General features: G+C 43.4%; 1 protein-coding gene across 2 annotated transcripts; it reads left to right on the top strand.

Annotated features, from left to right (window-relative positions):
• Positions 1-27,734: 27,734 nt before the first annotated feature.
• VIT (vitrin) lies at positions 27,735-132,344 on the top strand. 2 transcript variants are annotated; one of them, XM_046662745.1, is made up of 15 exons: positions 27,735-27,967; positions 50,756-50,825; positions 59,010-59,075; positions 72,645-72,801; positions 78,475-78,608; positions 83,713-83,790; positions 91,095-91,289; positions 96,266-96,322; positions 102,306-102,350; positions 103,820-103,882; positions 108,767-108,914; positions 121,631-121,734; positions 124,999-125,225; positions 126,840-127,353; positions 131,005-132,344. In XM_046662745.1, the coding sequence occupies exons 2-15, from the start codon at positions 50,774-50,776 to the stop codon at positions 131,181-131,183; spliced, it is 2,019 nt and encodes a 672-aa protein (XP_046518701.1). In that variant the 5' UTR covers positions 27,735-27,967; positions 50,756-50,773; the 3' UTR covers positions 131,184-132,344. The 2 variants fall into 2 exon arrangements, with proteins under 2 accessions (XP_046518701.1, XP_046518702.1); XM_046662746.1 differs by lacking the exon at positions 83,713-83,790.
• Positions 132,345-144,179: the final 11,835 nt, after the last annotated feature.

The raw sequence follows: 144,179 nt of genomic DNA, 5'->3' as shown, positions 1-144,179 counted from the left end.
AACTGGACTTTGCTGATGACCAAATCTCAAGCCAATCTATGAAGTACCAACCCAGCCTTACCTCGTCTACCACCAAAGAACTCCTTTAATACAACTCACCTCATCCTCCCTTTTCCCATAAAATCCCTGAAGCCCCTCTCCTATAATCAGGACACTGTTTGGGTTTCTACCTGAATCTGTGCTCTCCAAATTGCAACTCTTCAATCCCAAATGAACACGTCAATTCTTTTTTTTTCTTTTTTATGCTGAGGAAGATTTGCCCTGAACTAACATCTGTTGCTGATCTTCCTTTTTTTTTTTATGTGAGCCACCACCACAGCCTGGCCACTAATAGACAAGTGATGTGGTTCCCCACTCAGGAACCAAACCCAGGCTGCCGAAGTGGAGTGCACTGAGCTTTAAACATTAGGCCCTCAGGGCTGGCCCAATGAATACTTTGCCTCTTAAACTAGTTTCTGTTTTTGCAGATTGCCACCTAGATACCTGAAACTAACAGCCCCTCCCTGACCTCTTCTCCCCAGGCCAGCTGCACCACCAGCTCACCTTTTTACTACTCTGGTTTTCATTTTTCTCTTTTTCTCTGGATCCTGGGGATTTTTCATACTTTCTGCATATTATATAATAAGTATATTTATAAGCCCTTTTAAATCAATGCATAATTATTGTATAGACGTATTGTAATTTATTTACCTACCTATCAAACTGTTTGATTTATCACAATTAGCTATAATACTTGGATAAACATCCCTGTACCTAAACTTTTGTAGAAATATGTAATTACTTCCCTGGGATAGATTTCTAGTAGCAGACTGTTGAGTCAAAGAGTAAGCACATTTTGCAAGTTTTCACTTCACCCATGGATAGCACTCTTTAGTACTTTTCTTATGATATTTACTTAGTTCTTCCTTATTTTATACTTATTTGTGGGCTTAACTTGCATTCTCTACTAGGTTTCAAGCCTAATGGCCAATAAGTACATAATATTCCACTAGTTTGAACATAAATACTTCCAGAGCACTTAATAAAAGTCAATTAGCTTGAATTAAACCAAAATTAGTAATTTTAATCATTCAGAATCAATGGTAATGAACTTGTCCACGAGCTTTCTTGGGAGACAGCTTCAACACAGAAAATGACCTCTCAATGCAGGTCCTGCCTATCCAGGTTTTGTGCTCCATCTCCAAAGAGAGGAGAGGATGGAAAATTGGGGAATAATGAATGAACGTGTAGCGGCAAGAGAGACAGAAAAAATGGCTAATAAGTATATGAAAAGATGCTCAACTTTATTAGTCATTACAGAAACACCCAATCAAATATTTTCTCCGTGTGTGGTCTGCCTCCCTCTTCCTCTAGTTTTGTAGTTGGAAACACCTTAAAAGGAAAATAATTTGGCACTTCTTCAAAATGTTAAACATAGAGTTACCACAAGACCCAGCAATTCCATTTCTGGGTATCTACCCAGGATAAATGAAAACATATGTCCACAGAAAAACTTGTACATGAACGTTCATAGCAGCGTTATTCATAAAAGCCAAAAAGAGGAAACAGCCCAAAAGTCCATCAACTGATGACGAGATAAACAAGATGTGGTATATTCATTCAATGGAATATTACTTAACCATGAAAGGAATGAGTACTGATACATGCTACAACATGAATGAACTTCGTAAACACCATGCCTAGTGAAGGAAGCCAGTTATAAAAGAGCGTATATTGCATGATTCTATTTACACAAAATGCCCAAAATAGGCAAGTCCATGGAGACAGAAAGTAGATTAGTGGCTGTCAGGGGCTGAAGGAAGGAGAGAATGGGAGTGACAGCTAATTACTACTGGGCTTTCTTTGGGGGATGATAAAAATGTTCTAAAATCAGATTATGGTGATGGCTGCACAACTGTGTAAAAATCATTGAATTTCACACTTTAAATGAGCAAATTTTATGGTATGTAAATTATATCTCAATAAAACTGCTTTAAAAAAAAGAAGAGAGAAAGGAAAAGAGAGCTGAGCTCCAATTTACTTGCCTCATCCTTCTCGTAAGACTCCATCAGTTACCATTCTTGGGCATTGCCAAATTTCTCTCATTGGCTCTGTAAGAGTTTGACCCTTTCCTGCAAATGACCAGAGCTTACAAAGAGTTCAGTGCACCCTAACTTTGTCTCCCACCTCTTTTTTAAAAAATTCTGTTGACATTAACATAGATGTACCCATTCTCAATCTTAGTTACTATGCTGTTTTCTGAACATGCACGGTTTGCTCTGAGGAGAAATTTACTCCCTATGCTCCTTAGATTTTCAGTGTCCAACAACCTCTCTCCTTGTGCTGTCGCCTCTTTGCAAAAGTCTTTGAGAGCAGAGCAAGAGAGGTTTTTATCCCTATATATTGTATTCATGTGCCTTTGCATATAGCTCCAAGGTTATAACCTCACAGATTATGGCTGTAAAATACAAAACTTGAACGAGGAATTGAATGATAAACTGATGAGACCAGTTGTTTCAGAGGCAATGAAACACATTGCACAATCTTGCTTAAAAAACACCCTCTTCTTCACTTATTCACCCCTAAACCCACCTCTGCAAAACAAAGGCATAATGGAGACATTTTCCAGAAGCTAGCATAAAAACCAGAGTTCTTAAAATTACGTCTGGCCCCTCCTCCCCAATATTAACTCCCACAGTACTATCCTTCCCTCCTTCTCCTTCCTGAACCTTCTAGTAACCCCGTGGTGATTCATAATTATAGCTGTTCTCAAGTTTGTAGTTCCCATGGATGGGCACTTCTGCAGGAGTTTCCGGACGATTCACTAGGCATTTGGGCAGATGGGACGCAGGGGGAGGTATGTCCTTGGGCTTGGGAGGGCAGAGTGACAATTGTACTGTGGAGAATGAAAGGAAACTTTGCTGGAGAAATAAGTCCTCTAGACAGGAGGGCTGCCTCAGGGGTTGAACCAACTGTCTGAAGAGATGGAGAGTAAGCAGCAACTTGAATTCTTAGAGACCGGGAGGCTTGTTAGAGGAAGTCCATTTTTCATTCTTACCAACCTATACTTAGAGATGCTAAAATTCAGCTGGTGTGAGAACTAAATAGATCCACTGACTCTTTTTTTCCCCAGTAAGCTCTCACACAGCCCTCTCTTGTATTTTTACAATTTTATGCATCTGCTTTGATATTTTTCTATTTCTTTTCCCCATTTTCTCTCAAGAGCCCGCTCTTAACCATGAAATGTAATGATGGGAAACATACATTTGTTCAAGATAGCATAAGAAGTGGTTTACATTGTTTCTTCACTTTGCCCAAAGAGGAGTTATTTTTCCTTTTAAGGTGTTTCCAACTACAAAACTAGGGGAAGAGGGGAGGCAGACCACACACGGAGAATTTGCACTCCTGTTGACTGGAATTCACTTTTAAATTCAGAGCCAGGAAGCTTGAAACTAAAACAAACTGCAATGCATTTGACAATGTGTGGTAGGAAACGAGCTTCCTTGTGCTAAAATCGTAAAATAATTTACCATAAGACAACTTCTTTAAAGATAAGCAATAGTCTTTTTAAGTCATAAATTTCGTTTATTTATTTTTTGTCTCAAGACGGATCTTAATTTGCTAGCTAGGCAGGATGTCCATTGTCGTGATGAAAGGGAAGAGACCACACTCCAAGTCTACCACCTGCTCTGACACTGGCATTGGAAGTCTAGTGCTTGGTGCTAGAGACCCTCACATGCAGAAGAGAGTTTATTGGCATATAGGTGAAAAAACCCCACAGAAATGGAAATGGATCACCTAGGAGAGGAGTACAATAGAAAAAACGGTCCAGGACTCAGCCTGGGGACACCAACAATAGAGGGAAAGAAAAGGAGGAAGTGCCAGCAAAGCAGATGGAGTAGTCGGTAAGGTGAGACAAAACCAGAGAGGGCATCATCAGGGTAGCTGCAAGAAGAGAGCATTTCAAGAAGGAGGACATGTCAAATGCGCCAGAAGTTTAAGTAAGAGGAGATCAGAAAAGTGGCCAGTGTACCTGGTCTTGTGGCGGTACTAAGGTGACCTTAGCAGGCGCAATTCCAGAGGAGTGGTGAGGACCGAAGCCCCATTAGCAAAGATGGGGGAGAGAATGAGAAAGGGGGGACCCTGAGTATGGACAAGTTTCAAGGAGCTTGTGCGCAAAGGGAGCAAAAATTTGAGGCACTTGCTGGATGGGAATGTCAAGTCATGAGAGAAAGTCCTTTTTGTCTGTCTATTTTTCAAGATGGGAGATTTTAAGAGCATGTTAGTAAGCTGACGAGAATGCTCCAGAAGAGAAGGAGAAATGGATATTGCAGAGAAAGAGGATATAATTCCAAGACTGGATTATCTGAGACAGTGAGCAGGGGATGGGAGAGGGCCAGATATAACTTCCGAAGCAGAAAGGAGGAGACTATAAATGCAGATATTTTGTAGATTTGGTTGTGGAAGGATGAGATTATTCCTGTTGGATTGCTTCTTTTCTCCTAGGAAAAATGCGAGGCAAAATCAACAGGGGAGAGTGGAGCTTGTGGGGGAGGGTTGATAGTGATGGTTTGAGGACAGAGGGGCAGCTGGGAAACAGTCTTTTTAAGAGTGGGAGAGCAAGAAACACAAGGGCAGAGTGAAGCAGCAGACAGTGTTGACTGCCCATGAGATTTATGGCTGTGAATTTAATGAGAGACAACTCAAAATATTGCATGTTCTTCTCAGGCTGCCATCACGAGCTCGGATGCAGGTGAGAACTAGGTGGGCAGTTGGGTTTAGCCATGGTTGGAATTCGGCCAGATGATTATGACAGAGGAAGAGGCAAGGAGTTTAGAAAGCATGATCATAGAAGCCAATCTGGGTAAGGACAGAAATGCAGACATGAGGGTGGTGGGAAGTGAAAAAAAGATAGACTCATTGAGATTGAAAGCCTCAATGATTCTTTAAAAATTGTTGGAGCAGAGCTATTTGAGTAGGTAAGACGGAAGGATAGGGAAAGTAATCAGAGAATGAAATTGAAGTTGATGTTTTGGAAGTTGTGCAGATAATGGTGAGATTAAGATCAAGAATGACGTTGGGAATGGATCTCAGAAGGTTTCTTGATTTCCATCCCCAAACTTCTCTTTTCTCGGTCTTGCCTTAGGGTCAGTGTACTTGGTTCCTTCTGATCATTCAGGTCTCGACTCAGATGACTAAATTAGTCCCCCGAAATCCCATTACTCCTGCCACTGTCCACCGCATCATCTTTAAAAATTGTTTTTTCATTCCTCCTCTCAAGATGCGCATGATAGTATCTGTTTATTTGTTTCTCGTCTATAACCTCTGACTAAAATGTAAAGTCAATAAAGAGAGAAATAGCGCCTTTCTGGTTGGCCACGGTATTGTCAGCAACTAGAACAGTGTCTGGTAGATATTCAAGAAATGTTTGTTGTGTGAATGAATAAAAGGATCAAGTGAGATCTCAGCAGAAAGTGTGCCGCATCTCCAACACTAAATCCTGAAAATCATTCTTAAAATGTCATCCCTTTGGACCAGAGCTCCCGTCTCTGTTAAAATGCAACTGCCATGTGGTACCCCCAAATGGACACAATATCACCTACCTGGGCAATGTTCCAGCTGAGAATGGATAACCTGAATCTAATCACGAGAAAAAATCAGGCAGACAGAAAATGAGGAAATTTCTATCAAAATAAAACGGAGGAGGAACTGTATTCTTCAAAAATGTTAATGACATAAAAGACAAAGAAAGGCTATGGAAATGTTCCAAACTAAAGAAGTGGGACAACTAAATGCTGTACCTGACCCTGGGCTGGATCCTGCATTGAAGGCAGGAAAAATGCTATAGAGCACAGTATCTATGGACCATACATTAGATTAAAATAGTGTACTAATGTAAACTTATGAAGTTGACAACTATAATGTGGTTATGTAAGAAAATATCCCTATTCTTAGAAAATACACACTAAAGTATTTAGTGATAAAGGGCCATGATGTATATAACTTACCCTCAAAGAGTTCAGGAAAAATTCCATGTAAATAGATAGACATAGTTATGGTTATAGTTATACAGATACAGATAGTACAAATGACAAATGGGATAAATGTTAATATCAAATGGGATAAATGTTAACAATAGGTACATTTAGAGAAAAGGAAAGTATATGGGTGTTTGGACTATTTTTTTTTTTGCAACTTTTTGTAAGTTTGATATTATTTTCACCAAAAAAGGTATTAAAATTTAGCACTTCTGGGAATGGCTTAACCGCATAATTACAGTATTTGAGAACAGAAGGGTCTTTAGAGGTCAAATAATCTGAATCTCTCCTTCTCAGACAAGAAAACTAAGGCCAGAGAAGCATAATGGGCTTTCAGCAGGAGCAGACCCAGGCTAGAGCTCAATTCACTTTGCAAAGTTAGACACACACCTACCCTATGATCTAGAATTCCTCTCTTGTATATTTACTGGTGTAAATTTAAAACCTGTGTCCACAAAACACTTGTGTAAGAATGCTCATAGGAGCTTTAAATTGCTGCATATTCATATAACAGAATGGCAGGAATGAATTACAGATACACCTCACAACATAGATGAAGCTCGAAAATATTGGGAAATGATCCCTCTTTCTCTATTTGTAAAAGTTTGCATAATATTGGTATTATTTCTTCCTTAAAGGTTTTATAGAATTCACCAGTGAAAACATCTATACCTGGAGTTTACTTTATGGATAGGTTTTTTGTTTTGTTTGTTTTAGTAAATCTGTTGATTTTTTTAAAAATCGACTTTTTCTTTTGAGGAAGATTCGCCCTGAGCTAACATCTGCAGCCAATCTTCCTTTTTTTGCAGAGGAAGACTGGCCCTGAGCTAACATCCGTGCCCATCTTCCTCCACTTTTTATATGTAGGACACCTGCCACAGCATGGCTTGCCAAGCGGTGTGTAGGTCTGCACCTGGGATCTGAACCAGCAAACCCTGGGCTGCAAAAGTGGAACAAATGAGCGAACTTAATTGCTGAGCTCCCAGGCTGGCCTCCAAAATCAACTGTTTTTATTGAAATAATTGCAGATGCACATGGAATTGTAATACAGATGGATCCTGTGTACCTTTTCCCAGTTTCCTCCAGTAGTATCATTGTGTGACAGTATCACAACCAGAATATGGGCATTGATACAACCCACCTATATTAATACATTCTACTTCCACATCTATGTTAAACCCCTTAATACTGTTATTATTTTTGTTTAAGCAGTCAATTAACTGTTAAAAAACTTGAGAAAAAGGTCATATTTTACATTTAATCACGTATTTTGTATTTCTTCTGATTTTCATTTCTTCCTGAAGATTCAAATGTCCATTATGTGTCATTTCCCCCTCGTCTGAAGAATTCCTTTTAGCATTTCTTCTCTGCTGGTGACAAATTTTCTCAGTTTTTATTTATCTGAAAATGTGTTCATTTCATTCTAGTTTTTGAGTGATATTTTCATTGGATTTAAATTCTAGGTTGACTTTATTTCTTTCAGCTCTTTAATAAGGTCATGCCATTGTTTTCTGGCTTCTATTGTTTCTGATGAAAGGTCAATGATAATTTTATCATTGTTTTCCTGTATTATCATATACCTTTTTTTCCCTGGATGGATTTTTAGCAGTTCGACATTGTGTGCCTAAATGTGTTTTTCTTTGTATCTATTCCACTTGGGGTTTGCTGAGCTTCCTGAATCTTTGATTTGAGTTTTTTGGTTGTTTTGTTTTGTTTTGGTTTGGTTTTTTGCTGAGGAAGATTCGCCCTGAGCTAACATCTGTGCCAATCTTCCTCTCTTTCGCATGTGGGTCACCACCACAGCACAGCTACTGATGAGTGGTGTAGGTCCACGCCTGGGAACCAAAGCCAGGCCACCAAAGAGGAGCATGCCAAACTTAACCACTAGGTCACAGGGCTGGCCCTGAGTTTTTGTTTTATTGTTGTTTTTTAAGTAAAAATTGGAGTATTTTGCATAATATTCCTTCAAATACTTTTGCTGCCTCCTTTTCTCTCCTCTCTTTTTGGGGCTCCACATTTATGCATACTCTATCACTTGATGCTATCCCACAGGTCATTGAAGCACTGCTCATTTTTTTCCCAATCTGTTTTCTCTGAACTTCAGTTTTAATAATTATAATTGACATGTCTTAAAAATTTAGTCACCTGTCGTATCCAATCTGTGTTAATCCCATCCAATGAATTTGTTATTTCAAATATTATACTTTCCAGTCTAGAATTCCCATTTGGCTCTTTTCATTCAATTTTACAGGTTTTTGTTTTTTTTTTTTTTAAAGATTTTATTTTTTCCTTTTTCTCCCCAAAGCCCCCCGGTACATAGTTGTGTATTCTTTGTGTGGGTTCTTCTAGTTGTGGCATGTGGGACGCCACCTCAGCGTGGTCTGATGAGCAGTGCCATGTCCGCGCCCAGGATTCGAACTAACGAAACACTGGGCCGCCTGCAGCGGAGCGCGCGAACTTAACCACTCGGCCACGGGGCCAGCCCCCAATTTTACAGTTTTCATCTTGTCTACCATTATATCCATCTGCTTCTGTAGATTTTTTAAACGTATTTATGACAGTTATTTTATAGTCTTTGTCTACTAATTCCAAGATCTGGGTTGCCTCTCTGTCTGCTGCTGTTGATTTTTTTTTCCTTTTGTCTATGGATCACAGTTTTGTATGTCATTCAGTGTATAGCATCTTTTTTTTATTGTAGTGTGAATACTGCAGATGATATATTTTAGAAACTCTGGATTCTGTTTTCTTCCTCTTAAAAACACTACTTTTTGTTCTAGCAGTTAAATTATTGATGGATAACCTATCTCTTAAAGGCCTGGTTTAGGCTTTGTTCAGGTCATCTATGTAGGTTTGACATTACTCTTATGGCAGGTTTCTTAATCCTAGGATGTGGTCTTTACTCCTAAGGCATGATCCTTCTATGAATTCAGTGGACAGCCTGGGGTATTTCCCTAGCCCATCTAACTTAACAGGACATGAACTCCAAATTCTGTCTTCCCAGCAGTGGGGAGCTGCAGAAGTCTCTGATCAACTACTTCAGCCTTCTAGATGACATTTTTCCCTGGAGTTTCTTGGAGTCTCATTCCATCCATGTACAACTCAACATCTGCCAAGAATTTGAGGGAAGTTTACATGTAGATTTTGGGTTCCCCACTCTGTGGCTCTCTTTTATAGCATTTCTCCCCTCAATATCCAGCTGCTCTGGCATCCCCAGACTCCAACCTTTGACTTCTCAGCCCCATAAGACAGCCACTTCTAGCCTGAATTCTTTCCTACAAGGATTGCACAGACTGGAGAGTGCTCAGGACAAAGCCAAGTAAATGTGACTCTTGTGCAGTGTGATTTTCTTTTAAGGGCCATATACCTCCACTTCCTCCCATCTTCTGAGTCACTCTCCAGTGCCTCCAAAGAGTAGATTTTTTAAAAAATAGACTTTAATACTTAGAACAGTTCTGGGTTCACAAGAAAATTGAGCAGAAAGTACAGAAAGTTCCCATAGCCCCATTCTCCCCACATACAAAGAGCCTCTTTCACTATCAACATCCATCGCCAGAGGGGTACATTTGTTTCAATTGATGAATCTACAGTGACATATCATTATCATGCAAAGTTCATAATTTGTATTAGGGTTCATTCTTGCTACTGTATACTCTATGGGCTTTGACAAACGTATAATGACATATCCACCATTATAGTACCATGCAAACAGTTTCACTATCCTAAAATTCCTCTGTGCTCTGCCTCTTTATCACCCTTCCCTTCTAATTCCTGGCACCACTGATTTTTTTACGGTTCCAATAGCTCTTCCTTTTCCAGGATGTCACATAGTTGAAATCACACAGTATGTAGACTTTTTCAGATTGGCTTATTTTGCTTAGTAATATGCATTTAAGTTTCCTCCAGGTCTTGTGATGGCTTGATCGTTCATTTCTTTTTAGCACTGACTATTATTCCATTGTCTGGATGTACCACAGTTTATTTTTCCATTTACTTACCATAGGACATGTTGGTTGCTTCCAAGTTTTGTCAATTATGAATAAAGCTTCTATAAACATCTTTGTGCAGGTTTTTGTGTGGATATGCATTTTCAACTCTGTTGGGTAAACACCAAAGAATGTGATTGCTGGATTGTATGGTAAGAGTATGTTCAATTTTGTAAGAAACTGCCAAATGGTCTTCTAAAGTAGATATACTATTTTTTCATGCCCATCAGCAACGAATGAGAATTCCTGTTGCTCCATATCCTCACCAGAATTCGTTGCTGTCAGTGTTTTGAATTTTAGCCATTCTAGAGGATGTGTGGTAGTATCTCATTGTTGTTTTAATGTGTAATTCCCTTATGATATACCACATGGAACATCTTTTCATATGCTTATGTGCCATCTGTATATCTTATTTGATGAAGTATCTGTTCAGGTCTTTGCCCATTTTTAAACCAAGTTGTTCGTTTCCTTATTGTTACATTTTAAGTATTAGGCGTATATTTTGGATAACAGTTCTTTATCAGAAATGTCTTTTGCAAATATTTTCTCAGTCTGTGGCTTGTCTTCTCATTCTCCTGACAGTCTTTCAAGAGCAGAAGTTTTTAATTGTAATGCAGTCCAGATTATTGATTCTTTCTTTCTTGAGTCATGAGCCTTGGTGTTGCCTTTAAAAAGTCATTGCCATACCCAAGGTCATATAGAATTTCTCCTACGTTATCTTCTAGGAGTTTTATAGCTTTGCTTTTTACATTTAGATCTATGATCCCCTTTGAGTTAATTTTTGTGAAGAGAATAAGGTCTGTATCTTGATTCATTTTTTTTGCATGTGGATGTCCAATTGTTAAAGCACTATTTGTTGAAAAGACTATCTTTTCTCTCTTGTATTGCCTTTGCTCCTTTATCAAAGATCAATTGACTATCTTTATGTGGGTCTGTTTCTGGCTGTCTATCCTCTGGCCTCTGGCCTCTGAATTTGTTCTTCTCCTTCAATATTGTGTTGGTTATTCTGGGTCTTTCCCTCCTCATATAAACTTTAGAATCAATTTGTTGATATCCACAAAATAACTTGCTGGGGTTTTGTTTGGGACGAAGAGTAGTTTTTGACATTTTTTGAGAGTTTATAATTTTAATCAGTAAGAATGTTAGTCTAAAACTGTATCACAGTCTTTCCCAGCATTGACTATATTTGCCAGACTACTGAAAAATGAAAAGTCTAAATTCCAGAATCTACTTTCAGTATTCTTAAAATCCAGTTGGAAAGAAAAGATTAACACATGAAACTACTAGAGAACAAAAAGGCAATGTATGACTTACTATTACCTGGATAATAAAACCAACCAATGCTCTAAGAATTCAAAGAAAGGATTTAATCAAATATATCTTTATATAAGAACACCAACATTCTGTGCCTTGACCCAAACTCTTTCCTTGAAAATTCTTTGGTGTAGAGTATTTGCAAGGCCAGGTTTTTCAGAAATTGAGCTTAATTGCTATTTCTCAGGTGCCAGAGGACTAGGATTTTGAAATGGTCTAATGGTACATTGTTAGGCAATGATCGTCTTGATGAAGTGCGTGAAGATTTGCCCTTGGCTAGGGAGCAAAGTTCTTTATAAAATCCATTATCCTTCTTGCTGTCCATGAGCCTTCAGCTTCCACAGATTCACCCACGAAAACATTTGGGAGAATTGAGGGTTGCCCTGAGGAGTGGGGTGGAGGGACATTTGTAGTGCTTTACTAATCAGAATTTGAATTCTAAGAATCCAGCTAGCTAATTCAAATAATATTCCAACAAAAGAAGGAGAAAGATACAGAGAAAAGGAGAAAAAATATTTGGGTAGCTTACCTATCTCGATTTTCACTAACTCTAGATGTTTGAGAACACTGCTTCACTTGGACTTACATGCTTCAGCACATAAAGCTATGATCCACCTTTGAATATCATATACCTTGTGAACCTGTTTGCCAAGCTGATTAACTTTCACCATGCCATCAACTGAGAACTCCAAAAGGACGTTCTCATACTGTTGCTATGAAATAAAGAGAGCAAGAAGTCTACAAAACTGAGATCTTTTTTAAATCCTCAAAAATACCAAGCACAAACCATGGAATTAACTTCAGTGTCAGAACTGTGAATAGACTGCTGATCAACTCAGTGAGAGTCAACCACTCACTTCCTAAAAAGAAGGGATTCTATTTTGCCTCTTTAGATTTAGTGTGTAGCAACAGAGCCCTTTGATACCCTCATCTATTGATCATGTCTTCGGTTACTACAAGAATTACATGATCAAAATTCATAGCGTATAGGTGAATGGAACTCTGCACGTTGGAATTCAAAAGCAGATTCTTTCTTTAAAAAAATTTTTTTTATTGAGGTAATATTGGTTTGTAACAGTATATACATTTCGGAGGTACATCATTATATTTCACCTTCTGTATAGACTACATCGTGTTCCCCACCAAGACTCTAGTTGCCATCCATCACTGTACACATGTGCCCCTTTGCCCCTTTTGCCCTCCCCCAAACTTCTTCCCCTCTGGTAACCACCAATCTGTCTGTATCTATGTGTTGGTTTGTTCATTTATCATCTACATATGAGTGAAATCATATGGTATCTGGCTTTCTCCATCTGAGTTATTCCACTTAGCATAATGCCCTCAAGGTTCCACCCATATTATCTCAAATAGCAAGATTCCATCTTTTTTATGGCCGAGTAGTATTCCATTGTGTATATACATTATATATGTACCACATCTTCTTTATCCACTCATCTATCAGTGGGCAGTTAGGTTGTTTCCAAGTCTTGGCTATTGTGAATAATGCTGCAGTGGACATACATGGTGTGTGTATCTTTTCAAATTAGTGTTTTCATGTCCTTTAGGTAAATACCCAAAAGTAGAACAGCTGGATCATATGGTAGTTCTACTTTTAATTTTTTGAGGAATCTCCATACTGTTTTTCCATAGTGGCTGAACCAATTTACATTGTCATCAGCAGTATATGAGGGTTCCATTTTCTCCACATCCTCTTCAACACTTGTTACTTCTTGTCTTCTTAATCATAGCCATTCTGATGGGCATGAGGTGATATCTCACTGTGATTTTGATTAGTATTTCCCTAATAATGAGCGATGTTGAACATCTTTTCATGTGCCTATTGGCCATCTGTATATCTTCTTTGGAAAAACGTCTGTTCAGATCCTCTGCCTTTTTTTAATCAGATATTAACCCTTTATCGGATATATGATTTACAAATATCTTCCAATCTGTAGCTTGTATTTTTGTTTTGTTAATGGTTTGCTTTGCTGAGCAGAAGTTTTTATTTCATTTATCTGTTTTTTCTGTTTTCTGGTAGACTCCATTGACTTATTGCTGGCCATTTCTTTCTTTTTTATTGAGGTCACATAGGTTTCTAACATTATGTTTATTTCAGATGTACATCATTACTTTTCAACTTCCGTATATACTGCATTATGTTCACCACCAAAAGTCTAGTTGCTGTCTGTCACTGTACACATGTACCCCTTTACCCCTTTCACCCTCTCCCGACTCCATTCCCCTCTGGTAACTACCAATCTGTTCTCCAAATCTGTGTTTCTGTTTATCTTCCACATATGAGTGAAGTCACACTGTAATCGTCTTTCTCCATCCGATTTATTTTGCTTAGCATAATACCCTCAAGGTCCATCCATATTGTCACAAACGGCAAGATTTCATCTTTTTTATGGTTGAGTAAGATTCCAGCGTGTGTGTGTGTGTGTGTGTGCATGTATACATATACCACATTGCAGAAGCTCTTAGTTGGATTTAGTCCCATTTGTTTATTTATCCTTTTGTTTCCCTTGCCTGAGGAGACATATTCCAAGAGGCAATGCTAAGACTCATGTCAAAGAGCATACTGCCTGTGTTTTCTTCTGGGAGTTTTATGGTTTCAGGTCTTACACACAAGTCTTTAATCCATTTTGAGTTAATTTTTGTGTATAGTGTAAGGCAGTGGTCTACTTTCTTTCTTTTGCTTGTGGCTGTCTAGTCTCCCAACACCTTTTATTCAAGAGACTTTCCTTTCTCCATTGTGTGTTCTTGGCTCCTTTGTCAAAAATTAGCTGTCCATAAATGTGTGGGTTTATTTCTCGGCTCTCAGTTATGTTCCATTGAGCTGTGTGTCTGTCTTTCTGCCAGTACCACGGTGTTTTTGTTACTACAGCTTTGTAATATACTTTGAAATTAGGGAGTGTGATACCTCCACTTTGTTTTTTATTTCTCAGGATTGCTTTGGCTAGTTGGGGTTTTCTGTTGTTCCATATAAATTTTAGGACTCTTTCTTCTATTTCCATGAACAATGTCATTGAGATCTTGATAGAGATTGCATTGAATTTGCAGATTGCTTTAGGTCATGAACATTGGAACATTTAAACTATGTTAATTCTTTCAATCCGTGAGTACAAAATATCTTCCCATTTCTTTGTGTCGTCTTTGATTTCTTTCAACAATGTCTTATAGTTTTCAGTGTACAGAACTTTCACCTCCTTGGTTAAGATTATTCCTAGGTATTTTATTCTTTTTGTTGTGATTGTAGATGGGGCTGTATTCTTGATTTCTCTTTTCAAAAGCAGATTCTTTCTACAAACCAGTTATTTACTGAGACCCTTGAGCTATTAGTTTCAGAATGAAACAGAGTGGTCAGCAATTGTCTTGTGAAATTTTGATAAATAAATTAAGCCATTTCCAGGCAATAAAATCTCTATTCTTTTTAATGGTAGCTTTGCTCCTTTTTTTCTCAGAACAGTCTGATATTTAGTAACCCCAGTTCTTACACACATGCTCAGCAAAAATATTCACATTATTATTTTGTAAGCTACTAACAGGAATATTAAAAATATTTATTTTTTCTATCTCCAAGCATTTATCAATTTCTGCCTGAATTCCAGGCTCTGTACCAGACTTTGAGGATAGAGAGACAAGCAAAATTTAGCTCCTGGATTCAAGTTCACAGATATTCACAAATAATTATAGCAAATGACACTTACCCTAATAGAATTGCCTTCAAAGTCCTATGGACACTCAACAAGGAGATGACATATAAGTAGAGAAGGATGAGCAGGAAAGTGCTAGGCAGAGTCCAGGAGGAAGGACACTCCTGGCAGGGGAGCTGTGCCTGCAAAGACAGAAAAGAGTTACCCCACACAGAACATAGTAAGTGGTTCCCTCTGGCTGTGCCCAGGGCACAGAAGGAGAGAGATGGGACAGAGGCTGGGTAGGGCAGTGGAAGCTCCCTAGACCTGGTATGCCATGCCCAGGAGTTTAGACCTCTTCTTGCAAGGAGTGGGGAGCCACCAAAAAGTTTTGATCAGGCCCTAATCAGATTCCTCTGGAAACAGTGCAGAGAATGGACTGGAGGGGATAAGACTAGAAGCAAGGGAACAAGTTAGGAATTTACACAATTGTGCAGACAAGAAGCAATGAGAACAATAGAATATTACTTAGCCATAAGTAAAAATAAACTGCTGATATATGCTACAACATGGATGAACCTCAAATACATTATGCCAAGTGACAGGAGCCAATCACAAAGACCATCCACGTATTGTATTATTCCATTTATATGAAATGCCCAGAATTGGCACATTTATAGAGATATAAAGTAAATTAGCAGTTGCCAGGGGCTAGAGGAGGAAGGATTGGGAGAATGACTAAGGGGTGCTTCTTTGGGGGGTGATGAAAATGTTCTAGAATTGATTGTGGTGATAGATGCACAACTTTGTGACTATATTAAAAGCCATGGAATTGTACTCTTTAAGGGGCTGAATTTTATGATATGAAATTGCATCTCAAAAAAAATATTTTTTTGAAGAAAAGAAACAGTGAGTCCGGAACAAGATCAGTGACAATTCTCTGATTCTGACCTGCAGAGCTGAGTAGCGGGGTTCCCACAAATCAGGACAGTGAATTCCGAAGGATGACAAGCTCCTTTCTGGACATTTTGGTTTAAGGTGCCTGTGAAGGGGGCCGGTCCAGTGGCGCAGCGGTTAAGTTCACACGTTCTGCTTCTCGGCAGCCCGGGGTTCACTGGTTTGGATCCTGAGTGCAGACACGGCATCGCTTGGCACGCCATGCTGTGGTAGGCATCCCATGTATAAAGTAGAGGAAGATGGGCACAGATGTTAGCTCAGGGCCAGGCTTCCTCAGCAAAAAGAGGAGGACTGGCAGTAGTTAGCTCAGGGCTAATCTTCCTAAAAAAAAAAAAAAAAAAAGGTGCCTGTGAAGTATCAAGATGGTGATGAATAATAGTTAGGGGAACTGATGAGAGAGAGTCCAGAGATAAGGATTGGAAAGCATTCAGCATATAGTTTGTACTTGAAACAATGGAAGTGAATACAACAAGCTAAGGAGGGTACATGTGCCTAGACGGCTGAGGAAAGTCGTGTTTAAGGAACAGGCAGAAGAGGAGGTGCTCTGAAAGGAGGGTGGGAAGAAGCTGTCAGAAAGCAGAGAGGGAAAGAATACCTCAACACCTGCTGAGTCCAGTCGTGTCTCTAACTCAGTGTTTCGAAATACTTGGAAGCATCTCTAAACACGATTTTGCTAACTCAGGGAATCTTAAATTCTGTAAGACTGCCACTGCCCCATGACCGGCCCACTAGCCAGACACTGACCACCAGGCTTCAGTGCTTTGGTGAAAGTCACGTCCTTGCCTTTGCTCACCTGTCGCGTGGTTGGGAACTTCCTACTCTCTTCCTGTGCTGTTTTTAATTTTCCTGTTCTGCTAATTAAGTGGTTATGTTCAGCTTTCATCATAATTAGCATTCATTTAGTTCAAGTGCTTTGTAATTAATCTTTTATGCTAATTAATCTTTTCATACGTTAATACATCACAAAACATGTGAAAGCAAAACATTTTTCTTCCTAGCAAATTAAATTAAATTTCTTCAAATTTCCTGAAAACAGGGCGGAAGGAAACAGCGCTGGACAAATCAGGCCACAGATTTGCTGAAAAGCTGACTTTCCGATATACATTAAATTTTGCATTTGGAAAACTTGAAAAATAAGCTCACCCCAACCATTATGTTTCCCATTTTGCTCAGTTAGCAAGGCACCCCTTCTCAACTACCTTATGGTTTCAAAAAAGAACGAAAGATTTTTCCATACTGATTTTTATACCTAGCCAGGATTTCTTCATTCGAATTTTACAGTGGAGTAGGGACCGTCAGCAAATGCTGTCAAGGCAGGTGCTCCCAATTATGTCTGTATTCTTACTTCTTAAGCAATAAATCAGCCTTACGTGTAAGTCCTGCTTTATGACATTAAACAAGCTCTTTCACATACTTTTTGTCCTGATCCTCACAGCAATCTGGGGTGGAGACCCCACAGCCAGGACTCCTTTGCCCTAGCTGTGTGGCCCCGGGCATGTCACTCTATCTCTTTGCCTACGTTATCTCATTTCTAAAACGATTGCTAGTTCTTGAGGTTGCTTGAGGATTCAATGAGTTCATATATGCAAAATGCTTAGAACTGTGCTTGCGTAAACACTCAATAAATATTATTAATATTGTAGTTACTATTATTATCATTGTTTCTCGATACCAGAGGCATAGAAGGGAAAAGCCACTCAAGTAACAGCAGAACTTGGACTCCTGCTCCTGTCTATTAGGAGTTCTAGAAGCTTTCAGCTCAGCCACTGTCCCAATAACAACTGGGGCTTTGGGGCACAACCCAGCACCTTAGGGAACAACCCGGGAGGATGCGGGGTGGTGCTGAACCAAGGAGGTGCTCCAGAATCAGAGTCCTGGAAAGGCCCTGCCCAGCAGCCTGCACCAGGAGAGCCACGCTCTTGGCTGAGTAGCCTCCAGCTCAGGGATGCAGCATTAACTATGCCATCTATTTGTCTTGTGCTTAGATGCCACCCAACACATCTCTGGTTTTCTCGTAGGATCGATTCCTGGAAGAACTACTGGGTCAAAGATTGTATACTTTTTTTCCTCTCATGGTACAGCATGCCAGATTGCTTTCTGAAATTGGAACCGTAGTCCCCTCTTATCCACAGGAGGATACATTTCAAGACCCCCAGTGGACACCCAAAACCATGGATAGTACTGAACCCTATATATACTATGTTTTTTCCTAAATATACATACCTGTGATAAAGTTGTTTATAAATTAGGCACAGTAACAGATTAACAACAATAACTTCTCTTTGGCTATCTGAATTGCCAGCATCAAGACAGTCAATATGATAATCAAGATGGCTACTAAGTGACTAATGGGTGGGTAGCACATACAGGATGGATAGGCTGGATAAAGGGATGATTCATGTCCAGTGTGGGACAGAGTGGGATGGCAGGAGACTTCATCGTGGTACTCAAAACAGCATGCAATATAAAACTTATGAATTGTTTGTTTCTGGAATTTTCTGTTTAATATTATCAGACCACAGTTGACCATGGGTAACTGAAGCCATGGAAAACGAAACTGCAGGTAAGGGGGACGATTGTACAATAAATTTGGTTGTACCGAGTTCTACTACTTGCTATGAGTAGTACACAAGAATGCTGGTCTTCACGCTTACTAATGTTGAAACAGGCTGAAAATGATGTTTCAGCGTCATTTTAATTTGTGTTCCTTGAACATCCACATTAGATGGGATTTTTTCCAGAGTATTTATTGCCAATTTATAGTGAGTGTATGTGTGTGCAAACATTATATGTTTATGTCATTGGCCTGTTTTTTCTGTTTGGTGGTTCTTTTGAGGTTTTCTTATTGATTTTAAGTATTTTCACATTTTACAGGTATTCACGTTTTCTCATATTTATTACAAATACATTCTTTCATTTGGCCATTTGTCTTTTAATTCCTTCATGCCGGATGTGTGGATTTTTAAAAAACCATGTTACAATTTTAATGGTAATGTTGTTAAAGCTATTGATCTTCCCTTTTGTGATTTCTTTCGTGGCTTTTATGCAATTTCAGTCCCATCCCATCTCAGACATTGCCCTTCCAAACACAAGTTCTATTCATTGTGCTGCTGGTGGGAACTCTCAGGGCCACCTTCCCGCAGCTTAACTACCACCACTCCAGCCACCTCCATACAGATGAGGATCACCTAAATCTTTCCAAACGCTTCTCCAAATGGTAATCTGGCATCTTTTTCTACATTAAGACTAAAACATTATGATGGACATGCTGATCTGTGTGACCCTGGCTTTGTACAGGCATTCTCAAGGTCCCTTCTGTAAGAGACCCAGGCTTTTCTCTGTATGGCTAAAAGGCACTCAGAGCCCTTCCTTTATGCATGTGGTGGGAATTTAGTTCTCTCCAGTGCATCACCTTTCATTGCTCCCCATCAAGGCCCGGCTTCCATTTGCTTCTCATTCGCACGGATTTACAAGCCAGCACAGTCAGACACATAGGAAAACTTCAAAATTTGCTGTATACTTCTCCTCCACAGCAGCCATAACTATTAAGAAAAGGATCTAATTCCTGAATACTCTGATCTTATCCAGAACAAGGCCATACAATAATCATCATTAATAATAACAATTTGTGCTGCAATTTACAGTTTCCAAGGTTTTTTTAAATCAACTTTACCTCATTTGATACTCAGAATGGTCAGGTCAATTATTTTCCTCACTTTACAAAAGAAGAATCTGAGTGTTCACGTGACTTGTTCAAGAACAAAGAACCAAAAGACATGACGAGAGGTCTCCCGTCACAAATCTGAAGTTATTTCTACTAAAACTTGCTTCCTATTTCTGATCCAATTTTCCATTTAAGACATCTTTTTTGTTTTTTAAAAATTCATCTTTTTATATTGAAATAATTTCAGATTGACAAAAATATTGCAAAAATAGTACAAAGAATTTCTGTGTACTCTTCACCCAGCTTCTCCAAATACTAACATTTCACATAACTACAATATAATTATCGAAATCAGAAAATTAACATTGATATAACATCATTACCTAATCTTTAAACTTCATTTAAATTTCACCAATTTTCCATTAACGTCCTTTTTGTGGTCCAAGATCAAACCTAAGATCACACGTTGTCGTAGCTCCTTAGTCTCCTTTAATCTGTAACGGTTCCTCAGTCTTTGTCTTTCATGACCCTGACACTTTTGGAAAGTACTAGCCAGTTCATTTGTAGACTGTTCCTCTATTTGGGTTTGTCTGATGTATCCTCATAATTAAGGTCAGTTGCGCATTTTTGGCGAGAATACCACAGAAGTGGTGCTGTGTTCTTCTTAGTACAGCATATTGGGAAGCACATGATGTCAATTTGTCTAATTACTGATGACATAAACTGTGATCACTAGGTTAAGTGCTGTCTTCCAGCTTTCTCCACTGTAAAGATATTATTTTCCCTTATTTAATTAATAAATATCTTCTGGGGAGCTACTTTGAGACTGCCTAAATATCCTGTTTCTCATCATCTTTTCACCTGATATTGTGTTATTTGCTGAATGGTAGTTCTCTACTTCCATCATTCTTTCTTCATTTATTAGTTGGAATTCTTTTGTAAGAAAAAACAAGCTGTTCCTCTCCTTCATTTATTTATTTATTAAATTATTTATTTATATCAGTACAAACCCCCAAATTATTATTTTATTGCATGTGTTTTAATTCATTAATGTCATTAATTGGTTTGTTGTTCAAATCGTCCCAGATTTGACTACCAAGAGCTCCTTCAAACTGGCTCCTGCATCCTTTTGACATGTGACCATTTTTCTCATTTACTGGTTTCGAAATGTTCCGGACACATCTTGTACTTTCCCATCCCCAGCTCTTGGATTAGGTATTTTCTAAGGTTATCTGATTCTGTTTATTGAAGAATGAGATTTAGAAAACAAGCTTTTGTTCTACATATGCTCATTGGTAGTGGGGTTTCATTGCTTCTAGAAATTCTCAGCAAGCAGAGATAAGAGATATAAATATGTAAACACACATACCAGTGTATCAGTTTCTATATTGGTAAATAGAAACAGTGTTACTCATTCTTTACTAATTCTTTTTCCTTTAACAGTGTTCTCTTGTTGAATTGCATTGGCTAACATCTCTAGTACAATGTTGAATAGTAGTAGAAATAGTAGATATTCTTGCTGAGTTTCTGATCATAGTGGAAATGCCTCTAGAGTTGCCCCATTAAGTAAAAGGATGGATTTTAGGACTAAGGCATACATATTTTATTATGGTATGGTATCTATCAGTTCTTATTTTCTTGAATATTTTTATCAGCAGGAAGAAATCTGAATCCAGACAGAAGAAGTGGGAAGAAAGAAACAATGTTTGGCAAACAAGGGCACTGATAAAATATGCCAATGCATTAACTATAAATATCTTCAGGGGCCTGTCCAGTGGTGTTGTGGTTAAGTTCACATGCTCTGCTTTGGTGGCCCAGGGTTCGCTGGTTCACCTCCTGGGCACAGACCTACATACAGCTCATCAAGCCACACTGTGGCAGCATCCAATGTGGAAGAACTAGAGGGGCTTACAACTAGGATGTACAACTATGAACTGGGACTTTGGGGAGAAAAAAAAACTTCACTCCTCTCTTCACCACACTCTTGACATAGCTTCTTTACGGGTAGAGTCTCATTGCCTGACCCTGGACTTTGGACTTGGTCATGAAACTCATTTTGGCCAGAGGAGTGGGCCAGAAATGACAGTGTGTCTGTTCTAAGACTAGGCCTTAAGAGATCTCACATCTTTCCTATTGCCCTCTTATGACATTGCCATTGCCATGAGAAGGTCTTCCCCTGTACAGCTATTGTCCTGCAGAAGGGCACCAAAATAAACACATGTAGGACAGAGGTTCCCCAGCCAACCCACAGACCTATAGTGAAAAGCAGAGCTGCACAGCACAGCACAATAGAGCTTAGATCAGCTGAGCCCCAGCTGACTGGTGTTCAGTGAACCAATCCTTTATTTTAGACTCCGTTTGCTTATTTGGCATAAAAGGGAGATATAAGGCCTATGATCTCTTGCCAACCATTTTGAGCCCTTGTTTTGAATAAGGTATTTTGTATTTTGCTAATCTGCCAGGTCAGCAGCCTTTTTTAATGCTAGGATCTATGTTACAGTCTCTGGTTCCCAATATCATCATTTAGGATTTCGAATTCTTTTATGCTATCGCAATCACAGTGATTTATCTGCATTTATTTTTTGTCAGTTTGGCCTAGAATATTGTGAGTGCTGTCCAATATTTGACACAGTGGTTTCAGCTCGTTTCTTCCAAGAAAGCATTTGGGAGTAGTAATCTTCTCAACATCCTTTTTTTTAATAGCCTGAGGAAGAAGATGAATTCTGTTTGTCCACTATTTCCTTTGTACCACTAGGTTTACCTTTTACATCATAATCAATAACTCCAATCTAATGTCTAATCAATTTTTCCCTCTGATATTTCTTGAGAACTCTTCCTTCCGGTTTTGGAGCCTCTTTTACGTGCCTTGGCAAAATCTCTTTTGTCTACCTATAGTCTACCTGTTTGTAAATTATCCATGCTCCCAATTTGGCTCCTTCGATTTTTTCTTTTTTAAAGATTTTATTTTTCCTTTTTCCCCCCAAAGCTCCCTGGTATAATAGTTGTATATTTTTAGTTGTGGGTCCTTCTAGTTGTGGCATGTGGGAGGCCACCTCAGCCTGGCCTGAAGAGTGGTGCCATGTCTGTGCCCAGGATCCGAACCAGCAAAACCCTGGGCCTCCAAAGCAGAGTGCATGAACTTAACCACTTGGCGACAGGGCCGGCCCCTCCTCCAATTCTTTGAAAGATATATTTTTCCTGTAATAACCTCTTTGCTTCTGACAGATACTGATAACATAAATTTAACAAAAGTGAATTACGTTAGCAAATTTTCCATTCACAGTGACACTACAAAGAACAATGTACTCAGTAGTAATATTCAACAGTGTCGAGGAAACTAAAGTAACACCTGAGCATTGCAGTAAGCTGCTACCAAAGACCAGGGAGAAAAAAATCTTGAAACTGTTGTAGAGGAGTTCAAGGTAAATCATATTTCCATGAAAAATTGATGTAGCATCAACACAATGTAGCCTTAGACATTTCGGTAAGCTGGTGTTATGAGAGGTGTAACTCTTGTGTTTTATACCTACACACAGTAAAAGTATCAGAAGTGTCTGAAAAGGCTAGCTCATTACTTAAACTCTTAAAGTGCCATCCTGCATTTTTAAAAGTCACGTAAAAGAATGGATTTCTGAAATGAAGAATGCATTGATTTCCCTGAGTTCTACCACTGGAGTGAAAAAAAATGAGGCAGTATTTTAAAGAGCCATCAAGTTCAATGTTTATGACAATAGTGAAAACTTTTAATAGAGAATGTTCTGAAAGAAATTTGAGTTTTTGTACTGAATACAATACAAGACGGGGACACTAAGTTTGTATAGTGACAAACAGTTATTTGGGAAAGAACTGATGCTTTCAAGCAACCATAGGTGATTTATAAGCAAAACAGAATGTCAAGCTGTAATGCAGGAGAAACCGAACATCCTAACTTCTGTTCTCAAACAGAAATAACCTAGAAGTTCGGTTTATGCCTAGTAGCAAGCTCAAGGCCACTTATCAGGAAGCTGTGATCTTGCTTTAGTTAAAATATTTCCCTGAGGCTACCAACTCGACTGTTTTTTTTGTTTGTTTGTTTGTTTGTTTTTGAGAAAGATTAGCCCTGAGCTAACATCTGTTGCCAATCCTCCTCTTTTTGCTGAGGAAGACTGGCCCTGAGCTAACATCCGTGCCCATCTTCCTCTACTTTATGTGTGTGACGCTTACCCCAGCATGGCTTGCCAAGCAGTGCCACGTCCGCACCAGGGATCCGAACCAGCGAACCCCGGGCCACCGAAGCGGAACGTGTAAACTTAACCATTGCCCCACCGGGCCGGCCCCCCAACTCGAGTGTTTTGTAGGTATTGTTGCCGCTAGTCTCTGAGTCCCTTCTGAGCACCATCATCACTGGTCCACACAAGACCACAGGACTTTCACTTCAGTGTTTTTTATTCCATTTTTTCCCAATTCTCCACTCCCATTCTCTCTCTCCATAGACAAGCATTCTAACGTATTTGGAATCACTCATTTAGTTGATACTTATTGTATGCCTATTATGTGTCGGTTTGAAGGGCTAGGAATATACCAGTGACCAAAACAGATAAAAGCCCCTGCCTTCCGGGAGCTTACATTCTAGTAGGGGATGCACAATGAAAAATTAACTAGTGAGTATTACTAAAGGGTGATAAGTACTATAGGGAAAAATGAAACAGAGGAGACGACAAAAGAAATGCCCGGGGGGAGAGGGTGCCATTTTAAACAAGGTGGCCAAGAAAGACCTTACTCAGGACATGACATTGGAGCAAAGAGATGAAGAAAGCGAGCATGTGAGCCAGGCAGATTTCCACGAGAAGCCCTCCGGAAAAGCGAGTACCAGGGTCTGAAGTACCACGGGTCTGGTGAGTAGACATTCATTTATGTGTTTTTGCAAAAGGTATATTGTTGTTTTATGTGCATATATTTTAATTTTCATGATCATATTTATAATAGTCTGGGTTCTCCAGAGAAACAGAACCAATAGGAGATGCAGATATATACATAGGTACCCAGGAGCGTTGATGGTGTGGTTCCAGCCCAAGCCCAAGTCCAAAGGCAGGAGAAGACCGATGTCCCCACTAGAAGACAGTCAGGCAGGGAGTCTTCCTCAGCCTTTTATTCTATTCAGGCCTTCAACGGATTGGATTGGACGAGGCCCATCCACATTAGACAGGGCAATCTGCTTTACTCAGTCCACCATTCAAATGCTAATCTCATCCAGAAGCGACCTCACAGACACACTCAGAAATAACTTTTAACCTGATATTTGGGCCCCCAGTGGCCAGTCAAGCTGACACATAAAATTAACCATCCCAGTATTATTTTATGTTTATCATTCTGTTTCTTACTTTCCCTAGAATAATGTTATTAAGATCAATAGCTGTGGTAGGCAGAATGCTAAGATGGCCCCCATGATCTTTGCCCCTGGAGCGTGATGATGTCATGTTACATGGCAGAGCAATATTGAAGATGTAGTTATGGTTACTAATCAGTTGACATTAAGATAAGAAGATTATCCCAGTGGATCTAACCTAACCACACAAGCCCTTTAAAAGCAGTTTCTTCTGGTTTGTTGCAGAAGAGGAAGTCAGAGAGAATCCAAGCATGAAAAGGATTCAACGAACCCTGGCTGGTTTAAAGATGGAGGGAGCCATGTGGCCAGGAGTGCAGGTGACCTCTAAGAGTCAAGGGCAGCCCCTGGCTAACAGCCAGCAAGAAAAGGGGAACCTCAGTCCTACAACTGCAAGGAACTGGATTCTGCCAACATCCTGAATGAGTTTAAGGTGAATTCTTTCCCAGAGCTTCTAGATAAGAACCCTGTCCTGCTGACACTTTGATTTCAGCCTTCTGAGACCCTGAGCAGAGAACCCAGCCAGGCCTGGACTTCTGACGTAGGAACGATGAGATAATAGCTGGGTGTTGTTTTAAGACACTAAATTCGTAGTAATTTGTTACACAGCAACAGAAAATGAATATGGTAGTGTTGTACATACATTTTATTTTTTTAGCAAACACTTATATAGTACCTGCTTCATATGAGGCAAGATTCTAAGAACTGTACAAGTATTAATTCCTTTAATTGCCGTAACTCTGTAATATAGGTTTTATTATTTTTCCCATTTTACAGATGAAGAAACTAAGAAACAGAGAGCTTAGGTTACTAGCTATATGTCAGGTGCTAAAACCAACAGCGAAACTTAGGTGATCTGGCCTGGGGATGAATGTTCAAACCCCACATCTTGCCCTTTGCTTCTAGCTGCTGCATGATAGTTCATACTGTGCATCTCCCATATTTAATTCATTGATTCTCCAGGGATGGACTTCTTACGGTCCTGTGTGAGAAGCTCACCAAAGAATACACTCCACAAGGAGTTTGACGGGTTCTGGGGTACACAACTAATTTGACTAACTACTTCTGGATGGCTCTCTATAATAACCACATTTGTCCCCACCACCAGCAGCCCATCAGGGCCACCAAAATTTGCCATGGGCATTTTCCAGCCTTCTAATTGTTGCCAATCTACTAAAATAAAGTGATATTTCACTGCTTTTTTTAAAAATAGAATTTCTCTTTTTTCTACTATTTTTTATTGTGGTAAACATATATAACAAAAAAGTTGCCATTTTAACCATTTTAAGTTAATTAATTCATTGCATTAATTACATTCATAATGTTGTACAACCATCGCTGTTTCCAAAATTTTTCATCACCACAAATGTCATTGCTTTTTAATTTGCATTTCTCTTTGAGCATCTCTTCATATGATTTTCAACACATTTACATGTGATTATGTCTTATTCACAATAAGAAAGCAAATTAAACAAAATAAAAGAGAAGAAGCTGTAAGTCCTAACATAGCCCCTTCGCTTCAGAGTCAGACAGCCTTGAATTTGAATCCCAGATCTTGCCTTTCTGCCTGGGTGACCCTGGGAAAGTTACTTAACCTCTTTGAGCCTCAATTCTCTTATTTGTAGAATGGAACTAATAGTACCAACCCCTCTAGATTCTTCTAAGTGTTAAATGAGATGATATATGTAGAGGGCTTATCACCACTCCTACCAAAAAGTAAGTATTTGATAAATAGCAATTATTATTATTATTTATGCTGGACTGTCATTTCATCTGAATCTTCCCTGACTCAAATGATGGGAGAGGCCATCCTCCATGTGGCAGCACCATCCTTACCACCAATGGACCTAGGCTCAGGATTTTGTGGAGAAAGAAACAGAATTGAGAAACAATGTAAATGCAGAATCAAATGGAGGGGGAAAAGGTTAAATAACATTCAAATCATAATCTTAAATAAGAAGCAATCCCAGGGCCAACAGTTGAGACGGGAGGGCTGCTGGTGAGAATAGTCCCCTCCCCGGTCTGCGTGAGTTCACATTCCCCAGCAGGAGGAGGAATGGCTCTTTGCTACCTCCCGCACTGCTGGAGAGAAGATGCTCTGTCAGACTGATAGACAGTTGAATCTCAAGAAGTGCCAGATGGACTTCGTATGGGCTGTTTTTAAAATGCTGTGATGTGTTCATGCGTGTTTGGGTCTGAGTCCCTTCAATTTAAGTGATGATACTAGTATGTAAATAACTCAAATGGACAGATTTCACTTATGATGTGAGCTATCCATCATTGGTTTTTTGAAACATGAGTCAGATTTTGCTTCCCACTATTATTATCTTGTGTCCTGTTACCAGCAGCATAGACTGCAGTCATTTCATTAAGCCTGCCAAAATACAGAAAAGACCAAAGCGAACTAAACCAAAAAATATCACTGACATGTAGGAAAAGCAAGCCTTTTCACCCCAAAAGTGAGAGTTCAGTAGGATCAGCTCGGCAGTGTTTGCAGTTTTCTTTGTTTATGCAGTTTAATCTAGTTGTTCACTAGCATTTGAAAAAGAAAGAGAGAGAAAATTTAATTGCCCTGTTCGTCATTTTTAAAGTATATTTTTTCTTTTCCATTTTAACTAGGTGCTTTTCTTCTACTTTTTAAAATTTCTAATTGTAGAATTTGCTTACCGAAAATGTGTGCTTTGGGCTAGAAAAGAATATTTAGAAATCCTTAGCCAAAAAAAAAAAGCAAGTGGGAGTGGAAATTTGAAAGAGGACCGCCTAATTCAGCACTAAAACCAGTGTGAGGAGCAGTATGTGTGCGTGTGTGCATGTGTGTGCGTGTGGTGTAAAATGTGCTTTTCAAAGTGCTGAGAGGTTGATGGGAATGTTTGATTAGCTCCTCTGAGAAGAGGAGAAAAGGTGCTTGGACCTCTTCTCGCTTCTTCTTTAGAATAATTTGGATGGGATTTGTGATGCAGAAAAGCTTAAGGAAAAAAGGATATCCATTCTGTGTGGTGGAAAATTTTTGAAAAAAATTGCTTTCTTCAAACAAGGTATGTCCGATGAATTGCTAAGCTACGTAGATAGTTTGCTTTCCATTCCTTATTATAAAAACACTAAAATGTATTTATCATTAAGAAACTACAAAACACACCTTGACCAAGAAATCAGTCTGTACAAATTTCAGTCTCAAGAAAGTTGAGACGGGAGTGGGTGGTAGTTGACACCTTGTAAACAAGTAATGTGATGTAGGATAGCCACTGTACATAAATTGTGCTAAGATAATAAGATTAGAACAAGATTTGCGCTGTATCTTTAAACTACTTGATTATGGTTAAAATAAGTTGAAAAGTATGACATTTGGGTAGAACTTTAAAGTACATTTAAGTCTCTCTATTATCCTGCCTTTTTTTATACCTTGCTTCCTAGGCGGAATACAATAGCAATGTGACAAATTGCTTATAACAATGTATGAAAAGCAGTAAGAGAAATGGGCACATTGATGCTAAATTAAAAGAGAAATTTTTATTTAGCATGGATCTCTACTTTTCTCTATTCAGACAGATCTCAGTGCAGTGTGGCTATATGTGCAATTCTGTATCTTGTTTCCACTGGAAGTGTTTTCTTAAGCTGATTGCTTCTTTTACTGAGAAAGGGCTGGCATTGTTAAGTTTACTATCGTAGCTCAACTTAGCACAAGCAAACAGGATACGAAATCTCTTTTAAGCATGATTTGTGTCAAACCAGGATGAACATGAAATAAATGCTTCAAGCACAGGTTAAACAAAGAGGATAAGACTGAATGATTAGACTCAATGGTTTGCTCCGAACAACCCACGGCATCTTGGCCATCCCCAAATTGAGAGTGGAATTCAAGATTTTCTTTGGGTTTGTTGTAAAAATAAAACCAGGCGTTCTTGGCCATGGTGGTTATTCAAAAATGTGAGCACTAAGAAAATAGCATTTTGCCATTACGTTGTGTTGCAATAAATTTGGAAGTTTTGGTCGGTACAGTTCTGAGGTTGTTTTTCCCTCTGGCTCCTGAAAGATGGAAACACTCCTGCAGCAAGGCAAGATCAAACGCTGTTTGTGTATTTTCTCTGTTGTGCGTGTTAGCGGCATGCGGTAGCTACGCCGCCTGTAGGAAAGCTGGAAGTGCCTGTCTTTTATTTATTGAATTAAAATACTGTCTTTTGTAAAAGGGCTTTAGACAAAGAATTGCAAGGCTACAAGGGCTGCATTTTTAATTGCAATATGCTGGTTTCCCAGACTAAGCTTCATTAAAATGGATCTTACACCTCACCCTTGAAAGGAAGTCCGTTCAGAACATTGCAAATGCTTAATGTCTATCCTGAAATAGGGTTCACTTTATGAATGTCGTTCAGATGATCTAATTATCTTTTTTTGCCAAGTTACTGATCACTTGAAGAATAGTTTCTTGCAGAGAAAATACACTGGATTAGATAATGGTTTATGAATAGCCTCAGAAGAGGAAAAATGCTTGTGCTTCTCTCATCTGTAATTCCGTAATTGTAATTCTTACAAGGCACATTGTCCACAGGAAAGCCCTGCAGTTCAGTGCAATGTACCAAACCCGGAGTCCCAAATTACCGTAACAGCTCTGCCGCTACCTAGCTGCGTTACCTAGGGAAAGGTGTGCAACATTTCTTGACTTTTGTTTCCCCATCCAAAAAACAGAAATAGCAATGCTTACACACACCTCCTCCCAGGGTGGTCGTGAGGTTCAGTATTGATTCTCAGTTCCAAAAGGGCTTTCAAGGGTGAAAAGTTCTATAGAAATGTAATCTTTTTGCCTACAAAAAAAGATTACACAGGAAGGAGTCTTTGGTCTTTTTGAGAGAAGAAGAAATTTTCCTCTACCCTTCTAGGTTCTTCTGAGTGGTCTAAGAATTAAATTGACGTGAGATAGATTAATAGGAAAAAAAATCAGATTTAGTTAATTTTGTACGTACAGGAGCTCCACATACGTGAGAGGGTCAGAGACCCCATGTACATGAGAGGTTCAGAGACAAAAAGGTAAAGTGAGGTATAGATGCCAACTTGAGCTAAGAAATGGACTAGGGGCCTGAGGCTTCAGAGGGGAGGAGGAGAGGACGATAAGAAGAGCAGATGTTCAGTAATTAAAGGTTTGCCCTGCCATAGAGATAGGTCATAAAAAATTATTTCTGGTAATAACTCTTATTATGGACAAGGCCCCCAATTTAAATTCTTGAAAGGAGAGGTAAATTTTCTCCAGCCCACAGGGCCTTGATTGCCTTTAGTTCCAAATATTCCACATGCCAAAGTGGCACATTCTGGGGAGGCCTGTTCTGAACCCCTTCACCTTAAAATAAATGTCTTATGGCCTCCAGGATGTTCCCATTAACATGTGACCTTGGGTGCAACTTCTCTCCTTGCTCATTCAGAGGCAGGAGCCAGGTATCAACAGCAGTGGGTGCAAGACAGAGCACATTGGTACGTCTATCAGTGGAAGGGCGTTCTAGCTGTGTGACCTTGGAGAGGTTACTCAACATCTCTCTGTCTTCATTCCCTCACATATGAAATGAAGAAGTTGAACAAGATAGTCTCTGTTTCCTTCCTAGTTCTGTGGTTCTAGGCACTGGGACCTCTCCAACATCAAGACATGGTCAACCCAATTTCACTGCTGAGAGTCTGTATATTATAAAATGAAGAAATATAAAATGGGGAAACTGAAACTATGGTATGTTTAAAATGATTGTGCTTACCTAACCAAAGATTTTAAAATATCCAAAAATGAAATATAGCATAATTTCGTGCTACATAAATGTAACATAATTGTGTGTGTGCACAGTATATGTATATATATATATATCCATAGTGTTCTGAGGTCAGTGTGGTTCAAGTTGGGTGACAGACTTCCTTCAGTGGTTTGGTGTATTTCTGTGACTGTCTGTATAACTGGATGTGGAAATAATGTCAAATATCTGAATTTCAGGCCTTCCATGCAAGGCCAGGGACAACTGGCCCTCCTGTGCCATGGATGCCCTGGCGGTTTGTCAGGCAAGAAGCCCTGCCACTTTGTACGTGTGTTAACATTGGCAAGTTACTTAGACTCTCTGGGCCTCATTTTCTCATCTGTAAAAGGGGTCTGTCACCAGTGCCTACCTCATAGGGCTGTGGTGAAAAGTTTCAGTCAGTGCCTGGCACGCCGTCAGCATGCAAACATCAGCAAATACTCTCTTTATGATATGTGACTGGAAGGAAGAAATTAGATCAGCTGGGAAACAAGTGATTTGCAATCCTCTTCAAACTTTTAAACATGGGCTCTTTGGATGGGGTAAGCAAATAGATTTGTGGAACTATGGGATATTAATGCAATTATTAGAAACTTCTTGCCCCATCTCTTCATCCAGAGGATCTGAGCTAATCAATCAGTCAGCAAATGATAAGCAAGAGAGGCGACTTTTGTGGTGTCTGTAATTTGAGAAGCCCCAAGGTCCCCCACACACTGCCTAAAAATGTGTTTCCCTGTGGTTTGTGGAAGGTGATGAAATTCCTGGCTCCCTGAACACACATAGTGAGCGAGAGAGAAAGTGCCATGGGAACCTGCATGAAGGCGTGAAGGGTCCCTGTGCAGATGGCAGGGAGCAGCTTCTGTTGAGGCAGAGAATGGGGTAAGAAAGGAGCAATAGACCAGGGCAAATTTAGGCTAGGCATCAGAAATGGCTTTTTAATAGTGCCGGCTGTTAAATTTTAATGAAGCCGCTGGAGTGCACGCTCACAGCCAGGGCCTCCACAGTCATTTGTGGGCCTGGATCTGGCCCTGACTCCTGGCACTGGCCTGCACCGCTGAGCTCAGCTGCAACTAGCCCCTCCAGCTGTGCACCTGCACCCCACCTGCCCAACTCCTGTGACCAGCCTCCACTGCTATAGGCAGCCCACGGCAAGACCCTGCAGCTACAGGAGTACACGCCCACAGCCAGGGGTATCGCAGCTGCTGGTGTGCCCACAGATGGTCCCTGCCCTTGCTGCTGGCCCTGGCCCTGGCCCTTGCCACTACATACCTGGTCCCTACCATGACACAGACAGCTGTTGCTGGCCCCCACAGCCTAGTGCATACACACTACCCCCTCCGGCCATCATCACTGCCTGCCTTGGTCCCTAGCTGCTAGACCAAGAGGTACCACTGAGGACCCCCAATAGCCACTGTGGATCCCCCAGAGTGCTCGCCAAGGACCACACAGTCTTCAACGTTGTGGACCCCAGTGGCCTGAGCTGTCAAGATATCACACCTCCCTAGACCTGGAGCCACCACAAGCCCGCATACTTGGCTCCCTGTACCACTAGAGCTGGGTCACAGCACGCACCACCGTCTCCCACCCACAGGTGAAGGTCTTTCCTTACAGAAGTCAGTGCACAAAGTCTGAAAGAGGTGATTGCTTCTTCAAATGCGTAGACACCTACACAACGTGACAAGGTCATGAAGAATCAGGGAAATATGACACCACCAACGGACCACAGAAAACCTCCCATAACTGATCCCGAAGAAATCGAGACACATGAACTGCCTGATAAAGAATTCAAAATAATTGTTCTAAAGATGCTCGGAGAGCTACAAGAGAACACAAATAAATAATTTAACCAAGTCAGGAAAACAAAATGAGAAGTTCAACAAAGAGATAAAAAACATAAATGGAACCAAATGGAAATTTTGGAGGTGAAGAATAAAATTTTAATTAAAAAAAATACACATAAACAAATTTAAGTCAGTCTGAGATCATCTAGGTGAATTCCTGTTTACAGACCACGAAGTCAAAGGCCAAAATCCAACAAGATTCCCGGAGCCCCACGATCACAACAGAGCAAAGACTATTTCAGTTTTGTTTATTGCATTTTTCTACAGTTACCTCATCTGTAAAACAAACAGTTGTGGATACTGGATTTAGAACTTGTTTTTAGTCAACTAGAAAACTTTTCCGCTTCAACAGATTGCAAACCTTAAAGAAATCCTTAGAGACCACCTATCTGAGGTGATTGGGCCATGTGGGAAGGGCACAAAGCAGGCAGGAGGCGATGCTCTGAGTCGAGACCTTTAAAAGCTGCACATCTTGTGGCAGCCTGCAAAAGGCCAGCCCGCCACAAGGCAGATGTGACTCAGCTGAGACCCACTGCCGCATTCCAGCGCTCATTCTCCTGGAGAAAACGTGAACCGAGATAATGGATGCCAAAACCCTCTCCTGAGCCAAATTGACAAGCCAGGGTCTTGGAACAAAAGAAATATTAGTTTGGTTTAGATTCAGTTTAGAGAATATTTTGGTGTTTGTATTTTATTCTGGTCTTATCATTTGAAAATATGTGTAGGCCCATTTCTGCTTTGTATTACTCTACTAGATGCTTCTTTCCATTCTTTTTAAGAATGCTAGGTGTCGATCCTAGCCATATGATTTGTCCAATTGTCCTACAACCATCTAGTAGATTTTCATGAGAATGAGCTAATGATCCTTACAAATCTCTGAGCAGAGAAGGAATTGCTTCTTTTCTGGGTTCCTAGAAGACTTGACCTCAATGGCAGTCACAAGCCTATGTGGTTCCTTCACCAACATAGTCCAAAGATCAAGCTGTGGCTGACACCAGGCAGCGTCTTGTTGAGAGAGATTCAGTTGGTTGCCTTACCTCTGTTAAGTCCTAAACTGGAGTCTAAATGGGCCATGTTTTGTGAGAGGATGGTGATGAGAATGGTGAGGAGGATGATGGTGATCGTCCATGGTGGCACCCCCACCATCCCAACAACAATAGTAATACTTGCTAACACCTACAGGGCTAGTCTTATGTGCCAGGCGCTGTTCTAAGCCCTTTTCTTATATTAACTCATTTAATCCTAACAGCAGCCATAGGAGGTGGGTTGTTACTAACCCCAGTATACACATGAGACAACAGAGGAACTGAGAGGTTGAGTAAGTTGTCTGAGGTCACAGAGCTAGCAAGCGATGGAGCTCAGCTTCCACCCAAGCAGTCTAGTTCCAGAAGTCACACTCTTAACCTACCAGGCAACAATTACACAGGGTCCTGGTTTTCCTATCACTGCATCAAATTAATATTTGCCATCCCTGAAAATATCTGTAGAGGAGGAAGAAATATTCCTCTACCCTCTAGGTTCTTCTGGCTGGGCTAAGAATGAATTGACATGAGACAGAATAACAGGAGAAAGTCAAACAAAGCTTAATAACATGTATAATTGGGAGAAACCCAGGAAAACTGAGTAACTCACCAAAATGGCCAAAGCCACCACCTTAAATACCATCGTTAGCTAAAAACAAAAGAGGATGTTGTGAGTAGTGGTTTGGGACTTCAAAGAGGAGGAAGGCAATTCACGTGGACATGGAAAAGCAAATGTTTGGTAAACAAATGTTTGCAATGCCTTGCAAAGACAATGGCACATCGAGAAGATTTTGATCAAATGGGCCTTGCTAGAGTCCTCCCTGTCTGTCACACCTGGTTCATGTTATACTACAGTTATCTATGGTATTAGCTCCTTTCTGGAACAGGCCTTCTATCTTTAGTTCTTTTAGACAGTTGTGGGGGAAGGTCAAAGTTTCTTTCAGAGTCTTTTCTCCTTAAAAACAATCAAAGCAAAGAGACACATTTGGGGCTAGTAAATTCTGATCCTCCACACATCGTTTTCAAGTCAAGTCGAATTTCTAAGAAAAGTATTCCTCCTTGCAAGGATAGACATCACCATAACAGTGATGGAGGAAAAAGAGGCAGGGACCTTACAGGAGAAGGCTGTTGGGAAGGGGGCTTTTATTTCTGTCATCCTTGGGTAATCTCCTGATTGAAGAATCACTTTTCAGGTGTGTTGGGAAGACCTGACTCTGGGGGGGAGGCCAAGGAGCAGACATCATTGCCAAGTCCCTCGAGGAGCCAGTTTCCAGAAGGCGTCCCTCACCTTCACTGTAGGGCTAAGTTGGCAGCGAGTCACAGAAACACTCTCACTTCCTTGTGACTCCGACCACTTCAGAAAATCACTTTCCCTGATAAGGGTTTCCATTGACAAGACTCTGATAAAAATGTCTCAAATTCTTTCCCTCAATGAGAGAAAGGCTGAAGTTTTGTGTGGACATGTGGTAAAAATTCATAAAAATAGCCCTTCAGGCTATAGTAAGAAGGAACTCTTTTTCTGCATTCTTTCTTCTCAGACTCAAAAAGCAAAAAAGTATCTATTTCTTCAGAGAAATCCAGTGTATAGTTCCCAAGGGATCAGATCCTATGGCATCTCATTGCTGAGTAAATTCCCTCTTCGCGGTTCCTTTGTGCCCCAAACAGAGAAAACATGCTTTGGACATACAGGTGCAAGTCAGCTTGCCCAGACTAGCTTTGGTTTTTTAACATAGTGAGTAACTCTAGACTCTGAAAGGTAAAAGGAATTTGGGGAAGCAGAGATAACTTTCAATGACAGCAACAACAAATATTTAGTAAGCCGCTGCCATGCGTCATTCATAATTCTATGTACTTGGGAAGAAGAGTAAACAAAATCGTCTCCATTCTCCCAGAGCTGCCAATCTGGGGGCACACAATCAACAAACACACTTAAAGGTCTGGTCACCACCAGAGCTGTGAAAAACATACGAAAATAGGATAAGGGGGCTGGACAGAGCAGGGAGATGTGAGTGATGATTGCATCCCATGGTTAGAGAAGATCTGACAAAGGGACATTTAAACAGAGAGTGAGGTGAAGGAAACTGGTGAGCAACGTCTGTGGGTGTTTGAGGGAAGAACAGTCAGGGCAGAGGGAAGAGCAAGTGCAAAGGCCCTGAGGCAGGACTGTGCCTGGGAGGCTGGCATGTCTGGAGCAGTCTGGGTGAGGAGGAGAGGGGAGATGCAGAGCGTACTTTGGACGAGCAGACACAGACGGCACCATCCTAATGCTCCTTGGTTTCCCCAGCTGCCCCGACTGCCCGCTCACATACTCTCTGGGTGTAGTTCCTACCCTGGCCTTGGATGAAAGCTGAGTAGGTCCCTTAATATTTCAGGCTGACCCCAGAGTTCTTAAAAAGACCTTGCTTACATTATACCTCCAAAGAAGTTCAGTCATTAACATGCATGTAATACTTAGGCAATACTTAAAAACGGCACTGACAGTTTAAAGTCTCATCCCCCACCTGAAGGCTTCTTTTTGTGGTGGGACAGGACGCTATTGGCCCTCTTTCTTGGCACCATGCATTTCCCCACTTCCCCTTGGCTGCTAATGGTCATCTCTTCACATCCAGAGTTGAAGTGGATGCAGAGAGGACAGGTAAAGGTGACAGAAGGCTTTACTAGGTGGTACTGTGGTGAGCGGGCACAGGGCTCCCTGGGCTCGGCAGGCATGTACGGCTGTTTCTTGTTGCCATGGGGCACTTCCATGGGTTCTTCGGAGGTGGCCCCACTTTGTTGGGGACCCTTCCCCTGCAGTTCCCCAGATGCCGTTACATGTGAAACTGCTCTGGCTGGGGGTTTATGGTTCCTCCCTCGGCCCCTGAGCGACTGGCCATCTATCACTGGCCACTTTTAGCTGCCACCTCCTCTGCCCTGCATGCACCCGGCTTGGGCAGGACCTAAAGCGAGCCAAGGCTGAGTCACACACAGGTGGTCTCACTTGCCACAAGCTAGTCCCTCTCCTCTAGACGGCTTCATCATGGGTCAGACCCAGCCCACTGCACCCTCAAGCCCATGGGACACACTCAGTTATTTCAAATGCAGTTGCTGGACGCCCAACCTGGACTTCCAAAGGAGGTCACTGAAAACCGGGATCCTCGGCTGACTGTCTCCCTCCAGACTATATGAGAGGTTGTGGAAGCCGAGAGGGTAGGTAGCTGGAGGTTGGAGCGCAGGAATCCCTTTAGGAAAAGTTGTTGGCGTTTTCCCTCCTCCTCCCCCTCCTCCCCTCTAGATGGAGAAATGCAGAAGCAAAGCAGGTGGTCTCCCGTCTCCCACTTCAGGCAACAGTGAGAGGAGCTTCAGGGAGACCACGGTGGAGCGTGGACGTAGTTGGCACTTAGCCTCAGCTGAAACTAAGACAAAGGATTATCCCATTTTAACATCCCATTACACCGTCAATTACAATACATCCAAATGTTTATTTAGATGGGTGTGTTATGCCTGGTTAAACTTAAAAATATGCCTGGGGCATCACTTCTCCCTAAATAACATTTGTGAGAGAGAGAAAGCTGTGAATGAGTTCAGGCCCAAATATGACTCTTAAAAAAATCTCCTCACATTATACCTAAGACAACTTTCTTACAAAATGTATATATTTTGCAATGTGCATCTTCACTATTGTCAACAGACTATTTCAAAAAGCCTGGGATAGATGTGCCAAGGCGCAAGAGTAAGGCGAATCCACCCTGCAGAGTGGTAAAGGGGTAGTGAGTGGTGTAAAATGTTTGAGGCCCAGAGTGGAATTTTGGTTCTGATTTATATTCATTCTATAACCTTGGACAGCTTGCTAAAGTTCTCTAAGCCTCCATTTCCCACTCTGCAAAATGGGCAGAATAGTACTTTTTCCTGATAGGATCGCCGTGATAATTAAATAAGATTGCAGATGTGCAGTGGGTAGCATAAGGTAAGCATTCAATAGTGATAGTTACCATTATTAGAGTGGACTCTAAGCTTCTAATACTTCCATGAAGAAGGACAAAGGGACAAATCCCATCTTGTGTAACAGGCCACTAGATAGCTGGGCCAAAACTGTCAGGGGGGAATGGTCCGTAGAGGGCCTGTGGAGCATGAGGATGCACGGCTCCCTTTGGAGAGCTGGGTGTCCTGCTTTGAAATGACTCTTTTTCTGTTGGTCTCCACCAATTTGCAGGACTTAGTCATCCACAGCCCTCAGTTCTCAGCCGCAGTCAGTCCCTGCCCTCCTCCACGCCCTCCCTTTTCCCTGAGCCTCTGGTTGCTGGGATTCGAGAATGCTCTTTGACCCATAGCCCCACGCCTGCCTCTCGGCAGCTTGGGGAGAGCTGGAACCTATCATTTGAGAGGAACCCACTCTTTACCAAGACGCAGACGGGAAGATACTATGCATCTGGCACACACACCCTCATCTTTCTTCCTACCTCGATGGAAGGCTATGTCAGACACAAAAATATTTTTCTGTGCCTCAGAATTGAAGTCAGACTGAAAAGCAGAGAGTGTTCAGGCCACTGGAGGCTCTGGGATCACAGTTGGACGGAACCAAATACCCAGCTCCAAATTCACAGTGGATGGCCCCTTGGCAACCACAAACCCCACAGCCCGAGGGAGAAAACTCACTGGGAGGAGGCACGGCTAATCCAGTGTCAAATACATTAGGTAAGGAAGCTTCTGAGGAGAGAAACTCGTCTTCCAGAGCTCCATGAGAGTCTTTTCAACTTCACACGGTTTCCGGAGTAACTAAGAAGAGTGGTCATGGTCCACCTCATCTTTTACTGAGACCCCCACCGCCACCGCTCCCCCAGATTTCCGGCTCTTCATGCTCCCTTCCAGTACAGAGGATAAATAACTCTTGGAAGGAGTTCTTTAGAGCTCATTTGGGGGCATGCCTGCAAACTAGTATTTTTTCCCACTGGCAATATAAGATCTAAAACTACCACTTCAGAAACGTAATTACTGTTTGCAGGCTCACTAGAAATCACTATTGGTCGAAGCTTTTGTGGATGTGATAAGCATTACCATATGTCAGGTTCCTAACGAGGTACAAAATGATGGCCTGAAACACACACACCAAAAAAGCCTTTCCCTTTTTGGTTTTCTGACATATAGAAACATGCCCCATGAATCAATGAACCTAATGGCGTAGGCATAAATCAGTCATCGAACACACGGATGAGCTCTTTAATCCACTCAGCTGCCCAGGAATGAATATCTTTGCTTTAGGATTTGTGCTGATGATATGTGGCGATCAAAAGTGATCCTGGAGGAAGAAATGCTGAGTAGTTCATACTTTAGTCACCAAAAAAATTCCCTGTCATACTTATGGAAAATTCCTAGATTGGAACATCAGTAAGCATAAGATTCTTAGAAATAGATTGGGAAATAAACATTCTCGTAAATCAGTTTCTCAACCCTGACAATATTGGCATGTTGGACTGGATAATTTGTTGTGGGGCTGTCCTGTGTGTGGTAGGATGTTTAGCAGCATCCCTGGCTTCTACTCACTACATGCCAATAGCATCCCCTGCCCCAAGTTGTGACAACCAAAAATGTCTTCAAACATTGCAAATCTTTCCTGGGGGGCAAAATCACCCCTGGTTGTAAACCACGGTCATAAATATATCAGAACTCCACAGTGACAGTCTGACAGCATAATTTCAAGGTTTCCCACTCCCACTTTTTCCTCCCAGAGCACCCCAGCTATGCAGGCTGCATTCCTCCTTCTCAGTGGCTGCCCCCACTCATGGGACTCTTTGTCACGCTTCTTCCCAGAGCCTGTTCCAGAGTTAGATACAGCCGCTCTGCCGCCTGCTTGGATGCTACCAAAAGACAAGCACATGAGTCCTATTCCTTTTAAGTGTTTCCATTTTACTACTAATCACTTCAGGGAAACAGGACATAACGAAAACAACAAGTATGAAAAGCATTTCAATCAAAGCTTCAAGGAACAGAAACCAACTCAAACTGGCTCGAGTAAAAGGGCCTGGAAACATCTATGTCATGCACAGGAGACTGAGTCCAGCTGGACGTCCTTCAGACTGCAAATGGGGTCTGGAAAGTGGCCAGAAACTAAGGCATCTGCTGTCCCTGCTTTTCCCAGGACCACACACTTGCTCCTCTCCATCTCTTCCTGCCCTCATCTTATGCATCTTCTTCAGGGCCCCACATGGCCTTCAGCTTGGCTCCCACAGTTTTCAAGGCTTTCAGGGTCCCAATTCCAAAATCCCAGGGCAGACCTGGATTGGCCTAAGTTACCTCTCTTTGGCAGACCATGGGCTTTTGACTAGCTGAGTCATGACGTCAGCAAGTGTTCAGTCTCTGCCTTCGACTGTAGTATTACTTTGGGGGTCTTGTGAAATTAAAGTTATAAATGTAACCAGGCTTTCAAAAGTGAAAACTACTATACAAATGAGGTTTGGAATTTTTGTTTTATAATTATATTATATTATAAATTATGGAATAGTTTGGAATTTACAACAATCACGTGAGGAATTTGATATAGTAAAAAGAGCACATGATTAAAATAGAGAAAATCTGTGCTGTGTGACCTTAGGTGAAGCACTTCACTGCTCTGAATTATAGGAATAATATTGTCCATTCTGCTTCCCCAAGAGGTTGTTAGGTGGTTCAGATGAGACGTTTGTTGAGAAAACACTCTGCAGACTCCGGTGTAAACCCATGTGACGACAGTCTTCTCTAGTTAAAACCACTGTATGGAGAGGCACTGAGAGTCAGGAAGCAGTCAGGAATAATCTTACAGCGGCAAGCTCCACTGAAAGGGAAATTTATTATCTCACATAACAGGTGGTCCAGAGGTGGGCCCTGTCTCCAGGCACAAGCCAATCAGAGCTCCAGCTTCATTTCTCTGTAATTCACTTGGCTGCCCTCCTCTTTTTGTGTTGGCTTTTTCCTCCTTGTAACTTGTCTCATGGTCACAAGATGGCTGCCAGTAGACCTGGAAAAACTTGCTCCTTTGTTCATTTCCAACAAGAGAGGCAACCTCTCCCTCAAAAACATAAGATTAGAGTCTTTCCATTCAGTCTGTCTGATACAACTCGGGACACAGCCCACCCTTGAACCAGTCACGATCACTGGAGGAGGCCCTGTGCTGATGGGCTCAAACCTGAGGTCCTGAAGCAATCACCAGCAAGGGGGAATATATATACATAACCATTCTTGGCTTAGACTTGGAATCAGGATCCACCTCAGGACCCGGGGAGGGACCAGCCTCCTCTGAGTCTTCTGGCTGCATTTATTCTCTTTACCAAATTAGAGTTGTGCTAGGAAGGAGGAAGGGAGGAAGGGCATGTTCTGCTTAGGCAACCAACAGTGTCCCGTCACATAGCCTGACTCAAAGCACATCTTCAAGTAGCCTGGTGCAGCCTTAGGAGCCAACATTTTGAGAAAAGGCAAAATCTCCCCAGCCTTCCTTGCCTATTTGGCTTGTACTTTTCTGTTGGCATTTCTTTAAGACAAAATAAGGAATTGGAGAGAGAGGGAAAATAAGGAAAGAAAAAAATGACTATCCTCTCTGGCTCACTCTCTCTCTCCTTCACAGAATCCTGGGGGATTATCATAGTGACCACTGGTGTCACGGCAACAGGAAATGCAGTGTTTCAGGCCCAGCCCAGAGGAATATGATCTGAATAAATGTTTATATGCAGATCGAGGCTCCACATTGTAAAGGCCCCTCCCAGTGCCAGCCTTCCTTTTTTCATCCTCACTAGATCAACCCGCATCCACTGAGAAGCAGCTGAGGCCTTACATCAGGCAGAGATGGAGAAAACAAGGCTGCAGATGTGGCCTCTCCCCATTCAGAGACGTCTGTCCTCAAGGGATTTTTGGCATTTTGGAAACACAGCACAAGCCTCTCATAACTATTAAATGTTTCCAGATGGACATTGGCTCTTTCTGCCTTGTGGACAAAGAGTATTGTTAGGTGCTCCCCCATGTAGCATCGTAGATCAGACGAACACCAGCATTACATAAATCCTATGCTTCCACTAGGGCAAGTGAGTGGCTCAAGTAAGCCTCTAGGGGGCTTATTAAAAATGATGAATGCAAAAATAATTTTTAAGCCTTCCATGTCCCCCTATTGCCTAAAGGATCAATTCCACATTCTTTAGGCATGACATTCAAGGCCAACATGACCCCTTCTTTCCCCTCTTACAGTCTGATTTCTCTCCCAGCCTCACTGAGCAGCTCCCCATTCCTGAAGCTCCCCCACTCAGTGTGTTCAGTCCTTTCCTTTCCACTCACTGTTTTCCAACCTGCAGTTAAACTAATTCAAGTCTCTTCTAATCCTCATGCCCCAGGCCTATTTGCCCATCCACCCTTTCTGCCATCACTGTACCCTCTACAGCACAGGTTCTCAATCCTGGCTGCACAGTGGAGTCACTCAGGGGCTTTAAAACATTGAGACCAACTCAGACCAATTAAATCAGAATGTAGATGAGAGAAGTGTGCTTGCTTATTATGAACCAGCTATGGCAAGTGGTGAAGTGTAAATGCAGACTCAGAATGCTTGATTTGAATTCCAGTTCCTCTCCTTGCCAGCCTTATAACCTGTGGCCAGCCTTGTACCAGTCCTCTGCATGCTTCCAATTCATTCCCTCTAAAACTAAGGCAAGAAATAGCCCCTACCTCATCAGGTTGTTGTGAAGATTAAATGAGTTAATGTAAAACTGACACTTAGTACTTGCTCAATCGGTGTTGGGTATGATGAGCATACATGGGTCTCTCTCTAGAAGACTCTAAGCAACTTAATAATAGGATCTGCATCTTGTTCCTCTCTGCCTAGCACAGAGCACACAAACACACAAAATTTTTTGAATGATTAAATGGATGCTGAAGATGAAGTTTGATGTTAGGAGATCAGGAGGATTTACAAAGAAGAGTTGGCCTATGAGCTGAACCTTGAAAGATGGGTGTGTTTGTGAGAGGCGGACGAGGGGTGGCAAGGTATTCCAGAGAGAATGATAAGAAGACCATGAGCCAAGACACTGATGTATAGGGTGTAGAGAAAAGACCAAGAGCCTGGGGTGTGCTGGGGTCAGAGGAGAGGATTATAGAAAAGAATTGCAGTGAGACAGTTTGAGAGGTAAGTTGGACCTTTTCATGAAGAGTTTTTAATGCCTCACTAAGGAATTTGGGGTTTATTCTGTAGAGAATGAGTGGACTGTGAAGAAAAATTCTAAGAGAATGAATGCACAATCATACTTGTGTTTTAGGAAGAAGATTCTTTCCAACTGGAGAGAAGGGAGACCTGGAGCAAGGGAAGCAATGAGCAAGGAGTGAATTAGGAGATTACTGTAGCTTCTTATCTGATAACAACATCATCTGTATATGTTAACTCTTCCCAAGAGACTATTTTGTTAATTTCTGATTTATTAACATACATGCACAGGGTAAAGATTTAAATAGAACAAAACTGTAAGACTTGCTCGCCTCTCTGATCACCACTTACCCAGTTCTATTTCCCTGAAGCAACTACTGTTGCTGAATTAAAAAGATTATGAGAGAGTACTATGAACAATTATACATCAATGAATCGGAAAATCTGGATGAAATAGACAAATGCCTAGAAATAGAAAACCTACCAAGACGAAATCATAAAGAAATAGAAAACCTGAATAGACCTATAACTAGTAAAGAGATTGAATCAGTTATTAAAAAAAATCTCCTTACAAAGAAAAGCCCTTGACCTGATGGCTTTACTGGTGAATTCTACCAAACATTTAAAGAACTTACACCAACTCTTCTCAAACTTTTCCCAAAAAAATGAAGATGAGGGAACGCTTCTTAACTCATTCTATGAAGCATTACCTGTAAACCAAACCAAAGACATTACAAGAAAAGAAAACTACAGTTTCCCTTATCAATACAATAGCCCTTACGAACATTGATGCACAAATTCTCAACAAAATATTAGCAAACTGAATTCATCAGCATATTATAATAATTATACACCATGACCAAATGGGATTTATTCCTGGAATTCCAGGATGGCTGAACTTACAAAAATCAATTAATGTAATACACCAGGTTAATAAAATGAAGGTAAAAAAAAGAACATGTAATCCTCTCAATTGACACAGAAAAAGCATTTGACAAAATTCAACCCACTTCAATGATAAAAACAGTTGACAAACTGGAAATAGAAGTAAACTACCTCAATATAGTAAAAGCCATATGCAAAAAACCCACAGCAAATATCATATTTAATAGAGAAAGACTGAAACCTTTTCCTCTAAGATCAGCAACAAGGCAAGGACATCTGCCTGCTTTCACCATTTCTATTCAGCATAGTACTGGAAGTTCTAGCCAGAGGAATTAGACAAGAAAAAGAAATAAAATGCATCCAAACTGGAAAAGAGGAAGTAAAATTATCTCTGTTTGCAGATGATATGATCTCATATGTAGAAAATCCTAAAGAGTCCACAAAAAAAGTTGTTAGAACTAATAAATGAATTCAGCAAAGTAGCCGGACACAAAGTCTACACACAAAATCAATTGCATTTTTATACACTAACAACGAACAATCTGAAAATGAAATTAAGAAAAAAATTCCATTTACAATAGTATCAAAAAGAATAAAATACTTAGAAATTAACTTAACGAAAGAGCTGAAAGACCTATACAATTAAAACTACAAAACTTTGCTGAAAGAAACTAAAGAAGGCATAAATAAATGGAAACATATCCCATGTTCATGGATTGGAAGACAATATTGTTAAGATAGTAATACTTAGGGGCCAGCTCCGTGGCCAAATGGTTAAGTTCGCGGGCTCCGCTGTGGCGGCCCAGGGTTCAGATCCTGGGCGTGGACATGGCACCGCTCATCAGGCCACGTTGAGGCGGCGTCCCACATCCCACAACTAGAAAGACCTGCAACTAAGATATACAGCTGTGTATTGGGGGGTTTGGGAAATAAAGCAGAAAAAAAAAAAAAAAGATTGGCAACAGTTGTTAGCCCAGGTGCCAATCCTTAAAAAAAAAAAAATGGAAGATTGGCAAAGGTTGTTAGCCTAGGTGCCAATCTTTAAAAAAAAAAAAAAGATAGTGATACTACCCAAAGCAATCTACAGATTCAATGCAGTGCCTATCAAAATCCCAATGACATTTTTTTCAGAAATAGAAAAACCCATGAAAAATTTCTTATGGAATCTCAAGGGACCCCGAACAGCCAAACAATCTTAAAAAGGAAGAACAAAGCGGGAGGACTCACAGTCCTGATCTCAAAGCCTGCTACAAAGCTACCACAATCAAAACAGCGTGGTACCAGAAGAGAGACAGACACATAGACCAGCGGAACAGAATAGAGAGCCCAGAAATAAACCCTCACATAGACAGTCAAGTGACTTTTGACAAGGATGCCAAGACCATTCAATGGGGAAAGGATACTTTCTTCAACAAATGATGCTAGGAAGAATGGATATCCAGATACAAAAAAAAATGAAGTTGAATCCTTACCTAACACCATCTACAAAAATTAACTCAAACAGGTCAAAGACCTAACTGTAAGACCAAAACTATAAAATCCTCAGAAGAAAACATACTATAAAAGCTTCACGATAGGGGCCGGCCTGGTGGTGCAGCAGTTAAGTTCGCATGTTACGCTTCCCAGCAGCCAGGGATTTGCCGGCAAAAACCATGCTGTGGTAGGCATCCCGCGTATAAAGTAGAGGAAGATGGGCATGGATGTTAGCTCAGGGCCAGACTTCCTCAGGAAAAAGAGAAGGAATGGCAGTAGTTAGCTCAGGGCTAATCTTCTTCTTCTTCAAAAAAGGCTTCACGACATTGGATTTGGCAATGATTTCTTGGATATGACACCCAAAGGCACAGAAAACAAAAGAAAAAATACACAAATTAAACTTCATGAAAATTATAAAATTTTGTGCTTCAAAAGACACTATCAGCAGTGTAAAAAGGCAACTGATAGAATAGGAGAAATATGTGCAAATCATATACCTGATAAGGGATGAATAACCAGAATGTACAGATAACTTCCAAAATTCAACAACAACAACAAAACAACTTGATTAAAACCAGGCAAAGGACTTAGCTATTTCTCCAAAGAAGATGTACAATAGCCAAAAAGCACATGAAAAGATGCTCAACATCACTAATCATTAGCGAAATGCAAACCAAAACTACGATGAGATGTCACCTCACATTCGTTAGGATGACTACTTTCAAAGGAAACAGAAAATACAAGTGATGGCATGGTTGTGGAGACATTGGAACCCTTGTTCACTGTTGACGGGAATGTAGAATGGTACAGCTGTTCTGGAAAACGTTATGGAGCTTCCTCAAAAAATTAAAAATAGAACTACCATATGATGCAGCAATTCCACTTCTGGGTATATACACAAAAGAATTGAAAGCAGTATCTCAAAGAGTATAAATATACACCTATGTCATAGCAGCTCTATTCACAATAACTAAAACATGGAAGCAACCCAGTGTCCATCAACAGAAGAATGGATAAGCAAAATGTGGTGTATATACACAATGGAACATTATTCAGCCTTAAAAAGGAAAGAAAGTCTGAAACATGCTACAACATGGATGAACCTTGAGAACATTATGCTATTTGAAATAAGCCAGTCACAAAAAGGCAAATACCGTATGGTTCTACTTATATGAGGTGCTTAGAATAGTCAAAGCAGACAGAAAGCAGAATGGTGATTGCCAGGGGCTGGGGGAGGGGAAAATGGGGAGTTATAGTTTAATGAGCTTAGAGTTTCAGTTTTACAAGACGGAAAGAGTTCTGGAGGCGGATGGTGGTGATGAAAGCACATTAGGAATGTATTTAATACCGTTAAACTGTACACTTAAAAGTGGTTAAGACAGTAAATTTTATGTTTGTGTATTTTACCACAGTAAAAAAAATTAGAGGAAAAAAGTGAAGAACTGTATAAATATAAGGTGATATTGTTATATTGTTATTTACTATCAACCTGCTCTTTTCTAAGTCACAGCAACAAGAGATTTAACTACATTGGCTAGCTACTCGACTCACATTAATGTGTATTTTTATTTCAAAATCAGGCTTCATTTGCCTCACCAGGACTTCATATTCAGGATTCTTTATATTACATTTCACAGCACAATCCATAAATTTATGAATCAGTAACACATTCGTTTGGAAACCCTTGTTGTTCCACTTTTGTTAGAACCCTGGTGAGCACATGAGGAATTAGGCTCCAACATTGCTGTGCGTCCCACAGCTCCATGACATCGGACTGCCTGCAGAAACTGCTTAAAGGTGCTGCTGGCCATCCTGATCCCCAGCCTCTGGAATGGTGGAGTTAGGGTTTGAATTTTTTTCCCTACATTTCAAAAGGCGCATTTACATTTTAAGTGTATGAATAAATGGACCAAGCAACGAAAGAAATTGAAGTGGTAAGAAAGAAGCCTCGAAACATTCTGAGTCCAAGAGACCGGAGAGATTCTGGTCGGATTCCATCACTGATGAGTCAGCCCTTGGGTGATAGCTCCTGGGGAGTTAGCGTGCTTCCTGGAATCCTGTTGTTTTTTACCCATCCATCCCAACTTGTAAAGGTCAGGTCCCTTGTGTCTTCTAAAGTTGTGGGACAGATCTGAGAGCGCTTCTCTCGGCTCTCCATCTTCCTTTTTGATTTGTTTGTTGAGTATCAAAAATACTTATTAAGATATAATTCACATAACATAAAATACACCTTTGAAAGTGTACCATTCAGTAGTTTTTAGTGTATTCACAGGACTGTCTTCCCTTTGTTTTGTTTCCTTTTTTTATTTCTTAGAGAAAGGAGAGAGCCCTAATTACTCACTCATTGATTCAACGTATATTTATGGAGCACATTAAAAAATCAGATGAAAATCCCTACCCTCATGGAGCTTGCATTCTAGTGGAGAACACAAACAATAAACAAGCAAAATAAGCAACATATAGCGTATGTCAGAGGTGATAAGTGGCATGGAAAAGAAGACAGTAGGCAAAGGATAGGGTGTACCAGGGGGTCGTGGGTGGGAGAGGGATTACAATTTTAAATTGGGTGATAACAGTTTAAGCAAAGGTAACATTTGCTTAAAGGTAACGTTTAAGCAAATACTTGAAAGGAATGAGTAAGCAAATCATGTGCTTATCCAGGAGAAGGGCATCCAGGTAGAGGAAACAGCAGGTGCAGAGACCTTGCAGGCGAGAGGTGTGTTCTAGAAACAGCCGGGAGGCTGGTATGCCTGGAGCTTAATAAATGAGGGAGAAAATAGTGGGAAACAAGGTCAGAGGGGCCAATGGTGGCCAAAGCACGTAGGGTCCTGAGCTGCTTGTCAAGACTTTTGGCTTTTATTCTGAGTAAAGCAGGGAGCCACGGTAGAGTTTTGATTTGAGGAGTGCCATGAATTGACTTACTTTGAACTGGATCGTGCTGGTTGCTGTGTGGACTGGAGCATGCAGGTGAAGAGGGAAACAGCCTAGTTAGGAGGCCAATTGCAATAACCCAGGTGAGAGTAGGCATGGCCTGGACCAGGTGGCAATGGTAAAGATGATGAGAAATGACCAGATTCTGGATATATTATGAATGTAGAACCCACAGGCATGGCTGATGGAAAAGGTGTGTGGTGTGAGAGAAAGAGAAGTCAAGACAACTCAGAAACGAAATCTGCAGTACCAATGGTAACAGCCAATGGTAGAGCTGGTTGGGCAGGTCCAGCAGGGCAGCTTGACATACTGTATTTATCTCATAGGAAAGTTAAATTTTTAGGCCTGAAACATGTAGGTTGTTCTGGAGCTTTCCAAATTAGTAAAAGACAATAAAATTTACTTATTATCACACTATTTACAAAATATGACCCAACTATTTAAGCATCAAATTGCCAAACAGATTGTATGCATGATTTTATTTCTATTTTGAGGCTAAAAACAATTATTTGCCTATTACTTAACCAGTGGTCCACTTCCTTAATTGGAAAATTTAACACGTTGCAGTCGTTTCTAGAAATTAGAAAAGTGATCAGTTCTGTCTGGGATTACTCTTGCTGCCTAATTTCATTGTTTGTAGTAAAATCTTTCATATACTAGTTTTATTTAACTGTATCAGGTACTTTTATTACCCCTCGACCATGACCTAACAATCCCTTTTTGTTAATAAAGTCTGCATAGCACTGCATGTAAATATTGGATATACGCTTGCACTGGACCTAACTAGTACCAGATTGTGTTGATCTCTTTCCAAATCTCCATTCAGTGACGTCACTGTGGTGGCTTCAAAATCAGCCATGATAGGAGGATTTATATCACAGAAATTGATAAATGCTACAAATCATGGCTTTTTTTTTTTTTTTTTCAGAGCAGGCTTATCAGCACACCACTGGGCATAGCAGAGTGTGGGTTTGGGAATGTTAGCTTTAGGCCACACGGCAGTGGCACTGAGGGGAAGGGATGTGGTGGGAGCCATCTGCCCAGAGGGGAGGTGTGCTTTATCATTGACATTGCTTAGAATTGCCGGCTTAAAAGGATAATGAAAAGCAGACCTACTTTGAGTCTTGAAATCCTCTAGGACAGTGTTCCTCCTTATCGCCTGTGCTCAGGGCAGCTCCTCCCCATCTACTCCCGCCTCTGCTCTAATCCTACCCACTCCTGGTCGCCATGGCTATGACATTTAACCTCTTTAAGCCTTAGTTTCCTCGTCTGTTCAACAGGGATCATAATTCCCAGCTCACTGGCTTATTGTGGGGATTCAAGGCAATCTATGCTCAATTAATGGTAGCAGGAGCAATATCTTTGAGAGTTTCCTCATAGCCTTAAGAGAAGGGGGGAAACCCCTTATAGATCAAGAGCATCTTCCTATCCATTGTGCTTTCCAACCTCCAAGCTTCTGTTGATGCTGTTCCCCCCACTTGGAATCCTTCTTCCACGTGTTCAAACAATGTTCATCTTCCAAAGGTGACCCAATTACCACCACCTCTATGAGGCTTTCCCACAGCTGACATAATCTCTCCTTCCTCTAAAATTCCCTGGCTTTTTGGGGAATCTCTGGCACTACCCCAGACCTACTGGATTAGAATCTGCAGTTTAACATGATCCCCAAGTGATTTGTAGGCACATTAAAATTTAGGAAGGCTGCTCTAAATTGCTGGTTCTCAAACTTGGCTCCACATTGGAATTACCTGGGGAGATTTGAAAAAGCTTAATGCCTAGACCCCATCCCAAGAGATTCTGATTCAACAGGTCTGAGTGCAGCCTGGGCATCAAGGTCTTTTAAAACTCCCACATGAATTTGCAACAACATGGATGGACCTGGAGGGTATTATGCTAAGCGAAATAAGCCAGACTGAGAAAGACAAACACAGTATGATTTCCCTCCCATGTGGAAGATAAACTAACACATGGACAAAGAGAACAGCTCAGTGGTTCCCCGGGGAAGGGGGCTGGGGTGGGCGCAGGGGATGAAGGGGAGCACTTATGTGGTGACGGACAAGAAATCATGTACCACTAAAATTTCACAATGATATAAACTATTATGAACTCAATAAAAATAAATCAAATGTTTTAAATTAAAATATTTTAAAAATTTTAAAAAAAATCCCAGATGATACTAGTATGCAACAAAGTTTGAGAACCACTGCCCTATAAACACCCCCTTAAACTCCCTATATGGCCTGAGCACTCTCCAATGTTATGGTTATTTGTGTCCGTGTATGTTTTCCCACTTCTATTAAACTACGTCTTTTAAGAGCAAGAATTGTTTTTCACTTCAATTTTTATCACCTCCTACCTAACAATCTGTGCTCATATAATGGGAGTTTAATATATATTTATTGGATGAACGATGAATGAATCGTTTATTTGCAATCCAAAAATGTTCTCTAAATACCAGAAGTGTGGCTTTTGTCCTATTCTGAAGACCGGTAGAGCATATTCTTGAAATTGTGGAGTTATCTCCTCTTCAGTTCTAAGTAAAGACCAAGTGTCTGAAGAGTAGGAGGCTGGTGGCTAGAATGTGTTTTCTGACTGAGAATAGATCTCTGGGTACCATCGCGGCTGGCCACTGCTATCTCTGTGAGCGGTTGACGGAAAGCCACAGCTTGGAATCCTAAGATTCCAGAGGGCAGTGCAAAATGAAGCAGCCCCTCCCCACACTCCTTCCGTCCAATTCAGAACTCTTGGCTGAGGGATGATGATGTTATTGTTTCTTCCTCTCCAGGGTGCCATTTCGATATTTATGGAGATTGTTGTCCTCACTATGAAGGCATCTGTTATTGAAATGTTCCTTGGTAAGTACTTTTATATGTGTATCTGGATACACTTTTAACATTCTCCCAAGGTCCAAAGAATCTTGCCAAGAAAAGGTTTAAACCAAGACAGAGCAAACAAACAGTTCAGTGTATCTTTTTACGATAAACACTTTGGAGAGAAATTTAAGTGAGAATGTTAAGTGTAGATCAAATTCAGGATGTATGTGCATATATATTTTTATATAAGGCAAATATATGTATTACATATGTGTGTCTCTACATATGACATTATACACACATAATACACACATAGTGTGTGTAGTCTTCAACAACCAGCAAATATTGCATATCGAGCATATTTCAAATTCTGAATTTAGGGATCTCCTTGTTTCTTAACTTCTCAAAAACAATTCTTATCAGTGACATAGCCTTACTTGTACCATTGGCAACTCATACTTTTCAGAGATGAAATGCTTTAAACTTATCCATTATCACCAGAGAACGCAGTTTTGGACAGACCCAGAGAAAAGTGTTGATGGGTTTAGCACTAAGCCTGAGGGTAATCTTCTATTCATCTTAACCACGTTGAGCAGTGGCCTTGTCAGGTAAAGTGACCCCATGGGTCACTGTGAAACTGTTGCCAGGGAAGGGTGCAAAGGCCTTTCAGACAGCCTGCATTCGTTTCTAGGGCTGCCCTAACAGAATATGGTCACATGCCGCATAACGATGTTTTGGACAACAGGCTGCACATACGATGCTGGTCCCGTAAGATTAGTACCATATAGTGTAGTAGGCACACATCTCTAGGTTTGTGTAAGTACATAATGATATTCGAACAGTGATAAAATCACCAAACAACACATTTCTCAGAATGTATCCCTATCATTAGGTGACGCATGACTGTACCGCAAACTGAGCAGCTTGGAACAACAGAATTTTATTCTTTCGCATTCTGGAGGTGAGAAGTCTAAAATCAAGGTGTCAGCAGGGTTGGTTCCTTCAGAGGGCTGTGAGGGTAAAGTCTGTTCCTTGGCTTTCTCCCAGCCTCTGGTGGTTTGCTGGCAATCTTTGGCATCACCTCAATCTCTGTCTCTGTCTGCACATGGTGTTCTTCCTGTATGTGTGTGTCTGTGTCCAAATTTCCCCTTTGGATAACACCAGCCATATTGGATAGGGGCCCGAGCTACTCCAGTATGACCTCATCTTAACTAATTACATCTGCAACCACCCTATTTCCAAATAAGGTCACATTCTGAGGTACTGGGGCCTACGACATCAACATATCAAATTGGGGGTACACAATTCAACCCATAATATGGTCAGAATGTTCAAGATCTATGCAGAGGGAGTCTACACAGCAAAACTGGGGACTAGAAGAGAAAGAAGTGACGCAGCTGGGAAGGTGAGGGGGCTCTCGGCATGGCGGAAGGCACCACCTTGCCCTTTTGAGAGGCTCTCTCCTGCCCATATTAACCTACAGGTTAGTAGGTTTCTTACACAGGGAGGGGTGAGGGTGGGGCAGGGGGTTAGGAATAGGAAGAATTTAGCTACTGTAAAACAAACACGCAAACCAACAAACCCTGAGGCCATTTCCCACTCTGCCATGTCGCCAGCATCACAGAACCAAGAAGGGAGACTTGCCTATCCTCTGAGCCTGGCTTTCTGCAACTCATTGAGAAAGCAAGAAATCAAAGTAGAAAAAGGAGACTCCTATCACAAATTCCCCTCTCCAGTCCTCACAGGTCCACCCCCAGCATCTCATTCGTCCACTTGTCTCTATCCTAGGGCCGTTCCTGTAAGTCCCTGTCACCGTCTTCGGTACTGTGACAGCCTCTCTGCCCCAAATCCTTACCCCTCCAACTCGTCTCCACCGTACCCTGATTAATCTCCCCAAAACCCACATCTGATCAATAGTGTCTTCGTTTAAATTCCTAGGTGTTTTCCCCTAGTCCTCATGGTGGAGCCCACGTCTCTTAAAGAGCCATCCTTGCTGGCGAGGCCTTCCTGATGCAGCTCTTGCTGTCCTCTGCTGCTCTCCTCTCTACCCTAGCGCCCACCTTGGCTTCCAGGGACCTGGGATCTCATTCTCCTGAGGATGGAGTCACTTCTCACCTCCAGGCCTTCCACCATGCTGTTCCCTTTCCTGGAATGTTCTTCCTCACTCCCACACTCCCACAAACCCTATTGGTCCTCAGCAAGCTTCCCCCCTCCCCCCGTTTATCAGGCCATCTTCCTATGTGTTTCCTTACGTCCTGTATTGATTCTTATCATAGCTGCACGGCATTCACCTCATCATTAGTCTGGCTCCCCCAAAACTGTAAACTCATGAGGGCAGGAGCCATGTCTTGTCCATCGTTGCATTTCGAGTGCTCAGCACATCTCATAGGTGCTCAAGCAATATTGCCAAGTAAGTTATTCTCCTTAGAGATGCTGGATTTTTAAAGTATCAGAGTCCAATTCTGCACCCACTTCTGACATGTAGGGTTTTTTCCACCCCAAGCTATTCCCCGACACAAGCTGGATGTCCCACAATTCAGCTCAATTCTGACACTATCTACCTGGACATAGCCTCAGGTTCCACAGGTTAAGGGCTCAGTCCCACAAGACTGCCCTCCCCTAGTTCAGATGCCGACCGAAAATTCAGATTGTCACCTGTGCTTCTGACCTACTGGCTGTAAATCAGAGGTCCCCACGATCCCCTCTTTGGGTTTGATTAATTTGCTACAGTGGCTTACAGAAAGAACTGAGGAAGCCAGTTTACTCACTAGATTACCAGAATATTACGAAGAATATTAAAGGATATGAGTCAACATCCAGATGAACAGATACATAGGGTGAGGTCCCAAACAAAGGAGCTTCTGTCCCTGTGGAGTTTGGGGACCAGCATGGTGGTACACCAACATGGAAACTCTCTGGACCCCATCCTTCTGGGTTTTTACGCAGGCTCCATTACATAGGCATGATTGATTAAATCATTGGCTTTTGGTGATTGATTCAACCTCCAGCCCCTCTCCTATCCCGGGAAATCGGGGGTGGGACTGAAAGTTCCAAAACTCCGTTTGTGGTTTGTTCCCCTGGCAACCAGCTGCCTCATTTTTAGAGGGTTCCCAAAAGTCACCTCATTAACATAAACTCAGTTGTGACTTAGAGGAGCTTGTTATGAATAACGAGACACCCATTTCACCTTTATGGCTCTTTAGTGATTTCAGGAACTGAGGACTAGAAACCAGATAGTATAACAAAAGATGCTCCCATTGGTCTTATAGCTCAGGAAATTCCAAAGGTTTTGGTAGCTGTGAGCCAGGAACTGTAGCCAAAAGACCAAAATACATATTTATTATAAATCACAATATCATACAGAGCCATCCAATGACCCCCCAAAAGCCTTCTAGATTAATGTCAATTAAGTGTTTGATTAACGTCTATCAGAGCCAGCATGTGTGTTTTAGACATGTTTAAATGCTTGCTATGGCAGACTTTTTTGCTGCCCATTGTCAGTGGACCCCCACAACTGCACTTGCGGGGAGCAAGTGGCATAAAGAAGCTAAGGCAGCACCCAGCAGACTTGCAGTCTGGGCCCAACTTCAGCCCCCAAAGGACCACAGTTTTAGCCAAGGTGTTAACCTTGACCTTGGTTTCTTTTCCATAAAATAAATGTATGCCCTCCAAAGTTCCTCTCAACTTTAATATTCTATAATTTGAAGCATAATTTTATGATTTATGTGACTGTAGAAAATAAGTTGTCCTGTCTTTGCTATGAAGCTCTGATTTTCTTGATGCTAAATGTTTCATTGAGTGCATAATCCCAAATTAAAGCACGTGGGAAATCTGAACATCTTTAAGATGATCTGTTTATAAGTCATCTTTCAGGAAGGCATTGTAGACATGTTAAAGAGAACCAAGGTGGACAGTATTTAAAGCTTTAAAAACAGATTTTAATCAGGAACTACTACAATAGGAGAAAGGAGACCTCCATACAGAACTGGGCTCAATTCTGAATACAACAGGGAGAGCGGAGATTTCCATCCAAGAAGCAGGCTGCAGGGGTCAGAGGATGGAAATTACTAAGAGGAGACACCAAGGGTAGGGGGGTTCTTGCTAAATCGAACTGACAGGATCCTTGCTAAAGGCAGACCATGGTGGGCAGATACCAAGGATGGAGGATTCTCTCTAAACATTATTCTTGCTAAAGCTGGGCGATGCAGGCCCACCAAGAACGGACCCTGACACCCAAGGTCAAAGCCTAGTTGTGAAGAGGGCTTAGAGGAGCCTGACTAAAGTTTGGTCAAGGAGAGAGTCCTTGACAACATGGCCTGTGGTAGTATCTTGAGGGGCTGTGAAAGGATCTAACAAGAAGTTTGTGGGCTAGAATGAGTCACTTCTATAAAAGTTCTGGGCACATAGGAAGCATTCAGTAAGTGCTTACTGATTGGATCTTCAATTAGATGTTCTGGCACTTCATGTCTTCTTGAAAGTAGATGGATTTGATTATAATTCATCACTGAGAGGAAAACTGGAACACAAGCACAATGGAACACAAGCCAACGATTTTAGAAAGCACTTTTCATTATTAAAAGTCTATATGATTTCAACATGACCAAATTAAAAAACAACTATGTTGCCTTTTTCTAATTAGAAAAGAAACATATTCTATGTAAAATATGCAGTATATATAAGGAATATACTACAAAGTGAGAAAATACAGAAAATATAGGATAGGAATTATAATTCCACCATTATTAACATTTTGGTATGTTTGTTCCAGTTATTTCTCTCTGCAGATATTCAAATGTTGTCAGAATGATTCTTAAGGTTAGAGCCGAGCACTGCCCGGGTTACTTAATATTCTTCTACATGTCATTTGTAATAAATGTTTAGGATTCTCCTATTGTTGGGACATTTCCAACACTTCATTATTTCCAGATTGTCATTAGAAATGCTGCTGTAATGAACGCTATTTATATAAATCTTTGTCTATATCTCTGGTCATAACTTGGGATATATTCCTAGGGGTGCATTTTCCAGGATAAAGCCAAATGGCTTTCCAGAATGACTCCACCTGCTTGGACCTTCCCAACAGTGTCCTGGAATGCCCTGATCCCAAATCCAGGCCAGGATTAAGGATAACCTTGTGTTCAATATTTACTGACATGATATGGGAAAATATCCCATCGTTTTGCTTTAGCTTGCATTCTTTATCCTCAATGAGATTTACATTGTTTCAAGCTACTTTATTTGTATTTTCTCTATCTATAAATTATCTGGATGATAATTTATTTAAATTGAATTTTAAAACAATTACACTTCAGCTATCTTAGCTGTACTGATCACCACACTAAAGAAGAGAGAAATAGGGGGAAATCTTTTATTTGAAAAAGTAATTACAATATATAATTTGTTTTGAAATTTTAAGCACTGATCTCGAAAGATGAGAACTATTCGTGTTATTCAAAACTAAAACATTGAATGTTTAAAAATTGAGAAGCATTACTGCAGAGTTGGTAAATCATGGCTGCCTCAGAAGTTAGGATTCTAGACTTAATTTCTACTACAAGCCTTCTAGACACTTAATGGTGTCGGTAGCCAGATAACTAACTACTTCCGCAGAAGGGACTGGCTTGCAGACCTGTGTTCTTCTTTATACTTTGAAGTGAGCATCAGCCAGCCAGCTTGGTGCTCTGCCCAGCTTCCTAAGAAAAGGAACACAAGACTGATTTTTCTCTCACCCAGTTAACGGCAATTCACCGTTTCCAAAGTAGGAAGAGAGGTCTTGCTGATGAGGAATGAAGACTTGCTCCAGGGCACAAGCACGTTTCCAAGCCTAATTGACCAGCCCTCCCTCAAGGAGTGGTTTCTGGGGAACTCTAATTAATAAGCATCTAAGCTGAGGGGAGGGCTTCTGTGCGCCATTGAAAATAATGACTTTATTAACTACTACCGTAAAACTGAGTCCAGCTATGCATGTTTTCAGCCTGAAGTGTCTTGGGCGAGCAAATGCGGTGATGGGGTGGTCCTACTGAAATATTTATAGTTCTAATGATACTGAGACTTATAAACCACTTGCCACAGGCACACAGGCCCAGAAGGACAGCATTTGGGGTTCTACAAGAATTGATACCCAAATTTATTGCTGTTTCACTAACTCAACTTAATTTGCATATTTTTTCTAGATATTTATTTAGTACTTGTTTTAAAACATATTCTAGGATTCTAGTTATTTATTTTTGTATAAAATGAAGATGTGGTCTTTGCAGAATCAAATGACACAGAGACTACTATAAAAATTAGACCTCCAGGACGCTCACACCCACCCAAACCCCAGAAGTAAATAACACCTAAAAATGTCTGCCTTCATGCTACTTGGCCCGACTTTTGGTTCTCACTCAGTTCTCTTTCACGTTTCTGTTCTCGCGGGACATGGTATGTCAACTGTCCAGGCCTCAACTAACGCTAGTGGTCAAAACTGGGGACGATTTGCCAGCTGCATCGCTGGCACACATAGCTAGATAATCAAAAGATAAATGAAAAGTTTTCTTAACAGACACTTGGTGACGTCGCCACTTTTTCCTTCAAAGGTAGTTGCCAATTTGAGAATTCCTAAGAACATTTATGCCTAAATTGAGCATCCTTGTTCTGTTAAAAAAAAGCGAAAAACAAATGCATAAACTAGGAAGTAAAATGCCTATTTTGATTACTCTGTTGCCTCAAGTTCACCTCCAAATCCCAACCCCATCCAGAAAGTGGGTTTCTCAAAAAAGTAGTTAAAATAGAGGTAAAGTAAAGCAGTACCATCTTTGGGTGGGTGAGGGGGAAGGAGGCCTGGAGAGGGATGAAGGAAGAAGAAGAGAGAATGGACCAGCCCTTTGAAAGGAAAACCATCGCTCTTCCGCCTACAGGTAGAATTGCTAGAGGAACAGAGAAGTGAGCATTTTCAGACATTGCTAATAAAAAAAAATTGCTATGAGAAATTTTCACAGCATATATCAAAATTTTAAATGGGCATACCTCTCAGACAAGAGACCCTATTTTCCTATTTGGAAATTTGTTTTAAGAAAGTAATGGGTAGGTGCAAAGATGAAGCTTTTTATATGAAATTGGGAATTGGCTAAATTATGGCATATCCATACACAGCAATACTTTGTAGGCAGTTGAGTTATTGTGAGAGGAATACTTAATGACAAGAAAAAATGTTTGTGTATATCCTTGAGTAGAAATAAGTTATAAAACATTGTAAACAGTATGAGCATGGTCAAATGTTTGATTAAAAGTACCCATATGAATACGTATATACGCATAGAAAAAGACTGAAATATTATATTTTTGTGTTCATCCTTCTTTTCTGTGCTGTTTTTTGTGTTTTTCACATTTTTCTACAAGGAAAATGTATTATTTTGGTAATAAGAAAAAAATCGGTCAGCGTTATTTTTTAAAAACACACGGCTCAAACCGGTAATGTGACTTTAAATGATAAAGGATGAAGAGTCCCCCTTCTTCTCTTATTGCTATACTCCCTGAAGGAGAGTGGGATCCGGATGCTATTTGAGGTTCTGCTCCTGTTTCTGAGGAGCTTGACGACCTGCAGTTGGTCTTTGTGGGGCACAGACCTGGCGCTGCTGAAGTGGACACCAGGGGACACTCAGGTCACACCACACATCTTGTGACAAGTCTCTCTCTTCTCTGCAGTCCCCTTTCTCCTTGTCTTCCTTTCCCAGACAGCCCTCTTCTGAGGCTTTTTACATATCCGCTCCATTCAGCCCTCCCTCTGTCTCACACACACGCACACACACGTGCACGCAGTTCTCTGGCCATTTGGAAATGGGCCATTTGGAAACAGTGTGGAACAGAGGAAAGAGCACAAGAAGGGGTTGGGTGCTCATCCTACCCTTATCATTTGTTCCTGGGAGCAAGCAAATCAGTGGACTTCTCCAGGCCCACATTCCCTCCTTTGGAAAATGGAGATGGTAGGGTTGGTGTGGTGAAATTTAAAGATGGTGAAACAAAGCACAGGTACCCAAGAGGTATTTTTGAAAGGCACTTTCCGCAGAAGCCAAGAAAAGGACACAAACTATACATCTTATTTCCCCAACCTTAATTTCAGGGAAAATTAGTTTCACCAACGAGAATCCTTTAAAGTGTGATTGAGGTAAATATAAGGGTTCAAAGAGAGACAGTGTTTAGGTGAAATAATATTGACTATTTTTTTTTTGTATTTTCTTCATGTAGTTTTGCTGGTGACTGGAATACATTCAAATAAAGAAACGACAAAGAAGGTTAAAAGGCCTAAGTTCAGTAAGTAAAATTACAATTCCTCACTGATATAAGACTTGTGTCTCTAGTCTGAAAGACTGCTACACATGTAGATAATTTGGGTAATTTTCTTGTTTTTGTTTTTTGGGTCTTATCTCAATTACTTGGCACTCAGACTAATTAGCAATGATTCTTATTTATCACCTACCTCATTCCAAAAAGCATTTGAGATGGGAATCCTGATTTTAGGGTGAAAGATAAGTAGTTCCACTACAGTAGAAAAATTCAAGATGCACGTACAAAGACCAGATGACACGATGTCTCTATGGCTAAGCTGGAGCAGAGATTTTCCTGCCATTGAAATGCTGTCTCAATTCTCCATGCCGGGAAATTCAGTCCGGCTAATGCAAATATCTAGCAAACTTGCCCACTTTCCAGCGAGCACTGGGGTCAGAGGGCAAATCTCACAGAAAAGCCCATGAGGTTTCACACCAGATCAATGGAAAGAGGAAAAATAAATCTCATTTTTGGATGGTATATCAGTTAAGATTAGATGACAGAAAATCCAAAATAACAGTTGTATAAATAAGACTGAAGTTTTTTTCTTCTTCCTATAAACATAGTCAGTCTGGGCTTTTATAGAAGCTTCATGATCTTCAGGGACCCAGACTCCTCCTGTTTTGTCATTCTGCTTTTCTCAACATGGTTCCAACTCATTGTCCAAAATGGCTGTCCCAGCTCCATCCATCATGTCCACATTCCAGTCAGTAGGAAAGGACGAAGAGGGGCATATATATGCTCCCCTTAAAGATAAGTCCAGAAAATCAAATATAGTACTTCAACTTAAATACTGTTGGCCAGCATTAAGGGAGACTGGGAAATATCTTGATTTCAAGCATCCACATGCCTAGCTAAAAGTAAGCGGTTCTATTACTAGGAAAGAAGGGAGAATGGGGAGGGAAATAACTAGCAGAACAGGACATAGATGGAAAATCTCACACTCAGATTTTGCGAGCACATTCAGAGATCTGCATCTAAATTTGCAGACTTGATGGAGGCTTGAGCTAAGGTATTTATAAAGGACCATAAAAGGCAGGCTTTAGACACAGTCAATGTTCTGTGTTCTCCACAACTGAAACTTCTCTATAAGCATTAACTTTAGGTGCCTTGAAATCAGCAATATTAATCGTTTGAAATAAAAGAAAGAGATTTGCTTCACACACCATTCTTTGTTTCTTCTGCTTCTTTAAATCTTCCATGTGGGATTTCCTGTTGAAATGAGACCAAAAGGGCAGCCATCCACAGCCTCCTAGGCTGAAATACTAAAAAGGCATCAGTTGTTTACTTATTCCTGTCAGGACCAAGAGCCCGGAGAGCCAGCCCAGGGGCAGATGTGTGTTCAAAACAATGATTGGGTTAATATGGAGACAAATACACACCCAAGTACGAATTCCTGTGGGCTGTTTCCTGTGTCTTCATTAACTCATACACAAAAATCATGAAAGGTTCCGTGATTACCATGACAACAGTTTTCAGTGACTATGAAAGTCTGTGCTAAATGACCCAAGGGCAAACCTCTTTGAGAGATCTCAGATGGATTGAATTTCTGATCTGCTAAATTCTAACCTTATTCTCAAAATCTCCCTAGAGAAGCAGCACATTTGAATCAATAAGTGCATGAGGACTTTTCTCTAATTAGAAACTCTGGCACAATCATTAAATAAGGGGGAAAAAGATACAATGAATGTAATGGGATATTCCCCAAGCACGGCCATATCTGATTCTTTACCTCAGGAGTATTTCCAAATTATAGTCTACAGCTTGAGCCAAAGCCATTTTCATTTTTTCTGTTCAACGTTGTCAATCTGCCACTGGGGTAGGTGACTGATGGCAAGGGAGGCACATCATTCATTCATTTGATGAGTATTTATTGGGTACTAGCCAAGCACCAAGTACTGTGTTAGACACCCAGATACGACAGCGATTAAGACTCAGTCTTGGCACTCAAAGCTCAAAATCTAGGGAGGAAGAAAGACAAGTCACCAGGCAATTATGATGTCAGTGCTAGGATTCGGGAGCTAAAGGTACTCTGAGAGTATGCAGTAGAAGCTGTGTATCTGGCAGGAATCCCTGGAGGAAGTGACATACCTTCACTGACATCTGAAGGCCAAATAGGGATTGGCCAGGTAAAGATTAGGAGAAAAGAGTGTGATAGCATGCCCGAGGCCTGAAGAGTAGAAAAAGCTAAAAAGTAGTTCAATGACTGAAATACAGAGTGGAAAGTGAATGTCGGGGGTAAGCAGGCATCAGAATGTGAAGAGCTCTGTTACCGGGTCCAGGAATCTCGACTTCATCACGAGGGCAATGAGGAGTGTCTCGGTGCAGGGTATTTTGGTTGCAATGAGCAGAAGTCCAAAGCTAATTTGCTAAAGCACAAAAGGGGATTTGGGGAGGCCATGAGGGAGCTTGCAGAACCCAAGGCAGGGAAGGCACCTGGAACTCGCCTGGACTGCAGCCCTGATGGAAAGGTCTCAAGAATTGGTGCCTCTGCTTCTCTCGGCATGTCTTCCTCACTGTCTCCCTCTCTCTCTATGCAGACCATCTCTCTCTGTCCTGATCCCAAATATAGGGGACAGAGAATCTAATTGCATCAGCCTAGGCTGGCAGAGTGGTTCTCAGAGAAGAGTCAAGTGGTTAGGGTTGCACTGAAGAAATCAAACAATCCTGCCAACAGAAAACCCCTTTGTGCCAACATATGGAGAGAGAAGAGAACGAACACATTTTATTAATGAGTAAGCATCACAGAGTTCCATGCATGTACAGGAAGGAGGAAAGTGTCTCCCAAGTCTGGAAAGAATTTCACACAGATTTATACAGAAAAGTGGAAAGCAGAACAAGGACAACTTCTCTTATTTCCTTGACAGATAAATGCACCCATCTTGTGATTGTCTCTTGTATACCTGGAGACCTCTGAGCTCCTTCTAGAGGTATTTACAGATCCATGGATCAGAAGACTAGAAACCTCACATTGTAAAATTGAAAGGTCAGCCTAATATGGGCCTATTATACTAAGGTCAAGGAGGCACTGTAAGAGGAGAAGGTGGGAAGGCAGTGGCCTCCGTCCTCTTTGCCAAACAAAGAGAACTTGATCATTTTACTCTTACAGTTGACACCTCAGAATATATCTTACAGAGAGCTACTGAAGGATTTGAAGCAGAAAAGTGAAATCATAAAAGCAGAGCTTTAAGCCAATCACTTTGGCTTCAGTGTGAGGATGGACCAGGTCAGTGGTTCTCAAAGTACCTTCCTGGACCAGCACCATCAGCATCACCAGGACCTTCTGTGCCACCCACCCCAGACCACCTCATCAGAAACTCTAGGGGTGGGGCCCGTGATCTGTGTTTTAACAAGACCTCCAGGTGATTCTGATGCCTGGTAAAATCTGAGAACTGGTGGACTACAGAGAGAACCAGGATCAGGGCTGCTTACAGACATGAACGTGAGCTCATGGTTCTCTTCAGTGCCCTCTGACCTCTCTTCTAGCCAGCCCTCAATTTTCACCAGTGTTTATTCAAGACTAAAAGTCTTCACCGCCCAGAGGACTGAAGGTAAAATAACAAAGAGTAGGTAATTTGAGAGTTTTAGTCGGTGGACACTTTACTGACCCCTGTTGCACATACGGCACTGCTCTTGACTCTTGGGGATCTAGTGCCCGAGACATGGTGCACAAGTTGGCAGCGCTGGATTTGAAACTCAGGTCCGTGGGAGGTTGAGCCCCAAATTCTTTCCCAATGCCTCCTCCCAAGCAAGCCAGGACTAAGGAATGAAGTCTCTGTTCCCTGGAGGCAGATAAGGGTGTTGGATGATCAAGGGCTTATAGGAAATCAAGTAGAAGAGATATGGGGAAAATAGGAAAAGGAGAAACCAGCATGAGTGCCATCCTTTGGCCTGGCCTGAGACCATACGCCACACCAGTGCATCTATTCTGTCTGTGCATAGGGTTACTGTTGCTTTAGGTAACTGTCGCTTTCTCTCCTCCCTACTGTCTCTTCTTTTTTATTTCCATTTCTTCTCATCTCCTTTTCCTTCTGTCCATTTCTTTGGTCTGCTCATGGCCCCAGTGGGCCTCACGGACATTGCTTGACTCCACTGGGGCCCTTTGGGCCAAGAAGGTAGTACATGTTGAAAATAATCCAGCATAGAGGTTTTACAAAAGGTAAAGCAAAGATGAAAAGAGAAATGGGACAATTTCTTACAGCTCTACTCCCCCGACCTATACATGACCATTCATTCCAAGCTAATATTGTGCTTTCACGTACACAATTGTATTGGATACGGTTTAACTTCACCACACTTGGCTTATCACATCACCTTATTTTCTAAATCAAATCAGTCTAACTCCAAACTTCCAATCACCAGGGGCTGAGAAATTCAAATTCCATCATCACAGAGGCTTCCTCTCTCCCTGCTCCAGCCCCCAGAAGCCTTGCACAATCTAGAACGTTAGGGGAGGTCCCCTGCACTGCTCAGTGTCCAAGCCCAAGCCATGTTATCTCTGAAAGTTGGGCGGTTCCATTGTTTCCTGAACGACAGGATCTTGTGAAGGTGGGAAAGCCCCATACCTAAGCATGGGGTGGCAGGGGTACCACACCAGGTAGTTCTCCGAGGTGATGCTCCTCCAAAGCAGCTGCTAGGGAATAGGGGTATTTCCCTTACTAGGACCTACCTCCCACTCCCGCCGTTCCAGGCTTGGAAGATCATTTCCTCTCCGTCACTCATTGGGCTGACAAAGCCCAATCCCTTAAAACAAGGGAGATTTGGAGAGAGCAATTCCCAGTGCCTCAAGGGAGAGCTGTCTTCACGGGACCCTGCCCTCCCTCCTGTAATCTTGAGCTACAGAGGTAGGAGAACGCGACAGCCTAGGTACCTGCTTAGAATAATAACAGGGAAAAAATACAATAAGAAGAAACATAAATTAATATCTTAACAAATTAACCTGCTGCATAGTCTGTGATAAAGTTTACCTTCCTGTCTAAAATGAGAGTTTTATCAAGTTTATTTTTAGGGGTGATTTTTTCAAGGCTCTCATTTTCCTAATGTGCTTTGGAACCATAGGTCTGACCTTACCCAGAGGCGTCTAAGGGGTAGAGTTAGTCAGCAAAACCTCTCAACAGGTTGAGTTTCTAACAAATGACCAAAAATGTGGCTGCATTTTTCTTGGTTGTTGAAGGCCACAAAGGATTGAAGGCTTTAGGTGTATTCATAACACTCTGTTCCTGAGGCAGTCATGATACTTTATGAATTTTAAGGATTGACTTCATTTATCTGTAGATCACACATTCAAAAACAGGCCTATTCTTCAACTCAGGAGCTTTTCAGCCCGTACTGTAATAAACCCATCCTATATTTCCACATAAAGTATGTCCACCAACAATCTAGAACAATCCCTGCCTGGTAGAGCGTCTGTGATAGAGAGAGAAAAGCTTTTAAGTTGTAAAATCTCCTCAATAGCTCTTCTTCATGTAAGAAAACCCCAGAAGAGCCCCAGAAACAATGGTCTTAGTGTAAGAGGGGTTCAGGTGAGATAGCATCACAGAAGTGAGAGCCACGATGATTAACTCCATGAGACACATTACTGGCCGTCCATCCCGCAAAGTCTCTGGCTTCAGTGAGCATCCAATCTTGTGTAAGATAAAATAAATGCATGCAAAGGAAAGCCTTCCTGGACCCAGCTCCCACTGCCAATACACAAAACTAGTTTAGATTTCTCCTGTGTGGGCTACACTTCCTCTACAATAGTCTTACCACGCATTGTCTTAAGAGCTTTTTATACAGTCTGTCTCTAACTAGAACAAAAGCACCATGAAGATGTCATGAGTGCTTATTTGGTATTCGTTGGATGAATGGACAGACAAACGGACAACAACAACAGAAAGCCACTATAAAATAAAGCAAAATATGGTAAAGTGCTACAGAAGAATAACAAGGATTTGTACTAGTTTCATGGAGGAGCATTTGAGGTAGGACATGAAAAATAAGTAGAATTTTACAGGCAGAGGTGGGTGGGAGGCCTTTCTAAGTGGACCAAGCCCAGATAGCTCAGGGAGCAAGTGGAAAATGAGGTCAGGAAACAATGAGTGGTGTGGTTGGGTTTAAGTGTCTGGGCATCATGGGAGATGCAGCTGGAAGGTGGGTTAGGACCAGGCAATGCCAGTCTGAGAAGCTTTGTTCGTCACCGTTTTTTAGAGGGTGGGGACCCCTGAGAGTTTTCTGAGCAGTAAATCTACATGCCGAAGACAACAATCAGCAAGATAACCAAAAGCAAGGTATTCCCCACAGGCAGTGAAGCTACATTCTGAAGTGTTTCCATTACATTGGAGTCTGTTGAAATAGTCTTAAATTGGGGTGAAATGTACAACCTTTAATTCACACAGTTCTCTCCAATAAGTTAACCTCAATACCTTGTAAGGCATGGAAAGATTTTTGCAATCAACCTTGAAAGGGTGGAAGATTCCCAGAGATACTGCCTCAGGCATGAAGAGGTCATTGTGCTGGGACTTGGTTATTTCACGTGCTGGACACTGATGAAGAGAAATAGAGCTCTGTGATTGTAGGATTTTGTATAACAGGCACATGGCTTCTTGAGTAGATTCACATTTTGTTAGCTGCAGCAACTTGTAAGTAATCCCCAGTGTTTGCTCGCTTCTTAGAAACGTGGTGGCAACACTAGTGTGTTCTCTACACCGATTGGTGTGTGTGTGCCCTCTCAGACCATGAAAACAGAAGAGGATTAACTTCTAACCCTCCTTCTGACACGTGGGTGAGAAGGGAGGCAGACTCTCTCTGTATTGCAGATTTTTAGTTGAGTAAAGTCTACCATGGCAATCCTCAGAAATTAAAGGAAAACAATGCAGGGAAAATTATACTTCAAGAGTTGCCTTTCTTGTATTTGGGATAAATGCACAAACGCATACACACAACAAACAACACAAACACACTCATACACCCAACCTATTTGCAAGACAAATCCTGCATTCACCTGCTGGTGATTGTCAGCGACCTTCAAGTTCAGAAAGCCCTGGAGGATTACAGTAGGGAAGCATCAATTTAACTCCTTCTCTTCAGTTATTGAAGAGACAACCAGGCAGAGCTGGCAAAGCTTTAGATATAGAGCCAGAGGGCCTGAGTTCCAGTTCTGACTGTGCCACTTCATTGGTATCTGAGCCTGAACAAGTCAACCTGCCTCTCTGGAAAACAAGGACAATACGCCTCTCAGGGTTTTGTAGGGATCAAGCGAAAGAATGTGTATTAGAGTGCTTTGTAAACTAAACATAAGTTATTTTTAGAGACACAAACTTCTGTGGCTGCCCAAAGGCTGTGCTGGCACAGGTAAGGTAACCTCAGTTACCCCATCATTCTTTCATCACATCCTTCCATGGAGTATGGATAAAGGTCTTTTCTCAAGCCTGGCAAGACCATTAGGTAGGAGGATCAACCTTTGATAGACTTTGAAGTGCTTAAAGCTTGAGCTTGGGGTTGTCTGCAGCAGCATGCGTCCTTTACTAGGTTTGTCTTCATCAACTATTTCCACCGCATGTTCAGTGTCTCCTTCAACTGTTGCTTGATATATTCTTCTTAGAAATCTTTAAAACCAAGCAAAAACATTTCTTTAACCTCCCAATGCTGCACATCTTCTTGGCAAAAGCTCAGCTCAAGCAAGAGTGTAGCATAGTGTTGGAATCAGACATATGTGGGTTCAAAGTCAGCCCCACCATTGACCAAAGCTATAGTTTCATCATCCAGAGGGATGTTGTCCCAACATTAGCTTGGCGACCGTGGCCCCTCAGATGTCGGATTAAACCTGTGTAAACACCAATGATACAACCTTTTTTTAAAAGTCTGGAGCTCTTCCCATGATTTCTGGAGAATCTGCAATGTACTTCCTCATGATTTTCTCTACCAAGCCCCTCCTGGGCTCCCATGGCCTTCCTGTCCTCCTCTGCGCTGTGACTCAGCTACTTTACCAGCTCCTACAAAAAACATCCCCTCATCTGACATTTTGCCATATTTTGGAGCCTTTACTACAGATTTTCAAGGATCTACAGAAGGGGTCACCTTGTGGAGTGCGCAGTCTTCTTCCAGCACCACTTCATTCCACCCTCCCCCTCTCTCCCTTGCTGTCTCATGCTCCATCCTCCCTCTCCCATTTTATAGGTAGACTCTTTTCCTTGCCTCTCTGAACAGTTCAGCCCACATGCAGGCCCTTGGGAGCCCAGCCTCTATCCCAAGTAGGCTTGTCAAGAAAGTTCTCCTGAAAAAAATATTGTGCAGTCCTGAAAAGAGTTCTAGAAAAAACAATTGTTGACATCTTGGTCAGAGTGGAACTGTTAATTCGTCTAGTCCCCATGTGATTTGACCCCTGCTAACCTCGCAGACCTCATCATGGACCTCTTTCTCTCACTCACTGTGCTCCAGGAACACTGGCCTCCTTTATGTTCTTCAAACTGCCAAGCACATTCCCACATCAGAGTTTTTGCCCTGCCTCTTCCTGCTGCTTGAAAGGTCCTTCTCCCAGGCCTTTGCTGGCTGGCACCTTTCACTGTCCAAGAAACAGTGATAAGAGAATAAGTAGAGAGGAGTACAGAGACCAAATCTTCTAAGGCCTTGTAGACCAACTTCAGGAACTGGAACATTATCCTAACGGCAATAGGAAGCCAATTAGGGATCTTAAACAGGAGAATGATGAAATCTGATTACATTTTTAAAAGCATCACATTGGCTGTTCAGCAGAGAAAGGACTGGGGTGAAGGGTATACAACATGGAAGGAAAAAGACAAGATAGGAGGCTGTTGTGTTAATAGTCCACACAGGAAATGTCAGTGACTTGGAACAAGGTAGAGGTACAGAGAAATAGCAGATTTGGAAATAAGACTAATAGGACTTGTAATGGGTTGGTTTCATTCATTCATTTAATCATTCGGGAGACGTTCTGTTGAGCAGCAGTGAACAGAACAGACAATAATCCCTGCCCTCCTGGCGTGTATGTTCTAGTAGATGAATGAAGATATAAGTGGAACCCAGACCTTGAAAAAGTAGCAGCATTTAAACCAATGAAAAGGAAAAGGGTTCCAGGTGTGAGAAAAGATACAAGCCGAATAACACACATTTGAAAATTACCAGGGATAGTATTGGCAAGCCCTGAAGTTCCATGGAGCCAACTGTGGAAAGGACTTAAGGATTTAGGAATTTTTCCTCGAGGCAGCAAAAAGCTGCTAATGGTTTTTGAGCAAAGATTCAACATGATCAAAGACTGTTTAAGAAAAATGGAAAAGAGGGCTTTGCAAAAGAAGTCGTTACAAAAGAAGAATTAACGTGACCTGGTCACTGGGTGTCAATGGCCATTTTTATTTCATTAAACTTTTTTTTTTTGCATAATTCTCTTAAAAGTAGAATTTTACTCTAGTCGAATATCACAGTCCAACAAAATCAAGGTTAATATCAAAACTATTTATGCATAAGTGTTTTTATGTTGTAATAATTCTTCCTCATTAACAGCCAGGAGGCAAGCCTGCAACGAATGGCCTCCTCTTATTGATTAGGAAATTTGCTTTCTAGAAGAAATGTGGCTTGCCTGGGATAATTGAAAAGATGAATGACAAAATAAGAAGTAGAGTGTACGGTTTGATTTGGCTCACTACATCATTGGCCTATTGTATGTGACATCACCCAAGAATCACTCTGTTATTAGAGCAGGCAGGAGACCAAACCCAGAGCAGAAACATTTGCAGTTCTGCCTCTAACATTCCAACTTCGCATGAAAATAGTGGCTCAAACACTATCAGTTTTGCCCAGGACCCGTCTGAGATCAGTGCAACAGACACATTCCTTCAATGAGCAGCATCTAAAGGTTATCCCCTAGTTCTAACCGTCTGGGTTGCAAATGATTCTTCTCTTCGCCCTGTGGCTGGTGCCAAGGGCCTGTGGGAAGGAATCCTTGGCAGATTTTGAGATGCTCTAATGTGGGCTCTGTCGTGAAAGTGACAGTGACCATGAGAGGGCCTTACAGGTAACCTTAAGGAATCCTAAGAGGGAGAAGTAGAGCAGACGGCCAAGGAACAGGTTTCTGCAGAAAGGGTCCACTGATGTGGTTCTGGGCTCTGCCAGGACCCTGTAACATTAGCCTGAGGTCTCCCTTGGCACGAGCAACTGTCCACCCTGGAAGGAATGGAAGAGTCTGTCTTCTTGCTTTCTCCAAATGAATAAACCACTTTATGACTTCCAATTAAGTTCTCCCCTGAGGTTAATAATGGGGTCCGCAGCACCCCCGCCCATCCGACTCTCCGTTTCAGCATTTGCCAAAGGTCTTCCTGCTCCCTTCAGACCTAAGAATGATGCTTCTTAAGCTGCCATAATTTTGACTTGTTCTCCTAAGGAAGTCTTATTTCCACACTTTTAAGATAAAACCCAGAAAAGGGGGAACAGAGATAAAATGAACCTAAGCAACAAAAGAGAAAGAGAGAAAAAGAAAACGTAAGCTGTCACCATTGAAGAATTCAAAAGTCTTCAGAGGAAATGCAAAGATGAACCATTTCACCGGGGCCTTCCGTGGACGGATGGAAGATTCTTGGAAGGCTAAAGACTACTTCACAAATAACTAGGAGAATACTGTAAAGAAATAAACCATGGTTTCCATATGCCCAAAGAAGAGCTGCCAAAAAGATGCAAATGGCTGCTTCTGCCCTGCTAGATTTAGACATTACACTTTCCAGTGATTTTAGCAATTACTCTGAAAATTTTAATTAGCTCCCTCTCTCCAGCTTAATGTTCTGTACAAATTTAACAAATATTTGACCTTTAACCTCACTTTGCCCCTGCACCCTGTTTTCCCCAAGTGCACAAACGTATGTTCTGGATTTCATTTTCCCGACTGTGGGAGAAGTTAATTCATCAATTTTGCTAATCCAGTCAGGTGCAGATAAAGTAAATCTTATTCAAGGTACTTCTCAGGGCTTTGTAAAAACAAAACAAAACAAAAAACAAAGAAACAAACAAACAAAAAATGTCCCTAAAGGAAGGGGGAATATTTGATTAGCGGACAGAAAAATATTCCCATGTAACATTTTTCCCCTGGTCTTTTTAAACCAGCTATTTCGTGGGAAATCCTACGGCATGCGCTGTGTGCACCCTGAAGTCTTTGAACTGGTTTGGTCATGGTATAACACTCATGCAATAAACTTTTAGATAGACTCCATTTACTCGACTCCAGAAGATTTGGAGATCCAAAATCTTAGGGAGCCAAAGTCACATCCAAGTTGAATCCCCGTTCACAGAGCTTGTCACCTCCTATTTCAAAGAACTAAGAACCAAGAAGGGATGCTTTCCTTTTCTTTACATCTAAGGGAGGAGATGCATTTGGGAGTGGGGAAGCGATCTGCGGAAGGGAGGAGAGCTGAACGCATTCGGTTACACCCAGGGACCAGACAATTAACTAATTTAAGGAGAGACTACTCAGCCCCTAAATTGCCTTTTTAAAAAAGTACTCTAAGTCTCAAAATAGTATATGTAGCCTTGAGTATCAGGGTTTAAAAGAATGAAAGACAAAAAGGAAATAACTTCGGAGAGGAGGCAACCTGCGGTGGGGAGAAAGAAACCACAAAACTGTCTTAAGCACAGTGCTCCACTTCTTAATGTCGACCACAAATTGTTTTTAGCCTGTGACCAAACTCAGCCTCTGGGCTCCCAGGAGAAGGACTTCCCAGGCTGGCCCCGCCCTGATTGTCTGGGAGGGGTATGGAAGAAAAGAGCAGGAGTTCTAACTTCAGTTCTCCATCCAGTCTAACTGAGCAGCAACTCTGCTCCATTTAGGTATATTAAGGGTTAAAAAAAAAGAACATGCATTTTGGATACAGCTGGAAGCCATTAACAACTCTGAGACCATTTCAGTAACCCAGTGAGAGGGTGGGTGGCCTGGCAGAGATCCTGAATCCATGTGTGCAATCACAGGCTCAGTACTGGGCGGGGCTTTATTTCTACCTCCCACTCAATGCAGAAATCTCCTCTCCATCAGTTCAGTCCCTGCTCGTGTGCGCCCAGCCCATTCACGGCTCATGAGGCAGCCCATTCCTTCAAGGGCAACTTCAATTACTAGAAAGTTCTTGGCAAAATTTGCCTCTATAGAAAGTCTGCCCTTTAGTTCTAGCTCAGCCCTCTGGTGTCATAGCACACAAATGTCCTACTTGTAAAGACAACTTGGCTCCAAATTCTCGCCTTGTTATGGCCAAACAACCCATTTCTGCCAGCCAGCCTTCACGTGTGGTGGTTTCCAGCTGCCTCCTGAGCCTGCTTACTCTTTGCCTGTGCTCATGTTTTCGAGTCCCTTCTGAAGAACGGGGCCCAGAACGGAACACATTCCCAGCTCCAAGGGCACCAGCATAGTATCGTCTAGGAGACCTTTTCCTTTCAGGAGCTTTTGAGGGAAATTTTCTTCAAGGAAGATGCAGCCACATCCCGTTTTAGGTACTGCCACTAGAGCATCTACTCCACTTCACACCCAGGCAAGCTTTCAGCTCCAGAGGACTTGCCTGCTGGATAGTGCTAGCCCGGCAGAGGCAGTCACAATCTGAAAAGGAGGAAGGAAAGGATGAATGAGCTTCCCCTGGATGCTCAGAAGGGGAGGGCCCAGTTTCCCACCAACTGTTGAGGCAAACAAGAAAAGATCACTTCAATCTTGTCCCCCGATCTAGGACATATCCTCTAGGACCAAGACAAAAGATCACTTTCATTGGGGCTGGCCCCATGGCCGAGTGGTTAAGTTCGCGCGCTCCGCTGCAGGCGGCCCAGTGTTTCGTTGGTTCGAATCCTGGGCGCGGACATGGCACTGCTCATCAAACCACGCTGAGGCAGCGTCCCGCATGCCACAACTAGAAGAATCCACAACGAAGAATATACAACTATGTACCGGGGGGCTTTGGGGAGAAAAAGGAAAAAAAAAGAAAATACCTCTTAAAAAAAAAAAATCACTTTAATTATCTATCTCTCTTGTCCAAAAACCTTATGTTGAGTCCCACATCCCTCACAGAACACAAGTGCTCAAGCCTCGTTCCCCAGCATGGGGCCTCTGTTGCAGGAGGCCAATCTTGTCCCAGCCGGTCCTGACCCCAGGACCCAGGCTCCCTCGTTTCCCTTCCTGGAATACCTTTCCTTCCTCTCGTAAGTTTGTCTGAGAGTTTTCTTCTTTCCTGAGCTACTTCCAGAGCACCTGAGAAACCAGTACTCACTGGCCATGGAGTCAGGATGACATTTCTGGCCACCGGAGGTGGGTCTTTTCCCAGAGTTCTCTTCTTCAGTAAACTGATGGCCCAAATAAGCACAGGAAGGAGCCTTTTGTTTTTGCTCTCAGCAGGTTAAATGCAATGGATGGTCATTGTTGTTCTTTTTGTCTGAGGAATGTCCTAATTACGTCTTTGCTTTCATTATATGGAGGGGATCCAGGGTCAGCCCAGACTCTGGCTTTTAGAGATTAAGTAAATAAACAGTTATGACCTAACAGAGTCACCCCATGTATAAGCTGTTACCACAAGGTGTAATTTTGACCTCATCTTGCATTCCCAGCTGTGCCTCAGATCAACTGTGATGTCAAAGCTGGAAAGATAATCAATCCTGAGTTTGTTGTGAAATGTCCAGCAGGATGCCAAGACCCCAGATACCACGTTTATGGTACGGACATCTACGCATCCTACTCCAGCGTGTGTGGCGCTGCAGTTCACAGGTGGGTAACTCTGAGCTACTTAATAACTAGCAATCGGGATTTAGGTAGGGAGCCTCCGGTTCAGAGTTGCCTGATTTAGCAAGCAAAAATGTACAAATTTAACTGGGCATACTGTATTTCATCTGGAAACCCTATGCCATGGGATGACCCAGACGCCACGCATGGTCCTGGATCTCCTTTCACAGAGCTCTGTGGAAAGGAGGACTGACTTCTCTTTAAATCTTAATGGGAGGAGAAAGGAATTCTACTCTTCTGTGTTCATGACAAGGAAAACAAAGCCCTTGATGACATAAAGCATTTTTTTCTACCCTTTTGTGTTGAGCAAAGAAATAATAGAAATGTGACTAAGGAAGGTCCAGAAGATTGGAGAAGAAATGTCACAGCTGTGGTGATGGCCTGGAGACAGATGGGAACAGGAAAAGTGAGAAGGAGGGTGACAGGTGGTCCTGCTTGGTCAGCTGTTGGTTTGGGATCCAGGAAGGAGGACAGGAGGTATGACATGCTTTGGACTAAGTCACTAAATAAGCAGAGGCAAAGTGACCTTCTCAGAATCCTCATGCCTCTTTTGCTTAAGCTTGGAGTCAAATCACAGGGAAACTCATGTTTACTTAATATCTTTGAGACTAAGGCTGCTATGTAAGTGTTGAGCACTTCACCTATGTTATCTTATTTAATTCTCACAATTCCCCTATGTGGTATCTACTACTATTATCCATGTCTTAATAATGAAGAGAGGTTGGATAGCTTTTCTAAGCCACACCTTTTAAAAAGTATCAGAGTGAGAACTTGAACCCAAGTCCAGCACCCACGCTCCTAACCACTGCCTGGCACTGCTTTGAGACATGGCTTTTGAGTCAGTGCTTGGCTACTGGATCCTGGATGAAGTTTCTGAGCTATTCAGGCTTCTGATGTCTCTTTTTCTTTCCTTGCACACCAGTCAGTCGATCGTTTAGTGGTGTCTCTGCCAGAGAGAGATGAGGATGTGACATTCATTCCCTTCCAAGGTGTCTATTCAATAGCCTTTCTGAAATTCGGGGAAGAGGTAAGGAAAAATCTCTGCATAAAATTAGATTTAAGGGGCAGGCGTGCTGACACAGCAGCTAAGTGCGCACGTTCTGCTTCGGCGGCCTGGGTTTCACCAGTTCGGATCCTGGATGCGGACATGGCACCGTGTGGCAAGCCGTGCTGTGGTAGGCGTCCCACATATAAAGTAGAGGAAGATGGGCACGGATGTTAGCTCAGGGCCAGGCTTCCTCAGCAAAAAGAGGAGGTTGGTAGATGTTAGCTCAGGGCTGATCTTCCTCAAAAAAATAAAATAAAATAATTAGATTTAAGAATTACTAGTAGATTTTGCTGGCAAACTCCTCTTTTCCCCATCACCACAGAGAGATGATGAGCTAACTGGTGTTTTAATGGGAGGGGGAGTACGAAGGCTCTATTAAGCATAAGTATGGAACATTGAAGAAAAACACCACCAAACACTGTTCTTAACTCCAGACTATGGGAGTAAAAATATTTTGTTTTCACCCTGAAATCAATTTCATGCAAAAAGGCAAGAGGTATGCAAATCTACACACACATGCATGTGCAGGAATATGCGTTTGCATGCCCACACACAATTATTTACATACACATGTGCTTATACACACGTTCGTGCCTCCCACACACACTTGCACACATGTGCGTGCTCACATACAGCTTTACTCACACACATCTGCATGCCCATACAGCTCCACAACCATCAGCACTCTCCGATCTGTGTCTGTGTAGACACTGACACCTGCTACAGAGGCTGAGCCTGTCTTAAGGTTGCCTGTATTTTTCCAACTGTGATTTGAGATGGTTGGCACTTGCTTCCTCTGGCATTTGCTGACTTTCTCTTGCCTTGCCATTTTTCCTATGTAGTACAGAGCCAAGTGAGTTAAGTTGACCTCACCAAGATATCATAACGACACTGTGATTCTCTGACACTGTGATTCTCTCCTTCTAGCATCATAGGGTTGAGATGACTCTAGTTGAGGTTGAGATGGGGCTGCTGTTGGCATCCTCATTTGTTAGAAGAGGAACTGAAGCATAGGGAAGTTAATTAAATTGCTAGTTAGTTGCACATTCAGGATTAGAACTTATGTCCCGTGACTTCCAGCCCAGCTCCCCAGATGATAGATTTACATGAGAATTGGGAGGGGTCCCAGCACTGCGTAGTGTATAAAGTGAGGACGTGAAGGGGATGCAGACTTTGGAGCAGTCAAAGTTGGGAAAGGCTTTATGACGGATGGACACACCTCTGGGGAGAAAATAAGAAGAGCGTTGACAATGACTAGGACTCAGCAATCCTAGTGTTTGGGTTGGAGTGTAGGAACTTGCTAAAAAGAATACACATGAGGGCAGAGGGGCAGAGGAGAGCCCAAATGTTTCAAAAAACAAGATTTGCCACTTGAGCATCTGAGTGCCATTGTAGCTTCCTGGACCAGTGACTGATACAGTGGGAAACTATTTGGAAAGCAATATCACTGTCCACGGGGAGGATGAATAGAAGTCTTAAGGGAAAACAGATAGGAATTTTGGATCCTATCAGTTCCGTTTTTCACAAACAGAACAAGTCGGTTTTCAGAAGGCAAGATTTAAGAGAGAGAATGTGTGTGAGTTGAAAGTACACGAGGGACCGTTCATCATGGTCCTGCCAGAGTCCCCCACAGTCGGAACTGGGAAACTGCAGAGAGCATACTTTGATTTAGAAATTAAGATTTAGCTTAAATTCATACCATATATCATAATCAGATGTCTTATTATGAATGATTTCCTTGATTCTTTCAAACCAAATGGATAATGAACATATTCGACACATCATATTTTGGCTCAGTCTGGCCCTGAACTAATTTCTGTATTTAAAGTGGGCCCAAGTGCTGGGGATGGGGGAGAATTCTCTGTACTGGGCAATGAAGAGGCCGTCTCCATGCAGAGCATTCTTCACACTGATTTCTGAACAGAAGCCTGCTATGAGAGTGGCAGCCATTCAAAACCTGGCCTCAAAGTGGGCAGTCTCTTTTCTCCGAGCCAAGAAGCCAAGAAGTCAAGGAGCCAAGAAGCTGGCACTCAGCTTATCCCAGTCCTCAGGGTCAGGGAGGAGGCAAACCTCAAGGCCATGTTCAGCAACACACAGGGTGTCTGAGGAATGCAAAGAAGTGAAGCTGGTTTTGCTTTCAGAGAATATATACAAAGTTCCTATATCTGAGGGAGGATACAATTAAGGTCACATTTACATAAATTCTCTAAATTACCATGGCTCTGAGTCCCCATCTGCCACATAAGTGAAGCCACAGCCTCTTTCAGGCTCTCTCCTTCCTCCCGTATCTCCTACAGTGGTCCGGTCTCTGGTGCCTTCCACCTCTGTAGACTGCAGTTGCCTCCTGTAGTTTCCAGACCACTGATCTTCCCAGGATCGGCCCTTCCCTAGGAGAATGTCTGGGAATATCCATGTCCTCCAGTTAAGTCCACCCACAAGATGAGGCTTCACTCTTGTCTGCCACAGGAAAGCCTCATGAGAACACAATAGTTCCACATCTGCACCTTTCCTAAAGTCTGAGTTTTCAGTCCTCCATAACCCTCACAGGGGATGTCCCCAGCCCAGTGCGGCTTGAGAACCCCCTGGGCCCTGTCCATCCCCTTCAAACTGCCCAAAGGAAGCTCAGCACAGGCCGCTCCTGCCCTCACTCTGATGGCAGCTGTAATGCTTCTGACTTTTAAACAAGAGCAAGTACCTGCGCGCGCACACATTTTCTCAACACAATGGAATATAAATCCAAGGGCAGAATAATTTCTCTGGGGGGAAATAAAAAGGTAGAGTTATTTCTATTTCCCTATTAATTATAAGCAAAGGGACCATAGGATAATTTTTTTTTAATAATTAGAAATTTCAGCCTATGCTAGCGGTGTGATAATGAATGTTTAACAACCAGCTCACCGAAAAGGGGTAGGGGTGCTGATTTACCAATTTCTGTGGTAGAAATCCTCCCACCAAGGCTGATTGCAGTCTACCAGTGTGAAATGAACCAGCTTGTACAATCCTGAAAGCTTAACAATTGGCTTTCGCAAGCCAATATGAGCATCTCCCGCACACCACTGACAGGCCTTCCAAGGCAGAAGCATAGAACATTGTTCTTTCTGTAAGAAAATTTCCAACCTGAATGGGAGACAAAATTAACTCAAGAAATTTTTGGGAAAGAGTACAAGACCAAATAAAATCAGTCTCAGATGTGAGACAAGATTCTAAAACGTTGTTAGGAAGGGGCACAGGTAAGTCACGTTGGAATCTCTGTGAAGGAGATGTTGTTGGACTGAGCTGCACCTGGCGGCTGCACAGGCCCAGTCAGGCAGAAGGGGGACCCAAGTTTTCCAGAGCGAAAGGGCAGCATGAACAGAGACGTGTGAGTGGGAATTGTGTGTCCATCAGGGTTGCTGGGACCAGCCTGGCTGCAGGCAGATTGATTCTGAGAGCTCCTGAGGAAAGAGAGGGCTGGGTTGCAAAGAAGTGACGGAATGATGAGGACTTGGTGTCTGGAGATGCCTGTGCTTTTGAATCCCAAGTAGCAACTGCGACCAAGGGGGACAAATCCAGGATTCCGAGTCAGTTAGACCTGGGTTCAAATTCTTGCCTTGCAATTTACTAGTGACAAAATCCAGAGTGAGTCACTGAGCTTGTCTAGGCCTGTTTCTATAAAACAGGAATAACAGCATTCCCTCCACTCCACAACTGACAGGTTTGCCTGGAGGACCCAGTGAGATACTGTATGTGGGAATGATTTTAAAGCAATCAAGTGCTTCACCTGTCAAGTGTTATTATCATTTTCTTTCCTTCTGGGTCATTGGGAAGTTGGGTGTTGAAAATTGTTGACTCACTACGAAGGTGGGAGAGAAGGAAATGGCCACTCTCATTCCTGGAGGGAAGGAAGGGTGTTGATGGGAACAAATCTAAGTACTTTTTTTAGCTCCCCCATGCCATAAATTACAGATACCCAAAGGAGCCATTTTAGGCTCTGGGGCAAGGAAACGACAACGTGAAAGTGATAGCTAAGAACCAGAATGGAGCCCCTGCCTCACGTGGAAGGAAAGAGGTAGATATGTCGGTTGCTGTCACATCAGTATCTAAAACCTTCAAAATCCTAGAAATGAAAGAGACAATCTCCAGACTTTGGGGACTCTTTAATGAGTTTAATTTAGCTGCACTCCTTCCTTCTCTGGCCCAACATAAAAGGAACAATTTGCTTTAAAAAATGTCTTACCACCCTTTGAAATAACTGGAGTCATTCAGTGATGTCACAAAACCAAACTGGAAATTGTCAGGAAAGAGGTTTTACTTAAAAGAACTAGTGGGAATGAGGAAACCAAAGAAAAGAAATTTGGTGGCGTGGTGGCAAAGAGAAATTCTTGACAGATGGAACCATCAGGTCCTGTAATAAGAACGAGATGGGCATTCCTCCCAAGAGGTCAGATGCCGGGCTGTGCAATGGAGGCACCATTCTTGAGGACTGGGCTGCAGGTCAAGGTAAACCTTTTCTTAATGTCGCTGCTTTCGTATTTCTAAATAAAGATGGTGGCTGGTTTGATAATCTGTTGATCACGTCAAACAATATTTTTTTGTTCCTTCTTTAAAAATTACTTTTTCTCTCTTCATAGTGGTGTGCTCGATAATTCAGGAGGGAAAATACTTGTTCGGAAAGTTGCTGGACAGTCTGGCTATAAAGGGAGTTATTCCAATGGCGTCCAATCATTATCCCTACCACGATGGAGAGAATCCTTTATCGTCTCAGGTATGCCCACACGCTGGAGAGAAGCTGCTCAGCAAGGGCACGTGGGTTAAGCGACCTCATGGGATGAAATGTGCTCTTCTCAATGTGCTATGAGTTTGAGTTTATGGCCCACGTCCTTTCATAGAAATCTGAAGCATTAGTTCTTCTGATGATTAGAATCGTGAAACAATGAAATATAATTACAGTGCTAAGCCACTACAAAGTCTGGGAATAGGAAAAAGCTCCAATTGCTCATTTTAAACACACTGCAGTTATCTATAAGTTCAATCAAACTTGTAATTAAGTGAATTACATTTAATAACTTGGGTTTTTGAACTACTCCTTTAGTTAGGCCAAATATGCCTCGTATCTGGAAACTCATTCCTTGAGATTTCTGGCAAATGAGTAGATAGGGACATAGGCTCTTAGAGGACTGAGCTATAATTTAATTTGAGATTTCTTTTTATTTAATTAATTGTTTCACTAGTCAGTTCCATTATCTAGCTCCATGGGATTTTATAGATAATCATGTTCAATCTTTTTGCCCCTCTTCCAAAGAGGTAATTAGTAGATGAGCTAATGACTAGTGTGAAGAGGTGACCAAGTATCTCTGGACTGCCATGACCTGCCCTCCGCCTTTTTTCTATTTTTGTGAATTTCCCCAATCTAATCTTTTATTCTGAAAATTTTAAAATTTACATAAAAAATGTAAAAATAGTACAGTGAATACCCATATTCCCTTCACCTAGATTCACCAATCGTTAATGCTTTGCTCATCTGCTTTATCCATCTACCTATCGTCTGTCTACATTTTGTTCTGAGCCACGTGAAAATGTGAAAATAGCCATGCTGCAGACATCGTGACAGTTTATCCCTCAATACTTCAGCACACATCTTGTAAGAACAAGAACATTTCCCTAAATAACCACAATACCAATACCACACCTAAAAAATTAGCATTGATACAATAATATTCTCTAATAAATAGCTCTTATTCAATTGCATCCAATTATCCTAAAATCTTTGTTACGGTAATTCCTGCTTTTCTGGAGGCGGGGGAGATCTGCAATCCAATCAAAGATCATCCATCGCATTTTGTTGTCACATCTATTTAGTCTTTAATCTATAACTGTCTATCACCGCACTAGCTTTTTTGGTCATGGATGCCAGTGACATCTTTAAGTCCCAGCCAGTTGTCTAGTACAATATCCCACACTCTGGACCACAAACAGGTCCAACGGTTTTACTCATGATTGGATGCAGGTTAAATATTTTGACAAAGACATTACCTAGGTAGTATCATAGCACATCCATTGTGTCATATCACAATGGCCATGTCAGGAGGCACGTAATGTCAGTATGTCCAATTGTTAGTGATGCTAAATCTTATTACTTGGGTATTTTACAGTATCTCTCCATGATAAAAGTACTTTGTCATTAATAAGCAATCTGTAGGGTGATGCTTTGAAACAGCATGAATAGCTTTTTCCCCAATAAATTTTATCCAATGGTTTTAACATCCATTGATGATCCTTGCTATAGCAAGAATTACATTATCAATTGCACAATTACAGTTGTTCTAATTCTGTCATTCCTTCTACATTTGTTAGTATTCTTATATAAAGAAGAGGGGTTCTCCCCCTCTCCATACATTTTTTCAAGTATCCCTATGGACTCACGGATTGTTTTTAAAAATACAATATATTATAATCCATTATCATCATTATTTTTTTGGTGCTCAGATTTTCCAAGTTTGGCCAGTGGGAGCCCTCCAGTCTTTTGACTTGCCCCCATTAATGTTTGAGCACAGCACGATGTTCTATCTTCACCTTACGCTTACCCTACCCTGGGCTCCCATTTTCTCCAAAGAGGCTCCACAGGATTTTGAACTACACTCTCTAAAACCTTCCTGGCGTCTTAATAAGATTAGGAGCCATGTGTCTCTCCTGAGAAGGAGCCACCTATGGAAGACCAACTGAAGCAAGGAAGAGAGAAATGTCTCAGAGCAAGTCTTCCAATCTGGGTGGTTTTTTAGCACCTTTAGCTGTCCCATGCCCCAAACCCTGCTATCCTACATTGTTCAAAGTTTTAATAGGGCTACAAACAGACCTTTTAGGATTCTTCTCAACTTGAGCAATCCCTGTTTCCTCTTATCTATGGAATTCTGCACACCTACGGTTCAAATTAGACCGGTTTCTACGTCAGAGAGTGGAGGTCATCAACCACAGTACTGACAAATAAAAATGGCAAGCAATGGGATATATTGGAGAATATGAGGAAGCCATTTGGTATAAACCTAATTCGGCCTGACCTTGTCTTTCCAAAAGGGCCTGACCGTGGCTGTTGAGCATGCATTGTATATCTGCTTTAGATATTCCCTCTGGCAAGAACAAAGGCCCTTGAGATAAAGGTGCAACTTCCCTCCCCCTCCCAATGTTGGCATTCCCTTGAGGATTAAGCATCTTTCCTTAGGCTAGGAACTGATTGCTGCGCTCACCTGTGACCACCCAGCTCAAGACAATGCTTGCCTCCTGCTATGCCCTCTGAGATAGCAGATGCACTACCTGTTGTGTCCATCAAGCACTGTACCACAGGGCAATCTTGTGACTATTGTGGGAGGGACATTGCAATCATATGTAAAGCATCCTCGTTGGGGGTATATAACCACTCTGTGTACCTGACTTCTTTGGTGCCCTTTCTTGCTTTGGGAAGAAAGGCCCCGGGCCATGGTCCTCAGATTTCAGCTCAGAATAAACTCACCCAAATTTTCATTTATAGATTGGTTATGGACTATTTTCGTGGACAGTACCATGACGTTTGCCTCAAACAAAACATTCAGCATAGGGGCCGTATGAAAACGCTAAGGTCTAGAATACAAATTTGTTGAGCCTAGAGAGAAATGTAATCTCCACATAGGTGTTTACCAAACAAACAGGCTTAGCCAGCAGTCCAAGAATCCCAACAGAGGTTTAAAAGAAAAATTATTTCCATGAGAGTAGAGATGTTTTGGGTTTTATAAATGAAAATCTATCTGCTGAAATTATTCTCTGTGTCAACTTCCATGTCCTTTCATTCCACCTAGTGACATTTTTGGCCAATGGTAATAAACATTTGTGCTTCTGCAATGGCTAGGAGTCTCTTTCAAATGGATGAGCTAGAGCGCACTGCAGCGTAAGGGGAGCAACTGACTGGTACTAAGAGGTGTTCCCCGTTGCTCAGAGGCTCACAGCTAACAAGTTTAGCCAGATCATGTCAGAATCTTCCTCCAAAGGCTCATGCCTCTGTGACCTTTCTCTAGGTTTTCATTTCTAATTTTCACACGTCACTGTGCTCCTTCAATTAATTGACTTTGGCAGGCTGGGAGCCGAGGGCGGGGGAGGGGATGTGCATTTTTGGTCAGCTCGATCTTTTGACAGTCCGGGGATGGGAAAGGTCAGAGAGGACCCTCCTCATACTGCCCGTTTGTTCTTTGATCCACGTTTCAGAAAACTCAGCTCATGCTCCTTTTCCTTCTGAATAGAAACAGAAAGAACCGTAGGATTTTAGATGTGAGAAGAATAGGAAATAGAGACGATGTCTCTGCAGCGCTCTGTTGATAAAGGGAGGCCCACAGCCAGGGGGCCCTCCTTGGGTCTGAAATAACCTCAATCATTGTCTGTGGAGCAAGCCCAGTCAAGGGCGAGGACCTCAAATGCCAAGCTCTGCTCCCAGGTGACTTTATTGAGATGAAGTAACGCAAGTAAGCTCAAATATTGTGCCTCATCCTCACTTTGAGTGACATTTATGGATAATACCAAAATAACCTTTTTGTATCTCTCTAGTGATATATCATTCCAAAACATTTTAATTTCTTTTTCCATTAGACCCCTACAACTTTGCAAGTAAGTTGGTCCATATCTTTATCCAAATTTCCTGAATAAAAGAAAAGAGAGTCTCAGAGATTGGGCAGTTAATTAATGGTAAAATAGAAACAGAAACCTAGATTTTCTTACTGCCCATCCCAGGCCTTTCCTGAGACCCTGTCTTCTGTCTGCTTCATGACTCCACAAGCCTTTGTGCTAATAGGACCTTTGGCAAAATCACGCACTAAATTCTGTTCCACCCCCCGGGTCTCCTCCCCAAGCCCCATCCTATAAAAATGTTCCCTCAGGTTGAGAGTTAAAATGCCTTCTTTATCGGATGTAAATATTGGATAACCGGTGAGACCCCTCCCCAGGGTATTTGAATTTGAACAGAGATCCAAGCATTAAGATATTCTTTCTCTGAATCAATATTTATTGAGCATCTACTACAGCCAGACACTGCTCTAGGCACTGGGAATTCAACACTTACCAAGTGAGACAAGTTCCTTGCCCTTAGGAGGCTCCTACATTCCAGTGATGCTTTGACTTTCCTTTTCAAGGAATCTCATCCCGGGGTTTTTCAGGCATTGCTCGCTTCACGGTGGAGAAAGGCTCTGCAGACCACTTTCAGTCATCCCAGGCTTGGTACTCTCTCACCCAGCCCCATCAGCCGACCGTTTATCTTTTTTATGCCTCCGCTGTTTCCCTTATACACGTTAGCATTCCTTCTCCTCACCTGGCATCTCAACTTTCTCTCCCTGGGTGGGCAACAAATGGTTATTTTCAAGACTGATCTATGTTTACCTACTTTAAGGTTTCTCTAGTGCCGCGGAATTCAAATGGCTCCCCTGGGGTCCTTGAAAGAGAGAGGGAGTCATTCATGCACAGCCAGCCTGGGAACCGAGCTCTCCAGCGTCCGAAAGGAGAGCACGGGCAGTGTTTTTACATCCATGTACTGACCTCATTAAACATGCGAAGCCACATGTATGAAAACCTTAGCTTACGTGTCACATCTTCACGGGCAAAATAAGAGTTACTAATGTTACTCTGAGTCATGCTCCGTGATTCCATTTTATTGCTTCCTTTCTAATATTAATAAAACACAGGCTACACAGAAAAACAGAATTCGACTTGACTTTCCTATTGTAATCAACAATTCAGTGCCAGGGAGACTGATTTTACTGCACTCAAGGGAAACAAATTGGAAGGAGGGAATCAACCTCTCAGAACAGAACCATCTAAAACCTCGAGCTCTAAAAATATTTTTTTTTCCTCTTTTGCAGAAGCTAAACCCCAAAAGGGTGTAACCTACCCATCGGCTCTTACATATTCATCATCTAAAAGCCCAGCTGCCAAGGCAGGCAAGTGTTCCTGTGTGATTTCATCTAAATCTTCTGAGTCCGTAAACACGCAATATTGTGTTTTAGGAGATAGGGTAGAAATTAACGTCTTAACCAGTCAAGCCCCACTGACTCTGGTAATATTTTAACAGATGCCAGGAACATGGGCACAGAAATCAATGGGATCAGATGGCTGGGGCTGAAGAGTGAGGCCTTCTTTTCTGTTTTTTGTTTTCACAATTCGGAGGTTGTCTCTGTGTGTCATTTTCATTCAGAATGGCTGCTGCCTTGAATGTTATTGTACTGTTACATTAGAAGACGACCTGACATTCTGTCTGGAAATCTTCCCCGGCAGCTGAAAGGGAAAAGGCTGTCTCTACTTAGGTATGAAATGAAGCAGAGAGGATGATGTGGCTTATGTGATAACAGCAAGCAGCTAATCTGAAGAACCCAGGCCAGAGAAACGCTGTCTATGAAGTCGTGCCGACTCAGCTCCATGTGAACCACAAAGCGGGTACAGGTGGACCTCAGGCCAAGAAAATACCTTTTTCTAGTTTCCGTGTTAAAGCGGGAGCTATGCTGTGCGTTATTGTGTCTTTGGGGGTACTTTGATATCCCACACAAAGAGAAGCTCTGAGTTGCTTTATAATGGGATTTTGCATTGCTTCTAGAAACTCCATGGGCCAGCTGATTTCGTTCATGTACTTAAGGTGGACACGGTTTAAGAATAGCAACAGAAGCTAGCATTTATTCAGTATTTGCTGTGTGCCAGGCACTGTTCCAAGAGCTTCACCTGATTATTGCGTTTAATCACCCCAACACCACCATGGGTATGTACTATTCTTAGCCCTAATTTACAGTTTGAGGAAAATGCAGCGCAGAGAAGTTTAGTAACTTGCCTTTTGCCACACAGCATGTAGCAGAACTGAGAATCAAACCCAGACAGTCTGGCTCCAGAAACCCCTCTCTATATCATTATCCTACATTTTCTTATGCTAATAACAGTGTATATAAAGATTCCTGATTTGAGAAGCTTTGGCGTACAAATAGGAAATGGTTTTCATTTTCCCCCAGTTATTGCTCCAACTCTATCTTTAATAACTTCTTAATTATTCCAATAATCTAGACTTGTTTTTGTTTTAATTGCAAGGATACAGCTTTTCCCCACCCCTTACCCCTAAGACGGCAGCAGATGATGGCAGCTCATGGACCACTTCTGAGATATCACCTGTCCTCTTTTGGTGTGTGCACAGAGAAGAGGAATAGGTGACAGAGGTCTCCTTAAGGGACTGGCCAGTGGATGGAGGGAGGGTGGGTGTCCCTGACCTCTCTGCTGTCTCAGCTAGGGCAGCAGTTCTCAGTGATTTCTGAGGAGGAGATATGTGTGGATATTTGAAGCCAGGGGGCAGTGTTCAGCTTTATCCTGGGCCCCTCTTACTGGGCCAAAGGTCTATGCCCCATCCTTTTCTCTGAGTTCGGTGTCCCATCCCTTGGCCCAGCAGCCCCCGGGGCAGCCCCTTCCCACAGAGCCATGGGAATGACTGGGATTCTCTTCCCTTCTGGGGTCTGAGGAGAACTGGGATGGGGCGAGGTCACCATTCTCTTCCCATCTCACCTCACCTTTGGCCTCCTGAGGCCTGCTGGCCCAAGCCCCTCCAGCAGCACCCCTCCCCCCTTCAGACATGATCCCTCTGTTCAAGTAAGCCCCCAACTTCAGGTCAAGCACGCGAAGAGACCACATGTCAAGCACCCCTTATTTCTACCCTGAAAGGGAGAGTACTTCTAAACTGCAAGAATACTCCCCAGAACTTTCTCCACAAGCTCCGCTCCTGCAGTGCCCCTGGTGGGCAGGGGGTGCTGTGGCTCAGAAGGGTGGGCAGGGAACAAGAGGCCTGTCTCCCCTCCTGGCAGACCCTGTGGTCTTGGTGAGTGATTCTCTTGAAGCCCCTCCATTTGGGTTGGGGAGGACAAAGCATGGAAGAAGGGAGGCAATATCCTCTTACCCTGAACACTGCTCTCCCCAAAAGGTGGCTACTGACCCCCCTTCTTCTGGTCCTTTCCTTCTGCTGACGGGCCTGGGTGATGGTGCGGGTTCTACTGGAATGGTCCCACCCATGGGAAGTCCAGAGACACCTCTCCTCAATTAGAACAGGGGTAGGAGAGGACTTCTGGTTTCAGCTTTGGGCCTTAGCCAGAATGCAAGCAACGGGAAGAGTCCTGACAACCTCTTATGACTGTACCTGTCAATTATCGAGTGTTTTCTTTGTGCCAGACACCTGTACTACACACTGACCCTGAGGCAGAGTACTGGTGTCTTCCCCATTTTCAGATAAGGAAGCTGACCCTCAGTGAGGTTTAATACCTTGCCCATTACCATTCTAACTGGCCCATACATCACCCAAACTCTGATTGTATCCCCTCAAAGCAGGTAACGTTGGGTGGAGAGAGGTGGAGGGGAGAGAAACTACAGCCAAATGATGGACAACTTAGATCGTAAAATCCATTTGATTTCTACGTCCTCCACAGCAGAGACCATTTCCAAAACTTATCTATCTCCCCCAAGCACCGTGGCCCAGCTGACGGCCCTCCACCCCCAGCAAGCACGTGTTCCATAAGCCTGACTCACTAACGTCCAGGAGGAGCGTGGGAGAGCCAGGAAGCCTTTCTTACACTTTGCTCCTCCTAAATTAAGAATTAGCAAAAGCCATAGTTAAAACATCAGGTGTTGCTATGTCACTTGTCCCCTCTACCAAACCGTCTCAACCTTCGATGACACTCTCAGGTATTACTATCCCTTTATAAGATCATCCATAGTTGTCAGAGTCTAAAAAACTAAGTTCATTCATTCATTCAATAACCATGTAGTGAGCATCTTCTATGCACCAGACTCCAATGTAAAAGAGAGACTTTGGGTCTCACCCACCTTCAAGATAGAAGGAGTTATAGTTGAAAATTTTAAAGGAAGTAAAGTTTAAAGTTATAGTCACCAATTCAAATAAAAAATTCCAATGAGAACCATAAACAGGCGGCCCCCTTTGTTGCTCCTCTTCCTTAAATGATAAAATTCCTTTAGAAATTGGGGGACGCAGACAAGATGGAGATATAGGGCCAGCAGCTGTTCAGGTCTCAGCACGCCCCTACAAAATCCCTCTTCATCTCTCCAAGAATGTGAGTTAACAGGTAAATCAGGTTAGGATGACGCCCCCCACCCCGCCACCAAGCATAACAACCTTCTTCCATGGGAAATTAGCTCACTCAAGAAACAGAAAGCATCTTGACTTGCCAAGTGCAGCTCCTGCAAGGACAGACATTCCTGAGATTTAAATGCGTGTCCCCCACCCGCCCCCCGGCAGCTCGCAACCAGGGGCAGGCAGCTGCCATTTAGCTAGAGCCTCAAGCTGCTCTGAACTAAATAAAAACCGGTGAACGTTGATTTGTAGAAGTTCACCGAAAGCTGGGAGGGCACATCGCCGGCGCTGCAGCAAGAGAAGGGACAGTAAATCTTTATTCGAGGCAGCTGAGCAAGAGTGTCAGGAAACCCCCCTCCTGGCTCCCCTTGGCCGTCTGCGCAGCCCCTCACCCCACAAGAAAATCAAGCCCAAGTTTATTGTAATCGATTTGACTTCCCAGGCCCCTCCTGCCCTCACTGCCTATACCCACCAAGGCCCCCTTCCCCGTCTTCTGAGAATAAGACTACCCCTGCCAGAACCCTAGAGAGACCTCAGGCCACCCTCTGATGGGAACACATTCAGGGATCTTAAAGCTACTCATGACTTGCCTTCCACTTGGTTCCTCTTTTGTGGAAAAAATTATGGAATTTGGAAGCAAACAAATGTGGGTCCAACTCCTGGCTCTGCTATCAATTGTCTGTGTGACCTTAGACACCGTTCTTGACCTCTTGAAAAATCTGTTGCTTATCTTAAAAATGAGAATACTTGCATCGACTTCCAGGATTGTGATTAATATCAAAAGTGAATGCTGATGTAAAAGAGGCCTCATGGTGGCCTGCGCATAGCAGATGCTCATTAGATGCCCTGCCCTCGTGGATACCCCTGAGGCATGTCATGAGTTAGCCCAGGAAAAGCCAAATCCCCCATCACTCTGACCTCCAGGATTGCTGCTAAACTGGTTCAGTTTCTCCCAGTCACCTCACGTGTGATACCAACTGAGGAGAGGAGGGGGCATAGCCTGATGAAAAATGTCAGCTCCTGTCATTTATCGAATGCCTACCGTGTGCCAAGCACTGTGCGGACCCCTTACAGACATGATCTCTGATTATGAAAACAGCCCTGTCACGTAGGTCTGAACACCCCCATTTTACAGGAAAGGGAGCCAAACTCAGCAAGCTTTAGTGGCCAGGCTGGCAAGGACTGGAGCCAGGAGTCCAGCCTAGCACTGGCTGTGGTTCTCAAATCAGATTTCCAAAGTCCACTCCGGACCCAGTGAACCAGAGTCTCTGTGAATAGGGCCCTGGAATCTGCATTTTAAGCCCTCCACTGTAGTCCTACTGATAGGCCAGGCGTGGGGAGCTCTGAGGACCTCCTGCTGCTGTTGAGAAGCTGGCTGTCTGGAGCTGTTCTTGACCTTGTCCAAGGACTAAGACGTTAAGAGGTTAAAGGAAGTTTTGAAATGTTTTCCCATGAAAATCTTTGAAAAGAGACCAAACTTCCTTGTATCTGAGGTTGTACAAAGAAACTGTTTTACTGGTTTTATTTCAAATTGTGAGAAAAGAACCTGGTCCCATGAAGAATTCACTTTGGGTCACATCCGGCATTATGTTCAGTGAGGAAATGGGAGCAATCATGGCAGAGTATTTTCTCTGTCTTCCTCTTAAAGACAGTTCTATTCCATGAAGGAGAGTAGGCAAAAACAACAGCCTGTGGAAGACCATGGAAGACCAGACAGGGCGCTGTTTGTTGAATTTATGACATGCTCAAAAGCATCTGTGTTCTAAGCAAGTAACACTAATGGCTGCCCTCAGGATATTTAATCTGCTCTCTAGTAAATCAATATTAGCAAAGGCAGACTGGGGTGTTCAGAAACCTTGGAATTAGCCAATGGTGTGAGAAAAAGAGAATCCAGATTTTCAACACCTAATAAGTTTAAAGTGACAAAAATATTCACTATTTTTGTAGAAGTTTTATTTTTAAGATAATTAATTGTGGTTTAATTAACAATTTGCAAGTAAAATGTACTCTTAGTTTATTTATTTATTTCTCTCCAAATTAATGATTATATCCTATTTCATAAAATATACAAACGATTCTAGTAAATGGCTTTTCCCTCCATGAAGCAGGTCAAACCTGGGCCTGCATCTCCCTAAAGAGGCATTAGTGCCTGGTAGCATTTACCAGAGGGGAAAACAGAAGAGCACTTTAGAGAAATTAGAAACTTCCCTAGGACTTGTTATGGAAGCTCAATTCCTTTAAAGTACTGGAAGTGTCATAAATCACGCAGGTTCAGTTTTGCCCAAGGATGGCGTGAAAACTGGCTGAACCCCCGAGGCCACTGCCAGCTCTTTAGCAATTTGTCTGGCACAGATTACAGGCAGATTTAAAGGCGACCAACTGTTAGCGAGAAACAGGGTAAATGAGGGATCTGCTTCCTGCCTTAACCAGCTAATGCCTGCAAGGGTAGACCAGATGGCCGAACTTCAACCCAATTCCAGGGTGCTGTTTGCTGATCTACTCTTCTAAGTCAATGCTGTGATGCTCACAGGGAGTGACAGTGTCATGGTAGGGAAACAAGCAGGTACCAGTGCTGGGCAGTGGGTCTGAACACCCCACCACATGTCTGTCTGCACGGCTGGTCTGGGGCTATGATTGGACACCATTTTCCCAGCCTGCTATACCATGTCAAAGAGGAAATGGGATGGTTCCCACGAAGAGTGCAGCACCTTCTTATTTCACATGCTATCCCCTTGGCCTGCTGTCCTGTGTACCAAGATGCATGGTTCCTAAGCAGAGTTAACACTACTGCTGGGAAGTTGTGATAGGCCAAAAAATGCCCCCTCCAAAAGATATCCATGTCCTAACCCCTGGAACCTGTGAATGTTTCCTTATATGGCAAAAAGGGGAGGGGTTGGAGGAGACTTTGCTGATATGATTAAGGATCTTTAGGTGGGGAGATTATCCTGTGGATTATCTGGGAGGGCCTTAAATGCCATCACACATATCCTCAATAAACTGGAAGCCAGGGAGATTTGACAGACACAGAGGAGAAGGTCATGTGAAGATGGAGCAGAGAGAGAATTGAGGATGCTGACCTTGAAGATTGGAGAGGTGCGGCCACAGGCCAAGGAATGCTAGCAGCCCCCAGAGACTGGAAGAGGCAGGAAGCAGATTCTCCCTTAGAGCCTCCAAGGGAGCTCAGCCCGGCCAATACATTGAGCTCAGTCCGGTGATACTGATTTCCAGCTGTTGGCCTTCAGAACTGTGAGAGAGTAAATTTCTGTTGTTTTAAGCCACGAGGTTTGTGGTAACTCATTACAGCAGCCACAGGAAACTAATACCGATGCATGGATATAAAAGCTGGCATACCCGCTTCTACCCGGGGGGCCCACAGTCACATGCAACCAGTGGCTGTTGTTTCCTCCCAGGAGTAGGGTGCTGCTTACTTCTGGGGCTCTTTTGTATCTCGTTCTAGCACAGACCCACGGTTCTCAAGACAATCCCCAATGCCCAATGGGAAGCCACTTGTCCCCTATACCTTCAGAGATACTCTCAGGGTGCCCAGAGTACTAACAAATTGAGATTCATTGTGGAAGCCATCAAAATCATCACACATGGATGAAGAGCACAATGCAGAAGTACAGTCTAGATGATCCTTACCACCTAATTAGTTCTATTACTCCATTTTACAGATGAGGAAACTGGGGCCCAAAGGAGTTAGTTGACTAGTCATGAACCAATTTAAACTAAAGCGTCTAGAATGTTTTCTCTAAGAGTGAGTCTTAGTGGAAGCCCTGAGAGTACCTCCCATCACTAGCCCAACACTAATTGAAATAGCAACAGAATGTGTTCAATGAACCATTTCTTCTGGTGTCTGGGAAACTAATTTGGCAATTCATCACGTTCTGCCTTGTCTATGTTGCTATAGTTTTGAGCTGTCACAAGTATTTTATTGTTATTTAAGCTTTGGTTTGCTTATTGGCTTATTGCTCCATCCAGATTGTACATTCCTTTAGGGCAGGTGGATTTCATCCTGCATGGTGGCTAGCACAGGTCTTAGCTCATAGTTAGTGTTCAATAAACATGTATTTATTTCTGTCCTGAATGGCCTACCAGCTATTTTGTAGGCCCTGGTTAATTCCATCTTTCTTACAGGTGAGACCACAAAAGCCTATCAGAAGCCATCAGTTCCAGGGACAACTGCACAGCCAGTCACCTTGATACGGGTACTAAGGACCACCACAGCCGAAGCCACCCACACCACCACCTTGTCAAAGCCATCCCCATCTGCAGGCTCTTCCACCAGCAGCCCCAGACCACAGCCCATGGGCCAGAGGAGCCAGGAGCTGGGTCAGTAGGTAGACTGTGTGTTGCTATGTACTAGAAAGGAGGGAGATTGGGTTTTTAGAGTAACAGCTCTCTCTAAATGCCTGTATGTAGTTCCCATCTCCCACTTTTTAAGCTGGGTGAGGGGGGACCACCCTGAAACATGGGCCAGGGCTATGTGGTTGAATCCTAGATTCAAGGGATAAACTTGAACCCGATAATCATTCAAGACTGAGCTAAGAGCTAAGCAAATCATCTAGAAAGGGCTTAACATAGATTCAAAAATAGGACTGCTATTATCATACTTGGGAAGGTAGGATATTAAGTGAAACTTTCCCATCGCAAAATCCCTATTTCTCCCAAAGCTCAGTTGAATGGATAGTAGGTTTCTATGGAAATACTCTTGGGTTTTGTTTTGTTTTAAGTGATAAATTATATACTCCTGGAAATCTTCAAATATTAGAAACAAACAAAACCCAAAGAATTCCTTTAGGAAAAGCCAGATAGCTAAAATTTTTCTTTTTCTGATTGCTTTTTGTCTTACCACTTGTATCCATTTCTTAAATCGTGTTTCAGGTTTTAGTAAAGTCCAGTTGGTGGAATTAATCTCAGTATTACATCAAACATGACCTTAAAAGCTCATTTGATAATCCAGTCTCCAGTTTCTACCCAGGCTCATATGTTAGCCATCCTGGGCTAATAAGCACCCATCTCATGTCTAAAGATCTTCTGGCAAGGGGATGGAAAATTCCACAGCTAGAGTGCCACCACTGTCTCCACAATTTTTAAAAAATATTTCCTACTTCCCCAGGACACATTCTCTTCAGCCTCACCTTCACCTTCCAAACATTACTGCCACATAGCGTGGCCCTTCCCTGCTTCCACATCAGAGCCCAGATATCTGTCTATCCGTCTTTTTACTTAACACATACAAATAAGCACTTTCAATGTGTTAGACACTCTTCTAAGTACCTTATGAATATTAACCTACTAAGTCTTCATAACAACCCTCTGAAGTAGATATATTACTTCTAATTTGACTAATCTGTTGTATCGATGAGGACACCTAGGGCAGTAAGGAAACTGCCCCGGGTCACATGCTGGCAAGTAGCAGAGCTGGGATTCAAACCCCAGCAGCCTGGCTCTCCTGTGACTCCGCTTACAGGAGTCATCCCTGCCATCAACAAACACCCCAGGCACTAATGAAGCACCACAGAGGCAGGGGCCCAACCCTCCTGGAGGTGGATGGGGTGGCGAGATTAGAGGGCCTCAGACGCAGCCAACTCTTGCCGTGATTAATAGTCAATAACAACGGAACACACATAGTTCATCCTTTCCCTGTGCCAGGCACCCTGCATGCATTATTTTATTTAATCTTCCCAACAACTCTATGAAATATGGATGATTATTATTCTGTTTGATGATCGACATGGAAGAAGCTATGGTATAAAGTCCCAAAATAAAAATACCATAAAAACAATTTCTGAAATACATTAGACACTCCCCCACCATCCTATTCTTGTTTAACCTAAGGTAATATGAACAGAGGCATACAATGCCTGGCAGCAAAAGAGAAATAATTGGGAAGGATGCTGGTGGCAGGGGTCCCATAGCCCAAAGTTTTCCTTTTTCTTTATGTCAGGCTCTTCACTTTTAGAGCCCTTGAGTCTTTCAAAGATTTTTGAATGGCTAAGTTGTTTGCTCCTGGTGCCTCCTTAGAGGACGTCGATTTTTACCTAACACATATAATTAAGCGTGTGGCCTATTTATTTGGCTACACTGGGAACTTGGAAGTCCTGTTACAAGTTGGCCTTGTGCTTATGGAAAACCTCAAGCAACTTGAAGCAGTGGCTCCCCACCTGGCAAAGCTTCATTATTCCTGGCTTGGGGACAGGAGCTTTGGACAACAGCCTCCCAGCCCATCAGTGTTCCCTCTTCATCCTTGCCCGGCACCCGTGTCCACCCTGCCCCACAGACCGCTAGACAAATATTCAGAGCGAGTGTTCCAGGCAGCAGGCACCATACTTGCTAAGAAAGGAGCCAAATTGGGCAAGGAGGAAGAGAGAGAGGACTTTTTAAAACTCATATTGCCTATTCAAAGGACTTTCTGTAAGAATGAAGAGAAGGGAAAATTGATGTTTGAATGCCTATGTCTTTTCTTAATAACAGCTTTATTGAGATACTTTTTGCACACTGAACAATTCACTCATTTAAAGTGTACAATTCAATAGTTTTTAGTATAGTCAGAGTTGTGCAACCATCACCACAATCAATTTCAGAACATTTTCATCACCTCAAAAAGAAACTCCATACCCATTAACAGTCACTCACCATGTCCCCCTAATGCCACCTTCCCCAAGCCCTAGGTAAGCACCAATCTACTTTCAAGAATGCCTATTTTAATGTATAGCTATAGATATTTGTTGTGACATTTTAGCCCAACTATATTAAATAATATTTGGTTTATCAATAACTCCTTTATTTCTTCAAATGAGTTGAAAATATTGTGCCACTTATAAGAGAGCAACTCTCCTACTGCTGATAGACACGTAAGTCGCTGTTAGTGCATTTGTTAAGGGTTTCTTTTTTCTCTTATATATGTGACTGTAGTCAAAAGATTCTACAAGTGGTTGTGAATGGGACATTCAAGCAAAACCTAGTTCATTTATTCATTCAACAAATATCATTGAGTGCCTACTATGTGTCAGGCACCATTTTAACATCTTGCTCTGCATCGGTGAACACATCCCACCAAGATCCCTGCAGTAGGTCACTTCAGCTTAGGACACGTGCGTGGTAAGGAGCAACCTGCATTTGGGGTCTATGAGTCATCTTTGCTCTATAATGATGTAAAGAGCTTCCTCTCAGACAGGACATAGGGACTTAGAGGGAGTCCAGTAGAGAGTAGAAACTTGGTAGCAGGGGCTTTCCCAGCCCATAAAGAGGAGCTGATGCAAGTGGAAGGACTTGAAGGAAGGTGGGGCTGGACATGAACTGACCCATGAATGTGCAAACCTAACAAGACTGGGAGGAACAAGTCAAGGATAGGGGTAAGGGAGCCAAAAGCTAGAGTGAAAGAGAGCTTTCACAGGGGCGGGAGTGAGGCTGTGCTTCATGGGAGAGGCCAAGGACTTTAATGGCACCCACAGGAGCCAGGCGGCCACAGAGCTTTATCTCAGGGCCAGAGGGGGCAGCTTGGAGAAATAGATCCAAAGAGTTATAGAAAAGATGGAAATTTCTCCAGGCCCAGCTTCAGGGCCTGTTGAATTTACCACAGCTCAGAAGGTAGAGTGGCTTTGCCCGGCCAGGTTCATTTCAGCAAGTGTCATGGCTGCCTCAGCTGATCTAACAATGTAAATATGTCCATAAGGAAGAGTAGACCAGGGAGGGGGAGCGGAGCGCTGCCTAGTGGCAAGGCATGGTGATGGCTGTGATCATTCACCTTTCTACTCCACCCTCTGACCAAGGGCAGCTTCAGTGGAGAAGTGAAACCTGGGACAGGAAGCAAACCAGCATCCATAACTGCCCATCTCTTCCACATGCAATTTCCCTTCTCACCAACATTTATCTCACCTCTGAGAGTTTAGCTTCCTTAAGGTGTCTAGAGAAGGTTTTTCTTAAAATCCAGTCGTACAAATAGTGAAACAAATACTCCAAAAGAAAAATGGGTGAAGGTCATGACCAGGCAAGCCATGGGGAAAGAACCAAAAATGGCCAATAAATATAACAAAAGGAGTTCAACTACACCTGGAATCAAATTAATACAAATTGAACAATAAGATGTCATTTTTCGCCATTTGACATGGGAAATTGATAATGCGCAGTTTTGGCAAGAGCGTGGAGAAATGACCCAGAATTTGCACTTACAGGAATATATTCTAAGATAATTATCAGCCAAATGAAAAGAAGCAGCCTAGACACGGAGGTTTTCACAACAGAAAAATAAATGAAGACGATTAAATTGTCCATCACCAGAACAGTGAAAGAAGTTACTATATAGCTGTTAAAATTTTGGTGAATATGTGCACTTATTGACAGGAGAACATTGGCCTGTGACAAATTGTTGAGTCAAAGAAGCAGCCTACTAAACAGCATGGGTTTCAATCTTATTATTGTTAAGTGTGTGTTGTACGTGGGAACATGTGCATAGAGAAAGGAATACATCACTATATACCAAAATTGTAAACAGTAACCGCTGGACAAGGGGTCGTAGGTGATTTCTTACTATCCATAGTATATATTTTGACTTGTATTAAAGCTATTTTGAGTTTGTGTCCAAATCATTGGAACAAAGACAAAGGGAGTGAAAAATTGATGGCAGATAGATTTGGTTCTAAGAAAAACTGACATTTTTTTCCATGACCTCTTATCTCTTCCCCTCCATGAGACTTGGTTCTTTCCCTCAGCTGGTTTTCACATGGCCCCCTCTCCCCAAAAATGGACTTTGCCTCTCTCTTTACAGAATCTCCCATCTCCCGCCTCCCTTTTAAAGCCTTGCTTCAGAAAAATTGCCCAGTGAATAATGAATGCTGAAGTCTGATTCCCTGACAGAGTAATTAAGGATAACCCACTGTGTACCTCTAAAAACGACTGAAAGCTAATGCTATTTGCATCAATACCATGTTAACGCGGTTTAATCAAATCGCTAAATGTTAAGTGACATTCTATTGAAGGATCGCTTTAACCACCTCAGGGGTGGCACTGTGAGGAGAATTACTATAAGAATAATGGAGTATAAAGAAATATGGCACTTTAGTAAAAGATACTTTGACAATTGTGAAATACAACAGTTACTATTACCTGGAATTTCCAGTCAGAGTTTTGAGTTAAATCCTTTTTTTTCCCTTTTCAACGCCTCCTCCTTTGGGGCAAGTTCAGCTCCCCTAAGGCAAGCTTTCGCTTGGTTCTGACCTTGGTAACGTCTTGCTAGGTTGGCTCATGGAAAGAATGAGAACAGTTAGATTCAAATTCCCGCTCTGACTGGTCAAATGTCCTTGCAGAGCTCTGGTCCACCACCGTCTACACCAGCAGCCCAAGCAGCGCCGGCACCAATCCAGGTAAGAACCGGAACTCACCTTTCTAGCTACTGAGGAAAGTTAAGCTTGTTTACATGGTGTGTGCCTTTCCAAATCCTTGCCATTTGATTCCGATTAGGAGGGAGAGCATTCAACCAGTTATGCCAACAAAAGATACTGCCCAAGGGCCCGACTCGTGAGGAAACTTGTGAGGAAGCCGTTCAGTCAGCAAAGCTGTCACCCGTCACCACTCCCTCGAGGCAGCTTTGTGGAGGTTGTGATAGAAACTCCTAAGGATTCAGTAACGAGGCTCTTATAAACCTGAAAAGGGATGCTTTCTGGGGTTTGTGCAGGAGGAACTCAGGTAAAAGAAAGAGCGACATTTTTATCATTTCCCACGAAAGGGCAGAGCCATTTTTCTCCAGTACTTCTGTGATACGGGGCATAGGATACGTTCTCTCTCCTCCAGGAATTCTCCTATGAACTAGGACACTCCCTGGCTCCCCTTTCTTCACTTCTGTGTGCCTCCCTTAGAAGTCTGGCCCAAGAACTGGGAATGCAGAGGGATGGAGCAAGTTTCTTCTCTGAGATGCTGTTGAGGGCTGCAGAGATTACAAAGAAGAATCGAGCAGGGTTAGATGCTTCCACCAGCTCTGCTGGGGGCCTGGGCCACGAGCTGATAGATTTGCTGGAAGGACACAATTCTCTTTGCAGCCGTGGGGCACGAGGATGGGGGCCCTGGAGCTCCAAAAGAGAAGAGTTCAGGTCCTTCTCTTGCTAGGGGCTACCTGTCGGTCCTCCAGTGTTAAAAGATTCCTAGAGAAGGTAGGTTCTGTTCTGCTTTGATGCCACATCAGAGCAGGGGCTCTGTGGGGTCTCCCGGACAGGCCTAGCAGCTTCTATGAGCTTCACAGTTGCCCCTTTGCCGATGTACATGCTGTTGTCCTGGACAAAGGGCTTAAGAATCAGATCTCTGGGCAGGGCAAGGACTCCAAGGCCATTTTAGGCCTTAACAGGCCCGAGGGACTGTTCCAGCAGCCAAGTGTGGGGCACTCCTTCTTGTCTGCTTGGCCAGGATCTTTGCCTCCTCTGCAACCCCCAAAAGTAGAGCCAACCACAGAGAGCTCAGCTGGCTTCCAAGGAAAATCTGATTAGGGGCACTTCCATCAGGCAGCAAAATAAGGGAAGAAAGCAATCGCTGGTTGCATAAGTCAGCTGGCCCCGTGTAACTCCCTCAGGTATCCAAAGGCGGGACTCTCCAGGAGCTGCTTTCCAGAAACCTGCCGGAGCCTATGTCAGCCTGGGTAGGCTGCCCGCTGCTGACCATCCCAGCTCTGCTGCTCTTGCAAAAAGCCTTCCTCCCCACACACTGCCGGCCTGTGCAGCTCAACTCCAGGCTGCCCGAGCTGGGAGCAAGCCAAGTTGTTTTAACCTCTAGAAAAATGTCTGTTTGCTTTGTCAGTTCTCAGTGTGTCAAAGAGAAAATCTCTGCCAGTCCGGATGCCCAAGGGCTCTCCTGGGTCTGGGGCTGCTTGAGAGGCCCCCCACTGAGGCAGCCCATGCCACCACCTTGCCCATCCCAGGACCCGCCTCCGGGACAAGGCGCAAATACCCAGATACACTGCTCGATTCAGACATGGTTCAGGGCGTGATTGGCAACAAGGCACGTTGCCTAACCTCCAGCTCCTATTTTTTACTGCCCAACAACCTGAGGTTGAAACAACCCAAATGTTTCAGCATTTGGCCCCGTTTCCCTTTCTCTACCTTTGCCACCTCCTGTTCTCTAGCTCTGAGTCCCCAACTCTTCTCCATTCTCTTCTTGCTCCCAATAATTACACACTCTCTCTCGTTGACCCACGCAGATGCTCCCAGCTCCTTTTTGACCCTCAAATCCTCCCCATTTCTGCTGCTCCGCTCCCTCCACCGTCATCCCTGCACTCTGCTCTGTGCACTCAGACCCTCCCAAAACTCCCAGAGAGCCATTGCCTTGGGGCCTCTCCCAGGCCGAGGACAATCAGACTCTAGATAGTCAGGAAGCCCAAGCCCTCTTATGGCTCCTGCAGGTGGAGGGAAGCCATTTGCACAGGTCAGGAAAGGCAGGTCCGAGCTTTTGGGGCTCTTGGATACCCTTCAACCAGCCTCACCTCGGATATGATGATGCTCATCTGGTGAGTCGGCCCATTCTTCAGCTGGAAAATCATTGCATCACGGAACTGGAAAGAATTGTATAGAGTGTGTCTGGTCTAATTTCCCGCCGAAAAATGAGTCCCTTCTGGCATGCCCCCATATGGGATAACTTCAAGTGAGTGGTGGGGAAGGTCCCAGCCCCCTCACTGTTAGACATAACGATCTAGAACTCAAGCCCATTGTTCTTAATTTTTTTCAACTAGTGCTTCTCAAAGTGTAATTTGAGGACCCAGCTTCGAAAGATTTGGCGAGGTTCTCTCTTCAGCAACTACGTGACTGTCTGAGGCCAGATTTCTTCACATGCTTCAACAAAAACAGCACATCTCAGCAGACTGACTGCAGGAACTGATATCACATGCGAGCTGTCTCCATTCCAGTCGCTGATAAAAACCTATCACATGGGACTGGATCTCGTGAGCCCCATTAAATACTTTGTTTTTGTTTAGGGCAACCCATTAACAGACACAAGCAGCCACATATGGACCTAATGATGTCGTCACTGACCTCAGTATTTCATCCTCTCCTCCACGGGACACCAGACTAGTGATGCACGAGTGATTCCTGCTACCCCCTCACACTCTGCCTTTTGCACACAGATGTCACTTCACACATCCCCACTTTAAGCCAGCAGCCCCGCTGTAGGGGCACTCTTCCTTAATTTAAAAAATATACGTTTACTGAGCATATTATGTGCCAGAAACTGTGCTATGTGTTAGAAACACAAAGATGAGTCAGACATTTTCAGATTCTAGAATTCCGCTGCTGGAACTTCTGCCTTCACAGGTCCCACACTCTCCTCCTTCAGAGTCATCAGCAATGCCACCGCCTCCTCCAGGCCCCACTGCCAGCCCCTGCCTCTCCTAGCAGGGCTCTCTGCATGGGAACAGGAGCCACCCATGCTAGCACGGCTGCTGCTGCTGTATTCCCCGGGGGAGAGAGGGGCGGTGTGCTCCTGATGATAGAAGTTAGAACTCCGTGGCTGTGTCTCAGAACCATCTTTATGCTGTCTGACTTCATGGTACCATCAGATGAGCTTCACTGGCCCGGAAACCTAACCATGGAGCAAACGTTTCCATGAGAAAAGGCTTCCAGGTCCCAAACAAACACCCTACACCAAGCTTGGGAGGGTAACCCATCGGTAAACCTGGGCCTGTCGCTGCTTCGCTGGGGTGACGGCTCTGGTCTAGGACCTCAGACTGTCCCCAGCCTTCTCTGACAGTCCTAGTGGGATGGGCTTCGGCACAGCTGCTCTCTGAGTGCTCCCGGTTTCACTAGAGCAAGAGGAAGTTCCCAGAAGGGACTGTGCAGCACTCGGGCATGCAGCCGGGGAGGGGCAGGGAGTGTGGCGATTCCCCAGTTCCAGAGGCCTGCTCCCTCTCACACTGCCACCTCCTCCCAAATACTGAACCCCAGGGGAGTCAGTGGGGAGAAACTGGGGGCTGAAGGGCCACCTGGGCTTTCAGCCCATAAAACTTTAGAGCCCTACGGGCCATGTGTTGCAGCTCCCGCTTGGGTCCCGTGCTGGCGACTTCCAGATGTGCAGGGAACAGAAGGAGCTATAGCCAGTGTGGAGATCGTGGCCCGGGCTTAGAGCAGGGATGGTGGTGTGCCCTCACATTAAGTGTGAGTTGCAGGTGGTGTGCCAGAGGGTGTGCTCTTCCGTGCCCCAATCGAGTACCCTGAGATGCTGAAGCGACAAGGACTCCTCAGGTGTGATAAACAGATGGCGGTTAAGTGCAGGCTCTGGAGCCTGCCTGCCTGGGCTCAACGTTCATCTCGGCCACACCCTGTGCATCAGTTTCCTCACCTGTAAAATGGGCTCAGAGTGGTACCTAACTCACAGGGTTATTGCGACTTAACCTCAGGAAGCTCTTGGTCAGTGCCCTTTCTACTAAGCACTCTCTCAGGAAATGGTAACGGTTCTACCATGAAAATCCTTCCGAAACAATGCTTCTCTCAGACACTGACTGTATCCATGAGATGACCAAGCAAGGACTGTGACAAAAATAACCCCCTGTTTTCTAAGAGTGCCTTACACTTTTCGGAGTGATTTTGAACACATTACCTCCATGTGAGGCAGGGCAGGCCAAGTCTTTATGACCCCAGCTCTACACAGGAGGAAACTGAAGATCAGAGAAGGTAGGTGAGCCCCTGGGGCCCCCAGCTAGTGGTAGACTCGGGATGGGTCCTGTAACTTCTTTTTCCCTGGACACCACCCCATTACTCCTCAACACTAGAAAACAGATATTCTCACAAATTTGCTTCTCACTACTACCAAGTCTGAAAACACCAAGTCTCAGCTGTCCAAATATTTTTCAACCCTCGGCTTTTGGATAAAAGTGATTTGGTTCAAACTCGTCGCGAATAAGTGAAAGTGGCATTAGTTAGAAGGACGGGCTTCTGGTCAGGAGTAAGAGGCTTGGAATTCCCTGATGTCAGGAACTGTTCACCTCCTGCTGAGGGAACAGAGCACCCAGCATTCTAATCCTTCAGGTCATTCAAGGGTGCCGAAAGCCTTGGGCAAAACCTGAGATGTCCCCAACAGGTTTTTTTAGGAAAAGGGTTAAAATGCATATTTTTACCAGTAGGTGGCGATAGAGTAATAAGGCTAAAGACACAGAAAGTTTAAACATATCAGGAATATTTTGAGCTTGGAGATCATCTCACCCAATCGGCTAATATTACTCACAAACAAATGAAGGTTCGCAGAGGGTTTGTGACTTGTTCAAGGTCATACACCTGGTTAATGGCTGAGCCAAATTAAACTCAGTTCTCACCATTAAATCAGAATGTGCAAGCGCACAGACTGCCTTTCAAAACAGCCCGGCATCTAAATCTTGTGAAGAAAAATGTCACTTCTGTTGACAGTATTAACAATTCTGGCATAGAGCAAGGTGATAGCCTTTAAGAAATGAACCCACTGATAATGCCCATAGCTCTCTGAGCTGGAGGGAGGGGGCAGTGAGAGAAACAGCCATTTTGGTGTCTTTATGAGGCTTTCTAACATGTTTGTGCTGCCTCTGAGCCCCTCCCAGCCATGGTTCCTCCAAAGAGATCAGGTCCTATTGGGCAAGAGTACCCCCTTCCCGACCACCCCTTCCACTTTCTCAGACCAGTGTGTGGTGGAGGGCGTTCAACATCTTACCGCAGACAGAAGGCCAGGTGCCACTCTGCTTTGTTCTGCTTGAGGCCCAGAGGGAAGCAGAGCCTCAGGAAGTGAGTGGACTCCCTTCTCCCGGGAGGGGCCACATTTCTTCTTCGTAGTTCTGAGGACAAGAACACAAACAGATGGGTGAGACAAGTGTACCTAGAATGCTGTTGGGCATGTATTGAGTGCTTAGTAAGTGTGGATAGATGGATGGATGGGTGGATGGAGCGATGGATAAAGATTTCAGGTTGATACAAGGAAAGTTTTTCTCCCAGTCTCAATAATCCAAGAAGGAATGCACTACTTTGGTTGGGTATGGAATGAGTTCCCTGTCTCTCGAGGTATTCAAGCACCAGCCAGCCACTCATTTGGTGGGGATGCTGTAGAAGCAGGCTGTGGGGTTGGTTTGGATTCGATGAGCTTTTAGGACCCTTTGTATCATAGGATTCCTATTGTTCCATTCTCGGTGCACAGTGAAAGAAAGGGGCGAAGATGTTTTTGCCTTGGCTTTAAGAGCTTTCAATGAGAAAATCCTATGGCTTTCCAGTTGCTTCATCCCAAAGTCAGGTCCCGTGCTCCTTTAGCGAACTTTCTGCCACAATTGGGAAACGTTTTCGTCCTGGCAGTTCACTGGAGAGCTTCTGCTGGTTTCGTCTAACAAGTTTGTTTCTTTTCAATTTTGAAAATCAGGGGAAACAGACCTGTGGAAACCTGGATCCGTCCTTTTAAATGCAGGTAATTATTCAGCTCAACATCCCCCCATGACTAGATCAAGATTCATGGGATACAGAAGTCGGAGAGTCTAGGCATTCAGCTGGGGGTGCAGAGGCCAAGCTAAGCCAGAGCAGCCTTTCTAAGAGTTGTCACCGGCGACATTAGGGTCTGATGACCATGCCAAGGGCACCTTAGGACTAGGGTAAGGGACAATGTTGGATAACAAAGGGGAAAAGGGAACTGTGAAGACAAAAGGCCAGAAGGGAGTGAGTTCCCCGGCCCCCAAAAATAGGTTTAAACTCTCATTCCTCTAGCAGCACACTTTGACTTCCTTCTATTTCCCATCCTTCCTTGCAAAATGGTATTCAGATTTTCCCTTCACGTGAGTGAGTGCTGTTGCCTGCTTCCTGCATTAAGTGCTTTGAGCTCCAACAGCAATCACAGCCTTCCAGGTCTTAGTCCGAAGGCACGTTTCACTGTAGGTGAGAGAGAGGCCCCCGGTTCTTCCCCTCCCGAGACTCCTGGCTGAGAAATGCCGTTGGGCACCCAAAGGGAATTTTTAAATGATGTGAGGAAGTGGGATGAGCCAGCTGACCTTTAATAGGAAGATGAAATCATATGTTTTGCAAACTGGAAAAACTAACAAGCCAGGAGAAAGCTCTCCGCCGCCAAGAGCGAGCAGAGCCCCCTGCACCTATCTCCACTGTGGGGGGCTCTCGGGGGCAGTTCTGGGCATCCTGGAAATGGAGGAACTCACAGCAAGGTTCCCTTCACCTGAGCCTAAAAGGATTCTTATTTATTGTCTTTATTTCCTTATATCTGTGAACTTGGCTGCTGTGTAAATGAGTCTGAAGAACATCCCTGAGACTCAAATGCAACTCACCGCCTCTCAAGGCAGGAAACCCTTTTGCATCTTTACCTCTCACCCCAGACAGCTGGAGAGCATGGGTTGCATAGTGGACCCTCATATTTGTTTGAGTTCCTTGTATCTTACCTCTTCCCCTCCAGCCTACATTGTCCTCTCTGTGTCCCGCTCATCTTTGTCCACTGACTCAGTCACCAAATGTTGACAAGGACCTACAGGTGGTGGGCACAGTAAAGGTTTACATGATGAGTGAGACACAAGCCCTGACCTCGAGAATTTCAGAATTTTACAGAGGGGTCGTTTACACTGACAAAGTGCTTAATGCTTTCCGATAAGGACAGTGAGACTCAGCCAGACTAAGTTAACAGGCACAGGGGACAGGACTCAAGTCTTCTGACTTCGAACCCCTCTGAGCATCTAGCAGAGTGCTGTGTCTCTAGTAGGCTGTCAGTAAATGTTAGTTTATTCTTATCTCTTAAGGTAGGGGTGGTGTGGAGGAAGGCACAGTCAGCAGTAAGCCAAGCTCTCTGAGCTAGGTGTGCAGGTCTGCTGTGTCCCCATCCCTGGGGTAGAGCCAGATGCTTCCTGTTCTGTAAGTCACCAAAAGTTTTACTGCTCTTTCCAGGATTTGTTCCAAAAGAAGAATTAAGCACACAGTCTTCGGAGCCAGTATCCCAGGGAGATCCAAGTAAGTTAATTGACAACTAGAAACCCATAGTGGCTTCGACATCTGATCTGCTGTCTCTCCTCTCTACCCACTCACTCCCACCCAAACCCGCCTCTCTCCTATCCTGGATCTCTTTATCTCCTCTCTTCTGTCACTTTGTTCTAAGGGGAAAGGGAAGCTTTTGAAGGCTTTAAACTCTCTGTGTGCATGAGGGGGAGAGGATTACATTTTTAAAACATCACTATGGCAACAGGGTGAATGGGATGGGAGGGGCCAGCCCCTTGGCCGAGTGGTTAAGTTCGCATGCTCTGCTACAGCGGCCCAGGATTTCACTGGTTTGGATCCTGGGTGCAGACATGGTGCCACTCATCAGGCCACGCTGAGGCGGCATCCCACATGCCACAACTAGAAGGACGCACAACTAAAAATATACAACTACGTACTGAGGGGACTTGGGAAGAAAAAGTAGAAAAAAAAAAAAAGAAGAAGATTGACACCAGTTGTTAGCTCAGGTGCCAATCTTTAAAAAAAAAAAAAAAATGGGATGGGAGACAAGGGTGGATGAAAGGAGAAGACTGGTTGGCCAGTAGGGACAGTGGTCTAGTGGAGATGAGGGCAGACAGAGCTCAGAGTTGGAAGTAGAAATGCAGAGAAAGAGGCAAATTCAAGAGACATAGAGAAGGAAGAGTCTGGAAGAAAGAATCTAGAAGGTTGGAGGTGGAGGTGCAAGAAAGGGAGATAAAGATGATTTGAGCAACTGGGGTAAATGGTGCTGCCATAAGGACCCTGGGATGGAGCACACTGGGGGCTGGGAAATCATCTATGTCTATCATCTTCCAGAAGACATTAAGTCTGGTAAAGGGTTGACTACCCAGTTCTCACATTCAGAAGGAACAGCCCAGGCAGACAGAGTCGGAAGATGACGAGCTGGGATTGAAAACTGAGGCTATGAGGGTAGAAAATGTGATCTAGGGAGACAGAATAGAATAAGAAGAAAGAGAGAACTTAAACCTGCAGAACTTCAACACTAATGGATGGAGGAGAAGCCACCTGAGGACACCAGAAAGGAGGGACTGGAGAAAGAGCAAAACCAGGAGGGAGTTGTGTGTGGCAAGCCAAGGAGAGCACCTACAAATTCGCCAAGAAAGTCGTGCAGGGGAGGAAGAAATATTCCTCCACCCTTCTGGGTTCTTCTGGCTGGTCTAAGAATAAAACTGATGTGAGACAGAATAACAGAAGAAAATCAAACTCATTTAATACACGTATTCACAGGAGAAACCCAGGAAACCTGAGTAACTCGCCACAATGTCTGAAACCACCACCTTAAATACCATCCTCAGCTAAAGACCAACGTGGATGTTGGGGTAGTCATTTGGGACTTCAAGAAGGAGGAAGGCAATTCACGTGGAGATGGAATAGCAAATGTTGCGGTACCTTCAGAGACAATGGCACATGGAGAGGACTTTGATCAAATGAGTCTTGCTAGGTTCCTCCCTGTCTACCACACCTGCTTCACACTACAGTTATCTACAGTGATAGCTCCTTCCTGGAACAGGCCTTCAGTCTTAAATTCTTTTAGGCAGTTAGGGGGAAGATCAAGGTTTCTTTCAGAGCCTTTTATTGTCAAAAACAATTAAGCCAGGGGCTGGCCCGGTGGTGTAGTGGTTAAGTTCACGCATTCCACTTCGGCAGCCTGGGGTTTGCCGGTTTGGATCCTGGGTGTGGACCTACACACCGCTCATCAAGCCATGCTGTGGTGGCATCCCACATACAAAATAGAGGAAGATTGGCACAGCTGTTAGCTCAGGGACAATCTTCCTCAAGCAAAAAGAGGAAGATTGGCAACAGATGTTACCTCAGGACAATCTTCCTCACAAAACAAAAAAAATCAAGCTAAAGAGACACATTTTGGGGTAGCGAATTCTGCTCCCATATAGTCACTACAAGTCAGCCACCTATGAGCTGTGAGTCTCAACCCAGCTGTGTATGAGAATCATCTGAAGACACTTTTAAAAATTAAAGGTGCCCAATTCCTTCCTCCTACTTACTGAATCAGGCTTTCCCTAGATCTTGCTGCTCAAACTGTGGTGTGAGGACCAACAGCATTGGCATCACCTGGGAGCTTGTTGGAAATGCAGAGTCCCTGGCTCCACTCAGACCTACTGAATCAAGTGACTGCACACTAACCCTTGGGAAGCATAGCCCAGAGTGATTCCAGGGCATCTTTATTTGTTGAAGCTGCATAAGCAACTCTGATCCAGGTTAGGAAACACTGTCTTCATGTATTGGACAACACAAAGCATTAATCTATAACATTGTACTGTGTTGAAGAAAACCAAAGCAATTAAGAAAATTGGTAGATTGATTTCTATACATACCGTATCTGAGCTTTTCTTCCTCATTCTCCAGCCTCTGTCCTCTGTAACCACAATAAGTCGCTCGTACTGAACATTTCAACCCTGTTCCACCTTTTGGTATTGACATTGTCATCTTCAGATCATCAGGTTTTCTTCTCAGTATGAGAAAGCCACTAGGTCTCAGTGCACACGTGCCCTGAGCTGGAACCACTGTCATTAAAGCATTCTGGCAAAGGGGAGCAGAGGTGACCCCGATGTCAGCCATCAGGCTAGAAAGTGAAGAGAACTAAGCAAATAGAGAAACATCTCTTCTTCTTCAAACCTAGCTATGAAATGAACACATCAATCCAAACACAGTTCAAGATGTAAGAAGTAAGGAGAAAATAATTGTCTGTGACAAACCAAAATAGAGGCTACAGAATCCGTAAACTCTATTCATTTAAAAAGAAAATCCCCTTTGGCCCTTACACTAATTAATAGTTATTTTTAAAAATAGGTTTCATTTTAAAAGGCATGTTGGAGGCATATTGAACTAATCTGCTGACATCTGGAAGGAAAACCCCTCTTCAGGCGTGTTTCTCAAACTTTAATGTGCACACGGGTCCCCGGGAGATCATGTTAGAATGCAGATCTGCTTCTGTAGGTCTGGGTGGAGCCTGGGAGTCAGCATTTGTAGCAAACCCTAGGTGCCCATGTGGGGCAAGCCCTGAAGAACACCACTGCCACCTGCTGGCAACAATTCACATTGCAAGCCCGGACCTAGGAAAGAATGATTTGGCCTTGTTTGGGATACAACATGACAAGCCATAGAGCAATTCTGCTTTTCTTTTGCTTGATCCCAAGCTTTAGCGCCATCTTTAAACTCCACTTCTTGATTTTATTTGCTTCTTCCAATCTTCATCTTAGGATCATGCTTGGGCATAGGCAGACTTGGGCAGCAAAGGACAGGGAAAGCCAGCTGAACAGGAGGAGTTGGCAGGCACGGAATGTCCAGGCAGATGGGAGGGAAAAGCTTGCAAGATCCGCTAATGAGCCGAGGAACTAATTCCAGATGGAGCCAAGTCAGCCAGGCCCAGAGAAGTCCCTGTCATTGCCTACTTCTCCTCTGGTTTTGATTACCATGCACCACTGCAAGATAAGAGAACAGCTATGGAGCCTAGGGAGCCGCTCCTTCTGGGGATGGGGAGACTCCAGCCACATGCAAGCAATGAAAATGCAATGTAGAGAGCGGAAGCCTGGAGCGACCTCGTGGGCAGTCATGTGGCAGCTCAGAGAGACCCGGGCTTGTCTGGGCAGCTGCACGCGCACCCACAAAGGGGCAGCACTGGCCCAAGTGTCCTCTTGGACACTCTAGTCTAGAAATTCCTGACTTTACTGACTCTCTCTCTCTTTCTTTCCCCCATGGAACTGTTTTGAAATATTTTTGTCTCCCAAATTGTACTTGTTAAATAATTCATTTCTCATTTTTTATTAATCAAAGGGATATATACCTCCCAATAAGAACTTCTGATCAGCATTGAATAATCAGTCTCATCATACTGAGATCATATAATCTCAGCTGAGAGCAAAGGAGACACTAACTTCATTTAGCTTATATGGCTTTCCACCAATTCCTATTAGTGTTTGAAAGATTGAAAATAGCTTGCAGCCCCACCATCCCCAACTCCATCACAACCTTCATATATTCACAGAAGTCCGGAGATCCTAACCAGAACAACCATCCTGGTCTTTATCACAACTAAAAGAAAGGAGGGAAATCTAAGATAGCCACAAGCAAGTACTGACATCTGTAGATATATGCGGATAATTTCTATGGCTGCCTCACCCAGGGAAGAAAAGGAGAAGATTGCTGTCAATTTCTCATTCTACAATTCCTCCCCTGCCCTCAGCCTTGGCCTTGCAGATTCTTTCACATCTTTTAAAGACCCAACACATAATTCTAAAAAGTTACGAGGAGAGTGAAAGACCACCTGCTCCTGAGACTCAGTCTTGGGAATTCCCACATCTAGGGCCTGCGCTTATAGGGTCTGAGCCTAGGAGACCGTTCTGAGGGCCTGCTCAAAACTTGAGTGGGAGGTGACTGCGTCTGAAGTCTGTAATTGTGGCTGATACAGAGAATTCTAAAACAGTTATGGAAATAAGTACTAGCCCAAGTGTCCAGGACCTGTGAAAATCTGTTATGGACATAAGTAAATGAATATATCCTGCTTTTTGTTACTTTTTTTTTTTTTTTTTGGTGAGGAAGATTTGCTCTGAGCTAACATCTGTGCCACTCTTCCTCTGTTTTATGTGTGGGATGCCTCCACAGCATGGCTGATGAATGGAGTAGGTCCACACCCATGATCCAAATCTGTGAACCCTGGGCCCCCAAAGCAGAATGCATGGAACTTTAACCACTTGGCCACAGGCGGGCCCCTCTTGTTACTTTTTTTTTTAACTTTCTTTTCATTAGAATCTCAGGAGGCTCTGCTGGAGAAAGGGGAGCGAGAAAATGCACCAGTGAGGTGGTGAGAGAGACAGAATAACAGAGTCCTTTTCCGTTCACCAGGCTGCAAAATCGACTTGTCGTTTCTGATTGATGGGAGTGCGAGCATTGGCAAACGTCGATTCCGAATCCAGAAGCAGTTCCTGGCTGACGTCGCCCAAGCTCTTCACATTGGCCCTGCCGGTCCACTGATGGGTGTTGTCCAGTATGGGTGAGTGCTGCTCTGAACCCAGAAAAACCAAGTGATGTCACGTGCTTAATTTTGTACCACAAGTCATACCAGCGCCTCCTAGAGCCCAAATTCATTCTCTTCCCTAACGCAAATGTAACTGAAAGAAACTGAAGCAATGCATGTGTCGTTTAAGAAATCTGAGACTTCCAGAAGGACAGGGCAGGTTGGTAAACACTTGTAAGTCAATGGCATTTGCAGTCATGATTGGTATACAGAATATTTATTTGGGAATTAGGAGAGTTGGGCTCAAGTTTTAGCTCAGCCACTAACAAGCTGGGTGGCCTTGGGCTGGGCCTTCTCCTCTCGTTGTCAGTTTCCTCATCTGTGGATCAGGAGGGGGGACCTGTCTCCACACTATTAAAGCATTTCTGTGCTCCCACCTGCCCACCCATGGGTTCAATGCCTGGAGAATATGGTGCTTTAGGTTGAACCTTCTCTTTTCGCCAGATGGTCCAAGGCCTCTGCACTGTACTGGAAAAGCTCACCAGGCAACGGGGAAGACTGGGCGGGGAGGGGAATGGCCCCCACCAGCTGAGCCCCCTGAGCACCCAGGTGACTGTCCCCAGTCCATTTTATTGCTTTACTTAGGGTAGAAAGTGAGGGCTCATGTTGACATGCAATCTCAACCTTCTCTCTTGTTTGGGATAATAAGTCAGTCTTATTTCAGACGTGAATAGATTTCTCTCTGAAACAGATATACAGATATTGACAGAAAATAAACAATCAAAAGAGCAAGCAAGCACAAATCTCCAATAATAGGTGGACTTTTGACCAAGAACCATTAAGAGCAGGAAAATTATCTCACTTTCCACAAAGCCACCTCAGACACATGACCCCTCCCTTTCCCCCTGACCTGCAGCTGAGCCTTGAAGCGGAAACTCACATGGACCTTGCAGCCTCTTCCTCAGAAGCCACAGTCACCGCTTACTTGCCCTTCCTGAAAAGTAAAAACATTCTTCCCAGACAACATCCAGGGGGTCTCCCGACCCTCCGAACATTTCCCAAGGGCCTCCCAGAACAGCATTTTAACCGAGGTTATTATATCAAAAACACTGGAATATTTGTTTTTGAGCTGTCAAAAGAAATAAACAAAAATACTTGCTTTTCATAAGAACCTATAACGTTTACATTTTTTGAATTAAATTCCAGGAACACATTTAGTACTACCTTCTATTCCTGTAGAAAAAATTAGTAGACAAATTAACTGGCACTTGTATATAGTCAGAGTCAAATATATGAAAATAACCAATTACTGCAAACACCAATTCTCAATGTCAAACGATCCATCTGGAGGACTTGAACTTGAAATAGGAAAATACGTTCTTTTAGTCATTGTTTTCTTGTTTTCAAAATGTCAACCTATTTTCATTCCTGCGTTACTTTTTAAAGCTAGCGAATGGATAGTAGGCTTCTCTAGGAAGGAAATGAAAGGGTTTTATAGTGCCGGATGTCCCCGGGCAATTTTATTGGGGGGCTTAAACCTTGGTGTGTCATCTTGCGTTAAAAATAGCTGCTTTAAAAGCTGTTTATACCAAGGTTTATAGTAGAATATGAAAATAAGGTTATAAATATGTTGAGGAAAAGAAAAATGGGGGAGAATAGTGTGTGCTGATGAGAACATGGATTAAAGAACAAATGTAGCAAGGAAAGAAAAACAATTCAATAAAGACTCCTTCCCCTCGAAAAACCTTTTCCCTCACGTTTTCTTAATGTGATCACCATTTGCAGGAAAGAGCTTAGCTCCATGCTTTCCAATTTTGCTTGCTGAAAATGTCTCTGCTATTTGTCCTTTTTTCCGTCCAGGGTCTTTCTTAATTTGGAACACTTAAGGGAAATGTGTGCGTGTTTTCCTTCCCTTTTTGCTCACACAAACTAATCTGTCACCTTCATCCACCTTCAGCCGTGGGGTGGAGTGGGAAAGCGCAATGAACTGGTGACAGCCTCTCTTGAATTCTGGGCTTAGTTCTGCTTGTGTGACCTTAAGCAAGTCACTTAACCTCTCCATCTAAGTGCTGCCATCTCTAAGTACAGAGGGCAGGCTGGATGATTTATTAGGGCTCTGCCTGCCCTGACATTCTGTAATCCAGTGACTGACTCTATACTCAGAAGACATCCAATAAATGAACGTTGCTAACAGACCGGATCAACCGCCTCTCCCTTCCTTCCAGCCTCGGGTTCCGATTAGGTGGGATGATCAACAACGAAACGATGGGTTGCACTGAGGTTATATGCATCAGTGGAATGTGGGGAACAGATGAATTGGAGAGTGGCATTGGAAGTGGGTGATGAAGCTGAAGGGGAACTCCGCACACCCAGCTGAAATTGCTTTGAGTTCAGCCACCCGGCTTCCCCGCCTGGGTGGCTCGCTTCCAACCTGTTTTACCAAAGGCTCTGGGTGCCTAGAGAGGGAGGGCATGGGGCAGGGAAAGGTGAGGAGACAGAGGTAGATGCAGATGTGGGGCTTGTGTTTCTGGAAAAGGAAAAGCAGGAGGGGCCGGTGCTGGGGCGACTGCGAATCAGATTCCTCTCGTGGCATTTCGGCTTCTTGTGGATTCTAATGCCCACTTTACAACCACTGGGAATCGGCCCTGCTCTCTTGGAATCGCAGAGCGTTGGGGCCTTAGAAAGCTCCTAGTTCCACCTCCTTGTGTCAGAGTGAGGAAATGAGGTGCTAAGAGAAGGAGCACTCGAAGGTGAGGCTGAAGCTGGGAACGGGCTAGCCGAGGAGGAAGGACTCCGGAACTCGGAATTTCTCCTCCTCTCGGCTTCTCACCTCCACTACTGCTGCCGCTGGTCCACACAGCTCCCCCAGAAGATTCCTTCTCTTGGTTTTCCTTAGAAGAGCTGAATCCAAATTTACACTAAGTTTAGACTTTTAAGTTTAGAATTTAAAAGACTTGTACCAACAATTAGGAAAGAAAAGGCAAAATAAATAAAAATACAAGACGTATAAAAGTGGTCTGATTTGCAAAACGCAATGCTCATGCCACAGCCTGATCCCTAAGTATCCTACACAAGGATCTTTTGGGTGCAAGAAACAGAAACTGTCCAGGTAGGCAGGTGAAGGCAGGTTTATGTCACAGGACTGACAAGTGGTTAACCATTCCCTCCCTCCTTCACGCCTCTCTGCTTGTCCACTCTATTCTCCTCTCAACAGACCAGCAACGTCTTCTGCCAGCCTCTTGGTTTCTGCTCTTTGCCCTGGCTGAGTTCCTACTTCTGGTCCAGGGCAGCGGTACAGCCTCAACCACTGCAGTACTGGCACGCTCCCTCTCTCAGGTCCCGCCTCTCTGCATATGCAGAGGCTCACAACCCACAATTGTGTTAACCTATCATCAACCACAGCGTTCCTTCCACAATCACCTCACACCTCCAGTAAGAGATGTGACGTTTGATACAGACTCAGAGAGTTCGAGTGACTTTTCTAAGAACACACAGCTAAATGCAATGACCACTGGGGAGAGGGCAGATATTAAATCTTGGGTTAATCCCTAAACCATCAAACAAAATTGACTTCAAAGCAAAGATTTTGCTCATCTGCCAAGGAAGCTTCTGATAATTGAAGCTTTCTGCCAAATTGAAGATGGAGACACAGTGCTGAACAAAGGCCAAGGACCAAGCCCTTGTCTTGCACGTGCATCCTAATTCAGACGTACCCAGCCAGCGGGCTCATGATTGCTCTTCATACCAACAGGACCGCTAAAGGGCTCAAGGAAAGGACAGCCAGAGCAAGTAGCTTTCTAGGCGAACTCGAGCAAACAGGATGAACATAGCCAAGCAGCTGGCATTTTAGCTGCAGCCCAGATCAACAGGCGCCAAGTTCCCCCTTCACCTTCAATCTGATTTCCTTTTAGTCCCCAATTCCAGTATAAATGGAACAGAACCGCACACGTTCTTTTGAACTTCGTAATCAACCTTATGGTATCAGCATTGGAAAACAGTTATGGAATAAAGCAAGCTGTTCGTTTTTCTTCCTTTCATAATAAAATAGAGTTTTCATTGCTCATGGTTCTGTGACCGCTGCCCTGTGTGTTAGGGGGTGGCTCTGGGTTGGGCTGCATCTTCTTACACCTCTTACTTCTCAGCCCACCCAAGCTAAGCCCCGGACTGAAGACCCTCAGTCAAACACACGGCTGAGCCTCCCTTTCTGCCCAAAAAAGCAGGAAGGACACCCAGAGTCTCCCGTGGATCAGCTGAGCCACTGAGTGTGGGACACCCAGAGTGGAGGGAAGAAGCGATGTGTCAGGTCTGGTATGGTGCCAGAATCATAGCCCCCAAGACTGCCTGTGTCCGAATCCCGGCACCTGTGATGATGCTACCTCACATGGCAAAGGGGACTTTGTGGATGTGGTTAAAGTTAAGGACTCTGAGGTGCGGAGAGGATCCCGGATTCTCCAGTGTCCCTATCTAGTCGCATGGGTCCTTGAAAGCAGAGAAGCTTTCCCAGCTGCTGTCAGTCAGAGGGGATGTGACTTTGGAAGAAGAGTCAGAGAGACGTGACTGCCGGCTTTGACCATGAAGGAAGGGGCCGTGAGCAAGAAATGCAGGTGGCCTCTAGAAGCTGGAAAAAACAAGGAAATGCACTCTCCCCTGGGGCCTTCAGAGAGGAGCACAGCCCTGCCAGGAGACCCATGTCAGACTGCTGACCTCCAGAACTCTAAGCTAATAAGTGTGTGTGGTTTGAGTCGCTAAGTTTGTGGTCATTCATTACAGCAGAAAGAGGACACTGATGCAGCTGCAAGGAGGACTGTCTGTCACATTCTCCTGAGCCTGCGGCAAAGGCAGGAGTGGGAGGGGCGGGGCTCCAGGAGGTGTGAATCTCAGCCCCGTAGGACTTCAGGGCGGGAAGGCAGGGCCTGGGCCCTGCCTTCACCTTGGTATTACCTGGGGAGCTTTTAAAAATGCTGGGCCACATCCCAGACCTGGTAAACCAGACTCTGGCAAATACCCAGAAGTTGGTGTTTTAATCTGTAATTCCAATCTGTAGCCAAGGTTGAGAATCACTGACTCCCCGAGAGGAGAAAGGACAGCTCAACTTCCCAGGTACTGAGTGGCAGCCCCCGTTCAGAACTCAGGTCTCTCCATCCACCTCCCCGCCGCCCCCCCAGTCCTCTTTCCACCCCCTCAGTCTACACTGCCTTTACAAGAACTAACAAGATCCCAGAACAGCTGCCTCTCTTCTTCCAGGGAGGGCTCTCCAGGGCCTGATGGCACTTGCAAAGACCCCACCGTGCCACTTCTCTCCTCTCTGAGAGACAGGCAGGTGAGCCCTTGAGCCACACTCCTCAGGGCCGCAGTCTCAAGGCTGAGTGAGTTGGGAATACAATTTGCACAAGAGTCTTATGCTTTTTCTATTTGCCACCATGCAATTCTCCCAGAGGTATGAATACAAGGACTGCACTTGACTTCCAGCGCTTCTACTCAAGGTTCCGCTTGAATTCCCATCGTGTGTCGACTTATCCCAGGGCCCCCTTGAGATCATTGTCTCTAAATTCCTGGATCGTTCTGCTAGAGGAGCAGATGGCTACCCCGATGCACATTAGAATCACCTGGGGAGGCTTTGAAACTCCCAATGGCCAGACCAAACCTCAGATCGATTAAATTCTAATTCTGAGCATGGGACCCAGGCATCATTAATTTTTAGAGCTCCCCGGGTGATTCTACCGTGCAGGCAGAAAGTGAAGGCACAAATATTCCCATGGGCCTGGGCTGTCTTCTGGTGAATCCCGTGTCCCCGGCCCCTCCCGTCTCCCCCAGGCGACCATCCTAGAGGGCTGCGGGAGCTCCATCCTCTCCCCTTTCTCAGCCTTTCTCTTCCATTCTCTAGACTCCTTATTTATTCTCCTCCCTGCCACTGCTGATTTTCTTGATTCTCACAGCATCCTCCAAGACATGGCTCCTTAGAGTGTGATCGACAGTACCATGTTGGAGCTTAGAAAGGCAGACCTCAGAGCTCGCTCTGGACCTGCAGAAACAGAATCTACATTTTAACAAGATCCAGGGTGATCGGATGCACATCTGAGTGTGGGAAATGCCAAATACCATGTCTGTTGCCAAGATACTCTGTGTCCCAGCACTCACGGTATGATGCGGTTACAGACCAGCCAGCCGGCTAGTTCCAGGTTAACTCTCAGATGAGCAGAATGCACGTCCACGCTTCCTCCAGCAGGAAGAGGCATGCAGGGTAATTTTCTACTTTTTGGTGGATGGGTTGAATCATTATTACTAACTACCAAAAAAACACTCATCTAAAAACTAAATTTGATTATAAGACCTTGTTCCTGTCTCTGATCCTAGGACATGAGAGAAAGGCCAGCGTCCTTTCAAAAGGGGCTAGTAGAGGAAAGTCCTCTGCAGGTTGGCCCAGGCCGCTCAGCTGCTCAGTCCTGTCAGGGGACAGGAGAGAGTCATGCTCGTTCTGAGCCAGGTAATGCCCACAAAAGACAAGTCTGCCACCGAACCTGCAGCCCCCAGCTTGGCCTTGGGCAACCAGGGGCACCCTAGAACATCCTCCTGACTTCACAGGCACACTTCATCTCAGTGGCTAAGTCCGTAAATCATGACTTTTTAGCATTACGAAAATTGAAAGGCTAAATATAGTCGTGGCATTTTACTGTAACCTTAAAGTGATGCCCTGTTGGGGGAACAGTTTTGAAAGGTTCTTGCTCTCGGGAATATGATTAGTTCCTGTGTCTCTATCAGCACAGAGATTCCTTTCAGAGGCTCACTCCACGTGACTCAGAAGTCCTCTAGAATCTAGGCCTTCCCAAACTTTCCTAAGGATAAGATTGGCCTGGATTCCTTGCTCAAAAAGAAATTTCCCAGCCGCAGCCCAGACCTACTGAACCAAGTTTCTATTGGAGGAGACTTGGTAGGGTACGCAGCACACCTGGCGCTCCAGCAGTCTCGTCATCAGCAAGGCCTTCAAACGCCGAAGCCCTATCCCAGCTCCCTGCCCCCAGCCCCTGCGCCCATTTCTGACAGGTATTCTTTCTTCTTAATCACCCACAGGATAGTCATTTCCTATTGCATAAATTCTCTCTTTTTATGCACAGGCAAATTCTGGCTCCCTATAATTTCTCTTCATTAGTATAGCTCTTCTTCCAGACATAGAACAATTTAACATTTTCTCCTTGAGCTATAAACCTCCTTGTTTATTTTCTTGTCTTATTTTCAAAGGAAATCTTTGACATTGCTGAGAAAAAAAAAGCGTTTTCCTTTAATGAGATCTTGTAATAAAATTACAAGTTAAAAGGTTACTTACATAAAAATATAGTGGTGTACCTTTTTGAACTTTTTAAATATTCTCCATTGATGAAAAGTAATCAGACTAGGGTGTCAGGGCCCCAACTCATATATCCTGAAGGACAATACACCCATGTGCTCTGGTACTGAGAGCTGCCACAGTCTGCAGGTTAAAGACTTGCCATGCATTCCTCTGATTTAGTTACATTACAGTTTAAGAAAGATTTATTGAGTGTGTAGCGTGTACTAAGCACTATGCCGTTGGCAGGGGACACTGATGTAAAATTCATCTAAGCAGTTTGATTACATTTGCCTATAAGTCCCCGGGTAGATGAGCTCTGTGGCTGTGCTTCTAATCATGATTTTAGCAATTGGAAAGAGTCGCAGAGGCTCTCTGATCCAACCTTTCAATCCATTAAAAATGGATAGGTAAATGTAATAGAGATTCTGTTCTTCAGGACTTCACCATCTAGTAAGGGAGGCAATATTTTTGAAAGAAATAACATTAAGTAAAATTAAAAGCATCTATTCACTGGGTATATGAATGGCTCATCTGTCTGCCTCTGAAGATGGATTCATCCACCTCTACGACGTAATAGAGGGAGAGAGTGATCAGTGTGGAGCTCAGAGGCAGTGCGTTCAACTGTCCCGGGGGTGGTCCAAGAGAGGAGGAGCTTTCTTTCTTTCTTTCATTTCTTTATTCCACAGTTACCTATGACCCCCTGTAGGCTAAACTCTAGGGATAGGAAAAACTGGGGCATAGGTTACAGTCAATCATCGTGATTTGCAGATTCTATATCTACAAATCTACCTACTCACCAAAATTTATTTGTGACTCCAGAACCAATACTCTTGGCACTTTCACAGTCATTTGCAGACATGCACAGAAGGGTAATAAGTTTGAGTGTTCACTTGACACACATATTCCCAGCTGAGGTCAAACGAGGCAATGCTCTGCCTTCTTGCTTCAGCTCTCCTGCTGTAAACAAGTGTCCTTTTCACGGTCTATTTAGTGCCACATTTTTCTGTTTTTTCATTGGTGCTTTCATGATTTAAAATGGTCCCCAATGAAATGGGTAAAGGTGGTCAAAAGGTACAAACTTCCAGTTGTAAGATAAATAAGCCCTGGGGATGTAATGTACAGCATGGTGACTGCAGTTCACAACAGGCATTGTATACTTGTAAGTTGCTAAGAGATTTGGAAAGTTCTCATCTCAAGGAAAAAAAATTTGTAACTGTGTGTGGAGATGAATGTTCACTAAACTTTTTCTGGTAATCATTTCGCAATATATACATATATCAAATCATTATGTTGTACACCTAAAATTAATGCAATGTTATATGTCTCAATTTATAATTATATCTCAATTTAAAAAATAAATAAATAAAATGGCCCCCAAGAGTAGTGCTGAAATGCAGTCTTGTGTTCTAAGTGCAAGAAGGCTGTGATGCGTTATGGAGAAAATACAAGTGTTAGATAAATTTCCTTTAGGCATGAGCTATAGTGCTGTTGCTTGTGAGTTCAATGTTAATGAATTAATGATTCGGTACATTTAGAAAAAGAAAGGAACTTTGCTGATCTGCCCTTGAGTCTGCCCTGGAAAGTGCTAAAGTAACATCTATAGTGTGTAATGAAGCTGTGGAAAAGGTGGAAAAGCAGCTGAACTAGTGAATTCATGAAATGAAGATTGATTAAAAAAAAAAAAAAAAGCACGGTGGACAGCATTGTGAGACTGAAAACCAAGGAAATTTAGGGTTACTTTACCCAGGCTCAGGATAATGTGAAATCCTTTTCTGCTAATGTTTTATCCTACAGAAATAGTGCCTATAACTGATTATATGTAAGCAACATACGTCAAATTAGATGTCTTCAAACAGAAATGTATACGAAACAAGTTTATGTCTTGATCTATTGATGAAAGTGTTGTGGTGTTGTGACCAGAGGCCCACAGGAGCCTAACCCTATATGGCTCAGTATTTACTAATTTGATGTTCACGGTGACTTCATAGAACATGACTATCACAAAGAAGGCTCGACTGTGTACGTAGTATGGGAAAGAGACAGGTAATCAACAGTCGCTCTAGAAAGTGATCAATGTTAAGACAGCCTCCTGCACTGGGTGCCTGGGGGAACACATGGATGAGACCAGGTGACTAGGTTCCACATTTAAATATATTTTTCTGTAAAAAATTCTGAAAGACACTTTTATATTTTTGCTTTTTAAGTTACTTGTCTAGATAACACAATTTATGATTAGCTATGATTTCTTCACAAGCATCAGACACACTCAAGAAATCTTGCAAAGTGAGAAAAATCTAGCCCACAGAGCATTCTCAAAAGTAATTAAAGTTTTGAGTGAGTTAAAAATTCTACAATTTTAATGAAGTGTTTATAGAGTTATATTTGGTAGACAGTTACACATTTATTATTGTCGATATCAATTTTGAAATTTTTTATTTTCTAGCCAATAATTTTTGTTTGTTGGTTTCAAGTCATTTTTTTAGGTCCTGAGAAAGTTCATATTCCTTGGTCTCCACAGGATAGATCCAGACTTTGAGGACTCTAAAGCTTGTGCAGTTCGAGGGCCTTTTTAAGAAAAAGAACATAAAATTACAAAACCAAAACTAGACCCCTTGGAAGAGGCAGCATTAGCTTCTCGATTAATCTGCCTCTATTAGACACTTAGAGCCTATTGGATACAATGTCCTCTGCAGAGGCCACTCTGGATACCAGAAGACCAGGTGGGAAGGTAGAGCAATAGTTCAGGAAACAGAAGATGAAAGTCCAAATTTCTGGTTGGAAAGGATGGGATAGATACAAGAGCTATTGAAGAGATTGGTCTGACAGGACATGGCATTTGATGAAGAAGGTGTCAGAGGGTGGCAAGAATGTACACTGCTGGGATGACTTCATGAGTCATAAGAGGGAATACAGAAGGGACACGAGTGGTTGGGTGGAGCAGGTTTGGAAGATAAATGACTTCAGTTTGGGAAATATCAAACCTGTGGGGCCAGTGGACCGTCCCAAGGTAATACAGGGTACATTCCAGATGGAGATGGATGGAAGCCATTGCATGTATATATGGAGTTCACGAGAGAGGACTGACCGGTGTGCACAAGTCAGCTGTTGGCGTGTGAATGAATGGTCATTGAAGTTGATGAGATCTCCCAGGCGAGTGCATAAATTAAAGAGGGATGCACGATGGAGATAGCACTGTGGGGAACACCAGCGTTTAGAGGTAGAGAGGCACAGAATGAAAATGGAGAAATATTTTTTTATTCAATACAGTTAATTGAGTACCTGCAGGTGCCACATACTATGCAATGTGTTGTGGGTCAGAGAAAGCTGAGTCGGGCACGGAGATGGTCAGCTGGGGCCAGGGGTCAGGGAGACAGGTAGCTCCAGATAGCTGGAGCTTGGAGGGTGAGCACAATTTGGGTTTTCCAGATGAGAGAATTGATGAGCAAAGGCATAAAGTTAGAAAAACAGGAAATAGTGAGCAGCTCATTCTGACCAGAATTTAGGCTATTGAGAGAGAGAAGTGGATGAAGATGATAGGTTGGAATTAAATTATGGATGGGTTTGGAAAGCCAAAATATGAAGTTTAACAATGGGAGCCTCTGATGATTTTTGAGCTGAGGAATTTTACAGTCGGAGCTGTACGTGCGAAAGAGTTCTCTAGCAGCTATGCAGACAACTGGCATTGCAGAGGCCAACATAGAGACTCTTACAGTAGAACCAGCAAGAAGTAAGGGAGCCTGGACTCAGAGGGTTGCCATAGAAATATGGCGGAGGGAATAAAAGTGAGTGATTGTGTCTAGAGGAATTTATGGCATTTGACTGACGAGACTGACAGGTTCTATGACTGAGCTAGTAAAGACTGAGTCCAGGTTTTGAGCCTAGATGGCTGGGAGGCAGGTTCAGCATTTCCTGTAATTGATCTGTAAGAACACAAACCACAAGCCCTGGAGCCCACAGGGAAAGAGGAACATAACTGTGAAAGTGACAGAGGGACTTCGCTGTGTGAGTCCTCCTCCCTGTGACCTGCACATGGGTCGCATCACTGCAGCCTCAGATCATGAGGCTTCACACTGTAGCTTGACAGGAAGGTCGAGCTCAGCTAAAACGCCCATATTTCTCCATCTTGCTGTTGGCTTTGTTGTTTGTTTGTTTTTTATTTAATCCTGAACTAGAACTTGCTTTTTTTTCTGGTGGCGTTTCATCTGGTTGGGTTTTGCCTCCACACCCCATTGGTTGAGCTGGTTTTCAGCTTTCCTTCATCTTCCCTGAAGGGAACGGCCCTCACAGGTCACACCACCTCTCATTTAGATGAGCCTGCCTCTAGGCATCTTGCTTTGGTTTTGTCTAAGAGCCAGCCTGTACCCCTCGCAGTCACTAATGGAATGCAGGACAGAGGGGCATCCTTCCGGCCTGTTCACGAGTTCTCCTCAGACAGAGATCACCTTGAGATAGCTGGGAAGGTCAGAAAATAGGGACAGAGTAAGGGAGGGAAGGGAAGGGGGAGGCAGAGAATGTCTCCTCTCAGGTCCTGGGGACTGGCTCCCTGGTGACCACACTGCCAGGTCCCCCGAAGGACTCACTGAGAATCCTCTGTAGGCCCCCTTGGAATTCCCGCCGGAAACTGCCTACAGCTGCTGCTTCCTGGATCTCCTCCTGGGATTTGTGGAGAGACTGCTTTCACGTCTCCTTCTCCCTTTCCTGGAGGACTTAGCAACCGGCAGCCGGGCCCAGCAACCTAATTTGCCCTGTGTTCAGAAATAATTATGAACACCAAGACAGCAACGTCAGAGAATTGAACCAAGCACAGACCCTTCTGGAGTGCTGGGCCTGAGTAGCCTTAAAGGTGACACTCTCATGAAGCCCTGCCAATGGACGGGTATCAGTGATTCACGAGATGTGACTTTGCCGTGCATCCACACTTCATCCCGGGGCCAGGATAAAGCTGAACACTGCCCCTTGGCTGCAGATATCCACATGTATCTCCTCAGAAATCACTGAGAACTGCTGCCCCAGCTGAGACAACAGAGACGCCAGGGACACCCACCCTCCCTCCATCCACTGGCCAGTCCCTTAAGGAGACCTCTGTCACCTATTCCTCTTCTCTGTGCACACACCAAAAGAGGACAGGTGATATCTCAGAAGTGGTCCATGAGCCGCCATTGTTCAATTTTATTATTAGTTGTTGTTAATCTCTTACTCTGCCTACTTTATAAATTAAACCTTATCATACATATGTATGTATAGGGAAAAACGTAGTATATATAGGGTTCAGTACTATCCACAGTTTTCAGGCACCCACTGGGGGTCTTGGAACATATCCCCCACAGAAAAGGGGAGCTACTATATGAAAGAGTCAACTCTGATTTCTGCTTTCCTCCAAAGGTAATAACTTTCCAGCTGACTTTGATTTCTTGTTCTGACCCTTCAGAGACAACCCTGCTACTCACTTTAATCTCAAGACTCACGTGAGTTCCCAGGATCTGAAGACCGCCATCGAGAAAATCACCCAGCGAGGAGGGCTTTCTAATGTAGGTATGTGATCCTGGTGCAGATCGTTCCATCTTGCTTCCGCGGTTCTCTTTCTATGTGGTTGTCTTCTATACAGGAGGAGGAAAAATAATAATCGTCAATCAAGAAAGGAGTCACACAGTATTTGTATCTTTTCTAAAGTATGATCGTGTTTTCAGGGGCAAGAATTGTTATCATATATATGCTGGAGAGTTCCAGCATGCCTGCTTCCTTGGGATGGCAGCTTTCTTCAGGACAAAGAGGCCTGCTATTATGACTGTCTCCTGATTGGTCTACAAGTCATCAACTATCTAACGTTAAATGTTTTAACCAGTTCCATTCAGGAAGCTCCACAGTGCCCCTTGGGAAACTTCTTCCAATCAGCTCCTGTTAAAGTGATGACCGTGCAAAGAGAGGCGTGTTCTTTATCTCAAGCCCAGTCTTCTGTGATGTCTGAGCCTTGGTGGTGGTGACGGGGTGGGTACCAGAAACCCAAAGTTCCATTCCTCAGTGGGGTAGGTCCAGAAACTCCATTTTATCGGTTCACCCAGCAGTGATTCAGCATTAGGAAACAGATGCCCACTAACCAAGCTCAAAGGCTGCCAGTGAGCCCGTGCCAATGTATTAATTTACAAATGGTAGTCTGGCTTCAGGGACACTGGGAAGGGTGTCCACTTCTCAGGGAACTTATTGGTACCATTAAAATCCAAGGGTATGGAGAAGTGAGCCACAGTTGCTTGGCATGGATCACACACAGGGAATAGAACTATTTTTGAAGGAGTATGTTTGAAGTTATAGTAAATTCTATTTAATTACTTCCCTTTCCAACGAGGTGTACATCTCTGTAGACCAGTATATTAGTATCTGGCAAATGGAGAGCTTTGATCTTTGAACAATGCTAAATAAACACTGGCCAAGGCACTGCTATCCGGACCCCAAATCAATATTACTTCATCACAAACATGATAGAGTCAATTTCTGATTTATTTTCAATTTAGTACCTAGATCAGTGAAATTCCAATAAAGTATCATGGAGTAAAACTTAAAAACTTAAAGACATGCTATTTCCTTGAGGGATTAGAGAGGTGTCTTAATAAAATCGTCATATTTTTTTTCAGTGGATGACGTGTTCTCCCTCTGCCCTGTACTGATCAAGGTTTGGGTTCAGAGAACAGAATCCATTTCAATTGGCTTAAACAGAAAGGGATTTATTTCAGGGTATTAAATGGTTTTGAAATTATTGAAAGGACTGAACAAATGAACTCTAGGCTGAGCTTTCAGAGATGGCTTCTAAAGTCTTCCTGCAGAACCAGGAGCTCCAAGGAGGTACTGCCTCTTACAAAATCTGGAAATCAATTTTTAAATTCTGCCACCACAGGGGGCTGGCCCCGTGGCCGAGTGGTTAAGTTCGCACACTCCACTGCAGGCGGCCCAGTGTTTTGTTGGTTCGAATCCTGGGTGCAGACATAGCACTACTCATCAAACCACACTGAGGCAGCGTCCCACATGCCACAACTAGAAGGACCCACAACGAAGAATATACAACTATGTACCGGGGGGCTTTGGGGAGAAAAAGGAAAAAAAAAAGTCACTAAATTCTGCCACCACAGTCTCTTCAGGAATCTGCTTTGGCAGGAAGCCACCATGATCAGGAAGCTTCTGTCACAGCTGCTAGCTCCAAAACCATGCTTTGTCTGCTCCATTCACACCCACAAAACCAATGTTCTGCACTCTACCACCTCAACACCAACAAAGTTAGTGACCAAACACAGGCACTTCTGCTAACGCTGCCCCAGAGAAGTCACATACTCTACAGATACGTGTCAGTGGAAATAGCAGAATCAAAAATACTGTCTCTGCTCCACTTTCATCTTCTAAATCTCATGTGTGCATCAATTCCGGAAACTAAAACAAATCCGGAACTGTAGCTGCAAGGGAGTCTCAACAATGCAATTTCAGATTTCCAGCCTCTGCTTCCAAAATCTGCTAGAAGGTGAATGGAATGTATGTTGAGCACTAGTTGACCATGGCCTCCAAATTTAAGATTGGGTGAGGTCAAGGTGCTCTTCCTATGGCTCCCTGTGCTCTGTCTGCAGGCATCTAACACTAAGCCAGAGGGGATTGCCGGGTGACTTGGGCCTTGAGGGACATTATCCCTTGCCTATGAAAGCAGTTCTCAACAGCCCAGGTTTTCTCAGCAACTGTGTTCTGTGCAGCCAGTTCACATGGGTTCTCCAAGACATTTCTCCAGCAACTGCGTCTGTGACCATTTGATCCTTTCACTTGGCAGGTAAGATTATACTAGCCAAGGGAGCCAGGATGCTGGCCAAAACCAAAAAAGCATCGAGGGTAATGACATTAATCCTAAAGTCTTAAGAAGGTGGTTCCTAACTTTTATTTAGATTGGGGACCCCTTTGAGAATCTCTTGAAAGCTACATACTTTCTACCCAAATAAATACTTATACACACAAAATATTGTGTATAATTTCAGGGAATTTGTGGGTATACCCCCGAGTGCCCCAGGGGTCCACAGAGCCCAGGTTAAGAGCCCTGCCTTCCCATATGCAGCTATGTTGACACTAGGGTGACCAGTTATCCATTTTCCAGGAGCATATGGGGCTTTCAGTGCTAAAACTGGGAAAGTCTCAGCAAACTGAGACAGTTGGTCACCCTACTCATAGACACAGCCAGGGCTAGGACACAGTCTTTCAGTTCTTAGGGGCTGCAGCACTTTCCAGGTAGCTAGCATGGAACTGGACAAAATACCCCACTGAACCCAGAATATGGCCCTCCACACCCAGCAGCTCCTGGAGCACTGGGCTCACCCCAAGCAGCAGGAGGCCAAGAAGAGTTTCCCACCATCCAAGTCAAATCCTCCCAGCCCATGCTCTCAATGGAAACAATGTGGGGCTGGCTTAGGGGCTTAGTGGGGTTCCAGCACCCTGGTGGAGAAGGGACCCTTTTGTTCTCATGAATGTCTTCTTCACCTGCTTGCTGGTCCCTAAAACTTTTTTTAAAGCAAAAAAGAATTAGAAATCACAGGTTTAAAACGAAATGGGGCAGGGAAATTCATAGTGATGATGGTTGCAAGACCTTGTGAGTGTGCTTAATACCACTGAACTATACATCTAAAAATAGTTAATGTGGTAAAAAAGAAAAAAAAGAAAGAGACAAGGGAGGGAATGAGTATGTTTCTCTGGACCTGCTTATGCTGCTGTGATCTGTTCCTGTATTTATAATCAGCATGACCACAATCACTCCAAGTGTGAGTTTTCTTTTTCTTCCAGGTCGAGCCATCTCCTTTGTGACCAAGAACTTCTTTTCCAAAGTCAACGGAAACAGAGGCGGTGCTCCCAACGTGGCTGTAGTGATAGTGGATGGTTGGCCCACGGATAAGGTAGAGGAGGCTTCAAGGCTTGCAAGAGAGTCAGGAATCAACATTTTCTTCATCACCATTGAGAGTGCTGTTGAAAATGAGAAGCAGTACGTGATAGAGCCCAACTTTGCAAACAAGGTATGTAACTGCCTGGAGACCCACCCAACGTAAGGATTCCCTGCTCTGTGCAAAGCCGTTAACAGCCATCAGGGCAGGGTTCTCATTCCTTAGATGGGCTTTAAGCTCACTTCTAGGCAGGAGGGCCCCCAGTGAGGGACTAGTAAGTCTGGAACCCAGAATTACCTTCTCAAAGCAAAACTCCAAATGCACCTGTGAACTGAGGCCAGCATTGGCACCTTGGGAGGAGCACTGTCCCCAAGGTCTCACATGAAGCCTTTCCTGGGCTCCTCCCACAGCCCAAGGGACCTCAACCAGGCAGCCCAGGGAGCCTTCACACGAGCACACACATGGGCACACATACACTCTCTCACACACGTGTGCACACACACATTGCAAATTAGCCAATCTGATAAACAAGAATAAGGTGGCATTGAACCAGGTGAGGTTTTCAAATGCTGCTCCTGGTCATCTACTGTGACCCCCCACTACAGGCCCTGTGCTCCAGCCAACTGGTTCCTGTCCGCGCCAGCACCACTGCCCTCTCCCGCCATGACTTTACCCAGGCTGCCTGGTAGGAATTCCTCCTCTCCATCCATTGGCTGGAATTCAGCTCAGCCTCAGTGCTCATCTCAGATGTCGCCTAGTCCATGGGAGGATTTGTGAGCCCCATTTAGATTTTTATAAACCAATTAAAAATATTTCCTAGGATATTTTTAAGTCGTTTCTTGCTCAAGAATAATTTTTTAATTATACAAATCCATCTGTAGCCATCGGGTTTGTGATTCTGTCTGTGACCCCCCAGAGAGGCAGCAGCAAGGAAGAAACGCTCCACTTTAGGAAGACCAGCCCTGTCACTTCCAGGAGCACACCAACCAGGTGTTCAATGTTTATTTGAAACTGCCTTAAATTTTTTCTGGAACAAGCTTGGGCACAAGCAAATAAATATTCTTTTGCCTGAAGGCAGGGTTGTCTGGAGGACATTGCTTGAGTTTTAAGAGCAGAAAGGTTTGTGTTTCAGTCTCAGGAACTCAAGGATGTCCCTTCACAGCTGACCTTCAGTTTGTTCCTTCATCATAGGGGGGTTATAATTCCACCTTGTAGGATTAGGGTGGGAGGTTAATGAGAGAATCTCTCCGAGAGCTTCTAGAACAACACGACCGTGTGTGAGACCCCGTCTCTCTGGGTACAGGGCTGCTCTGGAAACATTACTTTAGCTATTTCTCATGTGTGTCTTGTTTTCCTGATCAGAACAAAAGCTGTCTTTAATCCTCTCATGCGTGGGCGCCCTCCAGTGCCAATCATTTGGCTGGCTGCCGGTACAAATGAACCGAGGGGCCTGGAGCAGCATAAATATGAAACTGAAACCAAAGATACGCCTCTCCCTATGGATTTGCTTGACTGACGGCTCTCCACTAAAGCAGAGACCCAGCTGAGGGAGTGGGAGCGAGTCCAGAGATAACTTGAGGGGTCTTTGCCCCAGTGAGTGCTTGACTAGGTACACTGAGATGCAGAAAGCTTTAGGCGGACTAGTGCAGAAAATGAGTCTGTTTGCCCTGGTGGTCAAGGGTAGTGATAATGGATTGGAGGATTTGACCCCTGACCTGGAGAGTGTCCCTCCCCTCTGTCTTCCAGGCTGTGTGCAGAACAAACGGCTTCTACTCGCTCAATGTGCAGAGCTGGTTCAGCCTCCACAAGACGGTGCAGCCCCTGGTGAAGCGGGTGTGTGACACTGAGCGACTGGCCTGCAGCAAGACCTGCTTCAACTCGGCCGACATTGGCTTCGTCATTGACGGCTCCAGCAGTGTGGGGACGAGCAACTTCCGCACGGTCCTCCAGTTTGTGGCCAACCTCAGCAAAGAGTTTGAGATTTCAGACACAGACACGCGAATCGGGGCTGTGCAGTACACCTACGAGCAACGGCTGGAGTTCGGGTTCGACGACTACAACACCAAGCCGGACATCCTCAACGCCATCAAGAGGGTGGGGTACTGGAGTGGTGGGACCAGCACGGGGGCTGCCATCAACTACGCCCTGGAACAGCTCTTCAAGAAGTCCAAGCCCAACAAGAGGAAGTTAATGATCCTCATCACTGATGGGAGGTCCTATGATGACGTCCGAATACCAGCCATGGTTGCCCATCACAAGGGTAAGCTTGTCTTGCTGAACATCTCTCTGGGGCTTAGTGGGCCAGTGTGACAAGGAAGGGACTGTCTTTGTGCATTGGTTTTGTCTACCAGTCAATAAAATGTTCAAAACTGTCGAGAGGATATTTGGGGTGTAGTTAAATAGGCCCCTGTGAGCGGCGATGAAGGAATGAGCAGGGAAGATGGAGGTAGCTTCCAAAGTTCATGGCAAATCCAAGGCCTTGGGATGACTGGGAAGGTTAACCCTTTCCTTTACACCCCACACCCTGAGGCGTCCCACACGGAGGGGAAAAGGAATTTGACTCGTTACTTTGATCTCTATTGAAGACCACAAAATTGTGTTAGAAATTTGAAGAAAACTAATGTTTTAAAAGAAAAGTACTATTTTTATCATCAACTGCTAACCAGATGTTGGGGGTTTTAGGGAGACCTCAAAGAAATTTTCCTTCAAAATATTTAAAGAGCTGGGGCCGGCCCCATGGCTGAGTGGTTAAGTTTGCACACTTCACTTCAGCGGCCCAGGGTTTCACCAGTTTGGATCCTGGGTGAGGACGTGGCACCACTCATCAGGCCATGCTGAGGCGGCTTCCCACATGCCACAACTAGAAGGACCCACAACTAAAAATATACAACTATGTACTGGAGGGCTTTGGGGAGAAAAAGGAAAAATAAAATCTTTAAAAAAAAATTTAAGGAGCTATTTCCATATAAAAATTTGTGAGAGGCCAATAGAAAGTTTAAAACCATGAAAAATGAGCAAAATATTTTTGTTGATATTTAGAAAGTCAGTCACATTTAATGCCTTTTTCACAAAATCTACATATAATCACTGTTTTGAAAAGTGCTGTAAAATATCAGAAAACTACAACCTGGAGAAAACCCCAAGTCATAACAGTATGATAAAAAAAGTAAGCCAACAGGCCAGCCCGCTGGTGTAGTGGTTAAGTTCATGCACTCTGCTTCAGTGACCCAGAGTTTGCAGGGTTGGGTCCCAGGTACAGACCTGCACACCACTCCTGAAGCCACACTGTGGCGGCATCCCACGTACAAAGTGGAGGAAGATTGGCACAGATGTTAGCTCAGCGACAGTCTTCCTCAAGCAAAAAGAGGGAGATTGGCAACAGATGTCAGCTCACGGCCAATCTTCCTCATGAAAAGATTTTTTTTTAAAAGTAAGCTGAGTGGTCAGTGAATACCAAAGACCTACAGATAAGCACTATTGAACAAGACTCACTCGGGGCCATGGTTGTTTTCTTGCTATAGTTGTTTTCTTCTTCCGTGTACATTTTTTTTTCCTTTTTCTGCTGAGGGAGATTCATCCTGAGCTAACGTCTGTTGCCAATCTTCCTCTTTTTTTTGCTTGAGGAAGATTGTCCCTGAGCTAACATCTGTGCCAATCCTCCTCTATTTTGTATGTGGGTCACCACCACAACATGGCTGACAAGTGGTATAGTTCCGTGCCCGGGATCCAAATCTGAGAACCCCAGCTGCTGAAGCAGAGCACACCAAACTTAACCACTATGCAACAGGGCCAACCCCTTCTGTGTACATTTAATTTGAGTTAGTTTGCAGGATTTTCAGTATTCTTTAAAGCTGCTGTTAATCCTTCCCCAAACAAGGAGAGGCGTACTCCTAGTGGCGGGATGGTAGATGGCCTGCATGCCTGCAGTCACAGTGTCTCTTGGGCTCATGGCAGCAGAGTGAAGATGGTTTAAGGCTCAGAGACAACCTGCCCAAAGTTCCAAAGTGAGTGGGCAGAGCCAGCTGGGCCAGCTCTTGACGATAAGGCCAGGGGTCTCCTGCTCTCTCTACACATCTGTCTCCAGCTCATGTCAGCTCCACTCTCACTTGTTTTGCTAGATGTATCTCCTTTGGGCCTCACTCAAACGGTATTCTTGGCCTCCTCATCAGAGGTGAAGACTGAGGGAGATGTCCTGGGAGCTGTCAGAGCATGTGGCGTATTCTGGACAGGTTTAAAGAACCAGGACCAGTAGATGCAAATTACATGGAGCAATGAGCATTGTGTCCCTGGGAGTGTCCAAGCCAATGCTGGGTGACCATCTGTCAGAATTGCCAGCGGAAGATTTTCTACAATAGGGGTGGACTCAGGGATCTGAAAAGCTAAATTTCTAATACTATTTGTGTTGTCTTTTTGGGGGGTCAGCCTTTCCATCTTTGAGCAGAAACAAGGCCTTAGTCAATCTAAGCTGCATTCTGCAGCAAAGCTCTTCCACTGCCACTTGGCAGCATTTTAAAGCCCAAAGCTGGCTTTTCCCAATGTAGACAACATTCAGAGAACAGACACTGGAGAGGTCAGAGAAGGGACTGGTAGCTTAAATGCACCTTAATGAGCCACAGCTGAAAAGCAGCTTGGACTAGAACCATGTGAGGTGTGGATGGCTCTCCCATCAGCAGGACAGGGTGCCCAGAAGATGCTCGAGATAACCACACGGGCCGTGGTGGGTGGCTGAGGGAAAGGCGCCTGGGCAGGAAGGCCACAGCCAGGCTCTGCCCTCTGTTTCATGGCCATCTTGCTCACTCACTCTACTCTGGCCAGGCTGAAGGTGATGTGGGAATAAGCTTGTGTAGAGTAAGGTCAAGCACCTTCTGACCAGCTGCCCCGAACCCAAATCGAGAACCATATACCAGGCAGTCTCCCAGTTTCCCCGGTGAGAATAGATGCCTAGTCTCTGAATCTGTCCTCTCCTCCCTGGGGCATCTTGCCTCCAGTTGTGGTCCAACTCCTTTCATCCCATTATACTCTTTCCCATTTGCATCGAGATGTGCTCGAGTCCCTCCCTTCCTAAAAAACAAAAAAATTCTCTTTGACCTCGTGTTCTGCTCCAGTTACCACCTGCGCCCTCCTCTTTACAGGCCAACTGTAAGGGCTGGAAAGGATTGTATGTGCTGTCCCCACATCTTCATTTCTTTTTCACTCTCAACTCACAGCAATTCCTTTGGTTCTTTGGCATCTACTCCCCCGAAACTGCTCTCACCAAGCTACCAATGTCTTGTTTTTTACAAATCCATTGAGTGCTTTTTCATTTTCCTCTTACCTGACCTCCCTGCAGCAGCCAACACTGTTGGCCCCTCCCCTAGCCTGAAACCCTTTCTTCACGGCGGTCATGGAGCAGAGGCTGGGTGACCAGCTCTCCGGGTCCTTGTGCAGTGGGAATGAGGTTGGATCCATGGCTTGTAAAGTCACCCTCAAGTCTAAAGTAACCCAGTTCCACTGGATTAGTTAAAAAGATCTTGAACTGTCTTTTGACACGTTTAAGGCTCTCTGAGGTTTTGTTTGGCTCTACTCACAGGGACAGCAGGTGTGTGCCATGTGGTGTGATCTGCGTGGCACCAACGTTTCACTTGTCCCAAAATATCATCCCCTCTGCTGCTCCTGGACATGAAATTATTATCGTGTATTTACTCCATTCTGTCTGGTTTTTCCCCCCAAAGATTATAAACTTCTATGAGATAGCAGCTATATCCATTTTGCTACTGTTGGCATATAGCAGATGTGCATGCTTTGGGGCACGTTTGATGTTGGATTCTATTGTGTTCAAACATAGTATCCCACAGAGCAAGAGGAAGACAAAGATTCCTTAGCAGGCCCTTCTCTTGGGCACATTTGCTTCATCCAAACTTTGTCCCCACAGGAGTGATCACCTATGCAATAGGCGTTGCATGGGCTGCACAGGACGAGCTGGAAGTCATTGCTACTCACCCTGCCAAGGACCACTCCTTCTTTGTGGACGAGTTTGACAACCTCTACAAATCTGTTCCCAAGATCATCCAGAACATTTGCACAGAGTTCAACTCACAGCCTCGGAACTGAATTCAGAGCAGGCAAGGCATCAACACCTGCTGCTTTCCCACTGGCTCTGGGACAACCCCCAGCGCTTTACAGGGCACACGGGGTGGCAAGGCATGTGGGGCTTCCTGGAGAACAGATGCGTGGTGGTTATTCTTTGCCAGCATGGTTTTTCATACTTCAAAACTTGGAGCTTGAAAGATAATCATAAATTTGTAGACTGAGGCAAAATGATACATCATTTTGAGGGTGCTGAGGATTTTCCATTTTGACAATTGTTTTCAAAATAAATGCTCAGAATAGAGTGCAGGTATTATGACAGGCTTAACTAGAGCTTCTGTGAGGTTTTTTTTTAACTTTATTTCTCGTTAGAATTCTGTGACTCTCAACAAGTTTCATTTTGGTCACGACAATATGGGAGTTGCTTAATTAAATGTTTAAAAGGATTACGTGCCATCATTCTGACTGTGTCATGGGTCGTGTTCACAGGGTTTGTGACAGGGCCACTCTTTGCTCTTCTCGTTCCCCAGAGCATCTGCTGCGCACTCATTCCTGTCCCAAGGTGACACACACCCATGGGGATGCAGAGAGAGTGTGGCAGCAGCACTGCTGCCAATTCACCTCCTCCTCTCTATTATCTGCATCGCCACGCACCTGCCACCTGTAGCTATAGAGCAGCTGGGGGATGGCCTTGGAGAACCAAGTTGATCTCGCTTAAAAGCAGTGCATTAGGCTAGTGTAGATGCTTTTAGCTCGAGCTGAACATTAGAATCGCTTGGGAGGCTAAAATGCTGGTCCCCAGGCCCCATCCCAATACCAGTCAAATCTGAGTCTCTGGGAAGGGAGCCTGAATGTTGGCGTGTGTGAAGAGCTCTCTGGCGTTATTGCTGGGCTGCCAGGATTGACGACCATTGAGCTACTTCTGAGGGGTCAGTGTCATAGCTGTTTCCTGGGAGAGCCCTGTTTATGCCTATTGTCTGGGGTCCCATCCAGTTTTGCATTTGTCCTGGGTTTTTCATTTATTTCATGATTAATAGTTGCATTAAGATAAGTCAGGATGGGGTTTGGTTGAACTCCACTTTTTACTTCCAGCTTCTGCCAAGGACTCATCCATTAGGAGGTGAAATATTTGTGCAATGGGGGAATGTTCAAAAAAGTCATAAATAAAGCTGACTTACGTATCGACAGTTATGTTTTGTGAAAATATGTGTTGAAGAACGCGACTCTCAATGGAGGCAAAGAGATAGCATCTGTGTCAATACTTGGGACAAAATATTTACATGAAAAAATTGAAGATATCATCTATTTATCAGAATTTGCATTGAGCTTACCAAATCTCTCACTATCTGGAGAGAGAATATATCAGCAATTTAAAATATTGAGGTCTACAGAGAAAAATCAATTAAAGCTGTCAGCAATTGCAAATTTATTCACCATAAACTTCACGTTGAAAGCCATGGCAAACAGATTCGTTCAAAAACCTCAAAATACAAAAAACTATTTTAAAAAAGGAAATGCTTCTTAAAGATACCAGTGACACACTATTAGTGAAAAATTCAGCGAAGAAACTACTTAAGGAACTGAAGTCAGTACCAGGAAGGATTATTCCACACAGATTTTTGAATGTGCAGATAATGGATATAAAGGAGTTTTTCAGTGTTGCTTCAATGTACACATATAAATTATTTTAATTTTTTAAAGAAAAATTTTATTTTGGAAAAGTTTTGGAATACAATTATTTTATAGGATGCTTAATATAAAAACCAATTTGTCAGCAATAAGTAAATATTTCCAAAAATAATATAATTTTCATTATTTTGCTGTCCTCTTTCAGTTATAAAATTGTCCCACTTGGGAAAATAAATGATCTGGTCACCCTAGTTACAGGTATTATAATTTTGAAGCTAAATGAAGCCTCTTCGAACATGCATTGTCTACACGTTGTCAACAAAGATTTGAGTACGTGCTGCGGGGAGGCAAGGCTCACCAGAATGCAGGTGGTTGAGGCACTCAGAGGCTACGGTGTTGTCAGAATTGTCTGTGTGGATGTTCAGATCACCAAAGATGATGACAGGAGTCAGGATGGAGAGAGAAATTGTGAGGCAAGCTTTGGTGTCTTCAGTGAACGAGAGAAGGCACCTGGGAGGTTGGGAGAAGACAGCAGTGACAGCGACGGAGGGCTGAGGCTAGATCTTCGAGGGAGCTGGGGGCTTTGAGGCAGGAAGGAGCAGAGACTGGGAGGGCAATGGGAGCAAAGAGCAGACCCATCCCCATTCTGGGCCTGAAATACACGGGATGAGAGAGCACCAACAGCCTCCACTTGGGAGGTTGCAGAAGACAAGCAGGTTTCAGGTAAGTGGGGGTAAGAAGGGGAGGAGGCTTCTGGGAGCTCGCTGACCACAAATAGGCACTCCCCACAATGCAATGGGAAGGCTGGGGTGGGAATGGGGCTGAATCAGATCAGGGTTTGCACAGAGCAGTTTGGAGATACGGGTCCTGGTGGTGTTGGGTCAAGTGGGAGGCTTGTGTATAAATGCCACCTTGCTCAGCCTAAACTGTACCCAACACTGCTGGAGCAGAGCTGAAATCTTAACACTAGAACTTTACAGACAATCCATGTCAAACCCTCCAAAGGCAAAAAATGAAACCCAGGCCAAAAGAAGGCTGTACAGGTACGTAGGGACAGAACTAGAATTCAGATAGCCTGTCTTCCAATCTACTGACTCATTTGACGGCCTCTGGCGGGGGTCAGATGTCCCACACCTCCCCCATCCCTATCCTACACACACACACCTGGCTGTGCACACTTGTGGGCTCTGGTCCAGCCTTTGCAGAACTCTCTGGGTCCTGCAAACTCAGAGCCAATGTCCCAAGGCAACTGTTTCTTTCATTCCACGGTCTCAGCAGAAAAGATCCTCCGTGACTTTCTCCTCCAGGTCAGCCAAAACGAGCAGATAAGGAGCATCAGGCCAGCTTCTCTGGGTACATATGATGTCTAAACTCCACCCAACTTAACTGTCCCACCTCTCAGGAGTTAGGGCCCTTTGAAAGACATTTCTTTGCTAAAAATTTTGCAACAAGGCTCTGCTAAAAATTTTCAGCCAAACCAACAGGGTTCAGATATTTCTTCTTTCTCTGGGCTCTTTAAACCCTTTAGAACAGGATAAACTCTCCATGAAGCAAGGTTTCCAGCAGCAAAAGTCTCTGGGGGCTGGCACAGGTTTATACAGAAGACAATGCTTCTGTGTCCATGGATTTTCCAGCCTTGAAGAGGAGTTTCCAAAGCCTAATGTTATTTTCCAGCCATCATCCTAAGAAAAGTTCTCCCCTTAGATTAGCAACACATAAACGTAGTAGGTAGGAAATATGCTTGAAAGCCTGAATTCAATTATCTTGGAAAGAGACATTTATTCAACTAATGCCTTTGAGGAATTCACGGTCCAGTGGGAAACCACACACAAATGAACACTGAAAGTGAACAATTAATATCATGGGATTATGCACAAAGTGCACGACTGATGATTGCAAACAACCTCATGAGAAATAAAATCATACTAACGCCTAACAGTTCGTGAGTGTCTGCTGCACGCTGGGCACCGTCCTAAGGGCTTCACATTTATCACCTAACTTATCTCACCCCTATGATTTCTTGAGAGGTACTATTATTCTTCTCATTTTCCAGATCATGCAACTGAGGCACACAGGTGTCAAGTAACTTGCCCAAGGTCATAGAGCCGGTAGAGGCAGATCTGGGAATTAAACCCAGACAATCTGACTCCAGGGTCTATATACTCAGTCGCTCTGATTTTTATAATGGTGACACACAAAATAACCAAAGTGGCTGCACAGGGGCTTCTCTAGTAAGCTTGACAATTTAAAATATATGTCTAACTCTGCAGAGTGAACTCTCACGGTCTATTGAATGTACAAAGTGAAGAGTCTGTTAAATGCCCAATGCAAACTGTGCATCCCCCCGTCCTCCTCTGGAGTCTCTGGACAGCCATCCTGCCCTCACTTGTGATGGGTGATTTTCATCTATTGTCCGTAGTCCTTGTAGCTCCGTGAACACATGGGGCTGCCCATCCTCTTGTTAAACTCCTATTCATCCTTTGAGTCTCAGTATAAGTGCCGCTTCTTTGGAGCCCCTCCTGGCCTGCTCAGATAAACTTAAGCTCTCTGGATATAGAATCCCGGCTCACCTGTTTTCCAGTGATCACCTTGGCCCCTTCCCATTAGGGGACACAATCCACATCTATCATGAAGGACATGGAATACAGGGAATGAGAACTTTGAATCTAAGTCACCTGACAGTGCCAACCTTTAACACAATGGCACTGGTAGAATGAGAGTGAGAGATATTTCAGGAAAAGAGAGACAGGATATAATGGCAAGAGAAAGAGAGGACCTCATTCCATCCAGACTGTACCACGCTTTCAAGTGCCCTTCTAAGGTTCATTGCTCTAAGTGACAATCACTGTTTATCTAGGACCAGAATCCTCTCCAGATATCAATCCACAGAGTAACTGTTTCTCACCTTCCATTCTCATTTTTCCTACAGAAATGAAAATCACATTTTCTATTTACCTCCCTGAGTTTCATTCAACAAACGTGTTTTAAGCACCTATGATGTGCCAGGCATTGTGATAGGCAGTGGGGTCCAACGTTGAAGAAGACCTGGTCCCTGTCCGAGGAGCTTAGAGGCCAGTGTGGGAGAGTCACGAAGAAACAGACAACGTCTGACTGCAGCAATAGGTGACAGGGAAGCTTGGACAGGCTTCCTGGGCTGGGTTTTCTGGGAAGAGTCTGTCTTAGCCAGAAGGTAAAGGCATCCCAGCAGAGGGAATGAAGGGAGCAAAGGCAAGGAGGCCTGAAACAGTGTGACACATAGAGAGGATGACAGAGTGAAAGCCCAGGCAGGGCTGTCAGGAAATGAAGCTGGAGAGAGAGGCAGGGACCTGACCACGGAAGGCTGTGTTGGTTAAAGTTCTCTTGGTTGCAAGGAACTGAGACTCCACTCACAGAATCTCAAAGAAAGGGGGAATTTTTGGAAGCAAAGTGGAGTAACTCATGAAGTCCCACGTGAGGGAGACAGGAGAGCCTCAGAAAGGGGAGGAAGGAGAGGAGCAGGACAGGAGAACCAGGCAGACCCTCACTCTGCTCTCCTCCAGAATGATCTTCATCTGGAAATTGCTGGACAACCCTGCAGAGAGGGAAGAGAGTGCCACTCCCCCACCCCCCGCCCCCATTAGGGATTGACCTCACGATGCAGCCCCTTCAGCAAACCAGGCTTATGCAGCTGGTTGGGGATGAGCCCCACATGGTTCTATCTGACCATCTTGCGGTTAATAACCTTTTGAAGCTCCTTGAAGCATCAAGTTGTCCTGAATACCAACAAATGCATGTCCACAAGTTCCCAAGTTTGGAAACCCAAATGCAGACTGAATAGTAGTCTTGCAGCTCTGCAGTCTCCTGCTGTTTTGCTTAGAGGCTTTACCCAAGAAAATCAATGCCTGTCTCTCTAAGACTCCCTTCACTTCTCTTGGCCTCAATGGCTACACTATGTTACTTGTTTACAGGCCATTAGCTGTTGAAAACTGGTCAGACTGTCAGGGAGGCCAAAGTGCTGCTTCTGGGGTCCACTTCATTTTCAGTATGAAGGCTGATTGAGGAGAGACGCCCTCTAAATAACCATCCACATGGAAAACAAGGAAGGTTGAAAGACCACAATTTCAACGCAGGCTTTGCTCTTTTTCTTTTCTTTCTTTTTTCTTTTCTTTTTTTTTTTAATGTCCTATAATTGAAAACTACTGAGCTTTACTTTATCCCTGCCATCCCTCTTACACCAACCGGGCCTGTAGGCAATAAGCTGCCCAAGTAAGCAAATATTATACTCGGCTTGGCAGCTGAGACTTTCCTATAAAAAATACAATTCCAGCTGAATAGCTCCTTTCTGCAGTTCCTCTAGTTTCACGCTTGGTTGAGGTGAGCAGGGTGTATCCAGGTTAATGACAAACTGGAACCTGGGTTCTCGACAAAGAGCCTTTACATGGCTGCCCAGGGCACAGAAACCAGGAGGGTCTGGAAGCCATGGAAACTGTGCAAACACCAAAACAAGACCCAAAATCAACTTAATTGTTGTTGGTCTGACATCGCCAAGACCTCTGTAAACCTGGATCCTGATATTATGATATAGATTTTTTCCAATTATCGTGATACTTTGCAAGTTCCCCTTGAAATTATAGCGAAAAGGAGGTTCTTTCCAACCTCAAAAGGGGGTCGTGTGGCATTTTGAAGCCAAAGAGGGAACACGGACAAATCGAAGGTTACAAACCACTGTGGTAATGCCTGTCTAAGATATGCACCAAGCAAAATAAATGAGCAGACGCAGTTTTCAAAAGGGCAAAGTGGCGGTATAACTTGGTTTTCTCCTAAGAAAATAGTGTCATTGAACTGGGGGACAACTGCAGTGTGGAACAGGCTCTGGGAGATCTTTCCATCTCCTATGATCTAAATGAGAGGCCTGGAACACCCACATGCCCGTTTCTACCTAAAGAGAAGGGGCATTCTCCTGAAGTGGAAAATCAGCCCTTTCATCCTGACAGCGAAGATCTCTGTTAACAAAATACTGGTGGAGCCATGGCAGCCTCAGAGGGGAGTCACCCACGTGGGCAGCAGCCAAGACTGTCCTGGCAGGACCACGGGCTTGTTCATGAGCGGATCTGGGGCATCCCTCAGAGACCCCCCCCCCCAGCAAAATACTTGGTCCTGCATTATGCCAGTGAGAACCAGCCAATACCACTGAGTAATTATTGTTTGTATGACTTTGTTTGCACCCACAGGCTAAGGAGCGCAAGGGAAATCCTGGTGACAATAGTAAAACCAATCACAGACATCGGTTATGAGGTCCCAGTGTGCCACGAACTATGCAACAGCTTTATAGTCACATGTCACTGAATACACACAACACTTACGGTGTTGAATAAATGTGCATTTCAAAACCATTCTTCTTCCCTACTTCTTTTGGGAAAGACTGGTCTTGAATGACAATCAACCATAATTGGGAGTTGGCCATGTGTTGAACATATTTTCCTAATTCCTTACATCCTCAGGTAGTATTCCGTTTTCCAAGTGAGGACAGTGAGACTCAGAGAGATTAAAGAGTTGGCCAAGGTCACACAGCAGACAGGCAGGAGAGAGGGCTTTTGGTGCTCTCTTCATTGAGGAACGGCCACCTCGCCTCCTCTGCTTTTTCCTCCCTCTTCTCACCCGAGTCACTGGCTGCTTTATCCTCAGCCAGGTTTCCTTCTTCCCCCAGCTCTCATCTTTTCTGCTCTATGAATTTTGTGCCTGTATTTTCGCTCTGTTTCTATCTTCTACTCTGCAGCACGGAATCCAAGATCTGGGAAGGCTAGCAAGTTTCTTGGAAGTTCTCAGTTGCCGTTTGCACCTCTCTGGGCAGCTGAGGGGTAAAAAGGAAGGAGTCCCAAGATGGAATCTCCCCCAACCTTTCTATTTTGAAGAAAAGGTATTTGGTTAATGAATTGTTTTGACTTTCAAGGGAGTCTGAACATTTGCAAAAATGAAGCATTCTGGAAACAAGTTGCTCCGAGAAATTTCCTTCAACCAAACTTTAACTGTGTCTCAAGACAATTTCCTCGAGTGCAAGCCAGTTCAGGACTGTCAGGCTTCCCCTCCAGCCCCAGACACCGTGGTAAAAACCTCTCTCATAGCCCCTTCCTTTCACAGAGCATGACGGGGTAGCGCTGTGGGGAACTGTCACTGCTGGAGCACCCTGGTGACCTTGCACGCCTCCACATTGGCCACGTGGGCAGCTGCAGTCTGACCCGAGTCTTGTTGGACCGCCCCAAGATCATCCCAGAAACAGAGCAAGGCAGGCAGTTTGCGAGGAGCTGTCACAAGGCCACTTTCATCCACCGCTCCATCTTGTATCTTGTAGGAGGCATCCACAAAACATTGTTTTCAGCCTCCGTGGTTTCAGTGACGCCTAGGACTTTCCACCTGGCGCCTCCTCAGGGTTCAGCTGCAGCCTATAAAATGAATTTGCTGCCCTCTGGAATTGGGGCCCCGCCGTGCACACTGCCTGTCATGTGGCCCCTGTGTTTTGGTGTTGTCCTGTGGGACAAGGGAGCTGACTATATAGGAAGCTGTCTTAATCCACTTGGGTCTGTTGTGTCCTTACCTGCAAAACCTATTGCCGAGTGGCAAGCCCACTAGCCATGGCACGAAGCCCTGTTGCCTAGGAACCGCCTGGCCCCTTGACAGCAGCTGTTTTTCCAGATGCCCTAGGAAGCCCTCCCTACCACAACATCATCCCCCAAGAGGTTTCTGGATGCCCCTGATCCTGCACATCCACAACAATGCCGAGTCCTACCCCAGTCACCTGCCCTAGCTGCAAATGATCTGCCAGTGGTTGGGGAACCTTTTCTTACTAAGGAGCAGAGGGCAGAATGAAGAATTCTCTCTTCAGATCTATGAATGTTTGCAATGACACTGCCTTCACCACACTGGGTGGGGGTGGGGGGGGGGGGGAGGGGGCCCAGGGGGGTGGGAGTGCTCTGAAAGCCTTTGGGCAGGGATGGTACACAGGTTTTGCCTGAGCAGATCAGGTGGTAGTGACTTTCTGAAGAACCATATGAAGAAGGATTCTGAGGCCAAGGCCCTTAAAGAAAGAGATGCTAGGGGGTCAGCCCAGTGGCATAGTGGTTAAGTTCAAGTACTCTGCTTCATTGGCCGGGGTTCTCAGGTTCGGATCCCGGGTGCAGACCTAGCACCCCTCATCAAGCCACACTGCGGCAGCGTCCCACATAAAATAGAGGAAGATTGGCACAGATGTTAGCTCAGCCACAGTCTTCCTCAAGCAAAAAGAGGAAGATTGGCAACAGATGTTAGCTCAGGGCCAATCTTCTTCACACACAAAAAAGAGATGCTAAAATCGATTAGTGATGTCTGCCATGGCAGAGGTATGGGGCAGTGTCAGGTCTTACAGTCGGTATTTACCCACCTCTATGGTTTTAAGGAGCAAGTCTACCTCTTGAAAGCACATTTGGGGAATAAAAAGGGAGCTTTCTTAGCTTTTCCTCCTGAATATGGTATTGCTTATAAGTTCTCTTATGTAAATCTCATTTTCTGGAAAAAATTAGGAATGGAGAAAATTAGTTTTGCTTTGGTTTGACTCCTTTTCTAAGGAGGTTTCTAAATAAATCACCTGGAAACATTCTGGTTATGGATGTTTCTAAACCAAGAGGTCTTTGTAATGTGTTGCTTTTGGTTTCCAGGTCCAGAATTCTCCACAGTCAAGTTCTCACTGTGAGCTAGGCACTGCTGGCAGCTGCCCTGCGTTTGCAAGAGGGGGAATGAGGAGAGAGAGCATTGAGAAACTGGCTTCCTGAGCGGCTTTGCTGTGCTTGGCACTATGTTTGAGGGACTTCATTGGGATAATAGATGTGAAGACCCCATTTTTTAGAGGGGAAATTAGAGACTCGGAGGTTATGTAACTCGTCCCAGGGTTTAAACCCAAGTCCGTCTCAGAAAAAAATTATTTGAGTAAATCCAACATAATTTAAGTAAATGCAATAAAACTATGCACCAATATTTTGCGAAAAACAACAATTATTTAAGGTTTGCTCCTCATAGAAGAAAACAGAAAGCCAATAAGCTAGAAACTCATGGAACAAAATAAAGTGAAGCTATGAAGAAAGTTTCAATATACAAATTCTGAAAAACAGGGAGTGAAGATGAAACAAGGATGTCTAAAATGTGAAGTCGGAAATGTAGAATTCTTTCAAGAAATACTATTTTAGAACTTTCAAGTATATATAGAAACTTTCCAATGAAGGTAAGAACAACTTTCCCAGAAGAACAAAGATCTCCTGTGCTCCTCCCTCATTGAAGAGCACATTAGGTCTTCCTTGATTTTGGAAACAGATCAGCCACCAGCAGGTAGGGAAGTAGCAGGTATTTCCTGTTAATCAGAGACCTCTTTTGTTACTTTTCCTGCATGTGAGGAGCCGCTGTAAGTCCCCTCCTCAACTTATTCAGGCAGAAGCTTGTCTGCAGAACCTGCCAGAATAGGCTTCACCTTCTCTTCCCCCAAAAACAGCGTATGTTTTCACTGATTTTCTCTTTTTTCTGTTTTACATTTTAGTTATTTCTGCTCTTATCTCTATCATTCCCTTTGTTCTGCTTACTTTGGGTTTACCTTACCCTTCTTTGTCTAGATTCTTAATGTGAAAGCCGAGGTCACTGAATTGAGAGCTTTGTTCTTTTCTCATACAGAAATTTAGCACAATGAATTTCCCTCTAAGCATTCTTCAGTTGCATCCCGCATATTTCGGTATGTTGTGTTTTCATTTTCATTCAGTTCGAAATACTTTTTACCCTAATATTTTTAAATAGACTTTATTTTTTAGAGCAATTTTAGATTCACAGCAAAACTGAGCAGAAAGTACAGAGATTTCCTACATAACCCCTGGCCCCACACATGCACAGCCTCTGCCACTTGTCAATGTCCTGCACCGGAGCGGTACATTTATTACAATAGATGAGCCTACCTTGAAATCTGATTATTACCCAAAGCTCACAGTTTACGTTAGGATTCACCCTTAGTATTGTACATTCTATGGGTTTTGACAAATATGTGATGACGTGTATCCTTCATTATGGTATCAGATAGTTCCCCCTAAAATAAATAAATAGTTTGACCCCAAAATGCTCTGTGCTCTGCCTCTTCATCTCTCCCTCCTGCCTAGTCCCTGGAAACCACAGATGCTTTTACTGTCCCCATAGTTGGACTCATACAGTATGTATGACTTTCAGATTGGCTTCTTTCACCAAGTAATATGCATTTAAGTTTCCATCATGTCTTTTCACGGCTTGATAGCCCATTTCTTTTCAATGCTGAGTAATATTCCACTGTCTGCATGTACCACAGTTTCTTTATCCATTCACCTACTGAAGGGCATCTTGGTTGCCTCCAAGTTTTGGCCATTATGAAAAAGGCTTCTATAAACGTGCTTGTGCAGGTTTTTGTGTGATTGCTAGCTTTAAACTCAGTTGGGTAAATACCAAGGAGCATGATTGCTGGATTGTATGCTAAGGATATGTTTAGTTTTGTAAGAAACTGCCAAACTGTCTTCCAAGGTGGCTGTACCACTTGCTTTTCTACTGGCAATGAATGAGAGTTCCTGTTGCTCCACATCCTCATCAGGCAAAATATATTTTAATTTTCCGTTGACTCTTTGGTTATTTAGAAGTATGTTCTAGAAGTGAAACAGTTTTCAAATATTTGGGGATTTGCCAGATGTCTTTCTTCTATTGGCTTCTAATTTAATTTCACTTTGGTTAGTTAATATACTTTGTATGATTTGAATCCTTTTAAATTCATTGAGATTTGTTTTATGGCCCAGAATATGGTCTATCTTGGTAAATGTTATTGGCACTTGAAAAAAAAGTGTATTCTGCTGTTGTTGGGTGGAATGTTCTATAAATGTCAATTAGGTCAATTAGGCTGGCAGTGTTACCACCAAGTCTTCTGTCCCCTGACTGATTTTCTGTTTACTTGTTCTATCAATTATGGAGAGAGGAGTTTTGAAATTAATTATAATTGTAGCTTTATCTATTTCTCCCGTCATTCTATCAGGTTCTGCTCCATTTAGTTTGAAGCACTGTTATTAGGTGTATAAACTTTTAGAATTGTTATGTTCTCCTGATGAATTGATCTCTTAATCATTATGAAATGAACCTCTTTATCCCTGGTAATATTCTTTTCTCTGAAATCTATTTTTTCTGATATCAATGTAGTCACTGAAGCTTTTTTTTTTTTTGGTATGGCATATATTTTCCTATCTTTTTACTTTTAATTTATTTGAGTCTTCATATTTAAAGTGGGTTTCTTGTATGCAACATTTCATGTAGGCAAGGTCTCATTATTTGTACCTAATCTGTCAATCTTGCATTTTAATTATGGTGTCTAGACTATTTACATTTAATGTGATTACTTATATAGCTGGGTTTAAATCTACCATCTTGGTATTTGTTTTCTATTGTTATATCTATTCTTTGTTCTTCTCTCCCTTTTTCTGTCTTCTTTTGGATTAATCAGATATTTCATTATCTTCTATTTGTCTCCTTTGTTGGCTTATTAGCTATACTTTTTAAAAAGTGATTGCTTTAGGTTCAATAGTATACATCTATAACTTATCACAGTCTATCTTCAAGTAATATTGTATTACTTCACATATAGTATAAGAACCTTACAACAGTATACTTCTATATACCCTCTTCCAGTCTTTGTATTATCTATTTTACTTCCACACTTGTTTTATAACCCTCTGTATATTATTTTTTGCTTTAAAGTGATTTAAAAAGTAAGAAGTAATTTTTTCTGTTATCATCTGGTATTGATTTCCTTCTGCCTGGAGGACTTGCTTTAATGTATCTGTTAGTCATGAATACTTTTGGCTCTTGTATGTCTTTGCCTTTGTTTTTGAAAGATATTTTCACTGGGTATAGAATTGCAAGTTGACAGGATTTTTTTTCTTTTCAGTACTTTAAAGATGTTATTCCACTCTCTTCTGGAATATCAATATAGTTATAATAATATTTAAATATCATTGTTTACTAATTCTATCGTGTTAATTCTGGGTCATTTTTAATTTACTATATTTTCTTCTCATTTGAGTTGTTTTTCTGCTTCTTTTGCATACCTGATAATTGGATCCCACACACTGTGAATTTTACCTTGTTTGGCACTAGATATTCTTGTGTATTTAAATATATATACATATTTGGGCTTTGTTCTGGGTCACAGTTAAGTTACTTGAAAACAATTTGAGCCTTTGAGGTCTTACTTTTAAGCTTTAAGGAAGAATCAAAGCAACTTTGGGTTTAGGGCTGAGTTTTAACACTGTAATGAGGCAAAAACACCTTTCTGAGACCTCTACCTAATGCCTCAAATTTTACGATATATTTCCACTACGCCTGGTGGAAATGAACTATTCT

The sequence above is a fragment of the Equus quagga genome, chromosome 5 (genome assembly GCF_021613505.1).
Source record: "Equus quagga isolate Etosha38 chromosome 5, UCLA_HA_Equagga_1.0, whole genome shotgun sequence".
Lineage (NCBI taxonomy): Eukaryota > Metazoa > Chordata > Mammalia > Perissodactyla > Equidae > Equus > Equus quagga.
Note: the sequence above shows the minus strand (reverse complement) of the source record. Positions and strands in the feature narration are given on the sequence as shown.

What these genes read in the sequence shown, in the direction of transcription:
- VIT (XM_046662745.1), top strand. Translation starts at nt 50,774, where the DNA reads ATGGAGATTGTTGTCCTCACTATGAAGGCATCTGTTATTGAAATGTTC. An exon ending in AGAATCCTTTATCGTCTCAG is followed by an intron (nt 78,609 to 83,712) that starts GTATGCCCACAC and finishes CCTCTTTTGCAG; the next exon opens with AAGCTAAACCCCAAAAGGGT. An exon ending in ATCCGTCCTTTTAAATGCAG is followed by an intron (nt 102,351 to 103,819) that starts GTAATTATTCAG and finishes TGCTCTTTCCAG; the next exon opens with GATTTGTTCCAAAAGAAGAA.